At 59.0% G+C, this 124273-nt stretch overlaps 3 protein-coding genes across 8 annotated transcripts in view; 1 reads left to right on the forward strand and 2 right to left on the reverse strand.

The window, feature by feature from the left end:
- The window catches only part of WDR73 (WD repeat domain 73), a 14723-nt gene extending 8783 nt beyond the window's left edge, over positions 1-5940 (forward strand). The window contains exon 9 of the mRNA XM_082043605.1: positions 4612-5940. The gene's annotated coding sequence lies outside the window, so the exon portion shown is untranslated. The remainder of the gene's footprint in view (positions 1-4611) is intronic.
- Positions 5941-6091: 151 nt separating this feature from the next.
- Positions 6092-30358, reverse strand: ARRB1 (arrestin beta 1). The gene is made up of 16 exons (XM_082043599.1): positions 29792-30358; positions 16522-16552; positions 15500-15560; positions 14938-14982; positions 13158-13354; positions 13025-13084; positions 12858-12925; positions 11276-11411; positions 11107-11191; positions 10939-11011; positions 9363-9500; positions 8571-8654; positions 8417-8440; positions 7211-7281; positions 6865-6916; positions 6092-6367 (listed from the first exon to the last, which is right to left on the reverse strand). Exons 1-16 carry the CDS (start codon positions 29809-29811, stop codon positions 6256-6258), a joined length of 1257 nt encoding a protein of 418 aa, XP_081899725.1. The 5' UTR covers positions 29812-30358; the 3' UTR covers positions 6092-6255.
- An 11304-nt stretch (positions 30359-41662) lies between these two features.
- On the reverse strand, positions 41663-111648 carry PDE2A (phosphodiesterase 2A). Of its 6 annotated transcripts, XM_082070641.1 has the most exons (31): positions 111465-111648; positions 79737-79797; positions 58109-58198; positions 56656-56744; positions 54086-54195; positions 51464-51519; positions 51314-51373; positions 51072-51231; positions 50927-50979; positions 49660-49734; positions 49502-49543; positions 49347-49415; positions 49117-49247; positions 48711-48822; positions 48580-48619; positions 46772-46835; positions 46607-46685; positions 46359-46536; positions 44969-45081; positions 44646-44723; positions 44332-44454; positions 44173-44243; positions 43961-44083; positions 43790-43877; positions 43642-43689; positions 43340-43414; positions 43143-43242; positions 42872-42984; positions 42754-42792; positions 42503-42609; positions 41663-42071 (listed from the first exon to the last, which is right to left on the reverse strand). In XM_082070641.1, exons 1-31 carry the CDS (start codon positions 111530-111532, stop codon positions 41849-41851), a joined length of 2838 nt encoding a protein of 945 aa, XP_081926767.1. In that variant the 5' UTR covers positions 111533-111648; the 3' UTR covers positions 41663-41848. The 6 variants fall into 6 exon arrangements, with proteins under 6 accessions (XP_081926767.1, XP_081926768.1, XP_081926771.1 ...); XM_082070642.1 differs by lacking the exon at positions 58109-58198; XM_082070645.1 differs by lacking the exons at positions 54086-54195; positions 79737-79797 and having other exon boundaries at positions 111465-111597.
- Between the last annotated feature and the right edge of the window lie 12625 nt (positions 111649-124273).

Here is a 124273-nt window from a genome sequence, read left to right on the forward strand (position 1 = left end):
ACCATCCCTGGAGACATCCCAGGCCAGGCTGGACGGGGCTCTGAGCAACCTGAGCTGGTGAAGATGTCCCTGCTCATGGACTCAGTGTCCCTTCCCACCCAAACCCTTCTGTGATTTGCTGTCCCCTCGCACTCTCAAGCTCCTTCTCAGGCTTATTTCTGGGATGGGAATGCAGAGGACGGATGCAAAGCGCTCCCCGTTTTCCTGGGTGTACACTGAGGTGTGAGCAGGGTTGAGGAGATGGGGCACTGGGGTGCACGTTGTCCTTTGGGAGGCTGGCGCTGGGATGCGCTGAGCTGATCCGCGCTGTCTCATGGCAACAGCTCTTTGCCTGTGTGTGCTGAGGCTGAATCCTCCTCCGTTCCGCGCGATAACGACGCCACGGCGAAGCTCCACACTGTTCATCAAGTCTCCTCCCAGCAGAAGCTCTTCCATTCCACACCCAAAACTTATTCCTCCCCAGGCGGGGATGCTTTGTCACCTGTCAAAGCCACAGGTCTGTGTCATCCAGACACGGAGGTGAGGTTCTCAGGACATGGGGCAGTGCCAGGGGTGGGGGAACGGTTGGACTCAATGATCTTGAGGGGCTTTTCCAACCAAAATGATTCTGTGATTCTATGAAATTCAACCGAGGCGAGTGCAGGGTCCTGTCCCTGGGGAGGAACAAGCCCCGGGACCAGCACAGGTTGGGGTTGAGCTGCTGGGAAGCAGCTTTTGGAGAAGGACCTGGGAGTTGTGGTGACAACAGGGTGACCACGAGCCACCAATGTGCCCTGTGGCCAAGAGGCCAACGGTACCTGGGGTGTGTGAGGAAGAGTGACCAGGAGGTCAAGGGAGGTTGTTGTCCCCCTCTGCTCTGCCCTGGTGAGGCCACATCTGCAGAACTGGGTCCAGTTTAAGGACAAGGAATCACTGGAGAGAGTCCAGGAGGGGACACAAAGATGCTGAGGGGTCTGGAGCATCTTTGTGATGAGGAGACACTGGGAGAGCTGGGGCTGTTGAGCTGGAGAAGAGAAGCTGAGAGGGATGTGATCAATGGATCAATATCTCAGGGGGGGTGTCAGAGGATGGACCAGACTCTGTTCATGGTGCCCAACGCCAGGGTGAGGGGCAACGGGCACAGACTGAAACACAGGACGCTCCATCTGAACATGAGCAGAAACTTGTGTGCTGGGAGGTGCCAGAGCATGGCCCAGGCTGCCCAGAGCGGGTGTGGAGTCTCCTTCTCTGAGACATTCAAACCCCCTGGGATCCTGTGTGATCCACTCTGGTGATCTTGCATTATCCTGACCCCGTCCCACGTCAGCACAGAGGGGACAGGGAAGGAAATTCGCTTGGCTTCCTAGAGATACGGCACTTGAACAACAGCAGTTTGTACACATCCAAACTTCCCTTTTTTTTCCCCGAAATAACTTTAAGCCGCCTTGTCCGCCTCGAACCGGCTTTGACAGGGGACGGGAAATGTCCGAAATAGTAAGTTCTTGCAGCTGCTGGACACGGGGCTGATACACAGAAGGGGGAATGTCCTTGAAAGGTGATGATGGAGAACTCGCGGTGAGGACGTTGCTCCCGGAATTGCACCACACGGACCTTCTGTTAACATGGGAACGTCTGATCAGAGTCCAGTCTATGACTGGGGCGACCTCGGCTTTGCTGGAGCCGGGTTTGCCCTTGGTGGGGAAGGTTGGGAGGGGTCTGGGCCGTCCCTGCGGGGCTGTCCCTCAATTCAGGCTCAGAAATCGGTGATTTTTGGCTCATCCCCCCCGTCCTGGCTCCTCCTGGTCGCAGGAGGGATGTGGAGCAGAGTGGTCCAGCTGCAATGCTGCTCCACATCTCCATCCTGGGACACCAGGGCAGCTTGGCCATGAACTTGAACCACCTGCAAAGCGCAGGCATCGCTGTGTCCTTCCGAGGAGAAACTGGGGGGTTTGGGGTCCCCATCCTCACTGCTCTGTCTGGTTCCTCCTCAGCCCCTTGCTGGGAAGACACGATTTCAAACCAAGAACAATTTTGGGGTTCATTCTGCAGCGCGCGGCTCCGATCTGCGGCAACGACAGGAGCTACAGCGAGAGCAGGTTGGATCCCATGATCTCTCTTCCAACCCAAGTGAGTCTGTGATTCACTCTCCTGTGCCCAAACAGACTGTGGGGGCAGAGTTAAAAATTTAATGCAAGTCTTTTACGCCCCACCAGAGGCTGGTGGTTGCAGCGCTGCTGCTGACAGTGCTGTCAGGAAATAAGAAAACAGAATAATGTGTGTTGAAGGGACCTTCCCAGCTCCCCCAGTGCCCCCCCTGCCATGAGCAGGGACATCTGCACCAGCTCAGGTTGCTCAGAGCCCCGTCCAGCCTGGCCTGGGATGTCTCAGGGATGGTTCATCCACCACCTCTCTGGCCAACCTGGGCCAGGCTCTCACCACCCTCAGGGCAACAATTTCTCCCTCATGTCCGGCCTGAATCTCCCTCCTTCAGTTTCAAACCATCACTCCTTGTCCTATCCCAACAGGCCCTGCTCAAAAGTCTGTCCCCATCTTTCTTATTGGCCCCTTTTAAGTCCCAAAAGGCCGCACTAAGGTCTCCCTGGAGCTTCTGTTCTCCAGCTGAACACCCCAGCTCTCTCAGCCTGTCCCCCAGCAGAGCTGTTCCAGCCTCGCATCATTCCTGTGGCTCCTCTGGCCCCTCTCCAGCAGCTCCATGTGTGTCCTGTGCTGAGGACCCAGAGCTCAAGGCTCCTGTTACAAAGAGCAGGCGCGGGCGTGATTTAGGAAATTAAATGCAAAGCCACACGGTACCCGGTGTGCACGATGTATTAATGAGATATTAGTTAAACGAGTGATATCCAGTCTGCGTCCTGCTGAGGAACTTCTCGGAGCTGATGGTTTAAGTTGTGCCCTGAGGGGTTTGATATACTCGTGAATGAAGACACCAAAGAATCATAGAACCATTTTGGTTGGGAGAGAACCTCAAGATCATCGAGTCCAACTGTTCCCCCAGCCCTGTCCCTGCCCCATGTCCTGAGAACCTCATGTCCGTCTGTCCAACCCTCCAGGGATGGTGACTCCAGCACTGCCCTGGGCAGCCTGTTCCAATGCCCCACAGCCCTTTGGGGAAGAAATTGTTCCCCACATCCAACCTCAACCTCCCCTGGCGCAACTTGAGGCCGTTTCCTCTGCTCCTGGCGCTTGTTCCTGGGGAGCAGAGCCCGACCCCCCTGGCTCCAAGCTCCTTTCAGGCAGTTCAGAGATCAGAATGTCTCCCCTCAGCTCCTGTTCTCCAGCTGAACCCCCCAGGTCCCTCAGCCGCTCCATCACACTTGTGCTCCAGCCCCTCACCAGCTCCGTTCCCTTCTCTCAACTCGCTCCAGCACTTCAAGGCCTTTCTTGTGAGGTGATCCTGCCACCCCTCTGGCCGCCATTTTGAGCTCTGAGGTGCCTCTGTTGCCCCTGGTGCCGCCATTTTGAGCTCTGAGGTGACTCTGTTGCCCCTGGTGCCGCCATTTTGTGTCTGAGGTGACTCTGTTGCCCCTGGTGCCGCCATTTTGTGTCTGAGGTGATTTTGCTGCCCCTGGTGCCACCATTTTGTGTTCTGAGGTGACTGTTGCCCCTGGTGCCACCATTTTGTGTCTGAGGTGACTCTGTTGCCCCTGGTGCCGCCATTTTGAGCTCTGAGGTGACTCTGTTGCCCCTGGTGCCGCCATTTTGTGTCTGAGGTGACTGTTGCCCCTGGTGCCACCATTTTGTGTCTGAGGTGACTCTGTTGCCCCTGGTGCCGCCATTTTGTGTCTGAGGTGACTCTGTTGCCCCAGGTGCCGCCATTTTGTGTCTGAGGTGACTCTGTTGCCCCTGGTGCCGCCATTTTGTGTCTGAGGTGACTGTTGCCCCTGGTGGCACCATTTTGTGTCTGAGGTGATTTTGCTGCCCCTGGTGCCGCCATTTTGTGTTCTGAGGTGACTCTGTTGCCCCTGGTGCTGCCATTTTGAGCCCTGAGGTGACTCTGTTGCCCCTGGTGCCACCATTTTGTGTCTGAGGTGATTTTGCTGCCCCTGGTGCCGCCATTTTGAGCCCTGAGCTGAGGGGCCCTAAACCGCCCCCAGCACTGGAGGTTTAGTTCACGTCCTGCGGCATTTCAGCATTGATCTGTGTGTTTTGTCCAACAGTTCAAAGCTCACAGGCTGCAAACACACCCGTTGGGATGACACAAGCCAAACTGGCATCTTTGGTGGCCAAACAGCCAGATAAGAGGGTTTTTTGGGGGGAAACCAAGGTACATACAGACCAGAGACCAACTGGGGGTCCCAGCGCCAAGCTCGGCTTAGGCAGCAGCTACCGGGAGCCTTAATTAATCATTAATAAATCAATTTACCAGAGCAGCAGGACCGTGAGATTCTGCAACAAATTAATCTGTTCTTACCAGTCTGGGTTTGATTTTTGGGGTGGAAAGCAACAGAAAGGGGGGGTCACAACCCTCTGTATCCCCCCCAAGCACCATCAGATGCCACATAAACCCCCGTTTTGCGCCAGCAAAACCAATAATTGTCCATATATATTTTATATATATATATTTTTTTTTCCCTTTTTTCTGAGTTTAATAAACTAGAATAATTTATTTGACAGAACACGGAAACATCACAGATAACGGTGGAGAAACTCAAGGAGCAAGGTACCCGTGACCAAGTACAAAGAAACCACTTTACAAAAAAATAGAGAGAAAAAAGAAAGAAAAATCAAATTAAAAAGTACCACGCTGCCCAACAGCTTTACCCAAAAATAACGGGGGAGGGGGGACACACACACATGTCACTGTGTCCCCATGGGGTGCTCTGAGGTGACAACGGCGACAGCACAATAAATAGTGAGGAACGGCCTCTGGGTGGGTGGGGAGACCCGAAATCCATGGGGGGGACCCGAAATCCATGGGGGGGGGCCCGAAATCCATGAGGGGGGACCCGAAATCCATGGGGGGGACCCGAAATCCATGGGGGGGGACCCAATATCCATGGGGGGGACCCGAAATCCATGGGGGGGGACCCCAATATCCATGGGGGGGGACCCGAAATCCATGGGGGGGAACCCAAACTCCATGAGGGGAACCCAAAATCCATGGGGGGGACCCAAAACCCATGGGGGGGGACTCAAAATCCATGGGGGGGAACCCAAAATCCATGGGGGGGACTCAAAATCCATGGGGGGGACCCGAACTCCATGAGGGGAACCCAAAATCCATGGGGGGGACCCAAAACCCATGGGGGGGGACTCAAAATCCACGGGGGGGGACCCAATATCCATGGGGGGGGACTCAAAATCCATGGGGGGGACTCGAAATCCATGGGGAGAAACCCAAATCCATGGGGGGGGGGAACCCAATATCCATGGGGGGGACCCGAAATCCATGGTGGGGAACCCAAACTCCATGGGGGAACCCAAAATCCATGGGGGGGACCCAAAATCCATGGGGGAACCCGAAATCCCAGGGTGGGGGCAAGAGGTGTTTCTGGAGTCGCCCCAGGCGCTGGCACCGTGCGGGAGGTGACACGGAGCCCCCATCCCCACGTGTCACCTCCATGTCCCCTGGTGTCACCCGGCCGCAAAGCCGGTTCCTCCAGGGGTGTAAAAACCGAATAAACCCCAAAATTTGGGGGGTTTAAGGAGAATTTTGGGGGGGGAAAGACCTGGGGAGGGGGGACACCCACCTGTCTTCCCAGCTCCAAACCGCAGGTTGAGTTTTGATGGGGATAAGCCAGGCTCAGGTCTTAGGCGGGGTCTAAGGGTTAAGCCAGGCTCGTGCATCCCGGGGAAGGGGACACATGCAGCAAAGGGCCAGAAGAGGGGGGGACAAAGGGGATGTGCCCTTTCCCATGAGCTGGCTTGCTTAGAAAACACCCCCCCCCCAAAATTCTCCTGCAACCCCCCCCAGTAGCAAACTGGTCCCGTCCCTGGACTGATATAAAAGAGGCGGCTCATAGGAAAGGGGGGGGATGGATGGGGAGGTTTGGGGGGGACAAGGTGAGGGGTGCTGTGCCCCCCCCCCCAAAAAACCTCCAGCACCCCCCACAACAGGGAGGGGGAAACATCTGGATGAGAAGTGACGACACGGCACAGCTGGATGGTTATAATTGCTGTCGCCATCGGGCGATCCATAGGTAGAAATTAAAAAAAAAACACCGAAAAAATCAAAAATTAATAATTATACAAAAAAAACCAAACAAGAAGCCGAACGCGACGGACGGTCCCGATTTTGGGGGGGGGGGACACGCTCGTTTATCTGTCGTTGAGCTGGGGGGAGTTTGTCCGCTCGTCCTCGTCCTCCTTGTCGTCCTTCATGCCCTTGAGCCGCTGGCGGGCAAAGTCTTCGAACACGATGTCGTCATCGCTACATTTGGGGACAAAAAGGGAGAAAAAGGGGGCGGGGGATTTACCGGAGAGGGGGGGGGACCCACCGCTGGGGTTTGTCCCCACGTGTGGCTTTTAAACCCCCCCCCCATTCAGCTGATTCCTCCAAGTTTTGCCAACTCTTTGCCACTTGAAGAATCGCAAACACCCCCCATCTAAATCCACTTAGTCCGACCCAAACGCAAAGCCCGGGATTAACGGGGGGGGGGTGCAAAGTGGCCGCGGTGTTGCCACCCATAGGGACAATGCGGGGACACCGTGGGGACACCCCCCCACCACAACACGATCCCGGCGGGTGTTTTCTTACTGCGCTTGCTCCTTTTAGTTTGGATTGGATTGTTTGGAAAGGCATGCGGGGGGGTGGCGAAAGGGGGGGTGGAGAGAAGTGCCATTGGGGTGACGTGCACAGCGCAGGGGGGGGGTCAATGTTTTCTTAAGGGGGGGGTCCAAAATTCCAATGCTTTAATCATCTCTTACTTTGTGTCGAGCTCGATGAGGTTCGTATCAATGGGCGCTTCGTGCTCTGGAACTGAAGAGAGGGGACGGGGTTTCGTCATTGATGTCACCAACAAGATGTGACCCCCCCCCCCCGGGTCTGGGAGGGCGATGGGGACACCCCCGTGGTTTTAAAACTGGGATTTGCTGCCCCATGGGGCTTAATGGGGGGTGAAAATCTCTATGGAGCAAACTCTGCCCCCACCCCAAAAAAGAAATGACCCCCCAAAAAAAGAACTGACCCCCCCAAAAAAGAACTGACCCCCCCCAAAAGAACTGACCCCCCCAAAATCACACCCCATGGCCTGGGGGGGTGTCGGACACTCACCGTCCCGGTGCGGAGGTTCCTCCTTGGGTTTGGGGTGCATGAGCGTGAAGGGCAGCTCGACCGCCACGTCGCTGCAAAATACAGTGGGGGGGGGGGAAATTTGGGATTTGGGGGGGGGCAGAGTAAATTCCATGTTTAGGCAGCTGGGGGGCCCACAAAGCTGGGTTAAAAATGGTGTTACGGTCGTTATAGTGATCATGTTTCTTGGTTGAGCTTGACTTGGTGGTTTAGGCTCGGATTAAACCCCCTTCGGGATTGGGGGGGGCAGGGTTGGGGGGGACATGGATGCACCGGTAAGGGTATTTGGGAGCAGATTTGGGGGGACACACCAATAGAGTTGGGGGGGGGACACGCTGGCAGGACTGGGGGACACAGCAGCAGAGTTGGGGGGACACACAAGCACCTTTTGGGGGGGACACTGGCAGGATTAGGGGGGACATGGCAGCGTGGTCAGGGGGATGTGGCAGCAGATTTGGGGGGGACACACCGGTAGAGTTGGGGGGGACGTGCAGGCAGGGGCAGGGGGACACTGATAGGACTGGGGGACATGTCAGCAGAGTTGGGGGGACACAAGAGCACATTTTGGGGGACACACAGTGGGACAATTAGGGGGGACATGTGGGCAGGTTCAAGGGGATGTGGCAGCAGATTTGTGGGGGACAGCAGCAGGGTTGGGGGGGACACCAAGAGGACTGGGGGACACACCAGCAGAGTTGGGGGGACACAAGCACACTTTGGGGGTGACACCAGCAGAGTTGGGGGGACACACAAGCACACTTTGGGGGTGACACCAGCAGAGTTGGGGGGACACGCAGGCAGGGTTAGGGGGATGGGACAGCAGATTTGGGGGTGACACCAGCAGCGTTGGGGGGACATACAAGCGCATTTTGGGGGGGACAACAGGAGGATTTGGGGGGGGACATGTAGACAGGGTCAGGGGGATGTGGCAGCAGATTTGGGGGGCACACAAGCACATTTTGTGGGGGGACACTGGTGGGATTAGGGGGGGACACATGGGCAGGGTTGGGGGGATGTGGCAGCAGATTTGGGGGACACACCAGCCAATTTGGGGACACATCCAAGCCACGGTGCCCACAGTGACCCCAATGTTGGTGACACCCCGAGGACAAGCGTGGGGTGGGGGTGGCAGCAGAGGGGACGGAGGGGGGGGTGCAGTGGCAATTTAGGGGTGTCCGGGGGGGTTACCTGGAGGCGAGGTCTCCCAGCAGGCTGGTGTGGGACAAAGGGGACAACACGTCAGTTGCCGTCACCTAAGGACACCCCCTTGTCCCCAACCTCGTGTCCCCGCCACCCCATGAGCCCCAGAGGAGGTTCAAAGAGGGGGGTCCCCAAAACTCACCCTCCTCGGGACACCACCAGCTTCACCTTGACCTTGTAGGAGACGATGATGCCCAAGATCTCCTTGTTGGCTCCGTCCCGCAACCTGGAGAAGGGGGGACAGTGAGGGGGGGACACGGGGACAATCTGGGGGGGTCACAGGGTATAGGACCCCAGGAGTGGGTTTTGGGGGTGCAGGAGCCCCAGAGGTGGTTTTTGGGGCGTCACAGGGCACTGGAGACCCAGAGATTACTTTGGAGGGGCTTGCAGGGTGCAGGACGGTTTTGGGGGGGTCACTGGGTGCAGGATGGTTTTTGGGGGGTCACAGGGTGCAAGATGGTTTTGAGGGGGGTCACTGGGTGCAGGAGCTCCAAAGAAGTTTTGTGGGGGGGGTCACATGGTGCAGAACCCTGGGTACAGTTTTGGGGGGTCACAGGGCACAGGATGGTTTTGGGGGGTCACAGGGCACAGCATGGTTTTGGGGGAGCCACAGGATGCAGGAGCTCCAGGGATTGTTTTTGGGGGTCACAGGGCTCAGGATGGTTTTGGGGGAGTCAGAGAGTGCAGGATGGTTTGGGGGGGGCAGTCACAGGGTGCAGGATGTTTTTTGGGGAGTCACAAGGCATAAGATGGTTTTAGGGGCTCACAGGTCACAGGGTGGTTTTGGGGGGGCTCACAGGGTGCAGGATGTTTTTTGGGGGGGTCACAGGATATAAGATGGTTGGAGGGGGTCAGAGGGCACAGGATGGTTTTAGGGGGTCACAGGGCTCAGGATGGTTTTTGGGGGGTCACAGGATGTTTTTGGGGTGCTCACAGGGTGCTGGAGGCCAGGTTGGTGTCCTCGTGCTTGAGCTTCCCATCCAGCGCCAGCCCCCGCTTCTCCCGGTTGTTGGCCAGGAAGGGCGTGAGGGTGTAGACCTTGCAGAACGTCGAGCTGGGGGCCACCATGTCGCTGGGGGGGACAGCCACCATCAGCCCCAGCTCCAAACCCCACCTCTAACAACCCCAACCTGGACATCTGCAGCCCAGCCTGGAGAACATCTCCATCCCATCTCCAACCTGGAGAACATCTCCATCCCATCCCCAGCCTGGGGAACATCTCCATCCCATCCCCAGCCTGGAGAACATCTCCATCCCATCCCCAGCCTGGGGAACATCTCCATCCCATCTCCAACCTGGAGAACATCCCCATCCCATCCCCAGCCTGGGGAACATCTCCATCCCATCCCCAGCCTGGAGAACATCTCCATCCCATCCACATCCTGGAGAACATCTCCATCCCATCCCCAGCCTGGAGAACATCTCCACCCCATCCACAACCTGGAGAACATCTCCATCCCATCTCCAACCTGGAGAACATCTCCATCCCATCCCCAGCCTGGAGAACATCTCCATCCCATCCACAACCTGGAGAACATCTCCATCCCATCCCCAGCCTGGAGAACATCTCCATCCCATCCACAACCTGGAGAACGTCTCCATCCCATCCCCAGCCTGGAGAACATCTCCATCCCATCCCCAACCTGGAGAACATCTCCGCCCCATCCCCAACCTGGAGAACATCTCCTTCCCATGACCAGCCTGCAGAACATCTCCATCCCAGTCCCAGCTTGGTGAACATCTGCATCTGAACTTCAGATCCTACCCTAGCTTAGTGAACATCGTTCCAACTCCAGATCCCACACAGATATCTCCATCCCAGCTTGGTGAACATCTCTATCCCAACTCCAGACGCAGCCTAGATATCTCTGTCCCAGTCTGGAGGATGTCTCCATCCCAGTCCCATCTTGGTGAACATCTTCATCTGAACTTCAGATCATTCCCCAACATGGTGAACATCAACCCAACTCCAGACCCAGCCTAGATATCTCCAAGCAGCCTGGTGAACATCTCCACCCCAACTCCAGGCCCAGCCTGGAGAACATCTCCATCCCATCCCAAGCCTGAAGAACACCTTCTTCCCAAGACCAGCCTGAAGAACATCTCCATCCCAGTCACAGCTTGGCAAACATCATCCCAACTCCAGACCTAACTCAAACATCTTCTTCTAGCCTGGTGAACATCTCCATCCCAACTCCAGATCCAACAGACGTATCTCCGTCCCAGCCTGAAGAACGTTTCCATCCCAGTCCAAGCCTGGTGACCATCTCCATCCCAACTCCAGACCTAGCACAGCAACATCTCCATCCCTGCCCCAGCTTGAAGTTCATCTCCAGCTGGTGGGACGCAGAGGTTGATGTCCCCCATGGTGCCATCCAAGGTTCTCTTCCCATCAGGACCTGCTCACTGGATGCACCATCCCATAGCTCTGAAGGTTCTGCACCAGGGCAAGAGACCCCCAAGGCTCCTCTGATGTCCCCAGGTCCCTTTGCCATGTCCCCAGTACTCACTCAGCGTCCTCCACGGCCACGGGACACTTGTACTGGGCGGTGTTGAAGAGGCAGATGTCGGCGTACTGGCGCACTGCGGGGAGAGATGGAGACACGGGGGTCGGGGACATCAGGGATGGCCACCACAGGGACATCAGACGGCGTGTGGGGTGACACCTCGTTCCCCACCTGAGATCTTGATCTTCTTCACTGTCTTGTTGGTGTTGTTGGTGACGTGGACGTTGACACTGATGGGTTCTCCGTGGTAGTAGATCTGTGAGGAACAACAGGGCAGGCAGTGAGGTCCATGTCCTCGCCGAGATCACCCCACCGGTGTCCCCAGCCTGTCCTCACCCACCTCCTTGTCCAGGGACGCCTCGAGGTGCAGCGGTTTGTCCGACATGAGGAACTGCCGCGTGGTCTCTGCCATGGGTTGGGGACCGGGGCGCTCCGGTGCATACTGGACCTTCCGGATGACCAGGCGGACCGAGTTCCTGGTTGGGGGGGACATGGCCAGAGGAGAACCCAGGTGTCTGGCTGCCCACACGCTGCCCGTGCTGTCTTGGCCCATTTTGGGGCCAAATCCCTTTCTTCTTCTGGTCTGGGGTCATGGCAGGTTGGGGTGGTGGGGGTGTCCATTCCAACCCCAGGATCATCCCTCACCCATCCCAATCCTGGAGAACATCTCCAGCCTGGAGAGAGTCTCTGTCACTGCTCCGGCTTGGGGAACATCCCTGACCCATGACCAGTGTGCAGGACATTTCTGTCCCAGGCCCAACATAGAGGACATCTCTGGCCCAACTCCATCTTGGTGAACATCATCATGCTAACTCCAGTTACCATCTCCATCCCAGCCCCAGCCTGAGGAACATCTCCATCCTAACCACAACCTAGAGGACATCTCCATCCCAGCCCCAACCTCGAGGACATCTCCATCCCAGGACGAGCCTGGAGAACAGCTCCATCGCAGCCCCAACCTAGAGGTCATCTCCATCCCAAGTCCAGCCTGGAGGTCATCTCCATCCCATGACCAGCCTGCAGAACATCTCCATCCCAGCTCTAGCCTAGAGGACCTCTCCATCCCAGGCCCAACCTGGAAGACATCTCTGCCCCAGGCTTATCTAGAGAACATCTCCATCCCAGCCACAACTCAGAGAATGTCTCCATTCCAGGTCCAGCCTAGAGGACTTCTCTAACCCAAGTCTGGAGAGCATCTCCTTCCCAAGACCAGCCTGGAAAAGATCTCCATTCCAGCTCCAGACCCAACCCAGACATCTCCATCCCAGCCTGGAGGACATTTCTGTCCCAGGTCCAACCTGGAGGACATCTCCACCCCAACTCCATCCTGATGAACATCATTATGCCAACTCCATCCCAGCCTAGCAAACAACTCCATCCCAGCCTAGAGGACGTCTCTGTCCCAGCCCGTCCTGGAGAACATCTCCATCCCAACCTAGAGGATATCTCCATCCCAGCCCCATCATGGAGGACATCTCCATCCCAGCTCCATCCTGGAGAACATCTCCATCCCAACCCCAACCTAGTGGACATCTCCATCCCAGCCCCATCATGGAGGACATCTCCATCCCAGCTCCATCCTGGAGAACCTCTCCATCCCAGCTCCATCCTGGAGAACCTCTCCATCCCAGCCCCAACCTAGTGGACATCTCCATCCCAGCCCCATCATGGAGGACATTCCATCCCAGCTCCATCCTGGAGAACATCTCCATCCCAACTCCAATCTAGAGGACATCTCCACCCCAGCCCAGCCTGGAGGATATCTCCATCCCAACCCCATCATGCAGGACAACTCCATCCCAGTCCGATCTCACCCATCATGGGTACCAAACCGGGGTGCCCCTTCCCCACCGCCAGGTCACAGCCCCCACCAACACCCCACAGATGCCACCACCCAGGCCAGACAGATCCTCTCCACTCACCTCTTGTGGATTTTCTCCTCCAGGTTCTCGGCACAGAAAGCTTTGACCTCGTAGTCCACCCCGCAGGCCTGGACACCAGGAGTGGGCAGAGAAGGTGGCACAGAACCCCTTTGTCACCCCACCGCGAGGTGACCCCAACCGGTGCCACCAAGACGGGTGGACCTTACCTTCCCCGTATCCTCTGGGCCCGGCTGCAGCGTGACGGAGCAAGGCAGGTTGGGGGGGATCTGGGGAGGAAACAGGGGGTCAGGAACAGGGTCGGGACCTCATTGTCCCCGTTGTCACCCACTGCCACCCTACCTCAAAGGTGAAGGGATAGGCGTGCTCGCCCAGCTTCTTGATGAGCCGCTCCTGGAGCCGCGTCAGGGGCTTCTTCTCCTCGGGCAGTGGGGGGAAGGCTTGAGCGTTGGCCACGAAAAGGTCCTTGCGGAACGTCAGGCCCAGCACGTCCAGGTCCTCACGGCCATAGCGGAAGGCGCAGGTCAGGGTGACGAAGACTGGGGAGGGGGACAAGAGGGTGGTGATGACGTGGTGTGGTGGCATCGTGGTTTATTGGCATTGTAACATAGTGGCATCACGGTTTGGTGGCATCATGGTGTGGTGGTATCATGGTGTGGTGGCATCATAACATAGTGGCATCATGGTGTGGTGGTATCATGGTTTGGTGGCATTGTGGTGTGATGGTATCGTGGTTTATTGGCATCGTAGCATAGTGGCATCATGGTTTGGTGGTATCATGGTGTGGTGGCATCATAACATGGTGATATCATTATTTATTAGCATTATAACATAGTGGCAAAATGGTTTGGTGGCATCATAACATGGTGATATCATGGTTTATTAGCATTATAACATAGTGGCAACATGGTTTGGTGGTATCATGGTGTGGTAGCATCATGGTGTTGTGGCATCATGGCTTATAAGCATCATAACATAGTGGCATCATGGTGTGGTGGCATCATGGTTTGGTGACATCATAACATAGCGGCATCATGGTTTGGTGGCATCATGACTTGGTGGCATCATAACATGGTAGCACCATAACATGGTAGCATCCTGGCATGGTGGTATCATGGCATGGTGACATCACAGCATGGTGATATCAAGGCATGGTGACATCATGACATGGTGATATCATGGTTTGGTGGCATCATGACGTAGCTGGTACCGTGACATTGTGGTATCATGATGCATTGACTCCACAGCATGGTGGCATCATGGCATGGTGGTATCATGGCATGGTGGTATCATGGCATGGTGACATCATGACATAGTTGGCATCATGACATGGTGGTATCATGACGCATTGACTCCATGGCATGGTGACATCATGGCATGGTGGTATCATGGTGTGGTGGCATCACAGGGCGGTGACATCACAGCACAGTAATATCACATCATGGTGACGTCACGTCGCAGTGACATCATGTCATGGTGACATCATAGCACGATGACATCATAGCATGGTGGCACCATGGTGTGGTGTCATCACTGCACAGTGAGATCATGTCAATGTGACATCATGACATGGTGGTATCAGGGCACGGTGGCATCTTGACACGGTGACCTCACAGTATGGTGATATCACAACATGGTGACATCACAGCATGGTGGCACTGCAGCACACTGCCACCATGGCATGGTGGCATCATAACATGGTGGCACCATGGTGTGGTGGCATCTCACCCTGGGGACATCACAGCATGGTGACATCATGGCACATTGATGCCATGGCACGTTGACATCATGGCATGGTGGCACCATGGTGTGGTGACATCATGGCATGGTGACATTACAGCATGGTGACATCATGCCACGGTGACATCATGGTGTGGTGGCACCATGTTGTGGTGGCATCACGGCTCACCCCGGTGCCACCAGCATGCGGTGGTGGCTCCAAGGAGGTGCCGTGGTGGGACATGGGGACACAGCCCCGGGACACCCATTGCGGGGACTCTCATCCCCATGGGGCTGCAAAATGTCACCCGAGCCACGACCCGGTCCCCTGTGGTGCCACATGGGTGTCCCCTGAGATGTCACCCGGGTGTCCCCAGGCATGAGGGGCCACAGGAGCCGTTACCTTTCCTCTCCTTCAGGTACTCGGGGTCCACCAGCACCACGCCATCTGCGGGGACAGCAGCGTCAGGGGACGCGCCACAGGGACAGGGGACACATTGTGGGGACAGGGGACATGTTGTGGGGATAGGGGACACCGTGGGATCAACGGAAACACTGGCAGGGACAAGGGGACACACTGCGGGGACAGGGGACACCGTGGGGACAGGGGACGCGTCATGAGGACGGGGGACACCATGGGGTCGGGAGACACATTGTGGGGATGGGGGACACCATGGGATCAACGGAAACACTGGCAGGGACAAGGGGACACACCACGGGGACAGGGGACACATCACAAGGACTGGGGACACTGTGGGATCGGGGGACACACCATGGGGACAGGGGACATACCACAGGGACAGGGGATACTCTAGGGTTAGGGGACATGCTGGTGGGGACAGGGGGACACCACAAGCTCAGGGGAAACACCATGGGGACAGAGGGGACACCCCAGGGTTAGGGGGAGATGCCAGTGAGGACAGAGGGAGCCCCAAATTGAGTGTCCCCCCCATGTCCCCACGTACCCACGGGGTCCACCACATCGATGTGATCCACGAAGTCCCTCTTGCCCAGGTAGACGGTGAGCTGGGGGGGACAGAGGGGACAGGGGGCCCTGTCACCACCCACTGGGGTCCGTCACCCCCGCCGTCCCCACGTGCCACCCCATCCCAGTGGCACCTTAAAGCTGGTGGCATCTCCAAAGCCTGGAAGCCACCCAGATGTCCCCAGACCTGGTGGCACCTCCAAAGCCCGGAAGCCACCCAGATGTCCCCACACCTGGTGGCATCTCCAAAGCCTGGAACCCACCCAGATGTCCCCACACCTGGTGGCATCTCCAAAGCCTGGAACCCACCCAGATGTCCGCAGACCTGGTGGCACCTCCAAAGCCTGGAACCCACCCAGATGTCCCCACACCTGGTGGCACCTCCAAAGCCTGGAAGCCACCCAGATGTCCCCACACCTGGTGGCATCTCCAAAGCCTGGAAGCCACCCAGATGTCCCCACACCTGGTGGCATCTCCAAAGCCTGGAAGCCACCCAGATGTCCCCACACCTGGTAGCATCTCCAAAGCCTGGAAGCCACCCAGATGTCCCCACACCTGGTAGCATCTCCAAAGCCTGGAACCCACCCAGATGTTCCCAGACATGGTGGCATCTCCAAAGCCTGGAAGCCACCCAGATGTCCCCACACCTGGTGGCGTCTCCAAAGCCTGGAAACCACTCAGACGTCCCCACACCTGGTGGCATCTCCAAAGCCTGGAAGCCACCCAGATGTCCCCACACCTGGTGGCATCTCCAAAGCCTGGAAGCCACCCAGATGTCCCCACACCTGGTGGCATCTCCAAAGCCTGGAAGCCACCCAGATGTCCCCATAGCTGGTGGCACCTGGTGACAAGCCCCTCCCCACCCCCGCCGTGCCTCAGTTTCCCCTCCCGCTGGCTCAGGCAGATCATGGGGCACCTCTGGGATTTGGGGACCTGCCCGCCCCCCCCAGCAGGATTTGGGGGGTGTCACCCTGGTGTCCCCAAATGTCACCCCCCCCTTACCTTCCCGTTGGGACTGGCTTTCTTAAACACCCTGCAAGAGAGAAAAGGGGGTCAGTGGCGGGCACATTCACCCTATAGACCCTATAGATCCTACAGGCCATATGGGGTACAGAGACCCTATAGACCACGGGGTGCACAGAGACCCTATAGACTATGGGGGGCACAGAGACCCTATTCCTGCCCCATATGACACTGGGGAGCCCATATGGTCACCCCCAAACCCTAGAGACCATAGGGGGCACAAGGTGCGTGCAAAGTGTGTGCAAGGTGTGTGTAAGGTGCATTCAAGGTGTGTGCAAGGTGCGTGCAGGGTGTGTGCAAAGTGTGTGCAAGGTGCGTGCAAGGTGCGTGCAAGGTGTGTGCAAGGTGTGTGCAAGGTGTTTTGCAAGGTATGTGCAAGGTGCTGTGCAAGATGTGTGCAAGGTGTGCGTGCAAGGTGCATGAAAGTGTGTGCAAGGTGTGTGCAAGATGTGTGCAAGGTGCTGTGCAAGGTGCGTGCAAGGTTCATGCAAACTGTGCAAAGTGTGTGCAAGGTGTGTGTGCAAGATGCCTTTCAAGGTGCGTGCAAGGTGCCAACAAGGTGCATAAAAGGTGTCTTGCAAAGTGTGTGCAAGGTGCGTGCAAAGTGTGTGCAAGGTGTGTGCAAACTGTGTGCAAGGTGTGTGTACAAGATGCCTTGCAAGGTGCGTGCAAGGTGTGTGCAAGGTGCCAACAAGGTGCGTGCAAGGTGTCTTGCAAAGTGTGTGCAAGGTGTGTGCAAAGTCTGTGCAAGGTGTGTGCAAGGTGCATGCAAGGTGTGTGTAAGGTGTGTGCAAAGTGTGTACAAGGTGTGTGCAAAGTGCGTGCAAGGTGTGTGCAAGGTGTGTGCAATTGCATGAAAAGTGTGTGCAAGGTGCCATGCAAGGTGCCATGCAAGGTGCGTGCAAGGTTCATGCAAACTGTGTGCAAAGTGTGTGCAAGGTGTGCGTGCAAGATGCCTTGCAAGGTGCGTGCAAGGTGTGTGCAAGGTGCCAACACGGTGCGTACAAGGTGTCTTGCAAAGTGTGTGCAAGGTGCGTGCAAAGTGTGTGCAAGGTGCATGCAAGGTGTGTGCAAGGTGCGTACAAGGTGTCTTGCAAAGTGTGTGCAAGGTGTGTGCAAAGTGTGTGCAAGGTGTGTGCAAAGTGTGTGCAAGGTGTGTGTGCAAGGTGCATGAAAAGTGTGTGCAAGGTGTGTGCAAGATGTGCACAAGGTGTGTGCAAGATGCTGTGCAAGGTGCCATGCAAGGTGCGTGCAACGTTCATGCAAACTGTGTGCAAGGTGTGTGTGCAAGATGCCTTGCAAGGTGCGTACAAGGTGTCTTGCAAAGTGTGTGCAAGGTGCGTGCAAAGTGTGTGCAAAGTGCGTGCAAGGTGCGTGCAAGGTGCGTGCAAGGTGTGTGTAAAGTGTGTGCAAGGTGCGTGAAAGGTGCGTGCAAAGTGTGTGCAAGGTGTGTGCAAAGTGTGTGCAAGGTGCGTGCAAAGTGTGTGCAAAGTGTGTGCAAAGTGTGTGCAAGGTGTGTGCAAGGTGTGTGCAAGGTGTGTGCAAAGTGTGTGCAAGGTGCATGAAAAGTGTGTGCAAGGTGTGTGCAAGGTGCCATGCGAGGTGCGTGCAAGGTTCATGCAAACTGTGTGCAAAGTGTGTGCAAGGTGTGTGTGCAAGATGCCTTGCAAGGTGCGTGCAAGGTGTCTTGCAAAGTGTGTGCAAGGTGCGTGCAAAGTGTGTGCAAAGTGTGTGCAAGGTGCGTGCAAGGTGTGTGCAAGGTGCGTGCAAGGTGTGTGTAAAGTGTGTGCAAGGTGCGTGCAAGGTGTGTGTAAAGTGTGTGCAAGGTGCGTGCAAGGTGTGTGCAAGGTGCGTGCAAAGTTCGCAGATGCTGGGAAAGTCGGAGGGCCGGGCAGGGACAGGCAGGGACAGGCAGGGACAGGCAGGGACGGGCAGGGACAGGGGGGGACGGGCAGGGATGGGCAGGGACGGGCAGGGATGGGCAGGGATGGGCAGGGCAGGCAGGGCAGGCAGGGACGGGCAGGGACAGGGGGGGACGGGCAGGGACGGGCAGGGACGGGCAGGGACGGGCAGGGATGGGCAGGGACGGGCAGGGACAGGCAGGGACAGGCAGGGATGGGCAGGGATGGGCAGGGACGGGCAGGGATGGGCAGGGACAGGCAGGGACGGGCAGGGACAGGCAGGGACGGGCAGGGACAGGCAGGGACAGGCAGGCCGGGCAGCGCTCTCTGCACACGCGGCAGCGGCCGCCGCTCGGGCTGTGCCGGATTATCCCTCCCGCTGCCAAATCCCATTAAAACCATCCGGCGGATTAACAGCGGCGGGAAAAGGAAAAGGAACTGCCGGGCGGCGCTGGGCCGGGCCAAACCGGGGATCCCGGGGCTGAGTCTGCGGGCGAGGGAGCTGCCTGCACCCTGCTGCCTGTGCTGCCTGCAACCTGCTGTGTGCTGCCTGCACCCTGCTGCCTGTGCTGCCTGCAACCTGTGTGTCCTGCCTGCACCCTGCTGCCTGTGCTGCCTGCAACCTGTGTGTGCTGCCTGCAACCTGCTGCCTGTGTGCTGCCTGCAACCTGTGTGTGCTGCCTGCAACCTGCTGCGTGTGCTGCCTGCAACCTGTGTGTGCTGCCTGCAACCTGCTGCGTATGCTGCCTGCAACCTGTGTGTGCTGCCTGCAACCTGTGTGTGCTGCCTGCAACCTGTGTGTGCTGCCTGCAACCTGCTGCCTGTGTGCTGCAACCTGCTGCCTGTGCGCTGCCTGCAACCTGTGTGTGCTGCCTGCAACCTGCTGCCTGTGCGCTGCCTGCAACCTGTGTGTGCTGCCTGCAACCTGTGTGTGCTGCCTGCAACCTGCTGCCTGTGTGCTGCAACCTGCTGCCTGTGTGCTGCCTGCAACCTGTGTGTGCTGCCTGCAACCTGCTGCCTGTGCACTGCCTGCATCCTTCTGCTTGCATTCTTCTGCCTGCAACCTGCTGCCTGTGCGCTGCCTCCACCCTCCTGCTTGTGTGCTGCATCCTTCTGCCTGCATCCTGCTGCTTGTGTTTTGCCTGCATCTCGCTGCCTGCATCCCGCTGCCAGTGTGCTGCCTGCATCCCACTGCCTGCATTTCCTGCCTGCAGCCTGCCTGCACCTGCTGCCTGCATTCTGCCTGCACCTCCCCACTGCCCTTTGACAGCAGCTCCCAGGGACCTGCTGCGTGTGACAGGGTGACCCGTGTCCCCAGGCCGGGGTGACCCGTGTGTCAGGGAGACCATCACCCCCCTGCCTGCATGTCAGGGTGACTGTCACCCCCTCCCCTGCGTGTTCCCACAGCCCTGGAACCCTGTGTCCCTGTTCCCACATCCCTGTGTCCCCACATCCCTGTGTCCCTGGTACTGTGTCCCCACATCTGCATCCCTCTGTCCCTGGAACCCCATGTCCCTGTGTCCCCACGTCTCTGCATCCCCACATCCCTGGAACCTTGTCCCTGTCCCCTCATCCCTGTGTCCCCACATCCCTGCATCCCCGTCCCCCTGCATCCCTGTGTCCTGACACCCCTGCATCTTCATGTCCCTGGTAGCCTGTCCCCCTCCATCCCTGTGTCACCACATCCCTATGTCCCCACATCTCCGCATTCCTGTGTCTCTGGAACCCCATGTCCCTGCAACCCTGTGTCCCCATGTCCCCACATCTCTGCACCCCCATGTCCCTGTCCCCTCATCCCTGTATCCCCACATCTCTGCATCCCTGTGTCCCTGGGAGCCCGTGTCCCCAAATCTCTGCATCCCTGTGTCACTGGGACCCCGTGTCCCTGTCCCCACATCCCTGTGTCCCCAAATCTCTGCATCCCTGTGTCCCTGGGACCCCGTGTCCCCAAATCTCTGCATCCCTGTGTCCCTGGGACCCCATGTCCCCAAATCTCTGCATCCCTGTGTCCCTGGGACCCCGTGTCCCCAAATCTCCTCTGCATCCCTGTGTCACTGGGACCCTGTGTCCCCAAATCTCTGCATCCCTGTGTCACTGGGACCCTGTGTCCCCAAATCTCTGCATCCCTGTGTCCCTGGGACCCCGTGTCCCCAAATCTCCTCTGCATCCCTGTGTCCCTGAGACCCTGTGTCCCCAAATCTCTGCATCCCTGTGTCCCTGGGACCCCGTGTCCCCAAATCTCCTCTGCATCCCTGTGTCCCTGGGACCCCGTGTCCCCAAATCTCCTCTGCATCCCTGTGTCACTGGGACCCTGTGTCCCCAAATCTCTGCATCCCTGTGTCCCTGGGACCCCGTGTCCCCAAATCTCCTCTGCATCCCTGTGTCCCTGAAACCCTGTGTCCCCAAATCTCTACATCCCTGTGTCACTGGGACCCCGTGTCCCCAAATCTCTGCATCCCTGGGACCCTGTCCCCACACCCCTGTATCCCCACATGGTGTTAATTTGCTGTAATTAAATAAACGAGGGGGAAATAAAGGGCCTGGGCTGGTTGGGGAAGGGCACAGCATCGATAATCAGTGTTTTGCCCTCCCTGCAATTAATTAATTAATCAGTTTTTAAGGCTGAGGGATTGGCAGAGCACCCAGCCCGGGGAGCTGGGGATGGAGGGGGCGATGCCACCTCCCGAGAGCAATTAACAGCGGGGTTTTTCGGGGTAATTAATGAGTTGTTATAGAAAAGAGGGATGGGGAGCAGCCTCCGCCACCCCAGCACCCAGGGGACACCCCGGAGAGGTTTGGGGGTGCTGGGAACCCCGGGAATGGAGCCAAACGCTGGGTGGGGTGGGGAGCGGCGCTGGCTCCTGCCCAGCCCTCGTTACACAAACGAAGCCGCTAACGAACCGGGGCCAAGGCCGATCGATGGCGGCCGCCAGCAGGAAACGATTACTCACCCGGCACCGCCGCACCCGCCCCGCGGCCCCACGGCACGCGGGGGGAGCCCCACGGCGCCTGAGACCCACACAACCCAGTGCTATGGGAGCTGGAGCCCCATGGAACTCAACACCCACACAACCCAGTGCTATGGGTGCAGGAGCCCCATGGAACTCAACACCTACACAACCCCACATTATGGGTGCAGGAGCCCCATGGAACTCAACACCTACACAACCCCACACTATGGGTGCAGGAGCCCCATGGAACTCAACACCCACACAACCCCACATTATGGGTGCAGGAGCCCCATGGAACTCAACACCCACACAACCCTGTGCTATGGGTGCAGGAGCCCCATGGAACTCAACACCTACACAACCCCACATTATGGGTGCAGGAGCCCCATGGAACTCAACACCCACACAACCCCGTGCTATGGGTGCTGGAGCCCCATGGAACTCAACACCTACACAACCCAGTGCTATGGGTGCTGGAGCCCCAAGGAACTCAACACCCACACAACCCCACGTTATGGGTGCAGGAGCCCCATGGAACTCAACACCTACACAACCCAGTGCTATGGGTGCTGGAGCCCCATGGAACTCAACACCCACACAACCCAGTGCTATGGGTGCTGGAGCCCCAAGGAACTCAACACCTATACAACCCCACATTATGGGTGCAGGAGCCCCATGGAACTCAACACCTACACAACCCAGTGCTATGGGAGCTGGAGCCCCATGGAACTCAACACCTACACAACCCCACGTTATGGGTGCAGGAGCCCCATGGAACTCAACACCTACACAACCCAGTGCTATGGGAGCTGGAGCCCCATGGAACTCAACACCTACACAACCCCACGTTATGGGTGCAGGAGCCCCATGGAACTCAACACCTACACAACCCCACGTTATGGGTGCAGGAGCCCCATGGAACTCAACACCTACACAACCCCACGTTATGGGTGCAGGAGCCCCATGGAACTCAACACCCACACAACCCCACATTATGGGTGCAGGAGCTCAGGGGTGACCCTAAATAATGGGTGCAGAGACCCACAGAGTCCAAGCCCCACGCTCTGGGTGCAGGAGACCTTCATGGTCTCGTGCTATGGGTGCAAGAGACCAGGTTGGCCCCACACTATGAGTGCTGAGACCCACAGAGCCTGAGACCCACAAAATGCCATGCTATGGGTGCAGGAGCCCCCACTGAACCCCACGCTATGGGTGCAGGAGCCCCATGGAGCCCAAGACCCACAAAAGCCCACGCTATGGGGGCAAAAGCCTGGGGTGGCCTCGTGCTATGGGTGCAAAAGCCCCACAGAGCCCAAGACCTACATAACCCTGTGCTATGGGTGCAGGAGCCCCACATAACCCCATCCTATGGGTGCAGGAGACCTGTACAGCCCCACATTATGGGTGCAGAGACCCACAGAGCCTGAGACCTTCATGGTCTCACACTATGGGTGCAGAAGACCAGGCTGGCCCCACATAATGGGTGCAGGAGCCCCATAGAGCCCAAGACCTTCATGGTCCTACACTATGGGTGCAGGAGCCCTACAAAACCCCATGGTATGGGTGCAGGAGCTCTGCCCAGCCCCACATAATGGGTGCAGGAGCCCCATGGAGCCCAAGACCCACATAGTCCCATGCTATGGGTGCAGGAGCCTGGGGTGACCCCACATTATGGGTGCAGGAGCCCCACAAAACCCAAGACCTTCATGGTTCCATGTTATGGGTGCAGAAGCCCCACAGATCCCCATACTATGGGTGCAGGAGCCCCATGGAGCCCAAGACCCATATAGTCCCATGCTACAGGTGCAGGAGCCTGGGGTGGCCCCACATTATGGGTGCAGGAGCCCCACAGAGCCCAAGACCTACAAGGCCCCATGCTATGGGTGCCGGAGCCCCACAAACCACACCCTATGGGTGCAGGAGCCCCAAAGAGCCCAAGACCTACAAGGCCCCATGCTATGGGTGCAGGAGCCCCACAAACCACACCCTATGGGTGCAGGAGCCCCAAAGAGCCCAAGACTTTCATGGTCTCATGCTATGGGTGCAGGAGCCCCACAGAGCCCCACACTATGGGTGCAGGAGCCCCATGGAGCCCAAGACCCATATAGTCCCATGCTATGGGTGCAGGAGCCTGGGGTGGCCCCACATTATGGGTGCAGGAGCCCCACAGAGCCTGAGACCCACATGACCCCATGCTATGGGTGCAGGAGCTCCCCAGAGCCCCATGCTATGGGTGCAGGAGCCTGGGCTGCCCCACAGAACACGAAAAGGAGGAAACCCGGAGCGTTCCCTCCCCCTCTGGCCCTTCCTGGTGTGGAAACACCGGAGCCACCGGGCAGGAAATCCTGTCACCGCCGGTGACTTCCCGGTGTCCCCCGTGTCACTTGGCACCGCCGCCAGGCCACATCCTGCCCGCCTCATTGATCCGGTGCCTTAATGAGCTCGTTAGGTGCACGCTAACGATCACTTTATTTGGCGGGGTCCGTTTGATGTCTGTCGGGGAGATTGAGGAGGATTTGATTTCCCTTGGGGACATCGATCGCCTTTGAACTTGGGGATGGACAGACGGACAGGTTTTTACAGGCTCTCACTCTAATGGGGCCAGCGGGCAGGTCTAATTAGCCAACGCCCTCGTTAGAAGGGACCTCCGGGGGACAACGGAGCCGCAAGCACATCTGCACAACCACATCTGCACAACCACATCTGCACAACCACATCTGCACGACCACATCTGCACGACCCGGCGGCCGGTGGCTCCGGGCCCATAGAAAATAGAGTGAGTGTGAACCAGGGGTGAGCCCGGAGCGTCACGTCCCAAAAATGAGAGCACCCCCGGGGCCGAACGCTGCATCCCCTGCATCCTGCATCCCCCCATATCCCGCATCCCGCTGCATCTTGCATCCCCCTGCATCCCTGCATCCCCCTATATACCACATCCCCCTGCATCCTGCATGCCCCCCATATCCCACATCCCCCTGCACCCCCCTGCATCCCTGCATCCCCCTATATCCCGCATCCCCCTGCACCCTGCATCCCCCTGCATCCTGCATCCCCCCTATATCCCACATCCCGCTGCATCCCACTGCGTCCTGCATCCCCCCATATCCCGCATCCCGCTGCATCCCGCTGCGTCCTGCATCCCCCCATATCCCGCATCCCGCTGCATCCTGCATCCCCCTGCATCCCTGCATCCCCCCTATATCTCACATCCCCCTGCATCCCCCCTATATCCCGCATCCCGCTGCATCCTGCATCCCCCCTATATCCCGCATCCCGCTGCATCCTGCATCCCCCTGCATCCCTGCATCCCCCCATATCCTGCATCCCACTGCATCCTGCATCCCCCTATATCCCACATCCCACTGCATCCTGCATCCCCCTGCATCCCTGCATCCCCTCTATATCCCGCATCCCCCTGCATCCCCCCCATATCCCGCATCCCACTGCATCCTGCATCCCCCTGCATCCCCTCTATATCCCAGCATCCCCCCTATATCTCACATCCCCCTGCATCCCCCCTATATCCCGCATCCCGCTGCATCCTGCATCCCCCCTATATCCCGCATCCCGCTGCATCCTGCATCCCCCTGCATCCCTGCATCCCCCCATATCCTGCATCCCACTGCATCCTGCATCCCCCTATATCCCACATCCCACTGCATCCTGCATCCCCCTGCATCCCTGCATCCCCTCTATATCCCGCATCCCCCTGCATCCCCCCCATATCCCGCATCCCACTGCATCCTGCATCCCCCTGCATCCCCTCTATATCCCTGCATCCCCCCTATATCCCGCATCCCACTGCACCCTGCATCCCCCTACATCCCTGCATCCCCCCTATATCCCGCATCCCGCTGCATCCTGCATCCCCTCTATATCCCGCTGCATCCTGCATCCCTGCATCCCCCCTATATCCCACATCTCACTGCATCCCACTATATCCCACATCCCCCCTACATCCCTGCATCCCCCCTATATCCCACATCTCACCGCATCCCCCTATATCCCACATTCCCCCTACATCCTGCCCACATCCCCCCTATATCCCACATCCCCCCTATATCCCACATCCCCCCTGCATCCCACATCCCCCCTATATCCCACATCCCCCCTACATCCCGCAAACCCCTACATCCCACATCCCCCCTGCATTCCACATCCCCCCTGCATCCCATATCCCCCCTACAACCTACATCCCCCCTACATCCCACATCCCCCCTACATCCCCCCTATATCCTACATCCCCCCTACATCCCTCCTATATCCCGCATCCCCCCATATCCTGCATCCCCTCTGCATCCTGCATCAATTCTACACCTCACTGCATCTCCCCTGCATCCCGCTTCGTCCCTGCATCCCCCTTCGTCCCTATATCCCATATCCCCCATATATACCACATCCCCCTGCATCCCTCCTATATCCCACATCTCCCCTATATCCTGCATCCCCTCTGCATCCTGCATCACTCCTACATCCCACATCCTCCTTATATCGCACATCCCCCCTATATCCCGCATTGCACCGCACCCATCATGTGGGACCACGATGGTCTGGGGCTCTGTGGGGCTCCTGCCCCCATCACGTGGGGCCAGCCTGGTCTTCCGCACCCATAGCATGAGGCCACGAAGGCCTTGGGCTCTGTGGGGCCCCTGCATCCCTGTATCCCGCTGCATCCCTGTATCCCGCATCCTGCTGCATCCCCACATCCCACTGCATCCCCACATCCCCCTGCATCCCGCATCCCGCTGCATCCCCACATCCCACTGCATCCCCACATCCCACTGCATCCCTGCATCCCGCTGCATCCCTGTATCCCGCATCCCTACATCCCGCTGCATCCCTGCATCCCGCATCCCACTGCATCCCCACATCCCCCTGCATCCCTGCATCCCGCTGCATCCCTGTATCCCGCATCCTGCTGCATCCCCACATCCCACTGCATCCCTGTATCCTGCATCCCGCTGCATCCCCACATCCCACTGCATCCCTGCATCCCGCATCCCGCTGCATCCCTGTATCCTGCATCCCCCTGCATCCCCACATCCCACTGCATCCCTGCATCCCACATCCCACTGCATCCCGCATCCCACTGCATCCCTGTATCGCACATCCCACTGCATCCCTGTATCCTGCATCCCCCTGCATCCCGCATCCCGCTGCATCCCTGTATCCCGCTGCATCCCTGTATCCCGCATCCCTCTGCATCCCCACAACCCACCGCATCCCTGCATCCCACATCCCGCTGCATCCCGCATCCCACTGCATCCCTGTATCCGGCATCCCTCTGCATCCCCACATCCCACTGCATCCCTGTATCCCACATGCCGCTGCATCCCGCATCCCACTGCATCCCTGCATCCCACTGCATCCCGCTGCATCCCTGTATTCCGCATCCCGCTGCATCCCCACATCCCGCTGCATCCCTGTATCCCGCATCCCCCTGCATCCCGCATCCCGCTGCATCCCCCTCATCCCGCATCCCATGCCAAGCATCCCCCAGCTGGCCTGGAATTCCGCCTTGCTGAGGAACGGGCCCTGGCGCGGGATGCGGGATGTGTCCGGATCCTGCTCGCGATCACCCAGGAGCTCGTTCTCCAGACACCGCGCGGGAAGCGGGAGGTTCCCCCGGCCTGGGCCACCTCCCTCCTGCTCCTCCCCGTGCCCACCCCGGAGCGTCCCGGGGACACCGGAGCATCCCCAGGAACACTGGAGCCTCCCAGGGACACCGGAGCATCCTGGGGGGACAATGGAGCACCCCTGGGGACATGGGAGCAGCCTCAGGGGCACCAGAGCATCCCAGGGACACCGGAGCATCCCCGGGGACGCTGGAGCATCCCTGGGGACACTGGAGCATCCTGGGGGCACTGGAGCATCCCAGGGACACTGGAGTATCCCCGGGGACGCTGGAGCATCCCCAGGGACGCTGGAGCATCCTGGGGGGACAATGGATCACCCCTGGGGACACGGGAGCAGCCTCAGGGGCACTGGAGCATCCCAGGGACACCAGAGCATCCCCGGGGACGCTGGAGCATCCCTGGGGACACCGGAGCATCCCAGGGACACTGGAGCATCCCTGGGGACACCAGAGCATCCCCGAGAACACCGGAGCATCCCAGGGACACTGGAGCATCCCCGGGGACGCTGGAGCATCCCCGAGAACACCGGAGCATCCCAGGGACACTGGAGTATCCCCGGGGACGCTGGAGCATCCCCAGGGACACCGGAGCGTCCCTGGGACACCGGAGCATCCCCAGGGACGCTGGAGCATCCCAGGGACACTGGAGTATCCCCAGGAACACCGGAGCATCCTGGGGGACACCAGAGCATCCCAGGGACACTGGAGCACCCCTGGGGACACCAGAGCAGCATCAGGGGCACCAGAGCATCCCAGGAACACCGGAGCATCCCTGGGGATGCTGGAGTATCCCTGGGGACACTGGAGCATCCCAGGGACACCAGAGCATGCCAGGGACACTGGAGCATCCTGGGGACACCGAAGCACCCCAGAGGACACTGGAGCAGCCTCGGGGGCACCAGAGCATCCCAGGGACACTGGAGCATCCCCAGGGACACCGAAGCACCCCAGGGACACTGGAGCATCCTGGAGGACACTGGAGCATCCCCAGGGATACCAGAGCATCCCCAGGGGATCCCCAGGGGACACCAGAGCATGCTGGGGGGGACACCAGAGCATCCCAGGGACACTGGAGCAACCCCAGGGGACACTGGAGTATCCCCAGAGACACTGGAGCATCCCAGGGACACTGGAGCATCCCCAGGGGACACCAGAGCATCCCAGGGACACTGGAGCATCCTGGGGGACACTGGAGCATCCCTGGGGACACTGGAGCCTCCCAGGATACCGGTCCCAAGAATTATTTGACGGGGCAGGATGTGACCGTGGGGACAGCCCAGTGACATCCCACCATGGCGCTTCCAGCCACAGGGAAGCCACCACAGGCCACCAAAGTGTCCCGAGGCCACCGCGGCCACCCCTGGGTGCCGGGTGAGAGGAGCCGGGTGGGGGAAATGGGGTTTTCTTTTGAGAAGCTGCAAATAATAAGGTGACACGTTTGGTGGTGGCTCCACCGAGTCGCTTCCTCCAGCTCTTCCCACCTTCTAAGGGGGTTCGGTGAGATGTTGGGGACGGTGACACGATGACGCACGGAGCTGCACCCCCCAAACCCCAAGACGGTTCCTGGGGATCCCCCCGCACCCCTAAATCTGCTCCTCGCCCTGCACGGGGCACCCGGGGCCATGTGGGGACCCCAAATGTCACCAAAGCGGGGGGTGGCAGATTGGGGACACCCAGGAAAAGTGGGGAGACCCCAGGGAACCAGCAGAAATGACGCGTTTTGGGGTGCCCGGTGCTAAAGCCGCCCAACATCCCGACCCCTCTTTGGGGGGAATCCAAGCAGATTTGGGGCTCCAAAAGGGACATGGGGAGGGGGGAATTCATCACCTTAATCCCCCCCCCACTCCAGCTCACTGGGGCACCCCAAAAATCTCCTGGGGGGGGGACAAATCCAGCTGTGGATCTCAGGAACCCCAGGGGTGCTCCAGCCTCATCCTCGCTGCTCCAAAAATGGGGGGTTCCCCCACCCATCACCCCCCTAATTCTGGGGGGGCCCACCCACTCCAGTTCTCCAAAATTGGGGATGCTGGGACGCGGGGGGATGTGGGTGTTGGACCAGCAGCACCCCAGTGTCAACCCCCCACCCCCCAAAACGCTTTGGGGGGGGTCAGTGGGAGCCCCCAAACCCCATTGTGCCCCCCCAAATCGCTGCAGCGTTTCTGGAAGGTTCTGCCAAAATCGGGCCGGACCCCCCCCCCCCGTGTTGAGGTGGCATCGGTGGCATCGGTGTCACCCCCCAGGTCGTGACATGAGTGGGGACAGAGGGGAGGGCAATGTGACCCCCCCCCCAAAGCGTGGGGGACCCCTAAGAACCCTCAATAATTAATAATGGGGACACCCAGGGGGACAACGAGCTGTCACAAAGGGGTGACAGATGGCACTGGAGTGTCACCCCCGCGGTGACACCCGGAGTGTCACAGAGACACCCCCACCCCCCCCATGCATGGGCTGGGGGGGTCACCAGGGTCCCCAAACCCCCAAAAAACACTTTCGTGGGGTGGGGTCACCCCGGGGGTGGCCACAGGGTCCCCAAATAACGACGGTCGCAGCTCCCGGGGACCCCCCGAATGCCACTGGGGGGCCCGTGGGGGTCACTGCCCGAGCTACAAGCGGCAAAAAGCCGGGGTGCGCCCCCCCCATAAACCGCAACGACGCCAGGGGACCCCGGAAGCGCCCCAGGGGACCCCCCCGGTAGCCCCGGGCAACCGCGGCGGGCTCGGCGCAGACACCCCCGGGGTGTCCCCCCCCAAAACAAAACTCACCGGGTGCCTTTGTCTCCCATGGCCCCGCCGATCCGGGCAGCTCCGCCGGGAAGCGCCGAGCGGGGCTTGGAAAATTACTGGCTGGATGGTGGAGGGGGAAGAGGCGGCGGCGGGGGGGGCGCTGGGCCCGGTACGGCCCGGTAAGGCTCAGATCGGCCTCGCTCGGCTCTTCTCGGTTCGGTTCGGTTCGGCCGCGCTCGGTTCGGTTCGGCCCCTCTCGACCCCCCCCCCCCACACACCGCTCGCTCAGCTCGGCCCCGTTCGCCTGGGTTCGGTTCCGTTCGGCTCTTCTCGGCTCCGCTCAGCCCCCCCCCCGCTCGGTTCGGTTCGGCCACGCTCGGCTCTGTTCGGCCGCTCTCGGGTGGGTTCGGCCCCTCCGCTCGCTTCGGCCACGCTCGGCTCGGCCCCGTTCGCCTGGGTTCGGTCCCGCTCGGTTCGGTTCGGCTGTTCTGGGCTCGGTTCGGCTGTTCTCGGCTCGGTTCGGCCCCGCTCGGCCCGGGCGCTGCCGAGCGCAGCCCCGCGGCGCTGCCGCTGCCGCCGCCGCCTCCGCCCGCCCCCGAGCGAGCGCGGCCCCGGGGCGGGGGGCGGCGGCACGCGCGGGGCCACAGGGGCGGGGTGGGGGGGGGAAACGGAACGGGGAAGTTGGAGGGGGGGGGAGCGGGGGGGGCGGGGGGTGACCGGGCTGCGCGCGCGCGGGGACACCCGGAGGGACAGCGAGGGGGAGGGGCGCCCCCGCGTGCCCGGAGAGGGACCTGCAGGGTGGGGGACGGATCGCGGGGACACGCGCGCGGGCACACGGGCACGTGCGCTCGTGTGCGCGCACACACACACGCGCATACATGCGTGCACGCACCCGTGCGCACGTACGTCTGTGCACACGCGTGTGCACGCGTGCACACACGCACAGGGGCGCGCACATAATGTGCACGCGATACGTGCGCACGCACGTGGGCACGCACGCCCCCGTGCACACGCAGCTTCCATGTGCACACACCCCCGTGTGCACACCCCCACGCGTGTGCACACACCCGTGCACACACGCACATGCACACACCCCCCCCCATGTGCATGCACACACAATGTGCACACACACACACATTCACATGTTCACACCCGTGTGCACACGTGTACACATGCACAGGTGCGTGCACATAATGTGCACACAACACAACACGTGCACACACACGTACATGCACACACGCACCCTCCATGTGCACACACCCACCTGTGCGCACACACACACACACAAGTGCACATACACATGCACACACACACCTGTGCACACGCATGCGTGCATGTGCACACATACATACATGTGCACACACACATACATGTGCACACAACCCCATGAGCACATGCACACAACACACGTGCACACAACACGTGCACACATACAAACACGTGCACATACACACGCACACCCCCCCATGTGCACACACACATATGCACACACACACATATGTACACACACACATGCATACATGCACACACACGCACACACCCCCCCATGTGCACATGCACACATGTGCACACATACAAGCACATGCACATGCTCACCCCCCCATGTGCACATGCACATACATATGCACACGCACACATGCACACGTGCACACACACGCATGCACACACACCCCCCCATGTGCACATGCACACAACACATGTGCACACATACAAACACGTGCACATACACATGCTCACCCCCCCGCCATGTGCACATGTACACATGTGCATACACACATATACATGTGCATACACACACGTGCACATACACACGCACACCCCCCCGTGTGCACGTGCACATACATATGCACACACACATATGCATATGTGCACGTGCATGCACACACACCCCCCCATGTGCACATGCACACATGCGCATGCGCACAGTAAACGTGCACACACACACGTGCACACACACATGTGCACACCCCCTCATGTGCACACGCACATACACACATATGCACACACACACATGCATACGTGCACACACACGCACACACACCCCCTCCCATGTGCACACACGCATGTGCACACACACACATATGTACACACACACATGCATACGTGCACACACACGCACACACCCCCCCCATGTGCACATGCACACAACACACGTGCGCACACACACAGACACACACCCCCATGTGCACACACACATGTGCACACACACACACATGTACACACACGCATACATGCACACACACGCACAAACACCCCCCCATGTGCACATGCACACAACACACGTGCGCACACACACCCCCCATGTGCACACACACATATGCACACACACACATATGTACACACACACACATATGCACACACACACATATGTACACACACACACATATGTACACACACACATGCATATGTGCACACACACGCATACACCCCCCCCATGTGCACGTGCACACAACACACGTGCACACACACGTGCACACACCCCCCGTGCAGGTCCCATGTCCCCTCTGCAGGACAGGGCACCTGGCACAAGGGTCCCCAAGCCCCAGGTGCCACCAGGAGCCCTGGGGACACCGGGGACTGTCACTCCAGTGGGACCTGCCTTCACCTGCTGGGGACATGGGGGACATGAGGATATGGGGTTGTGGGGGCACGAGGATGTGGGGACATGGGTGACGTAGGGTCATGGGGGACATAAGGACATGGGGGACGTGAGGATGTGGGGTCATGGGGGACATAAGGACATGGGGTTATGAGGACATGGGGACACAAAGACATTGGGTCTTGAGGACATGGGGGACATAGGGACGTGGGGTTGTGGGGATAGGGGTACACAAGGACATTGGGTCTTGGGGACATAGGGACAGGGGGTCACGGAGACATGGGGGATGTTGAGGATGTGGGGATATGGGGGACATGGGGTCATGGGGACATGGGGGACATGAGGATGTGGGGACATGGGGACACAAGGACATTGGGGCTCAGGAACATGGGGGACATAGGGACATGGGATCATGGGGACACAGGGACATGGGGACACAAGGACATGGGGGATGTGGGGTCATGGGGGACATAGGGATGTGGGGTTGTGGGGATAGGGGTACACAAGGACATTGGGTCTTGGGGACATAGGGACAGGGGGTCATGGAGACATGGGGGATGTTGAGGATGTGGGGATATGGGGGACATGGGGACATGGGGGACATGAGGATGTGGGGACATGGGGACACAAGGACATTGGGGCTTGGGAATCATGGAGATGTGGGGACTTGGGGAACAAAGGGACATGGGGTTGTGAGGACATGGGGGACATAGGAACATGGGGTTGTGGGGACATGGGGACACAAAGACATTGGGTCTTGGGGACATGGGGGACATAGGGACATGGGGTTGTGGAGACATGGGGACACAAGGACATTGGGGCTCAGGGACATGGGGGACATAGGGACATGGGATCATGGGGACATGGGGACACAAGGACATGGGGGATGTGGGGTCATGGGGGACATAGGGACATGAGATCATGGGGACATGGGGACACAAGGACATGGGGGATGTGGGGTCATGGGGGACATAGGGACATGGGATCATGGGGACGTGGGGGGTCATGGGGGACATAGGGACATGGGTTCGTGGGGACCTGGGGGATCATGGGGATGTGGGGACTTGACGTGGGGACATGGGCATGTGGGGACATGGGGGACATAGGGACATGGGGGATGTGGGGACACGGGGACACCCCATGTCCATGCCCTCCTCCAATCAAGTGCAGCTCCGCCTGCCGGCAGCCCCTCCCCTCCATCCTCATTGGCTGCCTGCCCCCATTGGCCCGCCTCCTGCAACGGAGCGGCCAATCAGAGCCGCCGCGGGAGAACCGCACCCACCCCCCCCCCCCGCCACCCACGGGCAGGGACAGGCAGGGATGGGCAGGGATAGGGAGGAACGGGCAGGAGCGGGCAGGGATGGGCAGGGACAGGCAGGAGTGGGCAGGGATGGGCAGAGGTGGGCAGGAGTGGGCAGGGATGGGCAGGAGCAGGCAGGGATGGGCGGGAGTGGACAGGACAGGCAGGGATACGCAGGGATAGGGAGGAGCAGGCAGGGATGGGCAGGACAGGGCAGGGATGGACAGGAGCGGGCAGGGATGGGGAGAAGGAGGCAGGGATGAGAAGGGAGAGGCAGGAGCGGGCAAGGATGGGCAGGAGTGGGCAGAGATGGGCAGGGATAGGGAGGAGCGGGCAGGAGTGGGCAGGACAGGCAGGGTAGGTAGGAGCAGGAAGGAATAGGCAGGAGTGGGCAGAGCAGGAGCAGGCAGGGACGGGCAGGGACGGGCAGGGACGGGCAGTGTCCCCACTGGGCTGTGGCACTTCCCACCTGCAGCTTCGCAACCCTGAGGCCTCCAGGGCAGGAGCAAACGTGGGCAGTTTGGGGGGCCCTGTCTGCAGCACCCATGGGTGCACCCCCTCCTGGGCAGCGTCTGCCTGCACGGGGCAGCGGGGCCGTGCAGTGCAGTGCAGTGCAATGTGTTCCTGTGCAGTGCAATGTGTTCCTGTGCAGTGCAATGTGTTCCTGTGCAGTGCGACATGTTGCAGTGCAGTGCAGTGCAGTGCAATGTGTTCCTGTGCAGTGCAATGTGTTCCTGTGCAGTGCAATGTGTTCCTGTGCAGTGCGACATGTTGCAGTGCAGTGCAGTGCAGTGCAATGTGTTCCTGTGCAGTGCAATGTGTTCCTGTGCAGTGCGACATGTTGCAGTGCAGTGCAATGTGTTCCTGTGCAGTGCAATGTGTTCCTGTGCAGTGCGACACGTTGCTGTGCAGTGCAATGTGTTCCTGTGTAGTGTGATCAGTTGCAGTGCAGTGCATTCCTGTGCAGTGCGACGTGTTGCAGTGCAGTGCAATGTGTTCCTGTGCAGTGCGACGTGTTCCTGTGCAGTGCGGCGTGTTCCTGTGCAGTGCAACATGTTGCTGTGCACTGCGACGTGTTCCTGTGCAGTGCGACATGTTGCAGTGCAGTGCGACGTGTCCCTGTGCAGTGCGATGTGGTGCAGTGCAGTGCAGTGCAATGTGTTCCTGTGCAATGTGACGTGTTCCTGTACAGTGCGACATGTTGCTGTGCAGTGCGACGTGGTGCAGTGCAGTGCAATGTGTTTCCTGTGCAGTGCAATGTGTTCCTGTGCAATGCGACATGTTCCTGTACAGTGTGACATCTTGCAGTGCAATGCAATGTGTTCCTGTGTAGTGCGATTTGTTGCAGTGCAGTGCAACGTGTTCCTGTGCAGTGGGACGTGTTGCAGTGCAGTGCAATGTGTTGCTGTGCAGTGTGCTGTGGCACAGCACCGAGCAGTGTGGTGCTGTGCAGCACTGTGCAGTGCTGCAGGGCTCTGTGCAGTGCAGTGCAGAGCTGTGCAGTGCATTGCCTTGCCATGCAGTGTTGCAGGGCTCCGTGCAGTGCAGAGCTGTGCAGTGCATTGCCTTGCCATGCAGTGCCATGCAGTGCTGCAGGTTCCGCGAGAGCACGACGCTCTTAATCTCAGCATCGCGGCTTCGTGCCCCACGTTGGGCGCCAATAAATCTTACAACCCGTGAGATGGCAAAGAAGGGACGTTTGTTTGCAGCGCTGGACGCACGGGGGTAACTCTGCCTTAGTTCTTTATTATTGCACCGCAGTGAACGGTGGCAGCAGCGCAGCACCTTGCCGTGCAGTGCCATGCAGTGCCATGCAGTGCAATGCGGTGCTGTGCAGTGCTGTGTGGTGCTGTGCAGTGCCGTGCAGTGCTGTGTGGTGCTGTGCAGTGCCGTGCAGTGCCATGCAGTGCAACGCAGTGCTGTGCAGTGCCATGCAGTGCTGTGCAGTGCCATGCAGTGCAATGCAGTGCTGGGCAGTGCCATGCAGTGCCATGCAGTGCCACGCGGTGCTGCGCAGTGCCATGCAGTGCTGGGCAGTGCCGTGCAGTGCAACGCGGTGCTGTGCAGTGCCATGCAGTGCTGGGCAGTGCCATGCAGCGCAACACAGTGCTGCGTAGTGCCATGCAGTGCCATGCAGTGCTGTGCAGTGCCGTGCAGTGCCATGCAGTGCAATGCGGTGCTGTGCAGTGCCATGCAGTGCTGTGCAGTGCCATGCAGTGCCATGCAGTGCCATGCAGTGCCACGCAGTGCTGCGCAGTGCACTGCGATGCGTCTGTGTGCACAAGGGACACATCCACGTGTCACCTCCCATGCACAACGCATGTACAAGCCCCGCAGGAAGCCTGTGGCCACGTGCATGAGCAGGATGGCACCCATGGGTGCACAGCACCCTGCTGCAAGGCTGTGCTGGTGGGTGCAAAGCACTTGGGTGCAGGATGACATCCATGGGTGCACAGCGCCCCACTGTGGGACGGCACCCATGGGTGCACAGCACCATGCTGCAAGGCTGCCTCGATGGGTGCAAAGCACCCTGTTGCAGGATGGCACCCATGGGTACGCAGCACCTCACTGCAAGCTTTAGGATGGCACCCATGGGAGCACAGCACCCTGCTGGCAGGATTGCACCCATGGGTGCACAGCACCTCACTACAAGCTTTAGGATGGCACCCACGGGTGCACAGCACCATGCTGTTAGGCTGCCTCGATGGGTGCAAAGCACTTGGGTGTAGGATGGCACCCATGGGAGCACAGCACCCTGCTGGCAGGATTGCGCCCATGGGTGCACAGCAACTTCCTGCAAGCTGCAGGATTGCACCCATGGGAGCGCAGCACCCTGCTGCAGGATGGCACCCATGGGTGCACAGCACCTCCCTGGAAGCTCTAGAATGTCACCCATGGATGCACAGCACCATGCTGCAAGGTTGCCTCGATGGGTGCAAAGCACTTGGGTGCAGGATGGCACCCATGGGTGCCCAGCACCTTCTTGCAAGCTCTAGGATGGCACCCATGGGTGCACAGCTACAGGCAGGGACCCCCACCCCAAGGCTGGGGACACTGAAGGGGACAGGGATGGGGAGGACACCGCGGGGTGCTGAGCAGCCCCCCCCAAGCACACCCTGGGAAGGGGTTGGCCCAAAATTGAGGACATGCTGGATGGTGACCTGAGGGTCACTTGGGGGAGAGGCCCTGGGGACATCTGCCTGCACCCCAAACGCCTGCCTGCACCCCCAAACCCCCACCTGCACCCCCAAACCCCTTTCTGCACCCCTAAACCCCTTCATGCACCCCCAAACCCCTCCATGCACCCTGAAACTCCAGCCAGCACCCCAAACCCCTCTCTGCACCCCCAAACCCTCACCTGTACCCCCAAAACCTCACCTGCACCCCAAACCCCTTTCTGTACCCCCAAACCCCTCCCTGCACCCTGAAACTCTAGCCTGCAGCCCAAATCCCTCTCTGCACCCCCAAACCCTCCCTGCACCCCCAAACCCCTCCCTGCACCCCAAACCCTCTCTGCATCCCCACACCCCTGCCTGCACCCCAAAATCCCAGTCTGCACCCCCAAAGCCTCACCTGTACCCCCAAACCCTCACCTGCACCCCAAACCCCTTTCTGCACCCCCAAACCCCTCCCTGCACCCTGAAAATCCAGCCAGCACCCCAAACCACTCTCTGCACCCCCAAACCCCTGCCTGCACCCCAAAATCCCAGTCTGCACCCCCAAAGCCTCACCTGCACCCCCAAAACCTCACCTTCACCACTGAACCCCTCTCTGCACCCCTAAACCCCTCTCTGCACCCTGAAACTCCAGCCTGCAGCCCAAACCCCTCTCTGCACCCCCAAACCCCTCCCTGCACCCTGAAACTCCAGCCAGCACCCCCAAACCACTCTCTGCACCCACAAACCCCTCCCTACTCCCCAAACCCCTCCCTGCACCCTGAAACTGCAGCCACCACCCCAAACCCCTCTCTGCACCCCCAAACACCAGCCTGCACCCGAAAAACCCTTCCTGCACCCCAAACCCCTTCCTGCACCTCAAGCACTTCCCTGCACCCCCAAGCCCCCACCAACACCCAAAATCCAAGTCTGCACCCCCAAACCCTCACCTGCACCCCAAACCCTGCCATCCCCTCCTCACACAGCTCACCCACCTTCAGGTTCAGAAATTGTCCCTCCCTGGTGTCACCGCCACATCCTCAGGGACATCCCCGTCCCCTGACACAAGGTGCCACCGACCCCATCCTTGGGGACATCCCCGTCCCCCAACACGAGGCGCCCACCAACCCCATCCTTGGGGACATCCCGGTCCCCCGACACGAGGCGCCACCGACCCGCCGCGGGGAGATCGACGTATGAAATTTATTTAGGAAAACCAAAACCCACCAAAAAAAAATCAATAATAATAATAAAGAAGAAGAGGAAGAAGAGAAGAAGGAGGAGGAAGAAGAGGAGGAAGAAAAGGAGGAAGAAGAGGAGGAAGAGTAGATGAAGAAGAAAGATCGTCTCTTCCTTGGGCTCCGTCAGAACCCAGAACATCCAGTGCCACGCGGGGGGGGGACAGAGAAGCGGGGGGAGGATTTGCACACCTGCGCACACCCGTGGGGTTGGGGGGTCCGGCCACGCCCCCCCAAATCCATAGGGGGTTATGTAGAGAGGGGTGGGAGCCGGGAAAAGCATCAACCACCTACACACGCCAGCAGGGGGGGCTGGAAAAGTGGGGGTACAGCTGGGAAAAAGCCCCCCAGGATGCGGGACCCACCCTGGATCTGTTTGCAACATTAAGACCCCCCCCATGTCACCGAGCACACCCCCCCGATTGTCACCAGGCACCCCTGGATTGTCACCAGGCACCCCTGGATTGTCACCAGGCTGGGGATCCCATCTGGGATGTCAATGAGGGATTCGTCTTCCTCCTCTTGTAGTTTTGGGGGGTTTTGCTGCCTTCTGGGACTGTCCCTGCCCCCCAAGTGTCATCGCATGGGGAGTGGAGGGTTTTGGGGGGGGGTCTTGTAGGCGAAGCCATGGGCCAGCAGCCAGATGTGGTCACCGGACAGGTCCTACCAGAGGGGTTTGGGCAAAACATCTGGCTCAAGGCATCTCCGAGTAGGTAAGGCAAAAGGAATTGAGTTCGCATCGTCCCCCCGACCCCCAGCTCAGTTTGGGGGTGTCCCCATCGCTCCCACAGACACGGGGGGACCCCGAGACAACAGGCGAGGAGGCGTTGACAGAGCAGAGGACGAGAGGAGCGGCCGCCCTGCAGCCCAAATCCGGCAATGGGACCGTGGGGTGGGGCAGCCAATGGCCCCACGGCTGCACCTGGGGTGACCTTGACCTTGCTGGGACCAATCCTGGTGGGACCGATCCTGGTGGAACCAACTTTGGTGGGACTGACCCTGGTGGAGCAACCCTGGTAGGACCAACGTTGGTGGGACCAACCCCAGTTGGACCAACCCCAGTGAGACTGACCCTGGTGGGACCAACCCTGGTAGGATCAGCCTTGGTGGGACCAACCCCAGTGGGACTGACCCTGGTGGGACCAACCCTGGTAGGATCAGCCTTGGTGGGACCAACCCCAGTGGGACCGACCCTGGTGGGACCAACCCCAGTTGGACCAACCCCAGTGGGACTGACCCTGGTGGGACCAACCCTGGTAGGATCAGCCTTGCTGGGACCAACCCTGGTGGGACCAACCCCAGTGGGACCGACCCTGGTGGGACCAACCCCAGTGTGACCAACCCTGGTGGGACCAACCCCAGTGTGACCAACCCTGGTGGGACTGATCCTGGTGGAACTGACCCAAGCAGCTCCAGGATGTCACCGTGGCACTTCCATCACTGTCCCCTGCCACGATGATGACTCCACCATGATGATGTGGCTTGGGGGCAGGGCTCAGCACACCCTAGTTCCTTTGGTTGGGGTGACAAGGAGCCGGGTCACAGCTGGAGCTACTCTGGGGGGTTGGTTGAGCAGAGCCCCCCGGGGCTGAGGGGGTCAAAAAATGTTGGGTTGAGGGACTGGAAGGACAAAGGGGAGACCATCAAGGCCCATGCATGGTGGTTGGTAGGACAGGAGGGGGCCACAGGAGGCCATCACCATCCATGCATGGTGGTTGGTGGGACCAGAGGGATCACAGGAGGTCATCACTGTCCATGTCTCGTGGTGTGTAGAACCAGAGGGACCACAGGAGGTCATCACTGTCCAAGTCTGGTGGTGTGTAGGACCAGAGGGACCACAGGAGGCCATCACCATCCATGGGTGGTGGTCATCAACCATGCGTGGTGGTGTGTAGGGCCAGAGGGACCATAGGAGACCATCAGGATCCATGCATGGTGTTCAGTAGGAGAGGAGGCCATCACTATCCATGCATGGTGGTCTGTAGGACCAGCGGGACCACAGGAGGCCATCAGCATCCACACATGATGGTCTGCAGGACCAGAGGAACCAAGGGAAGATGGCAAGGTCCATGCGCGGCAATCAGCAGGGCAGGAGGGATGATGCGAGACAGCAGGGTCCATGCATGGTGTTAAGTAGAACTGGAAGGACCACAGGAGGCCATCACTGTCCATGCATGGTGGGCTGTAGGACCAGAGGAACCATGGGAGGATGGCAGGATCATGGCAGTCAACAGGGCCAGAAGGACCACAGGAGGTCACCAGGTGATCTGCAGGACACAAGGAGCTACAGGAGGCCATCGCCATCCATGCATGGTGGTTGGTAGGACCAGAAGGACCACAGGAGGTCATCAGGGTTCATACATGGTGGTCTGTAGGACCAGAGGGACAATGGGATAGCAGTAGGGTCCATGCATGGTGGTTGGCAGGACCAGAGGGACCACAGGAGGATGTCAGGGTTCATGCACAGTGGCCTGCATGCCCAGAGGAACCGCAGGAGGCCATCACCATCCACACATGGTGGTCTGCAGGACACGAGGGACCACAGGAGGATGGCAGGGTCCATGTGTGGCAGTCAACAGGACCAGAAGAACCATGGGACACCAGCAGGGTCCACGGTGGTCTGCAGGACCAGAAGGACCACAGGAGACCATCAGGTTCCATGCACGGTGGTTGACAGGACCAGAGGAACCATGGGAGACCATCAGCGTCCATGCACACTGGTTGGTATAACCAGAGGAACCATGGGACATGGTGGTTGATAGGACCAGAGGAACCATGGGAGACCATCAGGGTCCATGCACGATGGTTGTAGGACCAGAGGAACCATGAGACACCAGCAGGGTCCATGCACAGTAGTTGGTAAGACCAGAAGGCTCATGAGACACCACCAGGGTCCATGCACAGTGGTTGGTAGGACCAGAGGAACTATGGGACACCAGCAGGGTCCATGCCTGGTGGTTGGTAAGACCAAAAGGATGATGAGACACCAGCAGGGTCCATGCATGGCGGTTGGTAGGACCAGAGGAACCATGGGACACCAGCAGGGTCCATGCATGGTGGTTGGTAGGACCAGAAGAACCACGGGACACCAGCAGGTTCCATGCATGGCAATTGGTAGGACCAGAGGAACCATGGGACACCAGCAGGGTCCATGCGTGGTGGTCACCACGGCAGGAGTTGTGAAGCCACCACAAGCTGGGGTGCTCATGGACGTGTTGGTCACCAGTGAACACCCATGTACTGGGGACACGCCGGGGACAGGGTGGGGACCAGACCCTCTGTGACGTCCCTGCGGATGCACAGCCCCCCCATGCGTGAAGACCAGGAGCCCCCCAGCCCTGGCACATGTGTAGCCCTTGGAGGGGACATGGCTCTGTGCTCAGATGTCCCTACCCCTCTCCCACAGCATCATGTCCCGCTTTGAGGTCCATGGGGACGCCCCCATGACCTGAAGCCCACCCACCACCACCCTACGCTGTCCCACCACCCCATTTCAGGAGGTGCTTTCACCACTGAGGACATTGTCCCCATTGTCACCTCGTGGGGACGGGACCTGCAGCCTTAAGGCAATTTAAAGCCACCCCCCAGTCCCCCATCCCCACGGTGTCCCCCGCAGTGTCCACCGGCCACTGAGGGGACTCCAGGGACCACCAGGGTAGAGGGGACAGTCACCCACTGGTGGGGAAGGACCTCACCATGGTGGCCCAGAGTCACCAATGTCCCCCCAAACCTCCTCCTCATGGGCTGGAGGATGAGGGTTGGGGACACTCCTGTCCCTCAGCTCCCCCTGAGTCACACCCCTTGTCACTCAGCCCCCGCCTCGGGCTGCCCCCCCTCGGGCTCCAGGCAACCGTTGAGTTGGGGGTCAGGAACTTGGGGGTCATATTCTTCATCCAGAAAGTCCAGGGAGTTGTTACTGGGCAAGCCCCGGATGGTGAACTTGTGGGACACCTTGGTCCACTGCTCCCGGTTACTGGCCACCCGCTCATAGAGTTCCGCTGCCTTGGGGAACAGGTCCTGCAGCAACCTGTGGGGGACACAACCCATCAGCATGGGGTTGAACCCCCCTGAGATGCCTCCAACCTCCTTAGATGTCTCCAACCCCCGTGAGATGCCTCCAACCCCCTGAGATGCCTCCAACCCCCCGAGATGCCTTCAGCCCCCCTGAGGTGCCTCCAACCTCCCTGAGGTGCCTTCAACCCCACTGAGATGCCTTCAACTCTCTGAGAAGCCTTCAGCTCCTGGAGATGCCTCCAACCCCCCTGAGATGCCTCCAACCCCCTAAGATGTCTCTAACCGCCTGAGATGCCTCCAACCCCACTGACCCCATCCCTGTTGCTTGGAAACCACCCCAAACATCTGCAAGACCTCCATCCCATCACCCCCTTGGCCAAAAGGGGGTGGGGGGTGATGGGAAAGGTTCCCCCCCACCCTGGTGCCAGCCCTGGGTGGCCTCACTTGTAGATGGGCATGGCGATGTGCTCCATGAAGCTGATCTGCAGCTCAGGGATGTAGGCTTTCTCCCGGTCCATCATCTCCAGCGGTCGGTTGCCCATGGCTTTCTCCTGCAGAGGTGACAATGAAGACGTCAATACTAGTGGCCATCCCCTCCCCATTCCCAGCCAAGATGTCCCCCCCCCCTCACCTCATCCCAGCCCCTCTTGGTTCTTGCCAAGAGCGTTGGCCAAACCCAACCGGGTGCCACCTACCAGGTCGCCTTGGGAGAAGAACTCCTTGTAGATCAGCTCCTGCAAGGGACAGGCTATCAGCAATGGGGTGGGGACATCCTTGACCTTCAAGGGGTCACATCCATGGTGTGACACTCACCGCGATCTTCCTGGTGGTCTTCCAGCCCTTGGTCTGGTCCGAAAGGTCGCAGGAGGTCATGAGCAGGCAGAGCAGGAGGTTGTGGTGCTGCTTGTTCTTGGGGTCATACCCAACTGTCATGTGGGTGATGGGTGTTGGGGTCATGGCGGGGACTCGTCAAGGAGTCTCCACAACCCCCATCATCCCCTACATGGGGACTTGGGGGACCTTCTGTGCCACCTCCCAAGCATTGGTGGGATGAGTTCCCACCACACCAGCTCAGGAGCTTCACCTTCTGCCATCTTCTGGAGGTCCTTGAAGATGCGGAGATGGTGGGCCAGGTCAGTGGCCAAGATGATGTCCCTCATCAGGTCCAACATGCGCTGATAGTCCTGCAGGACCAGGCGAGGTGGCTGGTGTCACCACCTCCATGCCCCTGCCATCCCGTGGGGGTGACACAGGGGGGTGGTGCCAAAGCTGGGGACCCACCTTGCGGGAGAAGTGGTCGAAGATGTTGCAACCTTGGCTGTTGAGGATGGCGATGGCCTGGGCGAAGTGATGTCTCTGCAGAAGAATGTCAGGGGTTGGAAGGGATTGGAAAGGGGTAGGAAAGCTCATCCAGTCCAACCCCCCCGCCGGAGCAGGAACACCCAGATGAGGTTACACAGGAAGGTGTCCAGGCGGGTTGGAATGTCTGCACAGAAGGAGACTCCACAACCTCCCTGGGCAGCCTGGGCCAGGCTCTGTCACACCATGGGGTGGCTTTTTTTTGGGGTGGGGGGAGATCTTACCTCCATGACGGAACCTTCTGAGCTGTACAATGCGGCCAGGACTGATTTCTACAGGGCAGAACGTTCAGAATCACAGAGTTACAGGGGTGACGACCCCTCCAAAGCCACCCCTGTCTCCATCGCTGTCACCACGTGCGTCCCAACTCACCGAGGCCACCTGGAAGGAGTTATTGGTGCCCCTGTGGTCCAGGTCATGGCACATGCAGGAGATGAAGAGGGCGAAGATCTCGATGTCTCTGCAAAAGCAAGAAGGAGGGAAACTGAGGCAGGTGGGAGGGCGGGGAGAGCCCCCAGTTGGGGACAAGGGACAGGGACTCACTCCAGGTAGTTGACGAGCTCCAGGTTCTTGTAGAGCAGGTAGCAGAAGTGGGAGACGGAGAAGGCGTGCATCCAGTTGTGGTACGGGGGGTCGCGGTAGCCCTTCTTCACCATCAGGCAGAACCTGGCAGGGGACAGGCGAGGACATCAGGTGACAAGGGTGTCACCACCCCCTCAGTGTCCCCCAGGTGGCCGTGGGGACAAGGGACCCACCGGGTGAGCGTCTGCCGGTCCATCTTGTAGGTGTTGATGAAGTTCATGTCCTGCAGCATGCTGAGGATGGCCTGCGGAGGGGACAAATAGGAGGCAGGGGGTGACAATGACAGCAAGGAGGGGATGGTGGCAGTTGGGGACGGTCCCTGTGTCCCTCACCATGGAGGTGTCATCCTCAGGCAGCGAGCGGGGGGTGTAGGTGAACTTGGCGAAGTTGGGGTCGATGGTGGCCACGGGCTGGATGCCCTCGCTCAGCAGCTTGGTGTACTCATCGTCCGACACCTGCGGGAGCCGGTGTCCCCAAGCTGTCCCCAAGCTGTCCCCAAGCCATCCCCTGGGCCACAACAGCCCCAGCAAGCGTAGAGACCCCCAGGGTTCTCACTGCCACCCCCAAATGCCACCACCACGGGGCGGAGTGTGGTGGCACTGCGCTGGCAGTGGGCGTCCCAGCTCGTGTCCCCGTGTCACCTCACCTTCATGTGGTACATCATCATCTCGTTGGCCAGGTGGCTGCGGTACTGCGCCTCGTTCACCTTCTTGTACAGCAGCGACTGCAGGTGGGAGAGGGGGGGACAGGGGTGTTGGGGGGGGACAGACCCCCCAAAATCCTCCCAACACCCCAGGAGGTCCCTGGTCCTCATCCCACCCCATCCCATCTCATCCCATCTGACCCCATCCCATTGCCACCACCACGTGTCCCCAAGGAACTGGGGCCACACACATGTCCCAGCTCTAGGACAGAGCAAGGGGACCTCCCTCATTCCGCCCCAATTTTGGGGTCCCTCCTGGGCCGTACGTGGGCGATGCTGATGCCGCAGTAGATGGAGAAGGCGGTGGCCAAGTCCTCGTCGAACTTGCTGAACCAGGGACCGTTGATCTTGTTGACCAGCTCGGCCACCCCGATGACCTCTGGGGACAGAGAGGGGGGGACACGATCAGGCCCTCGTGCTGGGGGCAGGATCGTGCCACTGCACTGGGGACAGTGTCTGTGGGGGGACAGTGTCTGTGGGGGGACAGGATCGTGCCCAGGGACAGCGCTGTGCCCACAAGCTGGGGACAGGATTGTGCCCATGTACTAGGGATGGGGACAGTGCTGTGCCTGTGTGTTGGGAACAGGATCGTGCCCACATGCTGGGGACAGGATTGTGCCTGTGTGTTGGGGACAGGATGGTGCCCAAGCACCAGGGATGGGGACAGTGATGCATCCATGTATTGGGGACAGGATTGTGCCCACGCACTGGGGACAGTGTGGTGTCTGTCTCTGTGGGGACAAGATCGTGCCCATGTGGTGGGGACAAGACTGTGCACACACCTTGGGGACAGTGCTGTGTGTGTCTGTGGGGGACAGGACCACACTCAGGGACAGCGCTGTGCCCATGTGCTGGGCACAGGGTTGTACCCACGTTATGGGGACAGGATTGTGCCTGTGTGTTGGGGACAGAATGGTGCCCAAGCACCAGGGATGGGCACAGTGATGCATCCATGTATTGGGGACAGGATTGTATCTGTGTGTTGGGGACAGGATGATGCCCAAGCACCAGGGATGGTGACAGCGATGCATCCATGTATTGGGGACAGGATTGTGCCCGTGTGCTTAGGGACAGACCTGTGCCCATGTGTTGGGGACAGGATCATGCCCACATGTTGGGGACAGGGTGGTGCCCAAGTACCAGGGATGAGGACAGTGCTGTGCCTGTGTGACAGGGGACAAGATTGTGCCCATATTCTGGGAACAGCGCTGTGCTCATGTGCAGGGGACAGGATTGTGCCCCTGTGCTGGGGACAGGATCACGCCCGTCTTTTGGGGACAGGATTGTGCCCACATTCTGGGGACAGCGCTGTGGTGGTGTGATAGGGGACACGATTGTGCTCATGTGTTGGGGACAGGATCACGCTCAGGTGTTGGGGACAGGATAGTGCCTATGCGCTGGTGATGGGGACAGCTCTGTGCCCATGCGCTGGGGACAGGATCACGCCTGTGTTTTGGGGACAGGATCGTGCCCACATTCCGCTGTGTCCACATCCTAGGGACAGGATCGTGTCCCTGTGCCAGGGACATCACCACACCCACCATCTGGTGACAATGTGCTGCACAACCACGCCAGGACACCAAACCCTCCCCACGCAGGGTGATGTTTCCATGTCTCCTGTGCCCCCCGTGTCCCCGTGTCCCCGTGTCCCCGCACCCTGGCTCTCGTTCTTGATGGGGAAGCAGAGGATGTTGCGGGTGCGGAAGCCGGTGCTGTCGTCCACGCCGCGGTAGAAGAGCGGGTGCGAGTAGGCGTCCTTGATGTTGAGGATCTTCCCGGTGGTGGCCACGTGCCCGGCGATGCCCTGGTCCGCCGGGATGCGGATCTCGTAGCTCTGCGGTCATTGTCACCTGTCACCACCGCGGTCACCCCCGGCGGCACCGTCCCCTGGTCCCCGCGCTCACCTCGTCGTCCACCACGCCGCCGTCAAACACTTTGGCCACCAGCTCGTGGCTCAGCCGGTCCAGCAGGAACACGGAGCATCTGCAAGAGACGCGGCGGCTGCTGGTACCCACGGGGGTCCCCCCCGTGTCACCGTGTCACCCCCCCATCGGGTGGCGCTCACTCACATCTCGGCGTTGCTGAGGTTTCGCGCCTCCGTGATGATCTCCTGGAGCAGGACGGAGACGTCGTCTGTGGGGGGGGACATGGTCAGGGACCCCCCCTGGGGGGTGTGATGAGAGGGGAGGGGACACGGCAGAGACACGGGGGATGGAGGCTGCACCGAGCATGGGGCATGTGTGTGCATGCATGTGTGCAAACCTGCGCATGTGTGTGCATAGTGAAGCGTGACGCAGCCTGTGCGAGCGAGCAGCAGTGTATACAATGCAGCAGGATGCGGGTGTGTAGCATGAACTGCAGCCATGCGGGGGTGCATGTGTGTGTGCTTGCAGCCACGCGTGTGCTCCTGCAGAAGCACGTGTGTGTGCATGTGTACATGCATCGGCGTGTGCATGCACAGCAGAGTGTGGGTGTGCAGCTGTGCGTGGGCATGCAGCAGTATGTGCATGCAGCAGTGTGTATGTGGCAGCGTACACATGCACATTTGTAAGTGCATGCAGTGCTCTGTGCTCATGTAATGTGTGAGCATGCACGTGCATGCATGCAGCAGCATGTGTCCATGCAGCAGTGTGTGCAAGTGTGCAGCTCTGTGTGCATGCAGCAGTGCGTGCATGCAGCAGTGTGTATGCAGCAGTGTACACATGCATATTTATAAGCACATGCAGTGCTCTGTGCTCATGCAATGTGTGAGCATGCATGTGTGCGCATGCACCAGCACGTGTCCGTGCAGCAGTGCGTGCATGCAGCAGCACGTGCATGCAAACACATTTATAAGTGCACACAGTGCTCTGTGCTCATGCGATGTGCACGCATGCATACATGCAGCAGTGAATGTATGCATGCAGCTCTGTGTGCGCATCGATGCGTGTCCCTGCAGCTCTGTGTGTGTGCATGCAGCTCTGTGTGTGTGTGCAGCAGTGCATGTCCATGCCGCAGTGCATGCATGCAGTGCTACATGTGTGCACGCACAGTCTGTGCTCATGCAGTGTGTGCACACGCATGCATGAAGCAATGCAAACATGCATACAGCAGTGCATGCATGTGCAGCTGTGTGTGCATGCAGCGGCGTGTGTGCAGCAGCATGTGTGCATGCAGCAGTGCATGCGTGCAGCAGCACGTATGTGCATACACACTTCTAAGTGCACGCTGCGCCCTGTGCTTGTGCAACATGCACACACACGTGCATGCATGCAGCAGCGAGTCCGTGCAGCAGTGTGTGCATGCACACATATTTACAAATGCACACAGTGCTCTATGTTCCTGCAACGTGCATGCACACATGCATGCATGCAGCAGTACAGGTCTGCATGCAGCTGTGTGTGCACCAATGCATGTGCCTACAGCAGTAGGCGTGCATGCAGATCTCTGTGTGCGTGTGCAGCAGTGCGTGTCCACGCAGCGGTGCATGCACACAGCACTACATGCGTGCATGCGCATTTACAAGCGCACACAGCCCTCTGTGCTCGTGCTACTTGTGCACACGCATGCATGAAGCAGTGCAAGCAGCAATGTGTGCATGCAGCAGTGTGCATGCAGCAGTGCATGTGTGCAGCAGCACGTGTGTGCATGCACATATCTATGCATGCAGCACTCTGTGCTTGTGCAACATGAACGCGCATGTGCATGCAGCAGTTTGTGCATGTGCAGCATGACACGTGCACACACCCATTTCCAACCATGTGCTCTGTCCCTGCTCATGTCCCCGCTCCTGCCATCACCCCCCAGGGCTGGCAGCGCAGGGGACACCCCCCAACCCCACCAGGGGACAGGGGACCCTCGTGCCACCACCCCTGGGGGTTCCACCCCTTGCACCTACCCAAGTGTGTGAAGAGGTTCTTGGCCACCTGCAGCAGGGCCTGGTCGGGGACAAAAGGGGACACCCCGTCAGCGAGTGGCGTGACGTGGGGACACTCACACACACACGTGTGACACTCGTGTGACACCCACCTGACACTCGCATTTGAGCTTCTGCTCCTTCTGGAAGGCCAAGGTGCTGGTGAGCACCGTGGACGTGTAGCAGAAGCAGTGCTGGATCTTGCGCTCGTCCGCCTCCGTGTAGCTGCCAGGGAGGAAGGGGGGACAGTCCCCATGGCCGTGGGGACACACACACACCCCCCTCAGTCCCCTGTCCCCACCAGTCCCCATGCCACATCTTTCCCCCCCTTTCCTCCAGGATGATGCTCCATGGCTATGATGATGCTCCACAATGATGATGATGCTCCACGATGATGCTCCACAATGATGAAGATGCTCCACCACCCCCAAAACCGTCCCCATGCCAGGGGGTTTGGTGACAAAGTGAGGGCCCGATCCTGTCCCCCCCACCCCAAAAAACCAAGCAGGTGCTGCTCACCTGTCCCCGCTCAGCTTGTTGAAGGCGCAGGCCAACGCCACCACCTGGGAGGTGGCCCGGCTGATGACGGGGACGCAGAGCATGGAGGTGACCTCGCAGCCCAACATGCTACTCAGCTGCTTGTGCTCCTCCTGTTTTGGGGGGGGACACACACATGATGTGACATCCCACCCCTCCCCACATCAAGGGACACTTTTGGGGGTGACAACCATGTCCCCAAGGTGTCCCACCTCGCTGATGTCCTTCAAGGTGATGGATTTCTTGTCCTCCACCACCTGGCCCAGGCGCCCGAAGGTGAGCTGTGGATAGAGGGGACAGGTGACACTGCTGTCCCCTCCCTGGTTGTGTCCCCTCCTCCCTGCTGTGCCACCCCCTCCCCGCTCACCGAGAAGCTGATCTCCTCCTCCAGGACACGGTCGCCCACCACCTGGAGGATATACAGGGGGACAAGGGACAATGAGGTGACATGGGGTGGTGGCCAAGCCCTGGGGGGGCACACAGGGACCCGCTGTCCCCACGGGGGACAATCCTGGTGACACCCACCTGGCAGAAGAGCTGGTGGTTGTCCTCAGAGACCAGCAGGAGGCAGCAGCTGAGCGACTGGGTCTCCTGCTTCAGCTGGGGAGGGGACATAGGGGTGGTTGGTGTCCCCAAACTGTCCCCAATGCACTCTCAGGGCAGGATCCAAACCCTCCCTGTGCCCAGGGCACCCACACAGAGCCAGGTGTCCCCCCCAAAAAGCCTCTTCCCTGGGGCTGATCACGTTCACTCTGGTCCCTACTGATGGTGAGGGCAAGGCCGTTCACTCTGGACCCTACTGAGGGCTGTGTACAGGGCACTAGAGGGAACCCTTAGGTTCTCTCTTGGAGTTCCTGTGCTTAGGGTGGCACTGTTAACTCTGGAGACTACTGATGGTTGTGACAAAGCTGTTTACTCTGGTCCCTACTGATGGCTGTGCAGCTGATGCTTGAGACATTTCTTTGCCTTGGGGGGATTTTCTTGCTTTGGAACCAAAATGAGGGTCTCTTGGGGTGAGCCGGGGCTGGGTGTTTAGTGTCCCCAAACTGTCCCCAACCCCCTGCAGGGGAGGGTGTGGCCCCTCCTCATGCCCAGGGCACCCACACAAGCCACATAGAGCCAAATGTCCCCTAAAACCTCTTCCCTGGGGCTCATCGTGTTCACTCTGGTCCCTACTGATGGCGAGGGCAAGGCTGTTCACTCTGGACCCTACTGAGGGCTGTGTACAGGGCACTAGAGAGGAGCTTGTAGGTTCTCTTGGCGTTTCTGTGGTTAGGGTGGCACCGTTAACTCTGGAGACTACTGATGGTTGTGACAAAGCTGTTTACTCTGGTCCCTACTGATGGCTGCGCAGCCGATGCTTGAGATGTTTCTTTGTCTTGGGGGATCTCCCCTTTTTTTGGAAACAAAATGAGGGTCCCTGGAGGTGAGGGGAGCCGGGGGGATGGTTAGTGTCCCCTAAATGTCCCCAGTCCTCCCCCTAAGGCAGGATCCAGCCTCTCCTCTGTCTCTCCATGCCCAGGGCACCCACACAGAGCCAGGTGTCTCCCCCAGAACTTCTTCCCTGTGGCTTGATACAGTTCACTCTGGAGACTATTGATGGTCATGACAAAGCTGTTCACTCTGGTCCCTACTGATGGTCATGACAAAGCTGTTCACTCTGGTCCCTACTGATGACCACGTAACTAATGCTTGAAACTTTTCTTCACCTTGGGGGGATTTTACCTTTTTCTGGAAATAAAACAAGGGTCCCTGGACATGGGGGGGACTGGGGGGTGGCATCACTACTCACATAGTTGATGACCTTGAGCTGGAGCGAAGCGGCATCCAGGTCGTACAATTCACCTGCACGAGGGGCGAGAGCGCCAGGAGGGGCTCAGCACCCCAATTCCCCCCTCCCCGCACATGTCCCCCCATGTCCCACCCCCCGGCCTCACCGCAGAGCTGCAGGATCTTGCAGTCCAGGGGGGTGTAGCTGCTGTCGGGCACCTTCTCGGGCTTGGCCAAGGAGTTTTGGGAGGAGCTGGTGGAGAGGCTGACCTGGGGCCAGGGCTGCAGCTTCTGCAGGGCTTGCAGGCGCCGGAACGCCACCAGGGTCTGCGGCGGTGGCACGTGAGGGACAAAGGACAACGGGGTTGGGGACGGGGGGCGACAGGTCCCCAGGCTGCGGGTGACTCACGTGTCTCTCCAGCGCGCGCAGGTTCTGCTCATCCGGGTCGCTCAGCTGGCCGCAGTGAACCTGGCGGGGACGGGGGGTGTGGGGTGAGGACCCCGGTGTCCGGGTAGTGTCACCGTCCCCCCAAAGCCCAGCCCGTGTCCCCGCGCTCACCAGGATGACGCAGATCACGGTCCCGCTGTCCTTGTCCACCAGTGGGATGATGAGCACTGGGAGGGGAGAGGGATGGTCCCCACTGGGCACCAGGGGCAGCCTGGGGTTTGTGTCCCCACCATGTCCCCATGCATCACCCACCCAGATGTCCTCCTATCCATCCATCCCACCTTCTTCCCATCCATCCATCCATCCATCCACAGATTCACAGGAGGTTTTGGGTGGAAGGGACCTTCCCAGTTCCCCCAGTGTCACCCCTGCCATGAGCAGGGACATCTTCACCAGCTCAGGTTGCTCAGAGCCCCATCCAGACTGGCCTGGGATGTCTCCAGCGATGGTTCATCCACCACCTCTCTGGCCAGCCTGGGCTTCCATCCATCCATCCATCCATCCATCCATCCATCCATCCATCCACCTCCCTGCCTCCTTGTCCCCCAGGCACCCATCCGTCCCCATGCCCACCTGTCCCTCACCCATCTGTCCTGCTTCCACCTGCCTGTACGTGCACCCATCTCCCACCCACCCACCTGCACGCAATCTTCACCTGCCCACTTCCCCACCCATCCACCCCTCAGCCCACCCACACACCTACCAACTCCCCCACCCACCCATTGACTCTCACACCTATCTACCCACCCATCTACCCAGCCATCTACCAACTCTCTCATCCATCCATCCACCAACCTACCCACCCACCAACTCTCACACTCACCGACCCACCCATCTACCCACCCACACATCTGCACACCCACCCATCTGCACACCCACCCATCCATCCACCCACCCAGCCACACATCTGCCCACCCACCCACTCATCCATCTACTCACCCATCTATCCATCAACCCACCCATCCACACATCCATCTACACACGCATCCATCTACTAACTCTCCTGTCCATCCACCCCTCCATTCATCCCTTCATCCATCCCTCCCTCCATCCATCCATTCATCCACTGATCTACCCACCCACTAACTCTCCCACCTATCTACCCACCCACCCACTCACCCAGCTACACACTCATCCATTACCCACCCTTCTGCCAGCTCTTCCATCCACCCATCCATCCATCCATCCGTTCATCCATCCATCCACCTACTGACTCTCACATATATATGCCCATCCACACACCCACCCATCCATCCACCCACCCATCCATCCATCCACATACCCATCACTCTACTGGCTCTCCCATCTACCCACCCATCCATCCACCCACCTACCAACCCAACCACCCATCCATCCACTCACTCATCCATTCACCCACCCATCTACCAACTCTCCCATCCATCCATCCCTCCCTCCCTCCATCCATCCCTCCATCCAGCCAGCCACCCACCCATCCATCTACCCACCCAACTACCAACTCTTCCATCCCCCCCTCCATTCACCCAACCACTCACCCACTGACCTACCCACCCACCAATACTCACACTTATCTACCCACCATCCATCTACCCACCCACCCATCTACCAACTCTCCTATCCATCCCTCCAGCCATCCATTCATCCCTCCATCCATCCTTCTATCCACCCAGCCATCCCTCCATCTATCCTATCCATCCTTCCATCCATCGATCCATCCATCCCTCCATCTATCCTTCTATCCATTCTTCCATCCATCCATCCTTCCATGCCTCTATCCATCCATCCATCCATCCCTCCATCTATCCTTCTATCCATTCTTCCATCCATCCATCCTTCCATGCCTCTATCCATCCATCCATCCATCCCTCCATCTATCCTTCTATCCATTCTTCCATCCATCCATCCATCCATCCCTCCATCCCTCCATCCATCCCTCCATCCCTCCCTCCATCCATCTCTTCATCCATCCATCCATCCCTCCATCCCCATATCCATCCCTCCATCCTTCCCTCTGTCTCTCCATCCATCCCTCCACCCCTCCCTCCATCCTTCCATCCCTCCATCCATCCACCCACTGACCGACCCACCCACCAACACTCACACTCATCTACCCACCCATCCATCTACCCACCCACCCATCTACCAACTCTCCTATCCATCCCTCCATCCAACCATTCATCCCTCCATCCATTCTTCTATCCACCCAGCCATCCCTCCATGTGTCCTATCCATCCTTCCATGCCTCTATCCATCCATCCATCCATTCATTCCTCCATCTATCCTTCTATCCATTCTTCCATCCATCCTTCCATGCCTCTATCCATCCATCCATCCATCCCTCCATCTATCCTTCTATCCATTCTTCCATCCATCCTTCCATGCCTCTATCCATCCATTCGTCCCTCCATCTATCCTTCTATCCATTCTTCCATCCATCCTTCCATGCCTCTATCCATCCATCCATCCATCCCTCCATCTATCCTTCTATCCATCCATCCATCTCTCCATCCCTCCCTCCCTCCATCCATCTCTTCATCCATCCATCCATCCCTCCATCCTTCCCTCTGTCTCTCCATCCATCCCTCCACCCCTCCCTCCATCCTTCCATCCCTCCATCCATCCACCCACTGACCGACCCACCCACCAACACTCACACTCATCTACCCACCCATCCATCAACCCACCCACACATTTGCCCACCCACCCGCCTCCCAACCCTCCCACCCACCCCCACCCTGTCCCCCCCAGCCCCACCTTGCGTGCCGGGTGCCAGGGGCGCTGCCAGTGTCCCCAGCTGCTGGGCGGGGGGCTCAGCGGGGGGCAGCCCCCCACACTGCACCCGCTGCTGCCTGCGCACCGCGTCCCTGCGGGGATGGGACACCCTGAGCCACCGCCCGCGGGGACACCACCGCCCCCCCAGTGGGGACACCCCCCGGACAGGGGACCTGTATGTTTGGGGAGGGGACAGGCCACCAGGACTGCACAGCACGTGTGAGCGTGCGTGTCCCTTGCACACACACAGCGCCTGTGCACGTGTGTCACCCTGTGCACACGTGTGTCCCTGTGCATGTGTGTGACCCCTGCATGGGCACAGCACCGTGCTCGTGTGTATCCCTGTGCACGCGTCCCTGTGCACATGCACAGTACCGTGCACACGTGTGTGTCCCTTGCACACGCGTCTGTGTGCACACGTGTGTATCTTGCACATGCACAGCACAATGCACACGTGTGTCCCCGTGCATGTCTGAGTGTCCCTGTGCACGTGTCCCTGTGCACACGTGTGTCACTTGCACGTGTACAGCACTGTGCACACGTGTGTGTCCCTTGCACACGTGTCTGTGTGCACACGTGTGTCCCTTGCACATGCACAGCACTGTGCACACGTGTGTGTCCCTGTGCATGTTGAGTGTCCCTGTGCACGTGTTCCTGTGCACACGTGTGTCACTTGCACATGCACAGCACTGTGCACACGTGTGTGTCCCTGGGCATGTCTGAGTGTCCCTGTGCACGTGTCCCTCTGCACACGTGTGTTCCTTGCAGATGCACAGCACCATGCACACGTGTGTGTCCCTGGGCATGTCTGTGTGTCCCTATGCATGTGTGTCCCTGTGCACACGTGTGTCCCTTGCACATGCACTGCACTGTGCACACGTGTGTGTCCCTGTGCACACGTGTGTCCCTTGCACACGCACAGCACCGTGCACACGTGTGGATCCCTGTGCATGTCTCTGTGTCCCTGGGCACGTGTCCCTGTGCACACGCGTGTCTTGCACATGCACAGCACCACGCACACGTATGTGACCCTGTGCATGTGTGTGTATCTCTGTGCACGTGTGTGTGTCCCCTACACACGCACAGCACCATGCATGTGTGTCCCTGTACATGTGTGTCCCTGTGCATTCAGGTGTGTCCCTGTGCAAGTGTGTGTCCCTGTGCACACACGTGTCTTGCACATGCACAGCACTGTGCACACGTGTCCCTATGTATGTCTATGTCCCTGTGCACTTGTGTCCCTGTGCACACGTGTGTCCCTTGCACACGCACAGCACCATGCACACGTGTGGATCCCTGTGCATGTCTCTGTGTCCCTGGGCACGTGTCCCTGTGCACACGTGTGTCTTGCACATGCACAGCACCGTGCGCACATGTGTGTCCATGTGCATGCGTGTGTTCTTGCACGCGTACAGCACCTCTGCACGTGTCCCTGCACGCACACAGTGCCTATGCATGTGTGTCACCCTCTGCATGTGTGTCCCCGTGCACGTGTGTTGCCCCTGTGCACACACATGTCCCTGTACACGTGTGTGTGTCCCTGTGCACGCGTGTGTCCCTGTGCACGCGTGTGTCCTTGCACATACATGGTAACTCTGCACGTGTCCCTTGCACACATGCAGCACCTGTGCATGTGTGTGTGTCCTTGTGCATGCCTGTGTGTCCCTTGCACATGCACAGCGCCTGTGCACGTGTGTCACCCTGTGCACACGTGTGTGTGTCCTTGTGCACATCCCTGCATGTGCACAGTGTCTCTGCACATGTGTGTTCCTGCACACACAGTGCGTGTGCATGCGTGTGTCACCTTGTGCGCGTGTGTGTTGCTGTGCACACGTGTCCCTGCACATGCACAGTGTGCCCTGTGCCACACTGGTGACATCTCCTGGGAAGCTCCCTGGGGGTGGCTGTGGGGACACGGAGGGGACAGGGATGGGATGAGGATGAGGATGGAGATGGGATGGACACAGAATGATAATGGGGATGCGGACAAGGACAGAGAAGGGGACAGGGATGGGATGGGGACAGGAACGGGGACTGGGATGGGATGGGGACAGGGATGAGGATGGGACGGAGGGGACAGGGATGGGATGAGGATGAGGATGGAGATGGGATGGACACAGAATGATAATAGGGATGCGGACAAGGACAGAGAAGGGGACAGGGATGGGATGGGGACAGGAACAGGGACTGGGATGGGATGGGGACAGGGATGAGGATGGGATGGGAGATGGACACGGATGGGGACAGGGATAGGACAGGGACAGGAATGGGGACACAGATGGGGACAGGGATGAGGATGGAGACAGAGATGGGGAAAGAGTGAGGACAGGGATGAGAAAAATGAGGGGATGGGGACAGGAATTAGGACAGGGACGGGGACAGTGAGGGGATAGAGATGGGGACATGGATGGGGATGGAGACAGAGATGGGGAAAGAGTGAGGACAGGGATGGGGACAATGAGGGGACAGGGATGGGGACAGGGATGGGGATGGGGATGGGGATGGGGACGGGGACGGGGATGGGGACAGTGAGGGGTCAGGGCCGTGCTCACCTGAGTGTCCCCTCGGGTGGCAGCTCATGGGGGGGGTCGTCGCAGACCAGCCGGGTGTCCCCATCCCGCAGGTAGATGCAGACGTGCTCCTGGGTATAATGGGCTGTGCTGTGGGACGGGGACCCCCACCCCGACCCCCACCCCGACCGCCACCCACCCCAGGCTCAGCCACACATGTATGTAAACACATGTACATAACCACATATGTATGTAAACACACGTACATAGAAACCTGTGCACACCCATACCTGTGCATAAACACAGGTGCGCACCTACACATGTACGTAAATACAGGTACACAAACACACGTATACAAACACATCTACACATATGTAAATACAGGCGCACATCCACACACATATGTAAACACGTACATACCCACACACGCGTGCACCCACGCACGTACATAAGCAAATGTGCACACCCACACAGGTGCATAAATATACGTACGTACACATACATGTACATAAACACATACACACTTACACATGTGCATAAACATGGGTACATATGCACACGTGTATGCAAACATGCATGCACACGCACACAGAGCCATGCACACACGTGCATGCACACCCATATATTTTGCACACCTGTGCGCACACACACACCTGCACATGTGTGCATATGGACAGTGCACATGCTTGTACACACACACGAGCACCCAAGTGCACCCAATGTGCACCTGCTCACGCACACGTGCACACGTGTGCGCACACCTGCACATACCTGCACACATTTGCAAACACCTGCACGCACATGTGCACATCTGCACACAGCTGTGCACACATGCACGCACATGTACGCACACACCTGCACACACCTGCACGTGGGGGCAGTACGAGCACCAGGGCCACCAGCATCCCAGGGCCACCACTGGCACCAGGGTGACCAGCAGCACAAGGGCCACCAGAATACCAGGGTCACCAGCATCCCAGGGCCACCATGAGCACCAGGGCCACCAGCATCCCAGGGCCACCACTGGCACGAGGGTGACCAGCAGCACAAAGGCCACCAGATCAGCAGTGTCACCATGAGCACCAAGGCCACCAGCATCCCAGGGCCACCACTGGCACCAGGGTGACCAGCAGCACAAGGGCCACCAGCATCCCAGGGCCACCATGAGCACCAGGGCCACCAGCATCCCAGGGCCACCAGCATCCTAGGGCCACCCCTGGCCCCAAGGCCACCAGCACCCCATGGCCACAAGGTCACCATGCGCCATGCAGCTGCCGGGTGACCCCTGAGTCCCAGCGACCGAAAGTCAAGCCAAAAGCTTCAAACAGCAACCAGGGGACAGGTGACATGTGGCCCCTATAGGGGGAGGACACTGAGATGGGCTGGGGTGGGGGGGGTCAGCTCAATCAGCAGAGAATCCACCCCACAGGGTCCCCTCCAAACCCCCAGGGGGGCCAGATTGTGCCCCACTCCCCCCCACACACCCCCCACATACCACGGCGGGCAGCAGGGTGACGAGGGCATGGCGGAGGGTGTCCCGCAGGGAGGTGACCTCGATGACGGCCCCCAGGCTCAGCAGGGCGTCCTGGGGAGAAAGCACAGCGGGGTCAATGGGGGGCACTGGGTGTACTGGGAGCACTGGGCGGGAGAGCCGGCCCGGAGGGGGTGGCACTGGGAGGGTGTCCCCGGGGTCTGCAGGATGGTGGCACTACTGTCACATTTGGGTATGTGTGGGCCTGCACAAGCCACATTGGTGTTGGCACAAGTCACATCGATGTCTGCATGAGCCGCAATGTCTGCACGAGCCACATTGGCGTCTGTACAAGCCACGACAACTGCACAAGCCATATAGACACCTGCACAAGCCATACAGACACCTGCACAAGCCACAACATCTGCACAAGCCATATAGACACCTGCACAAGCCACAACAACTGCACAAGCCATATAGACACCTGCACAAGCCATATAGACACCTGCACAAGCCACAACATCTGCACAAGCCATATAGACACCTGCACAAGCCACGGTGTCTGTACGAGCCACATTGACATCCACATGAGCCACGCTGACATCTGCACAAACCGCATCTACATGAGTCACGTCAACATGTGCACAATCCACAGCGACATCTGCATGAGCCACAACATCTGCATGAGCCACATCAACATCTGCACAACTCATATAGACACCTGCACAAGCCACGATGTCTGTACGAGCCACATTGACATCCACATGAGCCACGCTGACATCTGCATGAGCCACATCGACATGGGCATGAGCCACGACATCCACATAAGCCACACTAACGTGTGCACAAACCACATCTGCATGAGCCACATTGACATCTGCACAAGCCACAATGGGTGCACAAGCCACATCGATGTCTGCACAAGCCACGACATCTGCACAAGCCATATAGATACCTCCAAAAGCCACGATGTCTGTATGAGCCACATTGACATCCATATAAGCCACACTAACGTCTGCACAAACCACAGCTGCATGAGCCACATTGACATCTGCACAAGCCACATTGACATCTGCACAAGCCACAACATCTGCAGGAGCCACACTCATGTCTGTCTGAGCCACATTAACACCTGCACAAGCCATGTCTGCACGAGCCACATCGACACCTGTATGGGCCATGACAGCTGAACGAGCCACAATGACGCCTGTACAAGCCACATCAATGTCTGCATGAGCCATAACATCTGCACGAGCCACATCAACACCTGCACTAGCCATGCCAAGACCTCCACTAGCCATGTTAGTGCCTGCACTAGCCACACCATCCCCAGTGCTAGCCAGGCCAGCACCTGCACTAGCCACACCCACATCTGCACTAGCCACACCAGGCTTGCATTAGTCATGTATATACTTGCACTAGCCACGCCACCACCAGTGCTAGCCATGTCCATGCCTGCACTAGCCATGCCAACACCAGCACTAGCCACATCAGTGCCCACACTAGCCACGTCCTTGCCTGCACTAGCCACACCAATACTGGCACTAGCCATCTCCATACCTGTACTAGCCATGTCCTTGTCTGCACTAGCCATGTCAATGCCTGCACTAGCCACGCCAACACCAGCACTAGCCATATCCATGCCTGCACTAGCCACACCAACACTGGCACTAGCCATGTCCTTGTCTGCACTAGCCACGCCAACACCAGTGCTAGCCATGCCCATGCCTGCACTAGCCATGCTAACACCAGCACTAGACATGTCCATGCCTGCACTAGCCATGTCAGTGCCCACACTAGCCACGTCCTTGCCTGCACTAGCCACACCAACACTGGCACTAGCCACGTCCATGCCTGCACTAGCCATGTCAGTGCCTGCACTAGCCACGCCAACACTGGCACTAGCCACATCTATGCCTGCACTAGCCACGCCAACACTGGCACTAGCCACGTCCATGCCTGCACTAGCCACATCCATGCCTGCACTAGCCATGTCAGTGCCTGCACTAGCCATGCCAAGACTGGCACTAGCCACGTCCATGCCTGCACTAGCCACATCCATGCCTGCACTAGCCATGTCAGTGCCTGCACTAGCCACATCCATGCCTGCACTAGCCATGTCAGTGCCTGCACTAGCCATGCCAACACTAGCACTAGCCACGTCCATGCCTGCACTAGCCATGCCAACACTAGCACTAGCCACGTCCATGCCTGCACTAGCCACGCCAACACCAGCACTAGCCATATCCATGCCTGCACTAGCCACACCAACACTGGCACTAGCCATGTCCTTGTCTGCACTAGCCATGTCAATGCCTGCACTAGCCATGCCAACACTAGCACTAGCCACGTCCATGCCTGCACTAGCCATGCCAACACTGGCACTAGCCACGTCCATGCCTGCACTAGCCACACCACCCCCCACACTACAGAGCGAGCAGCAAATCTGGTGGCCCTGCCCTTAAATATTTGAGCCAGTGCCAGTTCCATTGCACTAATTACCTGGGGACAAGCCCGGTTCCATCCCCGCTCCCCACCCCACGGGGTGCACAGATGGGGGGACCCTCGGGCCCCCGCACTGTCCCCAAACCCCCCACGAGGGGCCCCCCCGGGCAGGAAAATTCCTGCCGTTGCCCATAACCATAAATCACCGGCCGGGCGGCGGAGCTGGATAAAGCATCTCGCAGGCGCCAAGAGCTCGTTGCAGGATTAACGACCCCGCGGAGGGACGAGGATGGAAAAACTGGGGGGGACCCCGTGACCCTGCCCCCCCCGGCTCCATTCCTGCCTCCAGCCCTTGGATAACCAGGATGTTTTATGGGAATAATTATTCCGTGTATGACGGGAACAGGCGGCGGCTCCGTGTCGGAGCCAGGATTTGCTCGTCCATCGCACTGCTGAGCTCCATCAACACCCACAACCACCCCGGTGTCACCCCCTGGGGACCGTCCCCAACCCCTCGTGGGGACAATCGCAGCTGATGATGTGGTCCCGGTTGTTATTCCAACAGGGCTGCATCTCCAGTCACTTACTCACACTGGAGACACATGCACTGTAGAATACAGCCGGGCCTGGCGTGTCCGTCCTGCTGGCCCTTTGTCCCTCTGTCCCTCCACGGTGGCTCGGAGTCTCCGTTGTGTGGGGGGAGAGCCCAAGCGGGACCCCCGGGGTTGTTCGGAGCATCAAATGCCGGTGGCACGCTGGGCATGGGGACGGACAGACGGCAGCTGGACACGGGCGGTGGCTTTAATGGGGTCGGGAATGCGGGGCTGACCCCAGAGGGGGTGGAAAAAGCTAAAATAAACCACCCCCGGAGTTGAGGAGGGGGGTGGAGGCAGGTGGGGGGTGTTTGCTGCATGGGGAGGTGAGGGGAGCACGGCTGGTCTGAGTCCATCTCATCCCGCTTGTCCTGCTCATCCTGCTCAACCCCCTCAATCCACTTGTCCTGTGTATGCCATTTGTCCTGCTCGTCCCACTTGTCCCATTCATCCCACTCGTCCTGTGTATCCCACTTGTCCTGCTCATCCCACGCATCCCACTCATCCTGCTTGTCCGACTCGTCCCGCTCATCCCACTTGTCCCACTCACCCTACTCATCCTGCTTGTCTGACTCGTCCCACTCATCCTGCTCAACCTGTGTATCCCACTTGTCCTGCCCATCCAATGGATCCCATTGTCCCTGTCATCCCACTCATCCTGCTCTTCCCACTCATGTCCCACTCATCCCACTTGTCCCACTCACCCTACTCATCCTGCTTGTCCCACTCGTCCCACTCATCCTGCTCATCCAACAGATCCCACTTGTCCCAGTCATCCCATTCATGTCTGGCTCATCCTGCTTGTCCCACTCATCCCACTTGTCCCATTCATCCCACTCATCCTGTGTATCCCACTTGTCCTGCTCATCCCACGCATCCCGCTCATCCCGCTCATCCCACTCATCCTGCTTGTCCGACTCGTCCCACTCATCCTGCTCAACCTGTGTATCCCACTTGTCCTGCCCATCCAATGGATCCCATTGTCCCTGTCATCCCACTCATCCTGCTCTTCCCACTCATGTCCCACTCATCCCACTTGTCCCACTCACCCTACTCATCCTGCTTGTCCTACTCATCCCACTCATCCTCCTCTTCCCACTCATGTCCCACTCATCCCACTTGTCCCACTCAGCCTACTCATCCTGCTTGTCCCACTCATCCCACTCATCCAACGGATCCCATTTGTCCCAATCATCCCACTTGTCCCAATCATCCCATCCATGTCCGGCTCATCCTGCTTGTCCCACTCATCCCACTTGTCCCATTCATCCCACTCATCCTGTGTATCCCACTTGTCCTGCTCATCCCATGCATCCCACTCACCCTACTCATCCTGCTTGTCCTACTTGTCCCACTCATCCTGCTCATCCAACGGATCCCATTCATCCCACTTGTCCCACCCACCCTACTCATCCTGCTTGTCCTACTCATCCCACTCATCCAATGGATCCCACTTGTCCCTGTCATCCCACTCATCCTGCTCTTCCCACTCATGTCCCACTCATCCCACTTGTCCCACTCACCCTACTCATCCTGCTTGTCCTACTCGTCCCACTCATCCTGCTCATCCAACGGATCCCACTTGTCCCAATCATCCCACTTGCCCCAATCATCCCATTGTCCCAATCATCCCATTCATGTCTGGTTCATCCTGCTTGTCCCACTCATCACACTTGTCCCATTCATCCTACTTGTCCCACACATCCTGCTCATCCTGTATATCCCATTTGTCCTGCTCATGCCACTTGTCCCACTCATCCCATTCATGTCCCATTCATCCTGCTCGTTCCACTCATTCAACTTGTCCCAATTATCCTGCTCATCCCACTTGTCCTGCTCATCCCACTCATCCTGTTCATCCTACTTGTCCTACTCATCCCATACATCCTGCTCATCCTGTATATCCCACTTGTCCTACTCATCCCCCTCATCCCACTTGTCCTGCTCATCCCACTCATTCTGCTCATTCCACTTATGCTGCTCACCCATTCATCCTACTTGTCCCACTCATCCTGCTTGTCCTGCTCATCCCATTTATCTTCTTCATCCCCCTCATCCCACCTGTGTCGCTCATCCCACTCGTCCCACTCATCCTGTTCATCCCACTCATCCTGCTTATCCTGTGTCCTGCTCATCCCACTTATCCTGCTCATCCCACATTCTCCCACTTGTCCTGCTCACCCTGCTTCTCCTCTTTGTCCCACTCATCCCACTTATCCCGCTGGTCCCACTCATCCCATGTGTCCCACTGCTCACCCTGCTTGTCCCACTCATCCCACTTATGCTGCTCACCCAGCTTGTCCTGCTTGTCTCTCTCATCCCATTCATCCCCTTCATCCCACTCACCCTGCTCATCCCACTTATCCTGCTCATCCCACATTCTCCCACTTGTCTTGCTCACCCTGCTTCTCCTTTTTGTCCCACTCATCCCACTTATCCCGCTGGTCCCACTCATCCCATGTGTCCCACTGCTCACCCTGCTTGTCCCACTCATCCCACTTGTCCTGCTCATCCCACTCATCCCACTCATCCCACGTACGCTGCTCACCCAGCTTGTCCTGCTTGTCTCACTCATCCCATTCGTCCCATTTATCCTGCTCATCCCACTCATCCCATTCATCCCACCTTGTCCCACTCATCCCACCTTGTCCCACTCATCCTGCTTGTCCCACTCATCCTGCTCATAGAATCCCAGAATGTGAGGGGTTGGAAGGGACCTGGAAAGCTCATCCAGTGCAATCCCCCCATGGAGCAGGAACACCCAGATGAGGTTACACAGGAAGGTGTCCTCGTCCTACTGTCAGTTGTCACCGAGAAGCGCCTGGCTCCATCCTCCTCCCCCTTTCCATATTGATCCCCATGAATGATAACCATTAATTAACCATTAATCAACCAGTGCTGGCTCATGCTCACCCTGCTGTCCCCCAGCTCCCTTTCCCCTACACTGCTCGTCCCACTTGTCTACACAGTGCAGGGGGGACACAGCCGTCCCCATATCCCCCCCAAATTCCTCCTGCTGATGGGGATCCCGGATGCCATGATGTCCCCGTCATTGCCCAGGAGGTGACAAGGAGGGGGGACATGGATGGGGGTGTCCCCCCCTTCACCAGCATCTCGGTGCCAGCAGGCTGGGATCCAGGCTGCATCCTTGCCAAGGAGCTCATTAAGGAGCTCATTAAGGGACTAATTAAGGGGCCAATTAACCTCTCAAAGGCAGGCGGAGCTTGTTTCACCATCCCCTGGGACGCTGGAGGTGGCAGCGAGAGGACAGGGAACCACTCCCCCCCCCACCCAGTTTAGGGGCTGCAGCTGGGGGGGCTCTCTGGATCCATCTGGGTGTCATTAAGGTTGTCATCAAGGTTGGGGACACTGGTTGTGCTACATCGCCCCCCACATTAAGAGAAAACAACCCCCACCCGGACCACGGGCTGTACCCCCCCCAAAAAATTGCACCTTTTACATTTCCCCCCCCCCTTTTCATTTTGGAGCATCCCGTCCCCATGCAAGCGGGGTGTTTTTTATAGGGGGGACACCTGGGCGAGTGGAATTTAGACCAGCAAGAGCTTAAACCCAGCACTGGGCTTTGCTTTAACGAAGGGGAAACTGAGGCACGACCCGGGGGGGTCTGAGGCACCCGAGAAATCATTAAATTATTAATCCCAGCCCAGTTTTGCTGTAAAAAATCTGCAAGACTTCATAAATTATTCGAGCGCGGGGGCGTCCGTCTCCCCGGGGGGGCTGATCTGCCTGGGAACACGGGGGAAATGATCCCAATTAATTCTGTTTAACTAATTAATGTGTTACCCCCCCCCCGCCATCCGGACATCGCATCGTCTGGCCGACTTCACTCCGCCCCCCCCCAGAAAAAAAAGCCAAGCTTAAGGATCCCAATTAAATTAAATTCGGGTTCCTCGACCCCAAATTAAATTAATTAGAGCATTCCAGATGCTGAGTCTGCACATTTTCATACCCATCATCACCCCCCCACCATGCGACTCGGGTTGCAAAGGGATGAGGATGCTTAAGAGCGCAAAGGGGGTTTGGGACAGGGACCCCCCCCTCCCCATCACTACAATAATCACTTTGCCATAAGGCAGGTGCAGCCGGGACACCCCCAGCCCCGTGTCCTTTTTTTTTGGGGGGGGGCTTCGCAGGTGTCAAGGACCCAGGAGCCCGCCCAGGAGCTACAAACACCCCCCTCCAGCATCTCCCCGCCCGAGCATTTGCGGAACAATCTGGCGCTGTTAAAAATATCCCCGAGCTGTGATTCATCCGCCTCCGGCTGTGCCGACCCCCCCTGCCCCACTCCCCTCCCCGGGGGGGCCCTCCCGACACCCCCCCCGGCCGCCGGTTAAATATAGCGCGGCCCCGGGGGGTGATGGATGGAGCAACGCGGGGCTGACAACGGGAACGGGGAAAGACACGAGTGGGGAAACTGAGGCACGGAGCGGGGGCTCCTTAATGCGGCAGGAAAACGCTGCGGTGCCAAGTGGGGAAACTGAGGCACGGAGCGGGGAAGCAGCTCCCAAAAGCAGCGGGAACACGGTGAAGTGGCAAGTGGGGAAACTGAGGCACGGAGCAGCCACTCCTAGAAGCGGCAGGAAAACGATGCGGTGACGAGCGGGGAAACTGAGGCAGGAAAGAGATTCCTGAAAGCAGCGGGAAAACGATGTGGTGACAAGTGGGGAAACTGAGGCACGAAGTGGCGACACCTTAATGCGTTGGGAATACAGTGCAGTGCTAAGTGGGGAAACTGAGGCACGGAGCAGCCACCCCTAAAAGCAGCAGGAAAACACTATAGTGCCCAGTGGGGAAACTGAGGCACGGAGCGGTGACTCCTGAAAGTGGCAGCAAAACGCTGCAGTGGCAAGTGGGGAAACTGAGGCACAGAAAGGGGGATCCTGAAAGCAGCAGGAAATGCTGCGGTGCCAAGTGGGGAAACTGAGGCAAGAAGTGGCAACACCTTAGTGCGTTGGGAATACAGTGCAGTGCTAAGTGGGGAAACTGAGGCACGGAGCAGGAAAGCGACTCCCAAAAGCAGCTGGATAAAGCTGCAATGCCAAGTGGGGAAACTGAGGCACGAAGAGGGGAATCCTGAAAGCAGCAGGAAATGCTGCGGTGCCAAGTGGGGAAACTGAGGCACGAAGCGGCGACACCTTAACACATCAGGAAAACAGTGCAGTGCTAAGTGGGGAAACTGAGGCACGGAGCAGCAACTCCTAAAAGTGGCAGGAAAACACTGTGATGCTGAGCGGGGAAACTGAGGCAGGAAAGTGATTCCTGAAAGCAGCGGGAAAACGATGTGGTGACAAGTGGGGAAACTGAGGCACAGAACAGTGACTCCCTAAAGCAGCAGGAAAACACTGCACGGCAAGTGGGGAAACTGAGGCACAAGGTTGCGACACCTTAATGTGTCAGGGAATACAGTGCAGTGCTAAGTGGGGAAACTGAGGCACATAGCAGGGAAGCGACTCCATAAAGCAGCTGGAAAAACTGCAATGCCAAGTGGGGAAACTGAGGCACGGAGCAGCGACTCCTGAAAGCAGCAGGAAAACACTATAGTGCCCAGTGGGGAAACTGAGGCACGGAGCGGGGACTCCTGAAAGTGGCAGCAAAATGCTGCAGTGGCAAGTGGGGAAACTGAGGCACGAAGTGGTGACACCTTAATGCGTTGGGAATACAGTGCAGTGCTAAGTGGGGAAACTGAGGCACGGAGCAGTGACTCTTCAGAGCAGCAGGAAAACTTTGTGGTGCTCAGTGGGGAAACTGAGGCACGGAGTGGGGAAGCGACTCCCAAAAGCAGCTGGATAAAGCTGCAATGCCAAGTGGGGAAACTGAGGCACGGAGCAGGGACTCCTTAACACAGCAGGAAATGCTGCGGTGCCAGGTGGGGAAACTGAGGCACGGAGAGAGGAATCCTGAAAGCAGCAGGAAATGCTGCGGTGCCAGGTGGGGAAACTGAGGCACAAAGTGGCGACACCTTAACACATCAGGAAAACAGTGCAGTGCTAAGTGGGGAAACTGAGGCACGGAGCAACGGCTCCTAAAAGCGGCAGGAAAACGATGCGGTGACGAGGGGGGAAACTGAGGCAGGAAAGTGATTCCTGAAAGCAGCGGGAAAACGATGTGGTGACAAGTGGGGAAACTGAGGCACAGAACAGTGACTCCCTAAAGCAGCAGGAAAACACTGCATGGCAAGTGGGGAAACTGAGGCACAAGGTTGCGACAACTTAATGTGTCAGGGAATACAGTGCAGTGCTAAGTGGGGAAACTGAGGCACAGAGCGGTGACTCCGGAAAGTGGCAGCAAAACGCTACAGTGGCAAGTGGGGAAACTGAGGCACGAAGTGGTGACACCTTAATGCGTTGGGAATACAGTGCAGTGCTAAGTGGGGAAACTGAGGCACGGAGCAGCGACTCTTCAGAGCAGCAGGAAAACTCTGTGGTGCTCAGTGGGGAAACTGAGGCACGGAGTGGGGAAGCGACTCCCAAAAGCAGCTGGAAAAAGCTGTGGTGCCAAGTGGGGAAACTGAGGCACGGAGAGGGGAATCCTGAAAGCAGCAGGAAATGCTGCAATGCCAAGTGGGGAAACTGGGGCACAAGTGGCGACACCTTAACACATCAGGAAAACAGTGCAGTGCTAAGTGGGGAAACTGAGGCACGGCGCAGCCACTCCTAAAAGCGGCAGGAAAACGATGCGGTGCTGAGGGGGGAAACTGAGGCAGGGAAGTGATTGCTGAAAGCAGCAGGAAAATGGTGTGGTGATAAGTGAGGAAACTGAGGCACGAAGTGGCGACACCTTAATGCGCTGGGAATACAGCGCAGTGCTAAGTGGGGAAACTGAGGCACGGAGCAGCGACTCTTCAGAGCAGCAGGAAAACTCTGTGGTGCTCAGTGGGGAAACTGAGGCACAGAGTGGGGAAGCGACTCCCAAAAGCAGCTGGAAAAAGCTGTGGTGCTAAGTGGGGAAACTGAGGCACGAAGCAGCAACTCCTGAAAGTGGCCAGAAAACACTGCGGTGTTGAGTGGGGAAACTGAGGCACGGAGCAGGGACCCCTTAAATCAGCAGGAAAATGCTGCATTGCCAGGTGGGGAAACTGAGGCACGAAGTGGTGACACCTTAGTGCGTCAGGAAATCAGTGCAGTGCTAAGTGGGGAAACTGAGGCACGGAGCAGGGACCCCTTAAATCAGCAGGAAAACACTATAGCGCCCAGTGGGGAAACTGAGGCACGGAGCAGGAAAGCGACTCCCAAAAGCAGCTGGAAAAAGCTGCAATGCTAAGTGGGGAAACTGAGGCACGGAGCAGGGAAGCAACTCCCAAAAGCAGCGGGAACACGCTGAGTTGGCAAGTGGGGAAACTGAGGCACGGAGCAACCGCTCCTAAAAGCGGCAGGAAAACACTGTGATGCCGAGCGGGGAAACTGAGGCAGGAAAGTGATTCCTGAAAGCAGCGGGAAAACGATGTGGTGACAAGTGGGGAAACTGAGGCACAGAACAGTGACTCCCTAAAGCAGCAGGAAAAGACTGCATGGCAAGTGGGGAAACTGAGGCACAAAGTTGCGACACCTTAATGTGTCAGGGAATACAGTGCAGTGCTAAGTGGGGAAACTGAGGCACATAGCAGGGAAGCGACTCCATAAAGCAGCTGGAAAAACTGCAATGCCAAGTGGGGAAACTGAGGCACGGAGCAGCGACTCCTGAAAGCAGCAGGAAAACACTATAGCGCCCAGTGGGGAAACTGAGGCACGGAGCGGGGACTCCTGAAAGTGGCAGCAAAATGCTGCAGTGGCAGGTGGGGAAACTGAGGCACGAAGTGGTGACACCTTAATGCGTTGGGAATACAGTGCAGTGCTAAGTGGGGAAACTGAGGCACGGAGCAGCGACTCTTCAGAGCAGCAGGAAAAATTTGTGGTGCTCAGTGGGGAAACTGAGGCACGGAGTGGGGAAGCGACTCCCAAAAGCAGCTGGAAAAAGCTGTGGTGCCAAGTGGGGAAACTGAGGCACGAATCAGCAACTCCTGAAAGTGGCCAGAAAACACTGCGGTGTTGAGTGGGGAAACTGAGGCACGGAGCAGTGACTCCTTAACACAGCAGGAAATGCTGCGGTGCCAGGTGGGGAAACTGAGGCACGGAGAGGGGAATCCTGAAAGCAGCAGGAAATGCTGCAATGCCAAGTGGGGAAACTGAGGCACGAAGTGGCGACACCTTAAAACGTCAGGAAAACAGTGCAGTGCTAAGTGGGGAAACTGAGGCACAGCGCAGCCACTCCTAAAAGCGGCAGGAAAACGATGCGGTGCTGAGGGGGGAAACTGAGGCAGGAAAGTGATTGCTGAAAGCAGCAGGAAAATGGTGTGGTGATAAGTGGGGAAACTGAGGCACGAAGTGGCGACACGTTAATGCGTTGGGAATACAGTGCAGTGCTAAGTGGGGAAACTGAGGCACGGAGCAGCCACCCCTAAAAGCAGCAGGAAAACACTATAGTGCGCAGTGGGGAAACTGAGGCACGGAGCGGTGACTCCTGAAAGTGGCAGCAAAACGCTGCAGTGGCAGGTGGGGAAACTGAGGCACGGAAAGGGGGATCCTGAAAGCAGCAGGAAATGCTGCGGTGCCAAGTGGGGAAACTGAGGCACGAAGTGGCAACACCTTAGTGCGTTGGGAATACAGTGCAGTGCTAAGTGGGGAAACTGAGGCACGGAGCAACCACTCCTAAAAGCAGCACGAAAATGATGCGGTGACGAGCGGGGAAACTGAGGCAGGGAAGCGATTCCCGAAAGCAGCAGGAAAACGATGCAGTGACGAGCGGGGAAACTGAGGCACGGAGCAGGGACCCCTTAAATTCAGCAGGAAAACAGTGCAGTGCTAAGTGGGGAAACTGAGGCACGGAGCGGGGACTCCAGGTCCTATTCTATATGTTCCCCCGGGAATCTATGGCAGCCGGGGGGGGATATGGAAGCAGCACACCCAGCGCTGGCCGCGGTCCAGGACAGACAGACAAGAGCCAGCAGCCCCGCCGGGAAGCCATCCATCCATCCACCGCTCCCAGCCCTGCCTGCCCTCCCAAATTACATTGCTTTAATTAAATCAGGCAGCAGAGAACCTGTAACCCGAGGTAGCTGCTTAATTAGCTCATCTGTTATCGGGGGGCTAATGAGCGCTAACGGGAAGGCGCTGGGACTGGGGTTGGGTGGGAAGGGCTGAGCTAGGCCCGGTGCATCCCTGCGCCGACTTAATCTCGGTCTTAAGCAGAACATGAGAGGCAAAAGGAGCTGCTTAATCGCACCGGGATGAGGTGCTGGCTGCTCCTTAAACGGCGTTTTAAAACGGTTTCGGGTGCTTTTGGTGTATTAGCGGGTCCCAGCTGAGCGGGCTGCAGCAGCATCGCAGTTGCAGGGAGCGGTGGCTTGTGCGGCATCGCTGTTTGCACAAGGCGGTTTGCACGGGGAATTTGCACAAGGAGACTGGCATGGGGCAGCTTGCATGGAGTATTTGCACAAGGCGGTTTGCACAGGGGATTTGCACAGGGCGGTTTGCACGGGGAATTTGCACAGGGGCATTGGCACAGGGCGGTTTGCACAGGGAATTTGCACAAGGAGACTGGCATGGGGCAGCTTGCGTGGAGTATTTGCACAAGGTGGTTTGCACGGGGCCATTTGCACAAGGCGGTTTGCACGGGGAATTTGCACAGGGCCATTGGCACAGGGCAGTTTGGATGGAGGATCTGCACAGGCTATTTGCACAAGGCGGTTTGCACAAGCCATTTGCACAAGGCGGTTTGCACAGGGCCATTTGCACACGGGCAGTTTGCACAGGGAATTTGCACGGGGTGGTTTGCACAAACCATTTTTGCACAGGCTGCTTGCACAGGGTGGTTTGCGTGGGGCAATTTGCACAGGGGCAGTTTGCACAGGGTGTTTGCACAGGGTATTTGCACAGGGTGCTTTGCACAGGCCATTTGCACGGAGAAGTTTGCACAGGCCATTTGCACAAGGTGGTTTGCACAGAGCAGTTTGCATGGGGTATTTGCACAGGGTGGTGTTCACGGGGCAATTTGCACAAGGTGGTTTGCACAAGCAGTTTGCACCGGGCATTTGCATGGGGTATTTGCACAGTGTGGTTTGCACAGACCACTTGCCCAGGGTGCTTTGCACAGACCATTTGCACAGGGTGGTTTGCACAGGCTATTTGCACAAGGCGGTTTGCACAAGGCAATTTGCAGAGGGCATTTGCACAGACCATTTACACGAAGCAATTTGCACAGGGTGGTTTCCACGGGGTAGTTTGCACAGGGCACTTAGAGACAGGGTGGTGTACACAGACCATTTGCACGGGGTGACTTGCACAAGGCAATTTCACACAAGGCAATTTTGCACAGGGCACTTGCACAGGCCGGTTTGCACAGACCATTTGCACAAAGCAAGTTGCAGAGGGCATTTGCACAGGGTGGTTTCCACGCGGTGGTTTGCACAGATAATTTGCACGAGGCAGTTTGCACAGGGCACTTGGCACAGTGTGGTTTGCACAGACCGTTTGCACACGGTGATTTGCACGGGCTATTTGCACAAGGCGGTTTGCACAGGCCATTTGCACAGAGCAGTTTGCATGGGGTATTTGCACAGGGTGGTGTTCAGGGGGCAATTTGCACAAACCGTTTGCACAGGGTAGTTTGCACAATGCGGTTTGCACAGGGCATTTGCACAGGGTGCTGTACACAGACCATTTGCACGGGGCAATTTGCACAAGGCAATTTGCACAGGGTGCTGTACACAGACCATTTGCACAGGGCAATTTGCACAAGGCAATTTGCACAGGGTGCTGTACACAGACCATTTACACGGGGTGGTTTGCACAAGGCAATTTGCACTAGGCAATTTGCACAAGGCATTTGCACAAGGCAGTTTGCACAGGGTGCTGTACACAGACCATTTGCACGGGGCAATTTGCACAAGGCAATTTGCACAAGGCACTTGCACGGGGTGGTTTGCACAGACTGTTTGCACTAAGCCATTTGCACCGACCGGGCCCAGGGGACACCAGCTCTCCTTGGGGACACCAGCCCTCCTTGGGGACACCGCCACCCCCGAGCACTTCTTCATTTTAATGTCACAACCCAATTTTCCCAACCTCATCTCACCCCCCCAGACCTTGGGGGACGCTGCCCAGGTCGTGTGTCCCCCCCACGTCCCGCTGTCCCCTCCCCTGCCGTGCTGGGGACGCCAAGGTCAAGGTCCCTTCCTGTTGATGTCCCTTTGTCGGGCGCAGGACAAACGGCCGCGGCCGTGACCGTCCCTCCTCAAGGATTTCCCGTCCCCAAGAACATCGTGGCCCTTGTTGGAACAGCCCGCGTCCCCTGGCCAAGCGATTTGTCGTTAATTAGTCGTCGCTAACGAGCGGAGCTGGAAGGGGCCATGGGGGGGACAGGTCTCTTGTGTCAGGAAGGGACAGAAATTGGGATTTTGGTGAGAAATTAATGGCGAGGAGCAGATACATCCAAAAAATCCTGGGGATGTGGCACCTTGGGGACAATGGGGTCCCCTCCCCGCAGCCACCTGAGGTCCCCTGGGTGCAGTGGAGGACACTGCTCAGCCCCCTGTCACCTGTCCATAACCCATGTCCTGTGACAGGGACATGGACCCTGCTCAGCACCATGTCACCTGTCCATAACCCATGTCCAGGGATGGGGACATGGACCCCGCTCAGCACCATGTCACCTGTCCCTAGCCCATGTCCCATGGTGGGGACAGGGACATGGACCCCACTCAGCCCCATGTCACCTGTCCCTAACCCATGTCCAGGGACGGGGACATGGACCCTGCTCAGCACCATGTCACCTGTCCCTAACCCATGTCCCATGGTGGGGACAGGGACATGGACCCCACTCAGCCCCATGTCACCTGTCCCTAACCCATGTCCAGGGACGGGGACATGGACCCTGCTCAGCACCATGTCACTTGTCCCTAAGCCACGTCCTGTGACAGGGACATGGACCCCGCTCAGCCCCATGTCACCTGTCCCTAACCCATGTCTTGTGACAGGGACATGGACCCTGCTCAGCCCCATGCCACTTGTCCCTAAGCCATGTCCTGTGACAGGGACATGGACCCTGCTCAACACCATGTCACCTGTCCCTAACCCATGTCCCATGGTGGGGACAGGGACATGGACCCCACTCACCTCCATGTCACCTGTCCCTAACCCATGTCCCCTAGTGGGGAGGGGACAAGGACCCCTCTCCTCCCCATGTCACTTGTCCCTAACCCACATCCCATAGTGGGGATGGGGACAAAAACCGCATGCAGTCCCATGTCACCTGTCCCTAACCCATGTCCCATAGTGGGAAGGGGGACAAAGACCCTTCTCAGCCACATGTCACTTGTCCCTAAGTCATGTACCCTGGCAAGGAGGGGGACAAGGACCCCATTCAGCTCTTTGTCACCTGTCCCTAACCCGTGTCCCATAGCGGGGATGGGGACAAAAACCTCATGCAGTCCCATGTCACCTGTCCCTAACCCATGTCCCATAGCGGGAAGGGGGACAAAGATCCCTCTTGGTCCCATGTCACTTGTCCCTAAGTCATGTACCCTGGCAAGGAGGGGGACAAGGACCTCATTCGGCCCTTTGTCACCTGTCCCTAACCCGTGTCCTGTGATGGGGACGAGGACAAGGACCCCTCTTATCCCCATGTCACTTGTCCCTAACCCATGTCCCATAGCGAGGATGGGGACAAGGACCCCTCTCAGCTCCTTGTCCCCTGTCCCCAACCCACGTCCTGTGATGGGGACGAGGACAAAGACCCCACTCAGCCCCATGTCACCTGTCCCTAACCCATGTCCCATAGCAGGGACAGGGATATCGACACCTCTCAGTCCCATGTCATGTCCCCTAGTGGGGAGGGGACAAAAACCTCATGCAGTCCCATGTCACCTGTCCCTAAGCCACGTCCCACAGCAGGGACAGGGACAAGGACCCCTCTCCACCCACCATCTCCTACTCCAGCCCATGTGGGGACACAGCATCACTGCAGTGACACCCTGGTGTCCCCACCTGCGGTGACAATAAATACCACATTGGAGGATGGTGGCAGGTGGGGACATGGGGGGACAAGCCACAAGACGCATTAGGAGCATCCCTGGCTCCTGTCACCTCCATCCCGAGGGACACTTGTAGCCACCACCGTGCCCACGCTGGCACCGACACTTTGGCGCTGTCACCAGCCAAGTGTCACCGTCACAGCATCCTGGCAGCGCCGGGGGGGAGCTGGCACCATGTCACCATGTCACCGCGTGCATCCCGGGGACGCCGCGTTCCTGGAAGGCTTTTCCCTGGCACGCTGTCCCCTTCCTGTCCCCAAGGGCCACCAGCTGGGTTTCAAGGCCATTCCTCGACGTGGTGGCAAAGCCCCAGGTGGCTCGGAGGGACGGGGACAACCAGGCCCCATGTCCCATAGAGGGGGTGACATCGCGCCGTGGGGTGGGAAGGGGACACGCAGCATTCCCGCATCCCTTCCCGGCACTAACCGGAGCTGCGCGCTCATTAGGGAGCTCGTTAATTAGCCTCTGATGGGAGCTGGGAAAATTGAATTCCCGGCCATCTGTGGCTGGGGGGGGAATTTAATTTGGGGAGCAGGACCCTGAGCCGCCTCCCGCGGGGGTTTCTGCTCTTTTCTGGCCCCTTTTCGGTGACGGGATCCAGCGATCGCCCACCCTGGGGGGGTCACGTTGCTCAGGTGGGGAAACTGAGGCACGGCCAGAAACGGGGTCCCCCCAGGGAGGTGTTTAATGGAGCAGCACCCCTAAATCACTGATCCAGACAACCGGCAGCACCCACACCCCAAATCCTGCACCAGCAGCACCCACACCCCAAATCCTCCATCCTTGGGGTGCACCAGCAGCACCCACACCCCAAATTCTCCATCCTTGGGGTGCACCAGGAACACCCACACCCCAAATCCTCCATCTTTGGGGTGCACCAGCAGCACCCACACCCCAACTCTAACATTCTGGGTGCACAAGCAGCACCCACACCCCAAATCCTCCATTCTGGGTGCATCAGGAGCACCCACACCCCAAATCCTCCATCTTTGGGATGCACCAGGAACACCCACACCCCAAATCCTCTATTCGGGGTGCATCAGGAGCACTCACACTCCAAATCCTCCATCTTTGGGATGCACTAGGAGCACCCACACCCCAAATCCTGCACCAGCAGCACCCACACCCCAAATCCTCTATTCTGGGTGCACCAGCAGCACCCACACCTCAAATCCTCCATTCTGGGTGCACAGGGAGCACCCACACCCCAAATCCTCCATCTTTGGGGTGCACCAGGAGCACCCACACCCCAAATTCTGCACCAGCAGCACCCACACCCCAAATCCTCCATCCTGGGTGCACAGGGAGCACCCACACCCCAAATCCTCCATCCTTGGGGTGCACCAGGAACACCCACACCCCAAATCCTGCACCAGGAGCACTGACACCCCAACTCCTTCATTCTGGGTGCAGAGGGAGCACCCACCCCTCAAATCTTCCATCCTGGGTGCACCAGCAGCACCCACACCCCAAATTTGGCACCAGCAGCACCCACACCCCAAATCCTCCATCTTTGGGATGCACCAGCAGCACCCACACCCCAAATCCTCCACTCTGGGTGCATCAGGAGCACCCACACCCCAAATCCTCTGTTCTGGGTGCACCAGCAGCACCCACACCCCAAATCCTCTATTCTGGATGCATCAGGAGCACCCACACCCCAAATCCTCCATCTTTGGGATGCACTAGGAGCACCTACACCCCAAATTTGGCACCAGCAGCACCCACACCCCAAATCCTCCATTCTGGGTGCACCAGCAGCACCCACACCCCAAATCCTCCATCTTGGGGTGCACCAGGAGCACCCATGACCCAAATCCTGCACCAGCAGCACCCACACCCCAAATCCTCTATTCTGGATGCATCAGGAGCACCCACACCCCAAACTCTCCATCTTTGGGATGCGCCACAAGCACCCACACCCCAAATTTGGCACCAGCAGCACCCACACCCCAAATCCTCCATCCTGGGTGCACCAGCAGCACCCACACCCCAAATCCTGCACCAGGAGCACTGACACCCAAAATCCTCCATCCTGGGTGCACCAGGAGCACCCACACCCCAAATTTGGCACCAGCAGCACCCACACCCCAAATCCCCCATCCTTGGGGTGCACCAGCAGCACCCACACCCCAACTCCTCCATCCCCAGGGATCCCTGGGATGCACCCACGCACCCCCCCATCCCCGCAGGGTGTGGGAGGTCCCGGGACCCCCCCCCGCACTCCCCGTCCCGGAAAGACGCGTCTTTGTGCGGCCGCGGCCCTTTTCCTCCCCTTTATTGCCCCGGGCGACGTGTTTGCGTCCGCCGGAGGAAACGCCAGCAGCGCCGGGACACGCATGTCCCCAACACCGCCCTTTGTGTCCCCAACACCGCCCCGTGTGTCCCCAACACCGCCCCGTGTGTGTCCCCCCCCGTCCCACCGCCCTGAGCCCGCGCATGGGGAAACTGAGGCACAACAAGCCCCTGGTGTGTTGCAAAGAATAGGATGGGGACTGGGGGGAAGCGGCATCTCAGTGTCCCCCTCACCCCCTGGGGACATCATGTCCCCCCCACCCCCTGGGGACATCATGTCCCCCCCCCGCCCAGCTCCTTCCTGCTGCAGACACGGTATCAATTAGCGTTTGATTCATTAGCCGCTCAGCGGGTAATTGCATTGGGAGGAAGAGGAGGCACAGACATCTTCAGCCTCACCCCATTGCGGGGGGGGGGACACACAATAAACCCCCCAAGCCCTTTACACCCCCTAAATCCCCCCCCCGCAAGGCTCAGGGGTGGGGGTCAGCACCCAGGATATTGGGGGTCAGCACCCAGGATATTGGGGTCCTGGGGCATTTTGGGGTGGGGGTCACACAACCTACCAGGTCCCTCCTGATGTCCCTTTGCTACACGTGTGTCCCCCCGGTTTAATAAACAGCCCCCCCCCAGGTGTATTTTCCACCCCCAGAACCGCGGGTTGTGGCTCCAAAAAGGGTCCCCTTGGGATGGGGGGCGCTCGGTGACCCCCCCAACTACAAGCACCCAGAGGGTCCCCACGTCCTGTCCCCGCGCCGGGTGACAGGGCTGAGTGTCCCCAAGCTCCACCCTGCCCCACATGGGGGGGTCACTGCCCTGGGCCCCCCCCCCAGGGACCAGCCCAGCCTGTTCCTTTCCCTCCATCAGCAGTTTTGGGCCATTTCCCGCTCGGCGTTTCCTTCCCTTCCCAAAGGCCTTTGAACCCACACACACCCCCGGGACCCCCCACCCCAACCTGACCCCCCCCACCCCAACCTGACCCCCCCAAAAAAACGGGGGGGTGAACCCCCACATGGCTCCGGGTAGGGGGGAAAACCACAGTTTTTACACCCAAACCCATTTCATGGACACAGCAGGACAGACAGACAGCAATGGGGGGGGTGAGCGCTGTAGGTTGGGGTGACCCCCCCCCCCCAAAATCGTCCCTTTTCCCAAATTTGGATGAATTTGAAGACGTTCTCCCATTTGCATAGGGGGTGCACCCCAAAATATGCAATTCGTACCCCCCCCCCCAATGTGCAAAGGATGGGAGGACATGGGGGGGCTATGGGGCTCCCCAATTCCCAACACCCCCCCCCAATATGCAAAGAACGGGAGGACATGGGGGGGCTATGGGGCTCCCCAATTCCCAACACATCCCCCCCCAAATATACAAAGGATGGGAGGACATGGGTGTCTATGGGGCTCCCCAATTCCCAACACATCCCCCCCCCAATATACAAAGGATGGGAGGATATGGGTGTCTATGGGGCTCCCCAATTCCCAACACATCCCCCCCCCAATATACAAAGGATGGGAGGACATGGGGGGGCTATGGGGCTCCCCAATTCCTAACACACCCCCCAAATACACAAAGGACATGAGCACATTGGGGGGATATGGGGCTCCCCAATTCCCAACACCCCCCCGGTGCAACACAGCGAGTTTTGGGGACACAGTATTGACCCCCCCAGCCCCACACTCCAAACGCACCCCCCCCAAACCCCTCAGCACCCCCAAACCAACACAACCCCCCCAGCCGCATGGGACCCTTGTCCCCAAAGCCCCCCCCCCCCCCCACCGCGGGGGTGTCGCTCACAGTGTCCTGCAGGGTCCCCATGTCCGAGCGGCGCTGGGGACCCCCCCGCAGCGGGGGCAGGATCGGGCCCGCCCGCTCCAGCCCATTTCCTCCGGTATCCGCACCCCCTGTCCCCCCCCCCACCCCCGCCACCTTCCTGCGGGGGGGGACACGCAGCTCAGCGTGTCCCCAGCCGGGAGGGGACACACACACGACCCCCGTTTGCCGCTGTCCCGGTTCAGCCCCCCCCAGCCGCTCCGTGCCTCAGTTTCCCCAGCGCACGGAAGCGCGTTCCCGGTGCTCCGGGGGGGTCGCAGCGTTTTTTGGGGGGTGGGAAGGTCGGAAACCGCGCCCCCCCCCCTCCCCCCCCCGGCACGGATTCCTCCAGCGCTCCCGTTGCCCCCCAAGAATAATCCCGGGGATCGGGACAGGAGGGGGGGGGGACACGAGGGGACACCCGTGGGGGGGGTCCCGGGTGGGAGGGGAGTGTGGGGGGACACCTGGGGGGGCGGTTCTGGGTGGAAAAGGAGTGTGGGGGGACCCAAAGGGAGGCCCGTGGCGGCGGGTCCTGGGTGGGAGCCGAGTGTGGGGGGACACGAGGGGACACCAGTGGGGGGTCTCGGGTGAGAGAGGAGTGTCGGGGGACACCTGTGGGGGGGTCCTGGGTCTGAGATGAGTGTGGGAGGACCCAAAAGGACACCCACGGGGGGGTCTCGGGTCGGAGTGTGGGGGCGACACGAGGGGACACCCGTGTGGGGGTCTTGGGGCAGAGATGAGCGTGGGGAGACCCAAAGGGACACCCGTGGGGGGCTCCCGGGTGGGAGACGAGTGTGGGGGGACACCAGTGGGGGGGCTCCGGGTGGGAGACGAGTGTGATGAGACACCGGTGGGGGGGTCCTGAGTCTGAGATGAGTTTGGGGGGACCCAAACGGACACCCGTGAGGGGGTCCCGGGTGGGAAAGGTGTGTGGGGGCGACACGAGGGGCCACCAGTGGGGGGGTCTCGGGTGGGAGATGAGTGTCCGGGGACACCAGTGGGGGGATCCTGGGTCCGAGATGAGTGTGGGGGGACCCAAAGGGACACCCGTGGGCGGGGCCGGGGTGGGAAAGGAGTGTGGGGGGGACACGAGGGGACACCAGCTGGGGGGTCCCGGGTGGGAGATGAGTGTGGGGGGACACAAAGGGACACCCGTGGGGGGGGTCCGAGGTAGGAAAGGAGTGTGGGGCGACACGAGAGGACACCAGCTGGGGGGGTCTCGGGTGGGAGATGAGCGTCGGGGGACACCCGTGGGGGGGGTCCTGGGTCTGAGATGAGTGTGGGGGGACCCAAAAGGACACCCGTGGGCGGGTCCGGGGTGGGAAAGGAGTGTGGGGGGACACGAGGGGACACCAGCTGGGGGGTTCCCGGGTGGGAGCGGAGTGCGGGGGACACGCGTGGGGCTCGGGGGGTCCGTACCTGGAGCGCCTCGTTGCCGGGCACCGCGTCCTCCACCTTGAGGAAAACCTGCTGTCCCCGTCTGAAAAAGGGCAGGAGGGCGGTGAGCAGCTGCCGCAGCCCCCGCGCCAGCCCCATGGCGGCTCCGGCTCCGCTCGGCTCCCCCGGCCCCCCCGGCCCGGCCCCGCCGCCCCGCCCCGCCCCGCGCTCCGCTCCGCACCTGCTGCCCCGCGGCTCCGGGGGGGACACGGGCTGGGGGGCCGGGGGGGGCGGGGATAGGGGTGGGGGTCCCCAGTGTGGGGTGGAGGTCGGGGTGGGGGTCCCGCTATGGGGAGGGGTCCTGGTGTCGAGAGGGACCGGGGCAGCGCTCCCCAGGGTAGGGAGGAGATCGGGGTGCGGGTCCGGGTGTGAGACGGGGGTGAGGGAAGGGGTCCCCGTGCGGGGTGGGGGTCGGGGTGAGGGTCCCGGTGTGGGGAGGGGTCGGGGAAGGGGTCCTGGTGTCGAGAAGGGATCGGGGCAGCGCTCCCCAGGGTAGGGCGGAGATCGGGGTGTGGGTCCCGGTGTGGGGCAGGGGACAGGGGAGGGGTCCCGGTGCGGGGTGAGGGTCCCCGGTTTGGGGCACTGATCCCCAGTGTGGGGCAGGGGTTGGGGCGTCACTCCCCGGTGTAGGAAGGGGGTCGGGGTGAGGGTCCCCGGGGTGGGGCGGGGTGTCACTGCTCAGTGTGGGAAGGGGGTCTCGATGTGGGGTGGGGGTCGGAGAAGGGTTCCCAGTGTGGGGGGTGGTCGGGGCATCGCTCCCCAGTGTAGGGTGGGGTTCCCGGTGTGGGGTGGGGATCAGGGTGGGGGTCACCAGTGTGGGGCGAGGGTTCGGCGCACTGGTCCCCAGTGTGGGGAGGGGGTCGGGGAAGGGGTGCCGGTGTGGGGCAGGGGTCGGGGTGTCACTCCCCAGTGTAGGGAGGGGGTCGGGGTGAGGGTCCCCAGTGCGGGGTGGGGATCGGGGAAGGGGTCCCACTGTTAAGAGGGGATCAGGGCATCGCTCCCCAGTGGTGGGGGTCGGGGTGAGGGTCCCCGGTGTGGGGAGGGGTCGGGGAAGGGGTCCTGGTGTCGAGAAGGGATCGGGGCAGCGCTCCCCAGTGTAGGGAGGAGATCGGGGTGCTGGTCCGGGTGTGGGGCAGAGGTCAGGGAAGGGGTCCCGGTGAGGGGTGGGGGTCCCCGGTTTGGGGCACTGATCCCCAGTGTGGGGAGGGGGTCGGAGAAGGGGTCCCGGTGTGAGGCAGGGGTCGGGGTGTCACTCCCCAGTGTAGGGAGGGGGTCGGGGTGTGGGTCCCGGTGTGGGGCAGGGGTCGGGGGAGGGGTCCCGGTGCGGGGTGAGGGTCCCCGGTTTGGGGCACTGATCCCCAGTGTGGGGCAGGGGTTGGGGCGTCACTCCCCGGTGTAGGAAGGGGGTCGGGGTGAGGGTCCCCGGGGTGGGGCGGGGTGTCACTGCTCAGTGTGGGAAGGGGGTCTCGATGTGGGGTGGGGGTCAGAGAAGGGGTCCCAGTGTGGGGGGTTGTCGGGGCATCGCTCCCCAGTGTAGATTGGGGTTCCCGGTGTGGGGTGGGGGTCACCATTGTGGGGCAGGGGTCGGGGCACTGATCCCCAGTGTGGGGAGGGGGTCGGAGAAGGGGTGCCGGTGTGGGGCAGGGGTCGGGGTGTCACTCCCCAGTGTAGGGAGGGGGTCGGGGTGAGGGTCCCCAGTGCGGGGTGGGGGTCGGGGAAGGGGTCCCAGTGTCAAGAGGGGATCAGGGCATCGCTCCCCAGTGGTGGGGGTCGGGGTGAGGGTCCCCGGTGTGGGGTGAGGTCGGGGAAGGGGTCCTGGTGTCAAGAGGGGATCGGGGCATCGCTCCCCACTGTAGGGTGGGGGGTCTCAGTTTGGGTGGGGGTCGGGACGTTGCTCTCTGCTGTGGGGATGGGTTCGGGGTGAAGGTCTGCAGGGTGGGGTGGGGGTGTCACTGCCCAGTGTGGGGAGTGGGGTCTCGATGTGGGGTGGGGGTCCTGGGATGGGGAGGGGGTCGGAGAAGGGGTGGGGGGTGGTCGGGGCATCGCTCCCCAGTGTAGGGTGGGGGTGCCAATGTGGGGTGGGGGTCCCCAGTGTGGGGCGAGGGTTCGGGGCACTGCTCCCTGGTGTGGGGTGGGGGTGCCCAGTGTGAGGAGGGGGTCAGGGTGGGGGTCCTGGTGTGGGGTGGGGGTCGGGGTGGGGTTCCCAGTGTCAAGAGGAGATCAGGGCATTGCTCCCTAGTGTAGGGTGGGGTCGGGGTGGGGGTCCCCAGTGTGGGGTGGGGGATGGGGTTGGGGGTCCTGGTGTGGGGTGAGGGTCCTCAGTGTGGGGTGGAGGTCAGGGTGGGGGTCCCCAGTGTGGGGCAAGGGTTCGGGGCACTGCTCCCCAGTGTGGGGTGGGGGGCAGGGCAAAGGTCCCCGATGTGGGGTGGGGGTCAGGATGGGGGTCCCGGTGTGGGGCTGGGGTTGGGCCATCGCTCCTCAGTGTAGGGTGGGGGTCCTGGTGTGGGGTGGGGGTCGGAGTGGGGGTCTCCAATGTGGGGGGTGGTTACTGGGTATCACTCCCCGCTGTGGGTCGGGGGACCCCAATGTGGGGTGGGGGTGGGTGTATCAGTCCCTGCTGTGGGGTGGGGGTGCTGCCACTATGGGGCAGGGGGCGGGCAGGGCTCTCCTATGGGGCAGATCTAGAATCTGGGGGGGGACACAACACCCCTCCCATGTTAAACCCTCCCCTTGTGGGGTTTGGGGTGGGAGGTGTAGTGGTCACCCCCCAATTGTCCCCCCCAATCTCCAGCTTTCCCCCCAAGGGCTGTTAAACTGGAGTTAAACTGGCCTAAAACACCAGATCAGCTAAATCAGGGTTAAACTGGCCTAAGCCACCAGATGGGCTAAATCAGAGTTAAACTGGCCTAAGTCACCAGATCCTGTTAAATCAGAGTTAAACTGGCCTAAGCCAACAGATCAGCTAAATCAGAGTTAAACTGGCCTAAGTCACCAGATCCGCTAAATCAGAGTTAAACTGGCCTAAGCCACCAAATGGGCTACATCAGGGTTAAACTGGCCTAAGCCAGCAGATCAGCTAAATCAGAGTTAAACTGGCCTAAGCCACCAGATGGGCTAAATCAGGGTTAAACTGGCCTAAGCCACCAGATGGGCTAAATCAGGGTTAAACTGACCTAAGTCACCAGATGGGCTAAATCAGGGTTAAACTGGCCTAAGCCAATAGATCAGCTAAATCAGGGTTAAACTGCCCTAAACCACCAGATGGGCTAAATCAGGGTTAAACTGCCCTAAACCACCAGATGGGCTAAATCAGGGTTAAACTGGCCTAAGCCCCACACCCCGCACCCTGCACCCCACATCCTGCATCCGACACCTCGCACCCCACAACCTGCATGAGGCACCCTCTAACCTGCACCCCACATTCCCCCCACTGCACCCCACTCCCTGCACCCCACATTCTGCATGCTGCACCCCACATCCCTCTAACCTGCACCCCACATTCCCCCATTGCACCCCACTCTCTGCACCCCACATTCTACATGCTGCACCCCACATCCCTCTAACCTGCACCCCACATTCCCCCATTGCACCCCACTCTCTGCACCCCACATTCTGCATGCTGCACCCCACACCCCTCTAACCTGCACCCCACATTCCCCCCACTGCACCCCACTCTCTGCACCTCACATTCTGCATGCTGCACCCCACATCCCTCTAACCTGTACCCCACATTCCTCCCCCTGCACCCCACTCCCTACACCCCACTCTGTGCTCCCTGCACCCCACATCTCCGCACCCCGGGGGTCCCGGTTTTGGGGGGGTCTGGCGGCCGGTGGAGCCGCAGGGCCATCTAGTGGCCAAAGCCACCGCGGCCACCCGGGGGGTCACACCGGCCAGTCCCCGCAAGGGACACAAGGGTGGCACGGCCAAGGGACACATTGTGGGGTGGCACAGAGCGATGGGCACCTTGTCCCGAGTGGTGGCACACGGTGACAGGCATGTCACCCTGGGTGATGGGCACCTTGTCCCCAATGATGGCACCTGGCAATGGGCACGTCACCCAGGGTGATGGCACATGGCGATGGGGATGTCACCCCAGGTGATGGCATGTGGTGATGGTCACCTCACCCTTGAAGGTGACACATGGTGATGGGCACCTTGTCCCAGGTGATGGCACCTGACAGTGGGCACGTCACCCTGAGTGGTGGCACATGGCGATGGGCACCTTGTCCCAAGTGATGGCACCTGACAGTGGGTATGTCACCCAAGGTGATGGCAACACAGCGACAGTCACCTCATCCTGGGAGGTGGCACATGGTGCTGGGCACTTTGTCCCGAGTGGTGGCACACGGTGACAGGCATGTCACCCTGGGCGATGGGCACCTTGTTCCCAATGATGGCACCTGGCAATGGACACATCACCCAGGGTGGTGGCACATGGTGACGGGCACCTTGTCAGAAATGATGGCACCTGACAGGGGGCACGTCACCCAAGTTGATGGCAACACAGTGACAGTCACCTCATCCTGGGAGGTGGCACATGATGATGGGCACTTTGTCCCAAGTGGTGGCACACGGTGACAGGCATGTCACCCTGGGCGATGGGCACCTTGTCCTCAATGATGGCACCTGGCAATGGGCACGTCACCCAGGGTGGTGGCACATGGTGACGGGCACCTTGTCCCCAATGATGGCACTTGGCAATGGGCATGTCACCCTGTTGGTGGCACATGGCGATGGGGATGTCACCCCAGGTGATGGCATGTGGTGATGGTCACCTCACCCTTGGAGGTGACACATGGTGATGGCCACATCACCCTGAGTGGTGGCACATGGCGATGGGCACCTTGTCCCAGGTGATGGCACCTGACAGTGGGCACATCACCCTGGGTGATGGCACATGGCGATGGGCATGTCACCCCAGGTGATGGCATGTGGTGATGGTCACCTCACCCTTGGAGGTGGCACATGGCGATGGGCACCTTGTCCCAAGTGATGGCACCTGACAGTGGGTATGTCACCTAAGGTGATGGCAACACAGTGACAGTCACCTCATCCTGGGAGGTGGCACATGGTGCTGGGCACTTTGTCCCAAGTGGTGGCACACAGCGATGGGCGCATCACCCTGCATGATGGGCACCTTGTCCCCAATGATGGCACTTGGCAATGGGCATGTCACCCCAGGTGGTGGCACATGGCGATGGACACCTTGTCCCAAGTGGTGGCACCTGACAATGGGCACATCACCCAGGGTGGTGGCACATGGCGATGGGGATGTCACCCCAGGTGATGGCATGTGGTGAATGTCACCTCACCCTTGGAGGTGACACATGGTGATGGCCACATCACCCTGAGTGGTGGCACATGGCGATGGGCACCTTGTCCCAAATGATGGCACCTGACAGTGGGCACGTCACCCAGGGTGGTGGCAGATGGCAATTAGCACCTTGTCCCAGGTGATGGCACCTGACAGTGGGCACATCACCCTGGGTGATGGCACGTGGCGATGGGCACCTCACCCCGGTCACAAGGCCACCCACGGCCACCCTGGGTGACCATCCCTTGCCAGAGGAGCTTCTCTCAGTCCTGGGGCCACCAGAGCCCCATGACATTACTTGCCCCCTGCCCGGGACACCACGGGACCCACCGGGTCCCCAAGCTCAAACCCTGGGTCCCCAAGCTCCTGGGGACACCCCAGTGCAGGGACCTGAGTGTCACCAGTTGTCTCTGCCCGGCCTGGACGGATCCTGCCAGCATGGGTACGGGTCCTGTGGGGCTGGCAGGTTTCCCTATGGGGCTAGCAGATTGCAATGTGGGGCTAGCAGATTCCCTGTGGAGCTAGCAGATTTCCCTATGGGGCTAGCAATTTCCCTATGGGGCTAGCAGATTTCAATGTGGGGCTAGCAGATTGCCCATGAGGCTAGCAGATTCCCCATGGGTCTAGCAGATTCCCCTGTGGGGCTAGCAGATTTCAATGTGAGACTAGCAGCTGTCAATGTGGGGCTAGCTGATTCCCCACAGGGCTAGCAGGTTGCCCATGGGGCCAGCAAATTCCCTCTGGGGCTAGCAGATGTTAATGTGGGGCTAGCAGATTGCCCATGAGGCTAGCAGATGTCAATGTGGGGCTAGTAGATTCCCTGTGGGGTTAGCAGATGTCAATGTGGGGCTAGCAGATTCCCCTATGAGTCTAGCAGGTTCCCTATGGGGCTAGCAGGTTCCCTATGGGGCTAACAGATTTCAATGTGGGGCTAGCAGATTTCAGTGTGGGGCTAGCAGCTGTCAATGTGGGGCTAGCTGATTCCCCACAGGGCTAGCAGGTTGCCCATGGGGCCAGCAAATTCCCTCTGGGGCTAGCAGATTTCCCTATGGAGCTAGCAGATTTCAATGTGGGGCTAGCTAATTCCCCACAGGGCTAGCAGGTTGCCCATGGGGCCAGCAAATTCCCTATGGGGCTAGCAGATGTTAATGTGGGGCTAGCAGATTGCTCATGGGGCTAGCAGATGTCAATGTGGGGCTAGCAGATTCCCCTATGAGTCTAGCAGATTGCCCATGGGGCTAGCAGGTTCCCTATGGGGCTAGCAGATTTCAATGTGGGGCCAGCAAATTCCCTATGGGGCTAGCAGATGTCAATGTGGGGCTAGCAGGTTCCCTATGGGGCTAGCAGGTTTCAATGTGTGGCTAGCAGCTGTCAATGTGGGGCTAGCTGATTCCCCACAGGGCTAGCAGATTGCCCATGGGGCCAGCAAATTCCCTATGTGGCTAGCAGATGTCAATATGGGGCTAGCAGATTTCAGTGTGGGGCTAGCAAATTCCCTATGGGGCTAGCAGGTTGCCCATGGGGCTGGCAGGGTCTGTGCCGCGCCTGTCGTGTCATTGTCACCAGAGCCACCCAGGCACAGCTGGCCCAGCACACAGAGCCATTGCTGACCCGCACAAGGGGACACTGTGGGGATGTCCCCGGCTGCCGTGTCCCCAAGCGCTCGCCAAGGGAGCCTGGGGACAGGGAATGGGGACACGGGGGTGCCTGGGGGGGGACACAAGCGTCCTGGGAAAAGGGGATGGGGACATGGAGGTGTAGGGACACGAGGGGGCTGGGGACAGGGGGTAGGGACACAGCAGTGTGGGGACATAGGGCTCCTGGGGGCAGGGGATGGGGACACAGGGGTGCAGGGACACAGGGGTGCCTGGGGTGGGGGACAGGGGGTGCGAGGACACAGTGAGGTCTGGGGACATGGGATGGGGACACAGGAGTGTGGGCACACAGGGGTGTGGGGACACAGGGGTCCTGGGGACAGGGGATGGGGACACTGAGGTGTGGGGACACAGGGGTGCCTGGAGTCGGGGACAGGGGGTGTGGGGACACAGTGAGGTCTGGAGACACAGGATGGGGACATGGAGGTGCAGGGACACGGGGGACATAGGGTTAGGGGATGGGGACACAGGAGTGCAGGGACATAGGGATGCCTGGGGACAGGGGAGTGGGACACCAGGGTGCAGGGACACAGAGGTGCAGGGACATAGGGGTCCTGGGGACAGGGGACAGGACACAGGGCTGCAGGGACATATGGGTGACTGGGGTGGGGGACACTGGGGTGTGGGGACACAGTGAAGTCTGGGGACAAGTGTGTGGGACACAGGGGTGCAGGGACACAGGGGACCTGGGGACAGGGGATGCGGACACCGGGGTGTGGAGACACAGTGAGGTCTGGGGACAGGGGATGGGGACATGGAGGTGCAGGGGCACTGGGGTGTCTGGGGACAGGGGATGGGACACAGGGGTGTGGGGACACAGTGAGGTCTGGTGACAGGGGATGGAGACATAGGGGATGGGGACACAGTGATGCCTGGGGACAGGGGATGGGGACACAGGGGTATTTGGGGACAGGGGATGGAGACATAGGGGATGGGGACACAGGGACACAGTGATGCCTGGGGATGGGGACACAGGGATATTTGGGGACAGGGCATGGGGACACAGGTGTGCAGGGACGTGGCGCTGCCCCTCAGCCCACACTCACGCACCGCAGCTCATTAACCACCCGCCTTAATTAGTAGCCGCTCCAGCTCATCGCATCATGCACCCCGGGAACCGTGTCCCTCCCCTGGGAATGTCACCATGGGATGGGGACTGGGATGTCACCATGGGATGGGGACACACATGTGTTTCCCGGCCTCATTTCCCACATATCCCCTCTGTATTTTTCCCCTATTTCCCACATTTCTGGTAAATATTAATCCTTATTTCCCACTAAAGATAACGAGACAAAAATCACCCCCAACTTTTAGTGTTTAACCCCCCCCAGTCTCATCTTTTCCCCTGGGGATGCTCAAACCCGAGGGATTTAGGCCGGGTTTAAGATGCAAAGCTGAGCTTATGTAGTCCTGAAAAACCAGCAGCGCTTTTCCTCCCACCCCCAGACCCTTTTGCAGGTCGGGTCTAAAGGGTGGGGGGGGAAATGCAGAGAATCCCCCCCCATAGCAGCATGGTTGGGTGTACTGGGTATACTGGGAGCACTGGGGGACCAGCCGGTGGGGAAACTGAGGCTGAGCTGGTTCGGGGCCGCTAATCGAGCTCATTTATCTCCAGCTAAACCGAGGGGTTATTTCCCCGGAGATGTTTAATTGGGGGGGCTCTGCCAGCTCGAAATTAAGGCGGAAATAAATACATCTGTTCTAACCCCCCCCGGGCTGGTGTCCCCAACACTGAGGGGGTGTCACCCGGCTGCCGATTGGTCCCCATCGATCTCTCATTGATTGCTCGCAGGATGATGGGTTGTCTTTGATTTTCTTGAGTGATGCCACATCCCGTCCCCGCCAGGATGATGGGGGGGGGTGTGCACAAGTGTGTGTGTGCGCCAGGTTGTGTGTTATGTGGGGGTGTGCGAGGGGTGTGCATGCAAGGGGATGTACGGGGCAGGTGTGCAAGGGGGGGTGTGTGCAAGGGGTGTGCATGCACAGGGTGTGTGTGCAAGGGGTGTGTATGCAAGGGGATGTACAAGGGGGGGTGTGCAAGGGGGTGTGTGTGCAAGGGGTGTGCATGCAAGGGGTGTGTATGCAAGGGGGTGTGTGCAAAGAGTGTGCGTGCAAGGGGTGTGTGTGCGAGGGGCATGTGCAAGGGTGTGCATGCAAGGGGGTGTGTGTGCAAGGGAGTGTGTGTGCAAGGGGGTGTGTGTGCAAGGGGTGTGCATGCACGGGGTGTGCATGCAAGGGGTGTGTATGCAAGGGGGTGTGTGCAAAGAGTGTGCGTGCAAGGGGTGTGTGTGCGAGGGGCATGTGCAAGGGTGTGCATGCAAGGGGGTGTGTGTGCAAGGGGGTGTGTGTGCAAGGGGGTGTGTGTGCAAGGGGTGTGCATGCACGGGGTGTGCATGCAAGGGGTGTGTATGCAAGGGGGTGTGTGCAAAGAGTGTGCGTGCAAGGGGTGTGTGTGCGAGGGGCATGTGCAAGGGTGTGCATGCAAGGGGGTGTGTGTGCAAGGGAGTGTGTGTGCAAGGGAGTGTGTGTGCAAGGGGATGTGTGTGCAAGGGGTGTGCATGCACAGGGTGTGTATGCAAGGGGGTGTGTGTGCAAGGAGTATGCATGCAAGAGGTGTGTGTGCAAGGGGTGTGCATGCACGGGGTGTGCGTGCAAGGGGGTGTGTGTGCAAGGGGTGTGCATGCAAGGGCTGTGTGTGCAAGGGGGTGTGCGTGCAAGGCGTGTGCATGCAAGGGGGTGTGTGTGCAAGGGGTGTGTGTGTGCGAGGGGTGTGTGTGTGCGAGGGGGGATGTGCGTGCATGGGATGTGAGTGCAAGGGGATGTGCGTGCATGGGGGTGAGCATGCAAGGGGTTGTGTGCATAGGGTGTGCATGCAAGAGATGTGCATACAAGGGATGTGCATGCAAGGGGGGCATGCAAGGTGTGTGCGTGCAAGGGGGTGTGCATGGAGGTGTGTGTGTGCATAGGGTGTGCGTGCTAGTAATGTGTGTGCAAGGGATATGCGTGCAAGGGGATGTTCGTGCAAGAGGGGTGCATGCAAGTTGTGTGTGTGCAAGGGAGGGGTGTGTGAGTGGTGTGTGTGCAAGAGGCTGAGCATGTGAGGGGATGTGAGTGTGTGCATAGGATGTGCGTGCAAGGGATGTGCATGCATGGGGGTGAACGTGCAAGGGGGTGTGTGCATGAGGGTGTGCGTGCAAGGGATGTGCGTACAAGGGATGTGCATGCAAGGTGTGTGCGTGCAAGGGGGTATGCATGGAGGTGTGTGTGGGCATAGGGTGTGTGCAAGGGATATGCATGCAAGGGGATGTTCGTGCAAGGGGGGGTGCATGCAAGTTGTGTGTGTGCAAGGTGGGGTGTGTGAGTGGTGTGTGTGCAAGAGACTGAGCATGCAAGGGGATGTGACTGTGTGCATAGGATGTGCGTGCAAGGGATGTGCGTGCAAGGGGGTGTGTGCATGAGGGTGTGCGTGCAAGGGGGTGTGTGCGTGCAAGGGATGTGCGTAGAAGGGATGTGCATGCAAGGGATGTGCGTGCAAGGTGGGGGGTGCGTGCAAGGGGTGTGCATGCATGGGGGGATGTGCAAGGGGGAATTGTGCAAGGGCGTGTGTGTGTGTGTGGAAAGGGTGTGAGTGCAAGGGGGCTGCAAGGGTGTTTGTGTGTGTAATGGGGGTGTGCAAGGGGCGTGCATGGGGGGTGTGTGTGCAAGGGGTGTGCATTTGCGATGTGTGTGTGTACGTGTGCAAGGGGGATTCCCAGATGGGGCTGTGTACGCGTGGGGGGGCGAGTGCACACGGGGGTGCAGAGGGGTGTGCTTGTGTGTGCACGTGGGCGTGCAAGGAGGGGGTTCATGCACAAGGGGGTGCAAGGAGGGGGGTCCATGTCTGCCGGGGGTGCACACGCAGAGGCACACGGGTGTGTTTGTGCAAGCGCAGGACACGTGCGTGCACAGGGGTGTTCGCGTGGGTGTGTTTTGGGGGGGCACGTGCACACCGGTGAGCAGGGGGCGCACACACTGGGGGTGCACACGCGTTGGGGTATTTGTGTCCATTGGATGCATCGCTGTCACCCCCAGAGCTGTCACTCCTGTCACCCTGTGAGCCCCACGGTCACCCAAAGGGACTCGCCCGCGGGATCCCATCCCCCCACAAACCCGGGACCGAGCAGGGACACCCGTGTCCTGTCACCTGTCCCCTCGGTGGGGACATTCCCCAGGAGGTCCCAGCTGTGGGGACCTGGTGGCACCGGGAGGGTTTTGCTGGTGTTTTCATTATTGTCACCGGATTTGGAGCCGGTTGACGAAGGGACACGCTGAGCCAGCCATGAATTAGTGATGGAGCCCTGGCGGGGTCTCTATGGAGACAGCGCGGGGACCGGGGGGGACCCCGGGCTAATTAGGGGGACGAGCGCGATGGCAGAGTCCCCTCTGGTCCCTGGTACCCGATGTCCCCTCCCAAAGTGGCAGCTGGGCCAGCTGGGGGGGGGTTAAATGGCTGGTTGCCATCCCTGTCCCCCTGGTACAGACTGTCCCTTGTCCCCTGAGAGCACCCTGCATGGTGGGGGGGCAAAGCACACAGCCAGAGGGGACAGGTGACATCCGTGGGGACAGCATGTGCCCGGGGGGATAGTGTGTGCCCAAAGGGACAGTGTGCCCAAAGTGACAGTGTGTCCCCAAACAGACAGCATGTGCCCAAAGGGACAGTGTGTGTCCAAAGTGGCGGTGTGTCCCCAAAGTGACAGCGTGTGCCCAAAGTGACATCGTGCGTCTGGAGGAACATGCATCTCGGGGACAGCGTGTGTCTGGAAAGCCACCACACACCTGAGGGACAGCGTGTGTCTTTGGGGACAGCGTGTGTACGTCTTCAGGGACAGCCACACGTGCTGTTTGGGGACAGCAGGTGCCTGAAAGGACAGCACGTGCCCGGAGGGACAGCGTGTGTCTCAAGGGACAACGTGTCTCAAGGGACAGTGTGTCTCAAGGGACGGCACGTGGCGGGAGGGACAGCAGCTGCCCGAGGGGACAGCCATGCGTCTGGTGGCACAGCAGTGCGTTTTGGGGACAGCACGTGCCTGGGGGACAGCATGCAGTGAGGGGACAGTGTGCAGTGAGGGGACAGAATGCAGCGAGGGGACAGCGTGCAGTGAGGGGACAGCGTGCAGTGAGGGGACAGCATGCAGTGAGGGGACAGCGTGCAGTGAGGAGACAGAATGCAGTGAGGGGACATCATGCAGTGAGGGGACAGCGTGCAGCGAGGGGACAGCGTGCAGTGAGGGGACAGAATGCACTGAGGGGACAGAATGCAGTGAGGGGACAGCGTGCAATGAGGGGACATCATGCAGTGAGGGGACAGCGTGCAGTGAGGGGACAGAATGCAGTGAGGGGACATCATGCAGTGAGGGGACAGAATGCAGTGAGGGGACAGAATGCAGCGAGGGGACAGCGTGCAGTGAGGGGACAGAATGCAGTGAGGGGACAGAATGCAGCGAGGGGACAGCGTGCAGTGAGGGGACAGAATGCAGTGAGGGGACAGAATGCAGTGAGGGGACAGCGTGCAATGAGGGGACATCATGCAGTGAGGGGACAGCGTGCAGTGAGGGGACAGAATGCAGTGAGGGGACAACATGCAGTGAGGGGACAGCGTGCAGTGAGGGGACAGCGTGTATTGAGGGGACAATGTGCAGCAGGGGACAACCAGCACCCCAGGGTCACATCCAGTCCCCAAACCCCCAAAAACACAGACTCAAGAGACTGACGCTTAGACCCTGACCTGCCTCCAACCCCAAAACACCCCTGACCCCCCCAAGCCCCCCCCCAGCTTCCTGGGATCAGCACAGCGACCCCCCCCAGCTCAATTTGCCTTTTTCCTTGGCTTTTTTCCCCATTTCATCTCCATAAATCTCTCTTCCCATCCGTTTGAGGCGCAACGACGAGATGCTCTTCCCCGAGCGCTTACGCAAATCGTTAGCGCGTTAATGACCGCGCCGCGTTAACGATCGCACCGCGTTAATGATCGCGCCGCGTCCGGCCGGTTCCAGCTGGTCCTGGCACCATGAGGAACCCCCGGCCCGGGCGGGACAGACGGACAACGGGAATTTATTGCCGGATTAAATAGCGGAAAAATAATTGAGATGCATTAGCGACGGGCGCTGGCCGCGCTCCAGGATGTGGGGACTTGTGTCACCCACTCCTGTTTGTCCCCTCCTCTTGTTTAGAGGTGGCTTTGCTTGCAAGTGACAATGGCTTGAGGTGCCACCGCTTGTATTTGGGGACAGTGGTTTCCATCGAATTGGAGATTCCGGAGGAATTTGGCGCACAGGGAACCGGTGTCCTCGTCCCCAACACCTGCGCTCTCATCCCATCAGACCAGAGTGATGCTGTCACTTAAGGAAGGGACATTCTGCGCCCTGTCCCCAGGGATGCTTTGGGACACCCTGTACCTCAGTTTCCCCTTCCAGACCGTTCCCTCGTGGGCTTCTCCTCCTCCGAGGCCACTCGGGTGTCCCCAAGGACATGGGCAGGACTGTCCCCAAGTCCCCACTGTGGCCGTCACACCAGCTGTCCCCTCTGACAGGTCCTGGTGTCCCCAGGATTGTCGCCAACGCAGGACAACTCTCCATTGAGCGTCCCACGCTGGCACCTGCCTGCTCTAATTCCCCCTCGTTATGTCTCCTTCGTTAACGACGTGTTCACTTGCTAATTCAACTTGGATTAAAACGGCCTCGCTCGCTTATTCTCTTCCAATTAATTTGTTCGTCGCTTCTGTTCCCAAATTAATTCGTCAGGCGCCAAGAACAAACAGCGGCGCCCGGGGTCTGGGAAGGAAACGGGATTAATTAACCCGCTGGGTTTAATTGGGGCTGATCGCAGGGTGGGGACACGGAGCTGGGGAGGGGGGAGCAGCGTCCCCATGTCCCCCCTGAGCATCCCATGGGGGTGGGGACGCGGGGTTGTGCACACGGGGTGGTGACACCGGGTTGGACACACGGGGTGGTGACACCAGGTTGGACACACGGGTTGGTGACACCGGGTTGGACACACGGGGTGGTGACACCGGGTTGGACACACGGGTTGGTGACACCGGGTTGGACACACGGGGTGGTGACACGGGGTTGGACACACGGGTTGGTGACACCGGGTTGGACACACGGTTTGGTGACACCGGGTTGGACACACGGGTTGGTGACACCGGGTTGAACACACGGGGTGGTGACACCAGGTTGGACACACAGGATGGTGACACCGGGTTGGACACACGGGGTGGTGACACCGAGTTGGACACACGGGTTGGTGACACCGGGTTGAACACACGGGGTGGTGACACCAGGTTGGACACACGGGTTGGTGGCACCAGGTGGGACACACGGGGTGGTGACACGGGGTTGTACACACGGTTTGGTGACACCGGGTTGGACGCACAGAGTGATGACACAGGGTTGGACACATGGGGTGGTGACATCGGGTTGAACACACGGGGTGGTGACACCGGGTTGAACACACGGGGTGGTGACACTGGGTTGGACACACAGGTTGGTGACACCGGGTTGAACATACGGGTTGGTGCCACTTGGTTGGACACACGGGGTGGTGACACCGGGTTGGACACACGGGGTGGTCACATGGGGTTGGACACACGGGGTGGTGACACAGGGTTGAACACATGGGGTGGTGACACCGGGATGGACACACAGGGTGGTGACACTGGGTTGGACACATGGGGTGGTGGCACCAGGTTGGACACACGGAGTGGTGACATGGGGTTGGACACACGGGTTGTGACACAGGGTTGTACACACGGGTTGGTGGCACCAGGTGGGACACACGGGGTGGTGACACGGGGTTGTACACACGGGTTGTGACACAGGGTTGTACACACGGGGTGGTGACACTGGGTTGGACACACGGGTTGTGACACAGGGTTGTACACACGGGATGGTGACACCGGGATGGACACACAGGGTGGTGACACTGGGTTGGACACATGGGGTGGTGGCACCGGGTTGGACACACGGGGTGGTGGCACCAGGTTGGACACACGGGCTGGTGACACCAGGTTGGACACACAGGGTGGTGGCACCAGGTTGGACACACGGGCTGGTGACACCGGGTTGGACACACTGGGTGGTGACAGGCGGTTTGTCACTCCCCTCGGGAACGCAGCGCAGGGGACACAATGTGGCACCTCTGGGGGTGTCACCGGGGTGGGGGGGTCAACGGTGGGTACAGCGCGGGGCTAAAAATACACGGTGACTTTTTCTTCTGGATTCGCTCTAATGAGTCATTCGCTTTAAGTAATTTAGTGCTCGTTACATAATCACTTTCATTTTCAGCTGGGGAAAAATGGAAATTTCTCTTTTTTTATGTCTTTTTTCCTCCTTTTTTTTTCTGTTTTATTTAATGAAAAGGGCTCTGAGCTCAAGCTCCAGCCAATTTCCCAGCTCTTTCCTGTGTTTTTTTCAGCATGGTGGGGACCAAATGGGCTGAGGGGCCCGATCCGGGGTACCCAGCACAGCCGTGTCCCCCCCAGGCTGGGTCAAACACCCACCAGTGCTCCCAGTGTGGCCCAGTAAACCCGCTGCCATGCCCCAGTAAACCCAGTGCTGTGTCTTAACAAGTCTAGTGCCAGATTTCAGCAATCCCATCACTGCATCCCAGTAAGCCCAGTATAGTGTCCCAGCAAACCCAGTGCTGTGTCCCAGTTAACCCAGTGCTGTGTCCTAACAAATCTAGTGCCGTATACCAGCGATCCCAGTGCTACATCCCAGTAAGGCCAGTATAGTGTCCCAGCAAACCCTGTGCTGTGTCCCAGTTAACCCAGTGCCATGTCCTAACAAATCTAGTGCCATATACCAGTGATCCCAGTGCTACATCCAGTAAGCCCAGTGTTACATTCCAGTAAGCCCAGTGTTACATCCCAGCAAGCTCAGTATGATGCCCCAGTAAACCCAGTGCTGTGTCATAGAATTCCCAGTGTCATGTCCTACCGAGCCCAGTACAGTGCCCTAGAAAACCCAGTGCCATGTCCCAGTAAACCCAGTACAGTGCCCCCGTAAGCCCAGTGCTGTGTCCTAAAAAGTCCAGTGCCATATCCCAGTAATCCCAGGTCTGCATCCCAGCAAGCCCAGTGCCATGTCCCAGTAAGATCAATACGGATCCCCAGCAAGCCCAGTACGGTGTCCCAGTAAACCAAGTGCTGTGTCCCAGCAAGCCCAGTGTCATGTTCCAGCAAACCCAGTGCCACATCCCAGTTAACCCAGTGCCACAACTCAGTTAACCCAGTGCTGTGTCCCAGTAAACCCAGTGCCATGTCCTAGTAAACCCAGTGCCATGTCCCAGTAAACCCAGTGCTGTGTCCTAACAAGTCTAGTGCCGTATCTCAGCAATCCCATCACTGCATCCCAGTAAGTCCAGTATAGTGTCCCAGTAAACCCAGTGCTGTGTTCCAGCAAGCCCAGTATGGTGCCCCAGTAAACCCAGTGCTGTGTCATAGAATTCCCAGTTGCATCCTACCAAGCCCAAGACAGTGCCCCAGCAAACCCAGTGCCACATCCCAGTAAACCCAGTGCCACGTCCCAGTAAACTCAGTGCCATGTCCTAGTAAACCCAGTGTCATGTCCCAGCAAACCCAGTGCCATGTCCCAGCAAACCCAGTGCCATGTCCCAGTAAACCCAGTGTCATGTCCCAGCAAACCCAGTGCCATGTCCCAGTAAGCCCAGTGTCATGTCCCTGTAAGCCCAATGCTGTGTCCCAGCAAATCAAGTGCCATGTCCCAGTAAGCCCAGTGCCATGTCCCAGTAAGCCCAGTGCTGTGTCCCAGTAAACCCAGTGCCATGTCCCAGTAAACCCAATACCAGTTCTCAGGAAGCCCAGTATCATGTCCCAGCAAGCCCAGTATGGTGCCCCAGAAAACTCAGTGTCATGTCCCAGTAAACCCACTGCCATGTCCCAGCAAGCCCAGTTCCATGTCCCAGTAAGCCCAGTATAGTGCCCCAGAAAACACAGTGCTGTGTCCCAGTAAATCCAGTATGGTGCCCCAGGAAACCCAGTGCCATGTCCCAGTACACCCAGTGCCATGTCCAAACAAACCCAGTGTCATGTTCCAGCAAACCCAGTGCCATGTCCCAGTAAACCCAGTGCTGTATCCCAGTAAACCCAGTGCTGTATCCCAGTAAACCCAGTGCTGTGTCCCAGTAAACCCAGTGCTGTATCCCAGTAAACCCAGTGCTGTATCCCAGTAAACCCAGTGCTGTGTCCCAGTAAACCCAGTGCTGTATCCCAGTAAACCCAGTGCTGTGTCCCAGTAAACCAAGTGCTGTGTCCCAGTAAACCCAGTGCTGTATCGCAGTAAACCCAGTACTGTATCCCAGTAAACCCAGTGCCGTGTCCCAGTAAGCCCAGTGCTGTGTCCCAGTAAACCCAGTGCTGTATCGCAGTAAACCCAGTACTGTATCCCAGTAAACCCAGTGCCGTGTCCCAGTAAGCCCAGTGCTGTATCCCAGTAAACCCAGTGCTGTGTCCCAGTAAACCCAGTACTGTATCCCAGTAAACCCAGTGCTGTATCCCAGTAAACCCAGTGCCGTGTCCCAGTAAGCCCAGTGTCATGTCCTAACAAGCCAAAGGGGAGGGGGCCCTGGCCACCCTCAGTGCTGGGTGGGGAGTGGGGGGCTCCAGCTCAGACCCTGTGAGACTGGGATCTACTGGGATCTACTGGTGGGGGGTAGGATCCCCCATCCCTACCCCAGGATCCCCCATGATTCCCCCCACCAGCCCTCGCTGCCACCGCGGTGGGGACAGGGGGTGGGACACTCAGGTTTGGAGCTGCAGCCGAGGAATTAACTCCGCCAAATGTTTTATTTGTGTAGGAACGCAATTATGCTAATTAAAGCATATCTGTAATTACAGCACTTAGTGGCCCGTAAGTGCACAAGTGACTTTGGAGGAGCTGCAAACCTGGCGGGTGGCTCAGCCCCGGAGCCAGCAGGGTGCTGGGCAGGGACAGAGCTGCTGTCCCCTTGGGAGGTGACAACGGTGACCTCGGCGCTGGCACAGCTGGTCGCTGCCTGTGCCCTGCCAGGGAAAATGGGCAGCGGCTTCAGGCAGCGCGCGGGAGTGAGCTGGGGCTTGTCACCAAGGGTGCTTGGGGACAGCAGGACACATCAGTACCCACTGCTGCATCCTGGTACCCATCACTGCATCCCAGCACCCATCGCTGCATCCCAGTACCCACCACTGCATCCCAGCACCCATCACTGCATCCCGGTACCCATCACTGCATCCCAGTACCCATCACTGCATCCCAGTACCCATCACTGCATCCCGGTACCCATCACTGCACCCCTGCACCCATCCCTGCATCCCTGCAGCCACCACTGTATCCCAGTACCCATCACTGCACCCCAGTACCTGTCACTGCATCCCAGCACCCATCACTGCATCACGGTACCCATCACTGCACCCCAGCACCCATCACTGCATCCCAGTACCCATCACTGCACCCCAGCACCCATTGCTGCATCCCAGTACCCATCACTGCATCCCAGCACCCACTGCTGCACACTGGTAACCAGTGTCACATCCCAGCACCCAGTGCTGCATCCTGGTAACCAGTGTCACATCCCAGTAACCAGTGTTATATCCCAGCACCCACCACTGCCTCCCGGTACCCAGTGCTACATCCCAGTAACCTGTGTCACATCCTGGCACCCAGTGCTGCGTCTCGGCACCCAGTGCTACATCCCAGGAACCTGTGTTACATCCCAGTAACCAGTGTCACATCCTGGTAACCAGTGTCACATCCTGACACCCACCACTGCATCCCGGTAACAGCCGCTGCATCCCAGCACCCACTGTCACATCCCAGCACCCACCACTGTATCCCAGCACCACCACCACATGCTGGTACCCACTGCATCCTGGCAACCACTGCTGTATCCCGGTACCCATCACTGCATCCCAGCACCCACCACTGCATCCCAGCACCCACTGCATCCTGGCAACCACTGCTATATCCCGGTACCCACTGATGCATCCCAGCACCCACCTCTGCATCCCAGTGCCCACCGCTGCATCCGAGCACCTATCACCACATCCCGGTACCCACCGCTGCATCCCGGCACCGACAACTGCCCTGGCACCCAGTGTCACATCCTGACACCCATCACCGCATCCTGGCACAGACACCTGCCTGTGTGTGATGGGGGGGTGAGGACCACGGCAAGGGGACGCAGTGGGGCAGAGGGGACACACCGAGGGGACATGGGAGAGCAGGGGGAGCAGCAAACCCGGCGTGTTTGGGGCTGGCGGAGCAGGAGGCAGCGATGCCCCCACACCCGGGGTGACGTCTGCTCCATCCTCCAGCTGCAAAGAGCACCCGGAGGTGACCAACCTCCCACGCTGGCACCCGCCGCCTCTGATTTTATCTTCCCCAACCTCAAGCAGCGACAGAAAATTGCCTGTTTACTGCGATCGCCGAAGGATTTCACCGAGGCGCCGGCACTCGGTGCCCTGTGGTTCAGCATCACCACGGCACCCGCGGGCAGGACGGGCAGGGACGGCTGCTGAGCTCCCGCAGGGTTTAATTTGGAGCCCTCATCAGCTCCGGGTAATTACAGACCTGCATATTAATGGGCAGGTGCTGCAGGATGCCGGGTGGTGCCACACACCAGCTGGCAGGAGCGTGGGGAAGGAAGGGGAGCGGAGTCACCAACGCTTTGCCGGCTGCGGTTTATTTGCTCAGCAAACGTATCGAGCCCTAAGTGCCTCCGAGAAGGGCCGAGCTCTGTTTGCTCGGCAAACGCGCTTTGCCGGGTGCCGCCTGGCCCTGGAGCGGCAGGTCCGGTGCTGCCGGCGCTGCCAGGATGTACAAGCAGCTCCTCGGTGCTTCGAGGAGCCACAGGAATGCAGCCTGGAAAGCCAGGAAGCCCCGCAACCTGCCAATATCCATTGCATGGCAGCAATGCAAGTGTGCAAATCCCCATCCCCGTTGCACGACGCCTCTGCAAGTCTGCAAATCCCCATTGCATGGCAGCCCTGCAAATCCCCATTGCATGGCATCTCTGCAAACCCCCACTGCATGGCAGCTCTGCATATCCCATTGCATGGCATCTCTGCAAATCCCCATTGCATGGCAGCCCTGCAAATCCCCATCTTCATTGCACGGCAGCCCTGCAAATCCTCATCCCATTGCATGGCAGCCCTGCAAGTTCCCATCCCATTGCACAACATCTCTGCAAACCCGCAAATCCCCATTGCATGGCAGCCCTGCAAATCCCCATTGCATGGCAGTCCTGCAAGTTCCCATCCCATTGCACAACATCTCTGCAAACCCACAAATCCCCATTGCATGGCATCTCTGCAAACCCCCATTGCATGGCAGCTCTGCAAGTCCCCATCCCATTGCACAACATCTCTGCAAACCTGAAAACCCCCATTGCATGGCAGCCCTGCAAATCCCCATTGCATGGCAGCTCTGCAAACCCCCATTGCATGGCAGCTCTGCAAGTCCCCATCCCATTGCACAACATCTCTGCAAACCTGAAAACCCCCATTGCATGGCAGCCCTGCAAATCCCCATTGCATGACATCTCTGCAAACCCCCATTGCATGGCAACCCTGCAAATCCCCGTCTTCGTTGCACGGCAGCCCTGCAAATCCTCATCCCATTGCATGACAGCTCTGCAAGTCCCCATCCCATTGCACAACATCTCTGCAAACCTGCAAATCCCCATTGCATGGCATCTCTGCAAAACCCCATTGGATGGCAGCTCTGCAAATCCCCATTGCATGGCAGCTCTGCAAGTCCCCATCCCATTGCACAACATCTCTGCAAACCTGAAAACCCCCATTGCATGGCAGCCCTGCAAATCCCCATTGCATGGCAGCTCTGCAAACCCCCATTGCATGGCAGCTCTGCAAGTCCCCATCCCATTGCGCGGCATTTCTGCAAGTGTGCAAGTCCCTGTGGCTGCTGCACGGCAGCCCTGCAAATCCCTGTTGCATGGCAACCCTACAAATCCCCGTTGCACAGCATCTCTGCACGTCTGCAGATCCCCATCCTCCTTTCACAGCAGCCCTGCAAGCTTGCAAATCCCCATTGCATGGCAGCCCTGTAAACCTGCAAATCCCCATCCCATTGCATGGCATCCCTGCAAATCCCCATTGCACAGCAGCCCTTCAAATCCTGATTCCATTGCACGGCATCTCTGCAAGTGTACAAATCCCCATTGCACGCAGCTCTGCAAATCCCCTTTGCATGGCATCTCTTGCAGGTCTGCAAATCCCCATCCCATTACACAGCAGCCATGCAAACCTGCAGATCCCCATCCCTTGTTGCATGGCAGCTCTGCAAGTGTGCAAATCCCCATCCCTTGTTACATGGCAGCCCTGCAAGTGTGCAAATCCCCATCCCATTGCACGACACCCCTGCAAACCTGCATATCCCCGTTGCATGGCAGCCTTGCAAGCCTGCAAATCTATACTGCATGGAAGCCCTGCAAATCCCCATCCCATTGCACTGTAACAGCGCTGCAAGTGTGCAGATCCCCATCCCTTGTTGCATGGAAGCCCTGCAAATCCTCATCCTATTGCACAACAGCACTGCAAGCGTGCAGATCCCCAGCCCTTGTTGCATGGAAACCCTGCAAATGTACAAATCCCCATCCCTTGTTGCATGGCAGCCTTGCAAGCATGCAAATTCCAATCCCTAGTTGCATGGCAGCCCTGCAAATGTGCAAATCCCCATCCCTTGTTGCGTGGCAGCCCTGCAAGTGTGCAAATCCCCATCCCATTGCACAACACCCCATCACACGCCACCCCCGCCAGCCTGCAAGCCCCCGTCCCCATTGCGCTGCACCCCAAGATGCCAGGACCCAGCTGGATGGCAGCAGGAGGGTGTCCCCAAGCCCCCCATTTCATTGTCCCCAAGGGTTGACACCGGGTGACACACAGGAGTGTCACCCCCTCGGGGACCTCCCGGCGATGCCACCGTCACCAACCCAGGCAGCAGCAGCGCCGGGTGCGGCGAGGGGGAGGAGGAGGAAACACACGGTTACCCCGGATCTCCAGGGAATTGTCCTCGGATAAATGGAGCATTCCAGACTCTGCCAACTCATCCTTCAATTAGTTGGTTTAGCTGATAACCAGGGGAAAGAGAGAAAGGCAGCCGGAGGTGATTTTGAGCATGTGTTCGTTATCTTCCCAGCGCTGGTTTTCATCTTTCCTGGGTTTTTTTTCCCCCTTCCAATGGCTTTTTTTCCCCCTTCCCCATCCCAGTTCCAAACCGGCCCCGCGGTTCATCCCGAACATTTGGGGTGCAGGGTCCCCCCATTGATGGACATAGGCGATGCTGGTGCGGGCGGGAGGGCGAACAGCCCATCCCTGCGATGGGCACGGAGATGTCACATCCTTCGGTGACATCCCTGGTGCTGCCAAAGCCAGCGGCACCCTGGGGACCAGCCCGGTGACAATGAACTTGCAGCGGGGTGGCCGGATCCCGCTGTCGGAGCGGGTCGGGCTATTAACACCCAATTTCACTTTTTAGGAATTAATGAATTTTCTGCGGGGTGAACTGCTGGCCCTGGCTCTCTGTGCCCTGGCACGTGTCCCCACCCCTGTCCCCTTCCCTTTGTTGGCGTCCCCATTGCTGTAGAGGGACAAAACGGGGTCCTCAGGGTAGCACCTTGGGGGCAACATCCTTGGGAGCATCATACCCCCCGCTGCACCCACAGGTTTTTGGGGTGCAGGAGGGATGGAAGTTGGGGGGGGGACACGGCTGGGGGTGTCCCCTGCTCAAACACGGGGGTTCGCTCCTGGTTCCCACGCACGAGTGTTGCACGAGCGTTGCACGAGTGTTGCACGAGCGCATCCGACTCCACGTGTCTCGCCAGCCCATGGACCAGCTGTCCCATCCTGCCACCACCATAGGGACGAGGGGGGTTCCTGCCAAGCCCCCACCTCCACAGAGCCCCCCTCATCCTCACCCAAATGGCCCCCACGTGCACAGCCCCCACGCTATCCCCAGGTTGGGGAGAGACCCCCCCTTTTTCACCCCACATCCCCTGGGACCCCCTTTTCCACCCCATGTCCCTCAGGACCCCCCTTTTCCACCTCATGTCCCCCAGGACCCCCCTTTTCCACCCTGCATCCCCTGGAACCTCCCTTTTCCATCTGATGTCCCCCAAGATCCCCCTTTTCCACCCCATGTCCCCAGGACCCCTCTTTTCCACTCTCATGTCCATTAGGACTCCCCTTTTCCAAACCATATCCCCCAGGACCCCCCATTTCCACCCCCATGTCTATCAGGACCCCCCTTTTCCACCCTGCATCCCCCAGGACCCCCCTTTTCCACCCCGTGTCCCTCAGGATCCCCCATTTCCACCCCCATGTCCATCAGGACACCCCTTTTCCACCCTGCATCCCTCGGGACCCCCCTTTTCCACCCCATGTTCCCCAGGACCCCCCTTTTCCACCCCACATTCCCCAGGACCCCCCTTTTCCACTCTCATGTCCATCAGGACTCCCCTTTTCCAAACCGTATCCCCCAGGACCCCCTTTTTCCACCCCCATGTCCATCAGGACCCCCATGTTCCACCCTGCATCCCCCAGGACCCCCTTTTCCACCCCATGTCCCTCAGGACCCCTCTTTTCCACCCCACATCCCCCGGGACCCCCCTTTCCCATCCCCACATCCCCTAGGGGAAGTGCAGGCAGCTGGGCAGCCCCCCAGGGTCACTCCGTCCATCTGGCACAGGCAGGATCGGAGCCTTCCCAGGGGGTGACATTTGCCTGGGGACACCAGCAGCCCCCCCCCGGTGTCTCCCTCAGCACCACCCCCCAGGGTCCCAGCGCTCCCAGTTCAGCCCCAGTTCCCACCACCTGCATCCCGGTCCCTGCAGCATCCCCCGGAGCGGGTGCTTGTTCGCATCTGTGGTTGCAAATCCTTGGTTTAGCCGAGGGAAACCAACACCTAAAGGGCACCATAGGGTGCTGGTGCTTATTTTGGGGGGTGCCTGACCCCCCACAGCTGGGCTGGGGTTCCTTTGGGGTAGGAACCTCGTGAAATCCCCGTTAAAATTCCATCTGCAGAGCCAGAACAGCCCAAACACATCATTCCCAGGGGTACAGGAGGGCAGCAGGTGATTATAGCCATAACTATAAGGCCTAATTTTAGTCTTAGCCCTAAGCCTAACCCAGGTGTCCATCACCCTGGCGTCTGACATCCAGAGGGATCCGCAGCTGAGCCTTAGAATCGCTGTGGCTTCTCACAGCTTGGGATGGGCTTTGTCCACAACTCAGACCTAAACTTGGCCTTAACCCTAACCCTAGCTCTAAATGTGGCCCTAAATGTAAAGTTAACTCTAATTTTAGCTATTGTTCTAGCCCTAAACCTAATCCTAAACTTAGATCTGGCCCTAACAATAATCGTAACCTCAGACCGAGCCCTAGCCCTAATACTAAACCTAATCTTAGCCTTGATCCTAACCATAGCCCTAACCTTAGCTCTAGCCCTAACTATAACCTTAGCCCTAACCTTAGGCCTAGCCCTGACCCTAAGCCTAATCTTAGTCTTAACCTCAACCATAACCCTAACCCAGACCCTAGCTAGGAATCCTAAATTTAGCCTTAGCCTTAGCCCTGATCCTAATCATAACCCTAAACCAGCCCTAATCTTAACCATAATCCTAATCCTAGCCCTAATTCTAAAGCTAGCTCTAATCCTAGCCCTAGCCCTAATCCTAACTCTATCCTTAGCCCTAGCCCTAGCCATAACCCTAATCCTAAACCCAACCTTAGCCCTAAACCTAACCCTGAACTTCCTTGGCCCTAGCCCTAACTTTAGCCCCAGTCCTAACCGTAATACTAACTCTATCCTTAGCCCAAGCCCTGACCATAACCCTAATCAAATCCTAATCTTAACCATAACCCTAATCCTAGCCCTAATCCTAACCCTAACCTTAGCCCTAAACCTAACCCTGATCTTCCCTAACCCTAGCCCTAAATTTAGCCCCAGCCCTAACCCTAATCCTAACTCTATCCTTAGCACAATCCCTGACCATAACCCTAATCCTAAACCCAACTTTAGCCCTACACCTAACCCTGATCTTCCTTATCCCTAGCCTTAGCCCCAGGCCTAACCCTAATTCTAACTCTATCTTAACCCTAGCCCTGACCATAGCCCTAAACTGAGCCTTAGCCAAGTCCATTCACCGTGCCCCAGAACTGCAGCCCCCACACCCCAATTTCCCTCCCGACCAGCACCCCAGGGTGCTGCAGAAGGACCGGGGGGGTCCCCACATCCCATGCCCCCCCCAGACGATCACGCCTGGGCTCCCATCACCTGTGTGAGTGCCCACAGCTCCTCCAGCAGCAACAGGGCAGAGATTTCTCACCCAGAATAGCTGATAACATTAATCAAACCATCAGGGATGTGCCACCGCCGGGCTCGCGCCAGGAGATTAACGACGTCGGTGGTGTCGACATCTCTCCTCATCGCCGGAGCCGCCTTATTTAAAGCCTTATTTAAAGGCTTATCAGACAATCACAGGATGTTTTGGGTTGAAGGGACCTTCAAAGCTCCCCCAGTGCCATCTCTGCCATGAGCAGGGACATCTTCACCAGCTCAGGTTGCTCAGAGCGCCGGCTTCATGGCCTTGAGGTGCTGGAGCGAGTTGAGAGAAGGGAACGGAGCTGGTGAGGGGCTGGAGCACAAGTGTGATGGGAGCAGCTGAGGGACCTGGGGGTTCAGCTGGAGAACAGGAGCTGAGGGGAGACCTTCTGATCTCTGAACTGCCTGAAAGGAGCTTGGAGCCAGGGGGGTCGGGCTCTGCTCCCCAGGAACAAGCGCCAGGAGCAGAGGAAACGGCCTCAAGTTGCACCAGGGGAGGTTGAGGTTGGATGTGGGGAACAATTTCTTCCCCAAAGGGCTGTGGGGCATTGGAACAGGCTGCCCAGGGCAGTGCTGGAGTCACCATCCTTGGAGGGTTGGACAGACGGACATGAGGTTCTCAGGACATGGGGCAGCGCCAGGGGTGGGGGAGCAGTTGGACTCGATCTTAAGGGGTTTTCCAACCAAAATGATTCTCTTGTTCTATCACCTCCCAGCCCCGAGCGGATCCATCCAGCGCTTGGCAGATGCCGGTCCCAGCAGAGCCAGCCTGGCTGCCACCCAGACCCGCGCGGGCTCGTGTCCCACAACACATCCCCGTGTTCCCCGCGTCAGGGAACCGACCGCCTGAGCTCTTGAATTATTTCATAACCTCCTCCTTGCAGAACATGCTTAGAAATCGCCTCTCTAGGACTCCTTAGCCTAAGTTTGCTGTGAACTTTTTGAACAATCTGAAGCAATAAAAAAACAAGGACCCCAGGATTTGGTGGAGCAAGAAGATAAAGGAGCTTTGATCATCAAAAGGAGCTGCACCTCTAGAGATAAGTCAAGGAACGGAACGGCGCATCTAAGAGACCCAAGCAGCAGGTGCAAAATAGCACCTGGAGGTCAGGACTTGGATTATCGTCTGGTCTGCTTGGTAAAAACACAAATAATTACCTGCGGAGATGAGAAACGGCTCATCCGATGGAAAGAAAAAGACCCCAGACTCTAATCTTGTCGAGGTCCGAATGGTGGGAAGTTTAGACCGTAACGGGGATAGTTACCCAGGGGTTTCTTTATTTGGGGTCCCACATCTGGAGTCGCTCAGTTTGGTGCAGTACCACATAATAAAATAGTTTATTTTAGAATAATAATAATGGCATCTTCACCCCACAGCACCCAGACCCCCAAGCTCCGGGGATGGGGACCCTTCCAGATCCCTGTGCCCATGACCAAGGCGGCCGCGTTTGCCCGGCGACGGCTCAATAATAATAAAGAATAAAGCCCTTCTCAGTCTTCGCTTCTCAAACGCTCATTATAAATAGCTCCTCGGTGTCTTCTGAGTCACCCAGCTGAAACGTGCACGCTAATCACACGCCGGGAAGGGGCCGGCGAGCGATTACGAGCCAGGGGAGGCTTTTCTGGCTAAGTCATCATTTCTGTGACAGGGCCACGCTGGCAGCTGCCGTTTTGTGTTGTTTTGTGGGGTTTTTTGGGGCTTTTTTTGTGTTTCTTTTTCCATCCTCGGGTGAAATGGTCCTTCGCGGCGTGTGGCGAGGAGAGGGCTTTGGGGATGCCGAATCACGGCCGTTGGCATCGCCCTGCGAATCCACTGCCCCCAGCCAAAAATAATGCAGCTTTTAATTAAACACACCCAGCTGAAATCACCTCCTCCACCGCTTGATTTAGTGTAGAAAATGCACATTGAAAAAAGACCCGGAAGGCTTGGACTCACCCCCAAAATGCTGCCCTGCGTCCTTTCTCCTCTGCCCGTGCGGGGTTTGGGGGTGGGAGCGGGATCGAGGGCTCGTGCTGCCCAAATCGCCACCCCCTGGATGTTCCTGAGCCAAAACGCAGTGATTCCCGCATCCCTCGAGGGTGCCACAGGGGGTGACAAGGTTTGGGGACACCGCGATGCCATCATGAACCAGGAGGACCAGCCAGAGACCCCTGACCCAAGCTCCAACCCCACAAAGCAGCAAGTTTTGGGGTCATCACCCATTCTGCAAAGCAGGTTAGACCCCCCACCCACTTTTGACACCTTGCCAGGGTGCCCGTGTCCTGCGCTCTCCCACCTCCCCATCACCAAACACCCCCCCGCTGCGCAAACGGAGCCGCAGCGGCAGACAAAGCATCTCCCAGCGCTCTCCATCCCCCTCCAGGCAGCCCCGGCCATTAACGAGGACAGCTCAGCCCTTTGCAGGAAAAACGATATAAAATCAAAAATAAAAGCAAGCTGGAGAGGCAGAAAGTGGCGGGCGCTCGGGGCCCTGCCTGCCTGGCCGCGGCCCAGCGCGGCTTTCGGCGAAGCCACGTGGGAGCTGGGAACCGAGACAAAAGCGAAAGCGGGGACCGGGGGGTCGGAGGAGAGCGGGATGCGGGAGGGATTCCCAGAAAGGGATGCTGCATCCACCGCTGCATCCCTCCCTGCATCCATCACTGCATCCACTGCTGCATCCATCACTGCATCCACTGCTGCATCCCTCAGTGCATCCATAGCTGCATCCACCCCTGCATCCCTTACTGCACCCACCGCTGCATCCACCGCTGCATCCCTTACTGCATCCACCGCTGCATCCACCGCTGCATCCCCCCCTGCATCCACCGCTGCATCCCTCCCTGCATCCACCGCTGCATCCCCCACTGCATTCCCCGCTGCATCCACCGCTGCATCTACAGCTGCATCCACCGCTGCATCCCTCACTGCATCCACTGCTGCATCCACAGCTGCATCCACAGCTGCATCCCTTGCTGCATCCCGCTCTTCATCCCCCGCTGCATCCCTCATTGCATCCACCGCTGCATCCCTCCCTGCATCCCCCACTGCATCCACCACTGCATCCCCCACTGCATCTGCAGCTGCATCCCTCCCTGCATCCCCCGCTGCATCCACAGCCGCAAGCCCCGTTGCATCCGCAGCTGCATCCACCGCTGCATCCACCACTGCATCTGCTGGCATCCTGGGCATCCTGCACCCCCCAGCGCAGCTGTGGCCCTGATGGATGCTCATCCTCCTGGAGATGACGGAGCAGCGCAGCTCCTGGGGGGTTGGGATGGAGATGCTGGCCGGGGTCACGCTCGGCGCTGTCACCCTGGTCCCCATGTGCCATCCCGCCCGGCAGAACGGGGACAGGACTGATTCCCTGCATCTGCGCAAGCATCTGGCCAGCAGCCAACAAGCACCAGAGGTTAATTCCCCGGCACTTGAAAAGCACTCGCTGCTCTGAGAGCTGAGGATGCTCAGGATGCTCAGGATGCTCAGGGCCAGGAGGGGAAGCTCCTGGCTGGGGTGTCCCCCATCTAAGGGACGTCCCCGGGGAAGGAGATGTGCACAGTGCCAAGGAGATCGTTTCTCCTCCATCCTCGCACCGCTGGGTGTGACAATGTGGGTGACACTGAAGTGCCCGTGTCCCAGCCCGCTTTGCTCCATGGGTACCTGCAGAGTTAATGTCACCGGAGCGAGCCAGGGAGTCACAGAGTGCTTTGGGGTAGAAGGGGACACGAAGGACATCGAGTCTGACCCCACATCTCTGCCACAACCCCACGTCTCTGCCATGACTCCGGGACTAACAGTGAGGATGCACAAGGTGGGGAGGGACCGGTGCTTCCCCCCAGTGTGTCCCCGCAGCAGGTGGGGACATCGGCAGCATCACGAATGTCACCTTGTGCCACCAGCCTCTCCTGTGGGCACCCCCTGGGCTGGGAAACTGGAGGAAGCAGCTCGCAGGTGGGAGGAAAAATGGGGACAGTGTGTGACATGTTGTCCCTGCACGAGCCTTGGTGGGGACACACTGTCTGGGTGCTGGCATTGACCTGGGGACGCAGCGTCCGGGTCCTGGCATTGAGCTGGGGACACGTCACCCAGGTCCTGGCATTGAGCTGGAATAACTAGCACAGACACTAACACACTCCTGCAAAGATTAAAACCACCTTTGTCCCCTCGTGGGACACCGGGCCCTTCCCTGTGCCGTGTCCCAGGCAGGATGGAGCCCCTTGTCGCGCCTCCATCACCCACCTGGTACCGACCTCACTGAGCACAGTGACACCCACATGTCCCCACATCTCCTGCCAGGCAGCAGAAGAGCTGGCCCAGGCGCAGGCAGCCCTGCCTGCTCCCCAAAGGAAACCTTGACCCCTTCCCAGCCTCCGCTGTGCCGGGTCCTTCCCGCAGGGATGCTCAAAGCCGCGTCTCCTCCTCCGCGGTTTCAATCTGAGCGGCGCTCGGCTGCTTCTCCCCCATCCCAGCTCACTGGCGGATGCTCTGGGCACCCTGGCATCCCACTAACCGGGTCAGGAGCCGCCCGCCTGGGAACACGGTGGGAAAACCGAGGAGGAAATGGGTTAAAATGTGACCTGGATAATGCAAAATGGCACTTGAGCGGCGAGAAATCAGAGCTTGTCAAGCGTATGCCGGAGACCCGGCCGCACCGGTGGGTCCTGGCCCCACGCAGCATCCCCAGGGCGGGCAGCGGCGGTGCTGAGCTCTGCCTGCACAAAATAAGCTGGGATTAAACGGCGTGGGGCTGGAGAGGAGACAGAGAGGCAGCATCACCCCGCAGCACCAGCCTCGCCGCGACATCCGCTCCAGCCAAAGGGGCAGGCGGCCGCGTGGCCAAGGGCATCGTCTCAACGCTCTTGGGAAGCTTCTCCACCTCTAGATACCCACAAACCGCTCTTAGAGAGGACACGAGGTTTTATCCTGGGGAAGCATCTTGGCTCGCCCACCATTCCCACCCCGGGCAGCTCAAGGGGCGCAGCCGATTTGGCTGCGCCAAGAAGTTTCGGCAGCATCCACCACTCCTAAAAAACCATCAGACGGCAGCTGTGAGGCTGCAGAGGCATTCCAGGCGGAGGAAACATGGGGCTAGCGTGGCATTTCAAGACCTTTGTGTGTTTTGCTTCGAGAAAAAGGACACGGGCGCATGTGCTGGCGGCGCCGGGAAAGGATCTCTGCAGGGAACAAAGCACACGCAGTGAGCCGGGGGAGAAGGATGCTGCCCACAGAGGGACCCGGCGCCCACGGCGGCGTAGGGGGATCAGCGCTAAGCCCCACGCCACGTGTGGGCAGGAGAGATATCGGAGGCGATTTTGCCTCCCAACAAACTTCTGGGCTGAAGGTCACCTCGCAAAGGTGTGAAAACCTCGGTGACGCCGCGGGGAAACGCGTGGGGGGCAATAGCGGGTGCAGCTCCCCACACGCCCCGGTGGTCCCGTCGTCACCGAAAGCTCCAGGAGACATGAGGCTGCTCCCGGGAGGTGGCACCTGGGAACGAACGGTGGTCCCGGCGCAGACGGTGCCTGAGCACATGGAGCTGGCGCTGCCAGACAAAGGAATCCAAGCTCTGAGCATCCTTCCCCCTCACCCCCTCACACCCGCATCCCTTCCTCACCCCTCTGGCAACGTGGGTTCTGAGCCCGGGGTTGGGGGGAGGAAGGGATTTGGAGCACCCAAGATCTCCCGAAAGCCGGGAAGGCAGAGCACCCACGTACTGTGAATCGCCTGTGCACAGTCTGCTACCCGGCAGCTGTGAAGCCTCGTGAGCGCCACACGCACACGCGCGTGCGGAGCCGGGGGTCTCCGCCATCCTCAGCCCAGCCCGTGGGCGATGGGGATTCAGGCGCCGCGTGCTTCTCGTGGGCATCGCCCTTCGCACCGCGTCACCCCTTACCAATGCCACCCCACACTGGCACGCAAAGCCCCTCATGTACCCCCGGGACCCCCAGAGCCCCTTCCCCACCTCGCCGGGACCCCCAGACTTGTTGCGTGGTGGGCGGGTGTGCGGGATTTGCCTTGTGTGGAGGTGCCAAAACCACAATTCAGAGGCCTGACCTGTATTTCACAAAGTCACCTGCTTTCCCCCCCCCAGCCCACCACCAGGCCAGGAGCCTCCTGCCCCCACCACGGGTCAAGGGTGACTCAGAAAGCAGGGGGATGCTTTTCACACCAGCCCTCCGGTGACCTGCCCTGGGCTAACACAGGTGGCTAGTGGGGAAATGAGGTGTGGGGGGGTCGCAACTGCTTGTCTTTCCGCCTCCGAGGCAGCTGTCAGGCAGGAGGAACTTTTTCCTGCCTCCCCGATATCTCAGCATCACCCCCGGAGCATCCCTCCCTCTCAGCGCGGTCCCCCCGCATCCCCGGTGCCGGCGGGAGGGGACTCACAGGTCAGATGCGGCCGCCTGGTACGGTTGGCTCCGGCAGAGGATGGAGTGTCCGCAGCCCTGGCCCATGGCTCCGCATGCTTCGGCAGCCCGACCAGCTCAGCGAGAGCAGCCGGGAGCCGCCGCTGCTGCCGCTTCTCGGTGCTGCCTGGGAGCGGAGCCTCCCGTGTCTCCAGCCCGCTGCTGTCACCGAGCCCGATGCAGAGCGAGGCGTGCGGGAGGGGGAGGGCGGAGTGGGGGGGGGAGGCGGCGCTGATTGACGGCTCCGCTGCGGCTCCGCGGGGTTGGGCGGGGACCGAGCCGCTCCCCGCGGAGCGGCCGAAGGGGTCGGCACCTGCCGCCCGCCGCCGCCTGTCGCTGGCAGCACCCGGCCTCGCCCGCTGCGCGGCGCCGCGCCGAGGGGCCGCCGTCTTTGTCTGATGAGGCATAGCGGGCCCTGCCCTTCACCGCGCTCCCCGCGGCGGCAACCGATCCGCCGGGCAGCGAGTCCTGCTGGAACCACAAGCCCGTTCTGCCCTGCTTCTCTTCCGAAGGCATCGGGTAGCACAGAGCATTACGGGGCAGCGCTGGTCCCACAAGTCCCTGCCCCAGGGATACCGAGCAGCACAAGACCCAGAAGTAGGTTCATTCCCCGGGGGCACCAGGCATCATTGAGCAATATGGGGCAGCACTGGTCTCGCAAGCAGGTCCCTGCTCCAAGGATACTGGGCAGCAGCAGGCAGCACCCAGCCTGCAGGCAGGTTCCTCTCCCGAGGGCGCTGGGCAGCATCGAGCAATATCAGACAACACCGAGGTCCCCGCCAGGACAGTACCCTCCTGCAAGCGGGTCCCAGCGCAGGTAATCCAGAGCTGACCACGCATCCCCCCGACACCACCAGCATGAAGCTGCTGGGTGCAGGACGCTGCCCACCGCATCGCACAGCTGGGGCCAGGAGCAGGGGGGACACGCTGAGCCCTTGGCCACCCCACGGGGCTGAAACGCAAGTTTGAACCTGCCCCAGGCACCTCCGCGAGTCCTGCTGAGCACTCAGCCCTTTGCGTGGACCAGAGGGAACGGCCTCAAGTTGCGCCAGGGGAGGTTGAGGTTGGATGTGGGGAACAATTTCTTCCCCAAAGGGCTGTGGGGCATTGGAACAGGCTGCCCAGGGCAGTGCTGGAGTCACCATCCCTGGAGGGCTGGACAGATGGACATGAGGTTCTCAGGACATGGGGCAGGGACAGGGGTGGGGAGCGGTGGGACTTGATGACCTTAAAGGTCTTTTCCAACCAAAATGATTCTGTGATTCTATGAGTGCAGCACCCAGCAGCACCAGAGCTTGTCTTGGCTGGGGTGGAGGAGTCACTGCACTGTCCATTCAGGCTTGAAGGACATAGAGTGTATTTGTCCCTCACAGCACAGCAGGATCTCCTGCCCTGGGCCTCCCTGCTCTGGGGACTCTCAGGGTGAGCTGTCAGCAGGGTGGGAAGGTGGCAGAGGGGACATTCAGGCCAGACATGGGGAAGAAATTGTTGCCCTGAGGGTGGTGAGAGCCTGGCCCAGGTTCCCAGAGAGGTGGTGGATGAACCATCCCTGGAGACATCCCAGGCCAGGCTGGACGGGGCTCTGAGCAACCTGAGCTGGTGAAGATGTCCCTGCTCATGGCAGGGGGGGCACTGGGGGAGCTGGGAAGGTCCTTCACCCCAAACCATCTGTGATTCTGTGATCCCATGGTCAGAGTCCAGGAGAGACCTTGGGGAAGAGTCACTTATATTCACCCTTGCTCATAACCTTGGTCTTGGCATCTCTTGGCAGCATCATCCCTCCTGCATCCCTACCTACTCTCCATCCACTGCCCAGAGGTACCAACTCCCACCTCAGGCCCCCGGCTTCGCGTGGTGAGATTTTGCACCAAAAAGAGATATTTTGCTCACTTTTCGCTTGCCTTGAGGATCTCCATCCCGCCCCAGGGTCGCTTTTGGTGGGGAGAGGGAAGGAACGTGCTCTAAAATCAATGCGGGTATGCGGTTCCTTGCCCCATCGTGAACCCGCCAGCTGGGACATTAAGAGCAGTGACAGATATTAAGAGATTAGCATTCAAATCACATCAGTTCCTGCCAAATTTGCAAGGATTAATATCCCCACGGTCTACATAAATAGGCAGTGTATCGTATCAATTACATGAGATCCTCTGCCTGCCTCGTCCAGAGGGGGAAACCCAAATTTCATGCCAAGATGGAGTAATTTGGGATTATTTTAAGGGCCATCACTTCAATCTAATCCCTATTTCCATCCTGAGTCGCGGGTTTAATGACTTTTCCATCCTCTGAATGAGCTCGCCTGGGTTTTTGGAGCACGTCATAGAGTCACTTTGGTTGGAAGAGACCCCCAAGATCATTGAGTCAAACCGTGTCTTGGTCCTTTGGAGCGATGGAGCCGCCTCTCCACGTCATCTTGGCATGAGAACACCCATGGAGAGTCCCTCATTCCATGGATAAACCGTTCCCATGGTTGTTAAGCCCAGCCTTATTCCCAAGAGGCGGTTTTGTCTGGCATCATTCCCCGGCACGAAGCTCCGAGAAGGTCTGGGGGCAAGGACACATTGGAAAGACCCATCCAGCTCCAGATGTGGGGCTGGGGCCTCCACATCTGCATCTTCCCAGCGGTGGGATGCCTGGTGCTCTCTCCTATGCAAATGTTATTCCCGCTGTTTAATAAAACGTGGTTTTCTCTGCTCCGCATCCATCCATAGTATTTTCTCCTCGAAAGAGAGACACGGTTCCTCCTTTCAGCCCCAGGAGTCTCACAAATTCTGAGCAATTCAAATAACCTGGTGGAACGCTTGCGCTGCTTCTGAAATATTTTGATGCATTTCATTAAGAGTTCCCAGTGTTGGGTTGTGGGGTTTTTTTTGGTTGTTTTTTTTTTAGAGAAATCCCTGCTCGCTCTTGCTTGGAAGCACCCAAGAGGCTGGACCTGTTCTTGAGGAGCTGAGGGTATTTCTGGATGGTTTCATAAGCAACCAAGAGCTACAGAGGTGAGGGACATCGCAGAGATTTCGGGGGGATGTGAACAGGCTGCCCAGGTCAGTGCTGAAGTCACCGTCCCTGGAGGGTTGGACAGATGGACATGAGGTTCTCGGGACGTGGGGCAGGGACAGGGGTGGAGGAACAGTTGGATTTTATGATCTTGAGGGTCTCTTCCAACCAAAAGAATTCAGTGATTCTTTGACCTTCATGTGGATGCTGATTTGGAGATGTCAAAGGCCCAAAGCATCAAGCTTTGGCTTTCATGCCACGTCTTGAGGAGGTTTCTCACCAGGTTTCTCCACCAGCCTCAAGAACAGAGATTTCTAACTCTACTGCAGGTCCCCATCATTGTGATGGAGATGTCCACCTGTGCCCGGCATCTTCTCCATACCCACCAAAGCTTCTCTTCTGCTGGGTGCTGTGCATTGTGGGCAGAGACTTCTCCACCCAAAGGAAGAATTGTTGGCCCTGAGGGTGGTGAGAGCCTGGCCCTGGTTGGGCAGAGAGGTGGTGGATGAACCATCCCTGGAGACATCCCAGGCCAGGCTGGATGGGGCTCTGAGGAACCTGAGCTGGTGAAGATGTCCCTGCTCATGGCAGGGGGGGCACTGGGGGAGCTGGGAAGGTCCTTCACCCCAAACCATTCTATGATTCTATGATTCTCGTGCTCCAAGGGCTTCATCTGCTCCAGCCCTAGGGATGGACACAACACCTCCACCTCCTCCCCTGGCTGCCGGGGTTCCATGGGGTGGGCAAGGTCAGCAAAACCCACTGAGAAACCTTCTCCACGTGCATCCATTCTTTATGACCTTACCCCGAGGAGCGTGATGGTCCTGGGAGGGTCTAACACAGATTTTCCTACAAATCCCTCTTATTTCTCTGCACGATTCTGCGTTAGATGCAGCAAACGCCCTGTCCATAGAGTTCACGGCAATCCCCGCTCCCGGCGCTGCCACGGGCTCTATATCTTTATTTATTGTCAAGAAGACAAAGAGCCGCCAGCGTTTCAAAGGCATCATTAAAGTTACATGGCCTCGCACCGATATCTGCGGCGTGAATACGAAACAAGCCGCGCTTTCGGCTTCTCCTTCGCGACGGGATTGAATTTTTGTTGAGCTCTGAATAGCCGGGCATTGTCCTCGAGGGCTCATTGTGCAGGATACCAATTCCCCCGCTAATGGAGACGTTTGTTTGCCGATACGGAGCGATTTGCTCTGCAGATGCCTTCTCGACAACAGCGCTCGGCATCGCTGCACCTGAGAGGGATTCGCTCCCTTGTTGGGGACGTTCCGTCCTCCATAGGATGCTCAGCCCAGCATCCCGGGATGGTCCTGGGGACCCAGCCCAAACTCTATTTTCCTATTTCCAGCCACAGGGGCTGTCTGTTAATCACAGAACCACAGGGTGGTTGGGGTTGAAGTGACTTCTGGGGATCATCCAGTCCAACCCACCCGCTCACGCAGGGTGACAGAGCAGATCACACAGGATCCCAGGGGGTTTGAATGTCTCAGAGAAGGAGACTCCACACCCGCTCTGGGCAGCCTGGGCCAGGCTCCGGCACCTCCCAGCAAACAAGGTTCTCCTCATGTTCAGATGGAGCCTCCTGTGTTTCAGTCTGTGCCCGTTGCCCCTCACCCTGGCTCTGGGCACCACTGAACAGAGTCTGGTCCATCCTCTGACACCCCCCCTGAGATATTGATCCATTGATCACATCCCTCTCAGCTTCTCTTCTCCAGCTCAACAGCCCCAGCTCTCTCAGTGTCTCCTCATCACAAAGATGCTCCAGACCCCTCAGCATCTTCGTGTCCCTCCCTGGACTCTCTCCAGTGATTCCTTGTCCTTAAACTGGACCCAGTTCTGCAGATGTGGCCTCACCAGGGCAGCAGAGGGGGAGGAACAACCTCCCTGACCTGCTGCCCACACTCTTCCTCACACACCCCAGGTACCATTGGCCACAGGACACATGGGTGGCTCATGGTCACCCTGGTTTTCCATGCCCTGAACCCCCAGCCCACGCAGCAGGAGGAATTTGGCGAAGATTCCATGGTTTTACACAATGGGTATTCCAACCCTATGCATCCCAACTGCCCTCCTGGGATGGAGGATGTGGCCCTACAGAATGTGCCCGATATCACCAATATTCCCACCAAAAGAAGCGGCTGATCCCATCACACGTGTAAAATCTTGGAGAAAGTTCCATTCCAGCAGGTTTTCTTTTGTTTTGCTGTGTGTTTTTTCCTCCCTATCTGATTTTCCCACCGTTTCCCCAGCGCGCTCGCAAAGCCGACGAGCCCTTCAAGGAGGGGAGAAAACGGGGAGACGGAGAAAGCGCTTTTTCCATTTTCACTGACATTTATCCCGAGAACAGAAACAGAACAGAAAACAACACCCCGAGGAACCCGGAGCCTTGTTTCTTATCGCAAGGTCGGTACAAGCTGTTCTCAAAAAAAAGAAAGAACCGAAACGGAAAGATGATGGGGAAAATGATTTCCCACGTATGCAGGTACAACAGTGTGGGCTGAGCAGGGAGAATCCCCCCCCCCCGGTGTTTTGGGGCAGGGATGGGGGTCCTGGGGAGGTGTTTGGGGGTTTTGTTTGGTGCAGCATCCCAGGAAGATGCTCTCGCTCGTGCCCACCCACCCCATCTTGTGCCCAAAGTGGTTTATCCCCCCAAAAGCAATGGGGAGCAAAGGGACACGGTGGGGATGCCTGGAGGGGTCTCGGCATCCCCCGCCCCAGCAGAACGGGGGTGACGGGAGCAGCGCGGCGGCCGAGGGGATGGAGGATGGAAAGATGCTCGGCAAAGATTAGGGACAGGAAATTAAAACCCGGCGTCACGGGGGGACAGCGATGGGCTCGATGGATCAGCCCGAGCACGACACGGCGCTGGGGGCTCCGAGACCCTGTTCCCCCCAGCGAACCCCGGTAAACACCTTTATTTTATGTTATTTTATTTTATTTTATTTTATTTTATTTTATTTTATTTTGGTTTGTTTCGTTTTTTCCCCATTTTTTTTGTTGTCAGTGATGGTGGTGCCAGGATCTGGCTGGGAAGGGGAAGGGGAGAGAAGGGGAAAGAGAAGGATGGGGAAAGGGAAGGGAAAGGGAAGGGAAAGGGAAGGGGAGGGGAAGGGGAAAGGGAAGGGGAGGGGAGGGGAGGGGAGGGGAGGGGAGGGGAGGGGAGGGGAGGGAAGGGAAGGGAAGGGAAGGGAAGGGAAGGGAAGGGAAGGGAAGGGAAGGGAAGGGAAGGGAAGGGAAGGGAAGGGAAGGGAAGGGAAGGGAAGGGAAGGGAAGGGAAGGGAAGGGAAGGGAAGGGAAGGGAAGGGAAGGGAAGGGAAGGGAAGGGAAGGGAAGGGAAGGGAAGGGAAGGGAAGGGAAGGGAAGGGAAGGGAAGGGAAGGGAGAAGGGAATGGGGAAGGGGAACAGGAAAGAAGAGGAAAGGGAAAGGGAAAGGGAAAGGGAAAGGGAAAGGGAAAGGGAAAGGGGAAGGGAAAGAAGGGGAAGAAGAAGAAATGGAAAAAAGAGAAGGGGGAGAGGAAAGGGAAAGGGAAGGGGAAGGTAATGAGGAAGAAGAAGGGGAAGGAGAAGAGGAAAAGGAAAGAAGGGGAAGAAGAGGGGGAAGAAGAGGAAGATGAAGGGGAAGGGAAGAGGAAAGGGAAGGGGAAGGAGAAGAGGAAAAGGAAAGAAGGGGAAGAAGAGGGGGAAGAAGAGGAAGATGAAGGGGAAGGGAAGAGGAAAGGGAGGGGAAAGGGAAAGGGGGACAGAAAGAAGGGGAACGGGAAGGGGAAGAAGGAGAAGGAGAAGAGGAAGAAGAAAGGGAAAAAAGGGAAAAGAGGGAGAGGGAGAGGGAGAGGGAGAGGGAGAGGGAGAGGGAGAGGGAGAGGGAGAGGGAGAGGGAGAGGGAGAGGGAGAGGGAGAGGAAAAGGAAAAGGAAAAGGAAAAGGAAAAGGAAAAGGAAAAGGAAAAGGAAAAGGAAAAGGAAAAGGAAAAGGAAAAGGAAAAGGAAAAGGAAAAGGAAAAGGAAAAGGTCTGAGCCACCTTCCCCATCTGGTTTCACCCCACTGCCGCTGCAGACTGGTCCCAACCCCCCCACGCCCCCTTGGTGACAACAGCCAGGTCCCAGTGCCACATCCAGCACTTGTCACCGAGCCTGCCCTGCAACCCCTGCCAGCGTCCCCTGCCTGGTGACATCTGTCAGCTGGGGTGCCGGGAGGGGACAGGGACGGGGATGTCACACGGGTGCTCTTGCCCAGCACTGACCCGGGGGGACAAGATGCTTGGGGCCGGGGGGACCCTCTGTCTCCACTTTTCCAACCCCTGTTGTCACCACCCAGGAAACACTCCCCACATCCCAGTCCCATGTGTCACCAAGATGGTGGGGTCCCCAATCCCCATTGTCCATCACCCAGGGGTGGGGGTCCCTCCCCTGGTTTGGGGTTGACGGGGTGGGGGGACCTTTCCTTCCAGGGTGGGTTGTAGGTGAGGTTGGGAAGGGCTGGGGACAGGGGACAGGGCAGGGACGAGGCAGCCTTGGGGACACAGGAGGAGCCACGTGGGGCTCTGCGCTCCTGGAGAGGGGGTGTCCTGGTGACATGTACCCCAAGAGTGCTGGGGGAGCTGAGATGGGGTGTCCCTGCACTTTCAGTGTCCCCACACCCTCAATGTCCCCTTGGCATGTCCCTGCACCCACAGTGTCCCCACATCCTCAGTGTCCCCTCGGCACGTCCCCGGGTGCACCCTGGTTGAATCTTCAGTGTCCCTGCACCCTCAGTGTCCCCTTGTCACGTCCCTGGGTGCACCCTTGGTGTCCCCGCACCCTCAGTGTCCCCTTGTCACGTCCCTGGGTGCACCCTTGGTGTCCCTGCACCCTCAGTGTCCCCTTGGCATGTCCCTGGGTGCACCCTGGTTGCATCCTCAGTGTCCCTGCACCCTCAATGTCCCCTCGGCATGTCCCCGGGTGCAGCCTCAGTGTCCCCTTCTCATGTTGCTTGGTGCACCCACAGTGCCCCCTTGACATGTCCCTGGATGCACACACAGTGTCCCTGTACCCACAGTGTCCCCTTGACATGTCCCTGGGTGCACTCACAGTGTCCCTGTACCCTCAGTGTCCCTTTGGCATGTCCCTCAGTGTACCCACAGTGTCCCTGCACCCTCAGCGTCCCCTCGCTGTGTCCCCAGGTGCACCCTGGTTGCACCGTCAGTGTCCCTGCACCCACAGCGTCCCCTTGGCATGTCCATTGGGTGCACCCTTGGTGTCCCTGCACCCTCAGTGTCCCGCACCCTCAGTGTCCCCTTGTCACGTCCCTGGGTGCACCCTTGGTGTCCCTGCACCCTCAGTGTCCCCTTGGCATGTCCCTGGGTGCACCCTGGTTGCATCCTCAGTGTCCCTGCACCCTCAATGTCCCCTTGGCATGTTGCTTAGTGCACCCTCAGTGTCCCCTCCACATGTCCCTGGATGCACACACAGTGTCCCTGTACCCACAGTGTCCCCTTGACATGTCCCTGGGTGCACCCACAGTGTCCCTGTACCCACAGTGTCCCCTTGACATGTCCCTTGGTGCACTCACAGTGTCCCTGTACCCTCAGTGTCCCTTTGGCATGTCCCTCAGTGTACCCACAGTGTCCCTGCACCCTCAGCGTCCCCTCGCTGTGTCCCCAGGTGCACCCTGGTTGCACCGTCAGTGTCCCTGCACCCTCAGTGTCCCCTTGGCATGTCCATTGGGTGCACCCTTGGTGTTCCTGCACCCTCAGTGTCCCCGCACCCTCAGTGTCCCCTTGTCACATCCCTGGGTGCACCCTTGGTGTCCCCACACCCTCAGTGTCCCCTTGGCATGTCCCTGGGTGCACCCGCAGTGTCCCCTTGGTGTGTCCCCAGGTGCACCCTGGTTGCACCCTCAGTGTCCCTGCACCCTCAGTGTCCCCTTGGCATGTCCCTTGGGTGCACACTGGTTGTACCCTCAGTGTCCCCGCACCCTCAGTGTCCCCACACCCTCAGTGTCCCCTTGTCACGTCTCTGGGTGCACCCTTGGTGTCCCCGCACCCTCAGTGTCCCCTTGGCATGTCCCTGGTTGCACCCTCAGTGTCCCCACACCCTCAGTGTCCCCTTGGCATGTCCCTTGGGTGCACACTGGTTGTACCCTCAGTGTCCCTGCACCCTCAGTGTCCCCACACCCTCAGTGTCCCCTTGGCATGTCCCTTGGGTGCACACTGTTTGTACCCTCAGTGTCCCTGCACCCTCAGTGTCCCCTTGGCATGTCCCTTGGGTGCACACTGGTTGTACCCTCAGTGTCCCTGCACCCTCAGTGTCCCCGCACCCTCAGCGTCCCCTCGGTGTGTCCCCAGGTGCACCCAGGGTGCAGGATGCACCCATGAGCATCCCCCCCCCACGGCCCCATCCACGTACCATGAAAAACACGGGCTAACAAATCACACCGGGCGGTTGCCGGGGAAAAATCAGGCAGGGAAAAGCCCCAAATCAGTGCAATCCACCCCTTGGCCAGGAAACGAGCAGTGTTACTGGCCGCCTCCTTCACGCCTGGGTTGGTCCCCACAAAAGGGACCCGCGAGGGACACATCGCGGGGTTGGTGGCATCAATGCACATGGGTTTACCTGGTGTCCCCAGCTGGGTCACCCTCTGCAGCGGGGACACCCTGTGCTGGCAGCGGGTCCCTTGGGACAGGGGACATGGAAGAGACATCAAACCCACAGCCTGTGGTTTGGGACGTTTGTGCGGTCTGGGAAATGTCCCTTCCACGTGTCCCACCAGCAGCGTCCCCAGCCATGAAGCACTGAGCTTGGGGACACTCTTGACTCCCACACATCGTCCCCCTGAAGCCACCAGGTTGTCCCCAAGGGATGGCACAAAGCCACTTCCCAAGGGTCCCCTTCATGATTCACCTGCCTGCGAGTGGGGAGGAGGGAGCTCAGCAAACCCCAGGAGGTGACAACGTGTCCCTGGGTGACAATCCAGCTGTGGGGTGTCTCGGGGTGGGGAAAAGCTGGGTTGAGGTTCCCAGGGGTGGTGGGGGGACTTGGTGACAACCTGGGACTGTGGAGCATCCCTCCTGGGGTTAACTTGGCTGGTTCTTCCCAGCGGGTGACAGCAGTGACATCCCCAGGGAAGCCATTGGAGTGGCCTGGAGCTCCTGGCCATGGTGACCACAGGGACAGGAAGGTGACATGGCCATGTTGACCACAGGGCTGGGAATGGGGATGGGGAGGTGACATGGCCATGGTGACCACAGGGCTGGGAGCAGGGACAGGGAGGTGACATGGCCATGGTGACCACAGGGCTGGAAGCAGGGACAGGGAGGTGAAACAGCTGTGGTGACCACAGGGCTGGGAGCAGGGACAGGGAGGTGACATGGCCATGGTGACCACAGGGCTGGAAGCAGGGACAGGGAGGTGACATGACCGTGGTGACCACAGGGCTGGGGATGTGACACAACCGTGGTGACCACAGGGCTGGGAGCAGGGACAGGGAGGTGACATGGTCATGGTGACCACAGGGCTGGGAGCAGGAACCGGGAGGTGACATGGCTGTGGTGACCACAGGGCTGGAAGGAGGGACAGGGAGGTGACATGGCCATGGTGACCACAGGGCTGAGAACAGGGACAGGGAGGTGACATGGTCATGGTGACCACAGAGCTGGGAGTGGGGACAGGGAGGTGACATGGCCGTGGTGGCCACAGGGCTGGGAGCAGGGACAGGGAGGTGACATGGTCATGGTGACCACAGGGCTGGGCGTGGGGACAGGGAGGTGACACGGCCGTGGTGACCACAGAGCTGGGAGCAGGGACAGGGAGGTGAAACAGCTGTGGTGACCACAGGGCTGGGAGCAGGGACAGGGAGGTGAAACAGCTGTGGTGACCACAGGGCTGGGAGCAGGGACAGGGAGGTGACACGGCCGTGGTGACCACAGGGCTGGGAGCAGGGACAGGGAGGTGACACATGTCCTTTGGGCTGGACGTGTGTCCCCAGCTCCAGCCCTGCACCCAGGTGCACCGAGCTGGGGGTCACATCACCCAGCAAACGGTGACATGGGGACACCAGCCTCTGTCCCCACATCTGGTGACAGCATCTCCCCAAGCGGGTGCCACCCTGGGGGTCTGGTTGTCACCCCACGCTGGCGCTGAGCTCGGTGGCAGCAGCCGATGTGGGTTTGTCACCCGTGGGCCGGTGGGGACAGTCGTGGTGGCACACGGGGCTGGGCCGCTGCCGGGCCAGCAGCCAGGGCTCGCAGGTAGCCATGGCAACCTCCCGGCGGGATGCTGCGCCGATAAATAGCCAATTTGAAGTGATTCTCCTCAAAAAGCTTTCTCTTGTTTTGATAGGTCTGTGCCAGCCAGTCTCCCCGGGTTCTCAGCTTCTCCCTTTTTTTAATAGTATTATTTTTGATTCTTTAACTATTATCTTTTCCTTTCTGTCGCAGTCAAGGTCCGGGCGCTGCCGGTGCTGCCGACTCGCCACGCTAATGGATAAACGCGCGTGCATCTGAGTGTGTGCACGTGTCTGGGTGCACGGGCACGTGTGCGGCTCATGCACACACGTGTCTGCATGTGTGTGTGCAGATCCATGCACACTGTGTTGGTGCGAGCAGAGTGTGCTCATGCACACGTGTGTGTGTGTGCAGATCCATGCACAATGTGTTGGTGCGAGCAGAGTGTGCTCATGCACACGTGTGTGTGTGTGCAGATCCATGCACAATGTGTTGGTGCGAGCAGAGTGTGCTCATGCACACGTGTGTGTGTGTGTGCAGATCCATGCACACTGTGTTGGTGCGAGCAGCCCTGCAGCAGCGCGTGCTCATGCACACGTGTGTGTGTGTGCAAATCCATGCACATTGTGTGGGTGCAAGCAGCCCTGCAGCAGCCTGTGCTCATGCACATGTGTGTGTGTGCAGATCCCTGCATATTGTGTTGGTGCGAGCAGCCCTGCAGCAGCATGTGCTTGTGCACACGTGTGTGTGTGTGTGCAGATCCATGCACATTGTGTTGGTGCGAGCAGCCCTGCAGCAGCGTGTGCTCGTGCACACGTGTGTGTGTGTGCAGATCCATGCATATTGTGTTGGTGCGAGCAGCCCTGCAGCAGCGTGTGCTTGTGCACACGTGTGTGTGTGTGTGTGTGTATGCAGATCCATGCACATTGTGTTGGTGCGAGCAGCCCTGCAGCAGCGTGTGCTCATGCACACGTGTGTGTGTGTGTATGCAAATCCATGCACATTGTGTTGGTGCGAGCAGCCCTGCAGCAGCGTGTGCTTGTGCACACGTGTGTGTGTGTGCAGATCCATGCACACTGTGTTGGTGCGAGCAGCCCTGCAGCAGCGCGTGCTCATGCACACGTGTGTGTGTGTGCAAATCCATGCACATTGTGTGGGTGCAAGCAGCCCTGCAGCAGCCTGTGCTCATGCACATGTGTGTGTGTGCAGATCCCTGCATATTGTGTTGGTGCGAGCAGCCCTGCAGCAGCATGTGCTTGTGCACACGTGTGTGTGTGTGTGCAGATCCATGCACATTGTGTTGGTGCGAGCAGCCCTGCAGCAGCGTGTGCTCGTGCACACGTGTGTGTGTGTGCAGATCCATGCATATTGTGTTGGTGCGAGCAGCCCTGCAGCAGCGTGTGCTTGTGCACACGTGTGTGTGTGTGTGTGTGTATGCAGATCCATGCACATTGTGTTGGTGCGAGCAGCCCTGCAGCAGCGTGTGCTCATGCACACGTGTGTGTGTGTGTATGCAAATCCATGCACATTGTGTGGTGCGAGCAGCCCTGCAGCAGCGTGTGCTCATGCACACGTGTGTGTGTG

The sequence above is a fragment of the Streptopelia decaocto genome, assembly GCF_964273445.1.
Source record: "Streptopelia decaocto genome assembly, chromosome: 1".
Taxonomy (NCBI): domain Eukaryota; kingdom Metazoa; phylum Chordata; class Aves; order Columbiformes; family Columbidae; genus Streptopelia; species Streptopelia decaocto.

Bases quoted from the DNA above. Each gene is read 5' to 3' on its own strand.
- ARRB1 (XM_082043599.1), bottom strand. From the start codon at position 29,811: ATGGGAGACAAAGGCACCCG. The intron at 13,085-13,157 runs GTAGGGTGGCAG...TTTCCTCCCCAG, and splicing joins CCTATCCCTTCACCTTTGAG to ATCCCCCCCAACCTGCCTTG. The intron at 6,917-7,210 runs GTGAGTGTCCGA...CCCTCTCTTCAG, and splicing joins GGAACCTCCGCACCGGGACG to TTCCAGAGCACGAAGCGCCC.
- PDE2A (XM_082070641.1), bottom strand. From the start codon at position 111,532: ATGGGCCAGGGCTGCGGACACTCCATCCTCTGCCGGAGCCAACCGTAC. The intron at 58,199-79,736 runs GTACGGACCCCC...CTTTCTCCCCAG, and splicing joins CCGGCAACGAGGCGCTCCAG to GACGCCCTGCTGAGCCTGGG. The intron at 50,980-51,071 runs GTGAGGCCGGGG...CCCCTCGTGCAG, and splicing joins CAAGATCCTGCAGCTCTGCG to GTGAATTGTACGACCTGGAT.